Source organism: Phaethon aethereus (assembly GCF_964289735.1).
Source record: "Phaethon aethereus genome assembly, chromosome: 1".
NCBI lineage: Eukaryota > Metazoa > Chordata > Aves > Phaethontiformes > Phaethontidae > Phaethon > Phaethon aethereus.
This window is the reverse complement of record NC_138575.1, coordinates 72,989,960-73,134,138: the sequence shown is the minus strand read 5'-3', so window position 1 is coordinate 73,134,138 and position 144,179 is coordinate 72,989,960. Positions and strand designations below refer to the sequence as shown.

The following is a 144,179-nucleotide window of genomic DNA, read 5'->3' as shown; positions in this document are numbered from 1 at the left end:
TTCACCTCTAGTATTTCTACCTGATTCTTCTCATTATATTACAGCTGTATTAATGAGTATTCATTCTTTTTGTCTAAATTTGGTTTATGTAAGTGCAAGCACACAGAATTTTAGAAAAAGGGGCCTTATTGAAAAGGCATGAACAAATGGATACTCTTGGGTTTACACTACTTTTTCCACTGTATTGCTCAGACCTGTAGTACAGGGGATATGGGGTGTGTGTCCCCAAAATACAGAATTCAAAAAATTTTAATAGAAGTTGAAGCAGCACAGTTTACCAAAGTGTTTTGTTTGCTTGGAATAAGTAAACACCAGGATAACTATCAGATCTTTACTTGACTAAGAAAATCCATATGATAAGACCATCTTCTGCTGCTGGAAAGTTTTGCCAGAATGCCTTGCTTTATGGATCAAACTGTTTATTTTACTGTCAGAGCCTATAGGACCCATTCAGAGAATGTCTACTTAACAACTCATAGAAAATGACTGAAAGAAACCATAGATTCAGCTGCTTTAAAAAAAAACAACTTTCCTCATTCCCCCTCCCCCCGTTGTACCTGTCATGTATTAATGTGACAAGAGAAATACTTATGATAGGTTCACAGGCAAGTTTTAAAAAAAATCAAGGCAAGAAAGAATTAAGTGAGGCTATCTCATGAATTTCAGAATAAGTATTAAATAACACTGGTGTTCTATGGTAATCAATTCAATGCTGCACTGAAAAACTGAAAGGAACAGAAATCAACCACTTGAATTCCTATTATTAAAAATAATGCAGATTTAAAAATAATTAACCTATCTGTCCCCAAATGAAGCTAGTCCAGATTTAATATGTAATTTAAATTGGAAACTACTTATATAATTACTTAACAGAGAATTTTAAAAAACACATAGTATTGCAAGTTAGGCATTTTGCCTAAAACCTAGAAAGTCAGCGTGACTTCAGAGAAACTTATATGAAATAAGAATTAGAAAAGAACTGATGTGTTTCTGCTCTGTTAAAGTGCTTTAGTAGATAGAATGAGATCTAGTATCAAACAATCAGCTGTATGCTATGCTCAAATGCCAGGAAGTCTTCCCAGACAAGAATTTCCATCCACTTAAGCAAAAGCCAGAGATGTTCTTGGTTCCCAAAACAGCACTCCTCACTCAAAAAACACTGCCGCTCAGCTTCAGAAAACTGTAAAATGCAAGCCAACACATTCCTAAAGGACTGGTGATTTTGGGCACAGTTATTTGGGTGCACTGCAACTCCTGAAAAGTGTAACTCTCAAAGAGCTTGATTCAGCACTTCCTTTTCAAAGGCATCCAAGAAGTAAGATAACCCAAGACACCCACAAACACATTTGAGATTTCTTAAAACCCTTGCTGGTGTCACCCAACAGTGAAGGAGTAAACCTTCTATCCCAAGTCCTTTTCTGACCCACATCCTCAAGGATCAGCATCTACCTTAAGATGACCGTGCCAGTGTAGTTCGAGCACGCAGACGACCAAAACAAACACAGACTACAACCCCAGATCCAAGTAACTGCCACAGCTAATATGCTTTCAGTTCAAACAGCTCCAACTCTAGCCATGATCTATGAACATATGAACAGCTTGCTAATGTGATCTAAAGATAGCTGATGTCTCCCGGAGCTTGTGGGCTGGAAGAGAAAGCCTACTTAGTTCCAAATCACAGAAACACAGAATAATTAATGTTGGGAGGGACCTCCAAGGGAGCATCTGGTCAAATCTCCTGCTCAGTGCAACACTAACAACACTGAATCCAGACCACGTTACTCAGAGCTTTGTCTGGATCTTGAAAGACATCAAGAACAGAGATTTCTGGGGTCTCTGGGAATAATCTATTCCAACGCCCGACTATCCTCATAGTGAAAAAAGTATGCCATTTCAATTTATGACCACAGACTCTCAACCTCCTGCTGTGCAGTTTTAAGTGAGCTTGGCTCTACCTTCTTGGTAAATTCTTAGGAACAGGAACACTCTTGTTACGTTCCCCAAAAGCCTTCTCTTTTCCAGGCTGAATTTGTCCAGCTCCCTCAGCCTCTCCTCATGGAATACACACTGCAGAGTATTTTGCCATGATTTAACTGTAAAATTAGTAATTTTCTTTTGCTCACCTTCAGTACTGTGTTAAAGATAATACAGAACCTCTCAGCAAAAAAGTATAAGTTTAGGGTATTTACATAGTTACCCATTAAAACACTCTGGAAACAGACTGCAGTGAGGGTAAAATAACTACAGGTTTGTCTTGGTGACATTTCTGTACAAAGAAAATAAACACTCCAGCTGAGAGGAAACGCATCGTGTAGGTATTTGGAAAACCTATTTTTAAAAAAATGTTCTTGAGAAAGACAGGAGGAAACCTATGTATGTTACATCCCAGAAGAGAGCACAGGGAACTACTCAAAAAGGGGAGGGACCAATTATTTCATTAACACTTTTCAAGAATAACAATAACAGCACTAAGATTTTTTATCAGAACAAAGTGACCGATGCCTCCCAGCATACTGTGCCAGTTTCCATGTATCTGGTACTCTAAAAAAACTGAAATTCATCTAGGGGCACACACAAAAACTGAAGCAGAGCTTTAGGAGGACATGACTGCCATTTGAAACATAAACCACCAAGTAATTACATAATTTGTAGAATACAAACAACTTTCAAGCATAAATAATTTTAGCAATTCACTTTGATAACTTCAAGGTAGAAAACAGCCAAATGTCTACTTACCTTTTGACTACTATGGAAAGTTTAAATAATGCAGATGTATCCATTTGTTCACAGTTGTTTTGAGTTTAAACTGATTTTTCCTTCCAAGGCAGAAGCTGTACGATGAGAACATCAGATAATACTTTTCTCAAGCCCAAGAAGAGAAAAATCACAGTCTACATGAACAATACATAATTTGAATCCATGAATTCCCCATTTCATAAATGTATGCGTGCTACTACTTACAGGGGAAATAAAGATATAGTGACATTTTTATATTTATCTTTGAAAACTTCATTGAAATCTAACAATTTTGAAGCTAATGAGTTTTGTTTGCTTTGTTTTATTAGAAAAAATACTCAGGCAAGGTCTACAATCATCTGTCAATTATAAATGACTTACAAGAAACTCATGAAGCAATAAAATTAAAAAAATACAAATACAAACTATATCTGAAACACTTCTATTTGGCAATTTTATAACAAATTCAAAAAAGAAACAAAGATTACGGATTACTTTATAGGTACAGAAAAAGCAGTAGGTGAAGTGCTCAAGCAAAAAAAAAAACAACCCAAAACACTGCATTTTTTTCAAAAATAAAGTCACATCACTACAGATTTTATGAATAATACCCTTATTAAACAACCATTCCAGAACATCTTATATTAGTGGTGCTTTTAATCTGCACTTCATTTTGTTTGATAAGATTTTTTTTTTGTGTGTATATAAGTAACATTTTTAACCCACTGGAGCTAAGCAAGACTCTCATGTCAGTACCAATGCAGAATGCATTTGTATTATATTAGGATATGCTCACTTGTGCAACCAAAGGGTTACTTTAAGTTTTATTCTATTTAATAAAAATTTAGTGTAAAAACTGCTGGTTATTAGTTTCACTGTAGTAAATTCCTCCTCAATAAGGAGGACTAACTCTGCAGTTTGACTGCATATCTCCATACAAATTTTACATATTAGTTCCTTCCAATAGTAAGGAAAAGACTAATTTCATGTTCACTATTAGAAAGGAGCGCCATGAATTAATTATGGGTACTATTCATCCCTCTAAGATTTCTGGGAAGGATGTTCAATGTATTTTTGTTCTTACAACCGATATTAACAGTAGTATATAGTCCCTTAGGTATGTAAAAGAAGGTTTTTTTTTTTATTGTTAAGGAAGGTGCTTTTCTTAAACAATTCTTCTGGCAGCACTAGTGAATTACAATATCCTTCAATATTATTTCTACCGTAATATATACATTTTAACTTTCATGCCTCTAGAAAAACATCTACAGTACATTTCATAATATAAAAATATATTACAAATCTGCTGAAATATTTACAAGCAATGTCCTATTATCTATATGCAACATTTTTGTCTCCATACAAAGACTAACAGGTTAGACACATCTCTATTTGTCAGTTAAAAAAATCCATTGCTTCTTGCTTATTAAGCAAGAAAATGATTTCACTTTCCTTTTCAAAGCCAACTTTGGTGCATAAAGGATTGAATTTCTAGATTATTTTTTTAAAAAATACCATCTTCTTTACATCTAGAAAACGTCAGGCCAAATAAAAAAGTATACTTTACAAGTGAACGTGGATCCTAAAGGGCCAAAAAAGTAAAATAAAACACCAGTAACACTAACTGCTTAAGTAAAGGTTTTTCAAAAACCGTCCATTGATATGGATCACATAAAAGCAGATCTCATTAACATACTATACTACTCCTGAAAAAGGGGTCAGACATACTGCAACACTCTTTAACATCTTTAAACCGTACTATATGTATTCATCGTTGACTGGAAAAGACAAGCATTCCATCAACATTTGCTTAAACATTATAATCCAACATATTTTAGGGATCTGCAAAAGGACACAAGATTACAAGTGACAAATGATTACTATCCAACATACTCAAAGGGCAACAGGATAATCCCTTGGTAGTAGTTTTATAGTCTGGCATGTGTTATATTTAGTTAACATTGACAAGAAGCCCAATAGATTGTTAACAGTTCTCCTGGCATTTGTGAGTAAATGGTGATGGTTACTTTCTCTTTTCTTCAAATATGAACTACTGTAATCACTAAAGAAAAAAGCAGCTTAAGGAAGCAAGCATGCAAAGCCTTTTAGTTGTTCCACTAAGTTGCCAGAAGAGTGTTTGCTCAGTCTCCCACTGTACCATTCCATGAAAATGTGGATATACAGTAATATATTAATATATTCCACAGAAGCATCAACTTCATTCACAGAATGTTTACACTAAGCATAAATATTTATCTAAGAAAAAAAAAAAAAAGGATGGGATTTGACTAATGTGCAACTTTATTTCTAAATCCATTGTCAGTGACTAAGACTGCGGGTGTCCCCACTTGCTTGGTTTTTACCTCTTCAATCTCTTCTGGGGCATTGTTCTGTAAAAGAAGATAGTACAGTTTTACATAAAGACCCCAAGATGTGAATTTGAGTCAGCTAGAGTATATTAAAAAAATCATGACTACATAAAATCTACTTTCATTTAATTTGATTAAAACTGAAAGCCATTTCTGACGATCCCTATTAGCATACATTTCAGATAATTATTTCATACTTTCTATTGGAGTCATCATTTTAGCATGACATTAATCGGTGTCACCATTTTTTTCCCTTGCAAAGTTTTGGTCTTCAACTTTATTTCTTTGATCTCCCACAGTTGGTCCCAAAGCTCTTTTTAATCACACACTGATCTATACTGCTAAAGATCTAGTACAACATTATGTGATGGGACCTTAATTTTATTTGGGAGAGGTAGACACAGGTTGCTCATTTTTCTCAAAGGACTTAATCCCAAAGATCACTACAGTTTTATCTTAAAAGGTTATTTTTTCCTTTTCAAATCAAAGTTCTGCAAAGGTTATCAATATAAAGATGATTAACACCTAAATTAGATTATGATATAGTCACCGTGTTAAGCAGTTTTAAAACGCACCATCCAATTTCCTCGTAACATTTTTATGATTTACTGTTAACATCAGTAATTCATATACTAAAGTAGTTTAAATACTTTACAAATATAGTATGATGATTTATTTTCATATTGCAAACCAAGTTTTCATTAATTTCATTCATTGAAATACACTGAATATTAAAGGTGAACTGAAAGGCTTATCACATATCAAGACCTCAGATTAGGGTTCTAGTTATTCCTTTAGACAATAGGTCACTGGATGTTACGGAAGAAACATAGGAACACTGAACTTTGGTTATGGCAAAAAAAAAAAAAAAAACCCACACCTTTTTTCCCTCCTGACCCATTTTCATGAATTTTTACTATAATCCCATAAATGTGTATCTTTGGACATTCAAAAATTTAAGAGTAAATTAAGCATTTCAGATTACCTTTAAAAACTGTACACACACAGAACTGTGGGTACTGAAAATTATGTGAGCACACTAATAAAGAAGGGGGGGAAAATAATCAGGAAATTATTAGAAACAAGTTGTATTAGAAGCCAACCTGAAGTCCTAAAAACACAAATGTGAATGCAGCTTAGAAGACAAGTAACGTGTACTGTCGCCCTCTGTCCCCCTCTAAAGAATCTTGTATTAAAAAATAACAGTACTTGTATACAAGTACAGATTTCAAGGTAATACTGCATGTATTACAGTTGAATATAGAAGATAAATTTGGACTTTAAAAAAATTGGTATACAAACCAGTATGTGATCTTAACAGAAGTGATCTTTCAGGATTCCACTGTATGTACCTCCTTTACTAGAATTTCTGTACACCAAGCACAAAAAAGTAAAATACACTTGGTAAATACACACATTGCCCATTTCTCAGTAACTAGAGTTCAGTTCAAGAAGTTAAGTAATTCTGAAACAATTTAAGACCTCAGAACTTAACTCCTGGACGCTGACAGGATCGAGGCTCCCTGGTCTGGTGTATAATACATTAGCAATCCTGATTTTCGAACGTCAAAAAGTTAAGTGAGGCTTAAGACTATATTTAAGTAAGGAAAGTTTCAAAATTAGGATGTTACCTGTATATGTTTGGGTCCAGAAGCAAGGCAGTATCTTTTGGTAGTTTTGATAAATGAACTACTTTAGTTTTTAACTGATGTCGCTCACTTTCATTTACCCACACATCAGGCAGACTATGAATAAATAAATAAAATAAAAATATTCAAAAAAGATCAACCGTTTTTCTTACCATAAAATTATGTGGTAAACTAGTACATATGAATTTTTTTTTAAGTATTCTTCACATTTCACTGGTTAAAAAGCATCTTCACTGGAATGAGGACAAGACAGCCAATCTTTACACATTATACTTCAAAGTTTTCCAAGTTCTCAGTGTGAAAGAGATATTAAACAGAATTTAGATTATTCTAGAAGAATACGAAACCAAACATACAGTGTTAATGGTACTACATTCTCCATTTTAACAGTTTAATGTGAAAATGGGTAGCAGGAAAAAATAACAGATATTTGAAAATATTTTACTGGGCATAAAATTCCTTCATGCTGTCAAAAAAGTAGGAGTTATATGCCAGAATATACTGCAGGCACCAAGCTTCAAGTTACACTAATTTGCTCACTCCAAGTTCAAAGCTTTCAATGTCAAAATGCTCCAACTTTGCTGAAGTTAACTGATTATCTTCTGAGGGAATCCAGGCAATCACCACAAAATATTCTGGCTACCTAACAGTTCTCATTGTGAAATGGAATAAAACTTGGTCTTTACACGTTAAAGGGAATTGTTGCTCTAGTGTCACTTGCAGTGAAACCTGGGGAAGAGGGCTGGAGATAACATACACAATTGACCTATGTTTTGTACTTAAATTCTTTGAAACCAAACATGCCTACTTCAAAGTGGCTTACTACATTATCGCTTCTTTTACTGAAAGCACATTGGGTTTTTAAGGCCCTGCTGAGGTTTTTGTTAAGAGAGGCACTGGGCTTGCAGAGGTCATCAGTATCTTACTGAAAACCTGCTCTTCCGCCTCCTTCCAAAAGTTCACAGTGACCAAGGCTGTGCAGAACAAGTGTTCTATTTTGCTTCCACTATTGGAAGAAAAAAAAAAAAAAAAGGAAAGAAAACCACAAAAACCCAACACGCCCCTGAGATTATTTTCAGCCCACATAAAGCTGTTTGTTTTGGGTGTTTTTTCTGTTTGGTTTTTTTTTTAACATGACCTAGGAGCCAAAAATAAATTTCAGGTTGGGGAAAAAAGTTTAAGTTTGTACTTAAGAATTCTAACATTTTGAAACAAGTTTCAAACTTAAGAGACCCAACGTTTAAGGCTATCTAAATGAAAGAATTCTGACCAAAGCTATACGAAATTTTACAAACTTTCGCAAATTATTAAACGGAATCTCTATTTTTCAGGAATTAAAGCTAGCTGTAACTTAAATTCAGTTTTTTGGGTAAGCCATCCCAAAAATTAAGTGCAACAGACAACTTCTATCCCAGTAGGAAAAGAAGTTTCTCCAGTGATACTTTTGCCTTTTCAGATGCAGGTGGAAGACAAAAAAAAAAAAAGAGCAGGGTGAACACCACTCAAGAGGCAAGCCATATATTTACTAATGTTTAATATGGATCAAGAAATGTGAAAAGTAAGTTTTTTTTTAAATGAAGCCAAATTAATTTTTTTGACAAGCAACATTTGGAAGACATTTTTAGTAGAAGCTACATGCTGAAGATGCAAAATAATAGAAAGAGCAAGTAAGAAAACTTTTCACGTGCAAAGACTATTTGAAATATAAAGACAACAACTCAGTAAACTAAGAAATACCAGCACAAAGAATAAATCCGTGCTCTAAAAAAAAATTTCAAAAGTTATTTCCCTGTTGTATAAGAAACAGGTTAAAGACTAGTATTTACTTTTCCTGAAAAAAAGACTTAATGCACAGAGAATCTGGAGCAGTTTAACAGTTTCTCAAGATCACTCAGAGTAGAAAAAGTTAAATCATTATTACTAGCTCCATCTGAAAGGCTGATGAACAGCTCAGCACAATGGAAAGTAACCATCGTGACTGCATTCAACTATTCTAAAGTGTGAGTATATTCACTATGTATGACAGGTGGATGACATGAGCCATGATACCTTGCATTTGCTGTTCTCAACAGTAATAATCAAGATGAAACTGAATCTGCTGAATACTCGGTAATTCAAAACTACATCATTCAGTGCAGGAAATATATCCTCTACCTAACCCAACCAAGATACAAAAAATACCAATATAAAAACCACCTTATTCCTTTGACCTGACCAACCAAATCTACATTCTATTGGGAATGTCTTAACATTACTGAATGACTTGTATTCTCCAATGCAGAGATTCTAATATTGTATTCCTCTGCATGAGCAAAAACCTCATTCGACTCTGTATTCAAAAAAAAGTACTCTGATTTTTTTCATTTTTCATGTTCTTAGAGTGTTTTATGTTTTTAATGCTTTTTTATCTTCAAATGCAATCAATATTAATTATTTTAATAAAGCTAATTTCAAAATGCTGTTACATATAGTATTACCAGCTGTCCTAGAAGGAAGCAAAAAGTACGCTTTTTACTAGACTATTTTAGTTACTCTCTCTCAAGTTGAATTGAAACTTGCAGCCTACAAGTGCTACAATGAGCAGCAAAAGCTACAGACACTTTAAAATCGCACCAGAATGCCAAACATTGCTGCAGATAACTTATCAGAAACCTTAGTCCTCTGCAAATAAAAGTTATAATAGATTTGCACTGCCAAGCTCCCACTACTGCACATGACTAATTTGGGACACTACAGAACTGAGTAATTTCAGCCACTTCACCAAAGCAAAGGTAAATTTCTGTTATGCTCAGGCTTTGCATCACCAGCCCACTCAATCACTTAAGTCTAAAAGAATCTGCACTGAATCTAAAAGATCCCCTTGTTCTAAAAGTTAATCGCATGAACTAGGACTATTTCATCTGAAACAGATATCCTTACCTAATAAATTCTACCAATTTAGAGATATCTTCCTTATAAAACTGAAGTTCCTTTTAAGAAAGAGCCTCTAAACCTGCACGTCCTACCTAATTATGCAGCTATTCATCTTAGTGCAAACTAAATGTCTCAGTAACTTCCATCTTAATGTGAACTAAACATCCCAGTAAGTTCATCTGTATGCAGGAGTATGGATCTAGGAATTGGTGTGCGGGTGTATGGATCCGAGAAATAAATTCTATTATAATTATTCTTACCTTTTTCCTTTTCAAGTAGTTAATCGCCTTAAAACTTGTGGAAAACATGGACCATACAGCTACTGCCTCTCCTAAACTACTCTGCCTACTGCTCTCCTACGGTATAGCGGAAACCAAACATTTATTCTACTATTCCATACAATTCAGATCAACATATTTACATATAAGTTCTTTCCTATGTTAGAAGAAAGAGATGAGATCTCAGCTATTTTAAAAAAGTAGATAAATTATTTCTAAAAGTGCACTTACTACTTTGTATGTCCCAAGCCTACCCGAGGGCAGTACCTTCATCCTGAATTACATACAAGGCTGCTCATTTGGAACAAGGCAGAGCTTTGAAAAACCAAGACAAAAAAGCAGCCCAACATGCTGGAAGATTATTCCAAGCTTCAGTGGGAGAATCCAAACAAGCAGCAATATGAGATGGATTTCTTAAAGGGCCAACTGTGGTTATTATACTGGCAAAGATTCTTGTAGTTCTACTGTTACACTGATGATTGTACATTTTTCAGTACCTAAAAGTATTTTAGGATCATGATGAATCAGTGGGTAAAACAAAGTTGTCTCAGTGATAACATTTCCTTATGCATATGGCTAGCAAAACTAACCTGAACTCTCCATTCAGTAATTAGAGGACCTTGTTATTAATACCCATAGTGACAATATGCCTCAAAAATACAGCTTCAAGTTTACCTAAACTGGTATCAGAGTCTAAAGACTTGAAAGCTAATGTAAAAATCAAAGCATTTCTTATTACTTTTTAAATTTCTAAATTACTTTCTAAAAGGCATTTTTTAAAACGTGAACTTTAATTTAAATATTTAAAAGCATAACATAATTTAGTGATAGACAGTTCATTTACCGCACTGTAAACTGCTCCCCATTTAAGTCCTATATCATATCACTAGCCATATACTCACATGTCCTCTGGTGTCCAATGAAGCAAGAGTTTTATTTTTCCAGAATCTTCTTTTCTTTTAGCTATTACCTGATAATAATTACATAAATCATAATTAAAACTAAATCTGCATTTTTTTTTCTTAAAAACTGTTGCTCTTCATGTTCAACTGGACATTCATAAAAGACAAACTTTCAAAAAGTAAAAGTTGTATTAATTATATATACACACACACATATATAGGTAGAATGTACGTATCACTACTCAAGCCATTCTTGGCAAGGTTTAATATTTTCCTTTACCATTTGTCAGCTGAATGCTCCCTGAAAAAAAAAAAAAAACGCATCCTGCAAGTTGTCGTCTTTCTTTTAAAATAGTTCAAATTTTGAAGCATCTATTCCAAAAGCCTTGAAGAACATACATTCCTCTACAAATATGCTCATGTTATTCCACAAGACATCTGTAGAAGATGTGAGAAACTGACACAGCCTGTAGCTTAATTATTGCATGGTATAAGAATAAAATCTTGTCTCAAATGCTCTGACATCCGGGCACATCATATGTATAACTTCCTAGGTAACCTTTACTCAGTCCTTTTCAATACCTAAACCAAGCACTGAATGAGGCAACAGCAAAGGCCACTTTGAAAGAACTCACAGGCTTACAGAAATTGTTTAATGCGTACATAACAGAGACGCTTAACACTGTAGAAACTACACTTGCTACCATTGTTTTACGAATGACAAATCAAATGACATGTCAGAGACCTGTTGACAATTGATAGAGTTTAAGCAGAACATATGTACTCCACAGGCAAGGTCCTAGAGAATAAGTGAGAACTCCTTTGTCACAGTTTCTTATACTAGCTAACAGTAGACAAGCACGTAAGATACTCTCACAGAGAATAAAGTGCAGGACCCTGAAGCTAGACCCCCACCTTTAACCAAGAGAAAAGTTAGAAATACACACACAGAAAGTATAAAAAAGGAATCTGTTCATTCAGGTACAAATATATTCTTTAACACTGGCATTCAAAAGGTATCCCAAAAATTTACAGTATCCAGAAAAACAGGGAAAAGTTTGCTTCCCCTGCCACTGATTTACCCTCAGCTTCTCCTTTACTACATGTCACAATACTTCATACGGATTTTCCTATTTGCTTCAAACACCAATTCTGCCACCTTCTCCACCTCTGAGCAAAAAATGCTTAATTAAATCTTTGAAAGATTCTATACATAGCCACTGCAGATATTGTAAACTCCAAAAAAGTTTACTAGAGAACCTTTAAAGCACAGAATACAGAAGGGTGGCAAGTGATCTTTATGAAAAGGGCTAAACTAAAATATAGCATACGAAACTTAAATACTGAAGTCCATAATATGCATCAATCAAAGTAATTTCCCGCAACTGAATACCACAGTAAATTAGTCATGGCATTTCAAGCGATTCACAAATTTGTTTAAAGTTTCATTTTTACAACTACGCAGTGATCTTCTAAGCAAAAATGACACAAAGTGTCCATTGATCTAACAGCCAGATTATTAATACAGATATATTTGAGATATCTGAAGGTATCAATATGCTTCTACATGAGAACTGGAATATTGGGTTTGCATGGCAAGTTTTTGGTAATAGAGAGGCTACAAGGGTGGCTTCTGTGAGAAGCTGCTAGAAGCTTCCCTTGAGTCCCATAGACCCAATGCCAGCCGGCTCCAAGATGGACCCACCACTGGCCAAGGCCAAGCCCATTAGTAACAGTGGTAGCATCTCTGGGGTAACATATTTAAGGGCAAAAACTGCTGAGCAACAGCAGCCGGAAGAGAGGAGTGACAAAATGTGAGAGAAACAGCTCTGCAGACACCCAGGTCTATGCAGGAGGGGCTCCAGGCACCAGAGCAGAGATTCCCCTGCAGCCTGTGGTGAAGACCATGGTGAGGCCGGCTGTGCCCCTGCAGCCCACGGAGCTCCACAGTGGAGCACATCTCCACCTGCAGCCTGTGGAGGACCCCATGCCAGAGAAGATGAATGTGCCCAAAGGAGGCTGTGACCCTGTGGAGAGCCCACACTGGAGCAGGGTCCTGGCAAAACCTGTGGACCCACAGAGAGAGGAGCCCACACTGGAGCAGGTTTGCTGGTGGCACTTGTGACTCCGTGGGGGACCCATGCTGGAACAGTCTGCTCCTGAAGGACTGCACCCCGTGGAAGGGACCCATGCTGCAGCGGTTTGTGAAGAACTGCAGTCTGTGGGAAGGACTCAGTGGAAGGACTGTCCCCCATGGTTGGGACCCCACGCTGGAGCTGAGGAAGAGTGTGAGGAGGAAGGAGTGGCAGAGACAACGTGCAATGAACTGACCACAAACCCCATTCCCCATCCCCCTGTGCTGCTCAGCAGGGAGGAGGTAGAGAAATCAGCAGTGAAGTTGAGCCCTGGAAGGAGAGAGGAGTGGGGGGGAAGGTGTTTTAAGATGTGGTTTTATTTCTCATTACCCTATCGTGATTTGATTGGCAATAAATTGAACTGATTTCCCCAAGTTGAATCTGTTTTGCCTGTGACAGTAACTGGTGAGTGATCTCTCCCTGTCCTTATCTCAACCCACAAGCCTTTTGTTGTATTTTCCTCTCCCCTGTCCAGCTGATGAGGGGAGTGATAGAGCTGCTTTGGTGGGCACCTGGTGTCCAGCCAGGGACAACCCACCACAGTGTTCGAGATACAGAGTTTCTAAAAAGCATTGAAGTCTCACACTAAAAGGTTTTAAACCAAATTTGTCCTGAGATGGAAGAGGCCATTCAATGGCCTAAGGTTAGAGAAGCAATAAACAAAGTACAGTAATGCACAGTGCTTCCCAAAGGAGGAGTTTCCCATTAGTTAGCTCCAGTTTTAGGATCTCTCATTTAATATATATTCACAATTCATCTGGAAATAGGATTGGAATGCAGAGTGATAAAATCTGCTTTTGATATCAGGCGATTCAAGATAAATTGAAGGAATGCTCCCTGCAGGAACTGCAACAGGATGTCATAGTGGGATACTGTAGATAAATGACAATAAAAAAAAAAATCTTCTTCTAGTAGTATTTGACAATTAGACAAAGTTTAGTTGACTCTTGTATCAAAGAATACCATAAGGTTATTCAATTTAGGCATACAAAATACTGCCAAGACTTTTCCTCCTAAGTCTCAAGCCATACACACAACAGGCTACAATTTTTTGCTAAATTTGGAGCAGGCATGGAAACCCTGACTTCCTCTTAAATAAAGATTTAGAAAGCACTCCTCTAGTCCCTTCCAACTTTAAGTTTTGGCCTTTGCCCAGAATCCAGTTGCTTCTCCTGAAAACTGTTTCTTTGCTGCAGACTGGAGCACCTGTGCCTGGAATAAAGGTAAGTCAAAGCTCACTGTACAAAGCAAATAAAACTCAGTTCTCATCAGCTTTCCCATTCAAAACCATACATTTTCTTGCATGGTCCAGCTCATTCTCAAATTAATCTTCACGTTTTAAGGAGACACATGTTCTCTCATGCAATGCAAGCATCATGGATATCACATACTGAAAAGTTTACAGGTGACATTTTGAAATGTTAACATTTGAACACAAAACTAGTATAAACTAGCTACACCCAAGTTAGAAGGAAGAAGTTATTCTCCACAAACTGCTCTTCATCGCACAGATATACTTATATCTGATGTGAATTTGCAGACTTTTTCCCCATTTCATTGGCTTATCTTGTCCCTACTATATAATCAGTATTCAAAATCTGAGCAATTTACTTGATTTTGACTGAAAGATTTTTCTCTCCACATATGGAACAAATCTATTTTTGTTTAATATTAAAGTAGCATGTTAACTTTTTTAGGAGACAGCAGAAATCTGGCATCTATAGCAGCCATTGCTTTCTCCAATGTATAGTTCGAAATTTATAAAATTTCTTCATATTTGGCAAAGGTATAAAAAGTATCCACTTTTACCACAATTAGTGCAATGAAAATTTTACCATACCCTAGGCAGGCTAGAGTCAGAAACACAGCTATGATGCAGACAAATGCAAAATTGCAAAAATGTTGCAAAAAAGCAACTGAAGAAGTTATTTGCTATTTTCACATAGTAATCAGAGCTTTATGGTCAAACCTGCAAAATTTACAACTGAAATGGAAGAAATCTAGCTTGTCTGCAATAATGATGCTCTAAGACTTAAAATCGTTTTGTCAAGAACTTAAGTCCATTTAAGTTTTTCATTTAAAAGTATAATACAGCCAGTACATGTATGCTCAATACAGCTTCATTTGAAAAAAACTTTTACTATATACTGTAAATTTCATGCACTGTCCCAGAAACAAAAAGGTAACTTAATTTGAATTTATCTCTGTGAAGGAAACGCGCAAAGTTGTCTCAAATCAGAAATGGAGTTCTGCTGACCTCTTCTGGAAAAAGAAAAAATTTCACCCTATAAATTGGTATGCATCTTTATTCACTTACTGTGTTTCAAAGCTTTAAGATTTCAAAACACATGTAACTAGTATGAATACCTGTGATTGCTGAACTGAAATATGTAAAAAGGCTAAAAGCAGTGAAAAACAGTTTAGCATTCAACTATTTCAGAGACTTAATTCTAGCCATTTCAAAAAGCTGGGAGGGGAGAGGAAGCAGAGTACAGGGTAATCTATAAGCTGCATTTTTTATCCCTGTAATATCTGCTCTTTAGGTTAAATGGAAATGCTTGACTGATTCTCTGAATTGTCAGTTGGAAAAAGTACAAAGAATTTGACACCACTTAAAAAACTAAGCAGAAAAAATTCATAATGATGTCAAAGTTGAAACCTGGATGGCAAAAACATTTCTTCAAAAAGGCTTTATTGATGACTGCATTCTACACCTTTCTGTATCTATGAAGAAAAATGTGGATTTTAAATATATGAAAAAAAGGAGTGCTTTTTCATAGGAGATGAAAGGTATCTACAGTGACTGCTTAGAAATTCTTCACATTAGTAATTTTTCACTAGTATACCCATCCTGTAAAATACTGCATTGTGCTGACACTATTCTTATGCTGTATAAAAAAAAATAAACCCACATCATTTATGTCAGTTTTCAGACAGCAAGACAATTTTATCTCTGTATTTTCCACCTTTCAAATTAATAACCCTGATAATTACATATTTTTTCTTCATCTGAAGGTGGACAACACAAACCATATTATGCCATTTAGCCAGTCACCACTCAAATTCAATGTCCTAATGCTTATGAGTTATGAAAAACGTGTTTGCGTCTGAGGTGACCATTAGCTCAGTATAACTGTACATCCACAAGACTGCTTCTATTCTACATTTTCTTTTTAAAGAAGATTTTAGGCTGAGTTTCATCAATATAGCTAATGTCCAGCTCAAGCCTAGACAGCTGTGGCAGCACACTAAAACAGGGTAGCAAAGTGCAGCATAGGGCTGGAATCTTAGAACAGTTCTGCCACTGGCACAATCTCTCCCACAACTGAGGTCTAAGCAATTTCAGATCTAATCAACCCCCTACCATCTCGAGTGACGCATACACAGATAAGCTAAAAGGATTTTCACCACTCCAAGTTAATTCAAAGCAGTTTTAAAGCACATTCCTCCCTCTAATTCCATCTCCTTATTCCAATAGCCAGAGCTGAACTTCACCAAACCACGTAGTCTGTCTGGATAACGTTTCAAATTAAAGCAAGCTGTGAAATGGAAGAGAATCTGCTTTTCTCACAACACTGTAAAATCCATGTTGTCCAGGAAAAGTAGAATGAGATTTAAATACAGAAACAGCTAGGCCACCTGCAAATCTCCACTTGCAGCTGGTGCTCAATGCACATAAAGTGCAGGAGTCATCATCTGGGAAAAATTTCTAGTACAGGCCACAGATATTTAACACACATCAGCCTTGTAGAACAGGACAAAGTATGTTTCATGCATATGAAATAATCTTTTATTTATGGAAAGAGACTGACAGTTCAATATCGTGCATTAAGCCATAGCTGAAGACACAGCAATCAGCATTCCTTCCCTGGACTGCAGTTCTTCTTGCACTAGCCTGCCAATTTACAAAGCATCTTCCCTTATTATGTCCCACCTCTTAATTCCTTTCTTCAGCTGAGCCTCTACCTTTCATGTGCCCGTATCTCCCAATTTGGTTAAGAAAACCTGAGGTTATAGAGCTTTTTGAACTTCTGATCCCTATATCCCAATTCAGTACTTTTTTCCCTGTTTTGAATTCCTCTAAATTAATACTGATGTGTATCCTATCCGCAAACAAGTGAAATTAACAATTTCATACAGTATATGGAAACAGGACTACAGGCCAGTTCCCAACTTGGTACTTGCCACCTCCTAGCAATCCACTGATATTTTGGTGGTAAGTTTATTAAAAGAAAAAGAAAGCAGGGGACAACAATAGATTTATTCAGGATTATATTTTTTAAACTGGAAAAAAAGGAAAACACACATATTTCAGATCAGCATCTCTAAATATTAAATTATACAATCACCCTCAAAATAGTCGTTGTGATAAATTAGCCCTGTCACTCATGACTACGGAAATGCTATCTGAATTGCATTCTTATTTAGAAGATATAACCAAATTTTTCTGCAACACTGTTAGGTATTTCCCCAAGTGTATCAGACAGGAAATGTTGCAAGCTATTAAATTTGTAAGCTAGAACTACTACTTGCACTACTTTAAAAAGTTAATTTACTAATAGAAATGCACAAATCAACAACGTAAAATACCCACTAGTATTTATTTCTGATTAAATGCCTAGAGCAGTAAGAAGAAAACATAAATCTTTCTAAACTATTAGATATATTATGCATTCTGTTTGTTTACCTATGTGTCTGAAAATATATACTTACAGTACTGTGAAATACAACACTGTGGCCTTTTCCTAAACTTTCTATATGTGCTGAGAGGTTAAAGCAGATGGCTCGATGTCTTATAGCATCCAGTGTTTGCGCATCAAAGAAGTCATGAGGTCTTGCTAGAAAAAAAAAAGGAAGCGATCCTTAGTGTTCAGCACACTGAAAGCAAACACATTCAAGCATGTAAATAAGTCTGAACTTTCATCAGTAAATAATTTATCATTACGGCAGTAGCACTATCTTGTCAAAGAGTTGTAAACATTTATCTATCTGAGAGGAAGGGAATGACTCCAAGAGGGGCACAATCCATTTACATTTGGTCAAAATATACTCCTTGTAGATGAAACAGCTATTTTGACGAACTGAATTATACTCGCTCATTTTTTCAAGTTTCAAGTGAATTCTATTATTTCTTAATCTTCAAAATTAAAAATTCATTAATTTTGCTGAGTACCTCTGGGAACATCCATTGCTATCACCTAAAAAAAAAAAAAAGTCCCAGTACAAAGAAACTAAACCCAGAACTCATTAATAAATGTGAGTTCTAATTTAATGCAAAAACAGCCCAGTTAGCTTGTGATGTTTATAGGAACCTAACTGGCCAAGCCACCCTTACAGCACAGTCAATAGTTCCAATATTACTGTTGTGACTTTTTGAAAAATAGTATTAAAGTACTTCAAAACATGACAGTGCATACAATCAACATCTTAAAAGCAGAATTATACTAATACCTTATTTCTTAACTTTATTTAAAAAAAATCTGCTTTAATTTAATTTATAACCACTAAAAAACCCATCTATTTTCTATTTCCAGTGAATACTGGGATGCTGCAAGGAGATCAACAACGGCACTGAAAACAAAACTGCTTGGTACTTCAGTGGAACACAAAGAAAAGGATCAAATATGAATTAATGTGAACAGACAGAAAATAATAGCTCATCAAGAAATTTTTGATCTCCAAGGAGTAATAATGCTGAGTAGTCACGTGGAAAATTCCACACTGCTAGACATGTTTCTTTCTATGTAAAAGCTGTCATTCCATGTTCTTTGATTATTAGTAAACAGGTTAGTTTCTAGCCAAGAAGCACCAACTGCATCACACACTGCAGTTCAATTTATAATGAGTAAAGTGCAATTAATATCATCTGATACAAGTAGTCTAAAAATCAGCATGCACATTAAGTATAGTTAAGTGTTTCTTGAACACTAAAAAAAAAATATTGAATTCTGATTTGGAGTACAATGAAGGTCTATCAATTCTACACTAGAAAGTACTTTAACTAAAAAATAACTGCTACTAGGCACATAATTGCATACTGTTAGAAATACTTCACACAAATTTTTAAAAATATATCATATAGTACAGTAGTAAAATTACAAGAGCAAATACAGTATGAAAATGTTCATATTTTTTAAGCCTTACTTGAGAGCAGTAAGTCTCTATAAAACACACTGAAACTAAAACTAAGAATAGGAGTTGATATTACATTATCAACTACATATCACCCTTTAATCTGCAAAAACAGTTATTGAAAGTTCTGTTATCTTAAAACAACTTCTATATTCCTTTTCACCAAGATTATCTAGCCATTGTTTCAAATCTACAAATTCCACTTAAAACTAGTATTTGCTACACTCCTGGGACTAATTGTTGTTAAGCATTCATCTGTACATTATGTTCTATTCTTACTCTCTCTCAGTTGGATACTGCCAATTAGGCAATTCTTTCAATGAAATGTTCTCACTGTAAGTGGTAACCTAGAACTGCAGTTCATGCTGCAGGTGGTTAGTGATGCAAGCGTATAGGTATTTTATAAATAAATATGAAGGAGGAAGGAAGGGAGGGTGGAAAGGAAAAGACTACCCCAAATTTTTCCTTTTGGTGTCATACAGCAAATTTTTTCAGGATTTAACATCGGGTAACATTCAACAGATGCAGAAGAAAGAGCACAGTTTGTCAAAGGCATATGACTAGAGTTATTCCTTATTGAGTGTTAATGCTGTATCTTCTATATATCTTAAATCTATGCCCTCAAAATTATTTTCAGAGTAAGGTGTCTCCCTTCCTGCTTAATGCAAGGTCCAAGCACACATCAATTACTTAAGTCACAAATTAAAATCTTCATACCAGTAGCCTACTAAACAAAATTCAAAGTCTTATGCAACTAATATTCTTAGTGTAAATTCCACAAATAGTAAGTTTCCTTATCTCGCTTACATTTCTCTAGTGAGCTCAACTATCATCATTATTAATAACTATAGTGTCATCTTTGCTATTGGAAAAGCAAGTGACAATATCGTAAATATAATCTGAGGTTCTACAAATTTCTTTGAGGTGGCTTTGGAATAGCAATACTATGACCTATTTTAGAGATACACACTTTCAATATTCTTGGCTCTATACCTCTGAATGACAAACTACATGGAGCAGTGAATGTGTTTAAGGCTATCCAGAAAAGAAAGCAACCAACTGACTGTAATCCTGAGTTATTTTGCAACATCAAAATTTATATGACAAATCAGGTGGTCTCTATAGCACCACTAATGTAGCCAGCTCTAAAGTTGTCTATAGTAAAACATGCTTTCATCATAAAATTACTCATTTCCAAACTTAAAAGAACACATACTCTTTACAGACAGGAAGAATGAAATGCAAAACAGTTTAAGAACAGCAAGATGTTAAGAAAGAAACAAAAAAAAAAAATCAAGTAACAGTAAGAATTCTCTTTGTAGTCTAAGTTAGAAGATCATGTTCTTGTCACATATAAAGCCACAGTAAAGTCTCTTCTATTTAGGCATTAATGTCTCAGAAGGATGTTAACATTTAGATATGAAACACGCGTCTATGTAGAGGAAGCAAATTAATTGATTTACTGTATTTTAACTGTTCAGAATTTATACATGAGGACGCTTCAGTATTATGTATTAGCAATCAATTGCCAAGTAATATTTAGTAAGCCACTTACACCTTGCAAAAAAAGCCAGGGTCTAATCAAACCACAAGGAGGTATAAAGAACATGGTCACAATATTTTTTCAGGAGAAAATTTGTTTTGTCATGCAAAACTGTAATTTTTCATCAAATTACTATTTGCAAGTGATTTAAACAGATTGTACACTATCAAACACCGTCTTGCTTTACATCCATTTGTCATAACTTCTTGTAACCCAACTTGCAGAGAACCTGGTACCTACGTTCAACACCTCCCCTTTCGGACACTTTTAAAATATCTAAATCTAAATCTATGTTCCCAGTTTTACATAATCTAGAGTGAAAATACTTAATGCTGTTACTTTGGCTTCTTAGATAAGGGTTTCCTCCCCACCCCCTGCCTCTTCTTGTACAGACAAAATATACAAACTTGCACACTTCATTCTTTAACTAAAATTAAGCTACGAAACAGAAAGACAAGCCACATTGTATCAGCCCTTTGTCAAGTTCACCTGATCAACAATAATCCACAAAAAGTTTTAAAGAAAAGCTACCACTACTTGACATTTTCAGAAAATGCCATCAACTTTAGATACATTTCTGGGTCACATACCCTCTGGAGAAATACATTACAGTAGGTAGTTCCCAACTCAGCTGGAGATGATTTTTGGCTTAAGGCAAAACTCTACAGCCAGCATTGCAATTGTCTCAAGAGGCAACAGGATTTAAAAAAAAAAAAAAAGCTCAAGCAGCTGTCATTTTTCTTCCTGTGCAACACTCGATCAAGACAGCAGACCACTGAAGTACTAGAGTTTGGTCTTTAACATTCCCATAATATTTACTACTTACAAGTTTCAAATCAGAGCTCCATCGTTAAAATTTAAGATTATCTGCTAAGATGTTCTAGTCATAGAGTTTACTGCATAATTCTTGAATTAATCTATGGCGAAAAATGTATGTCAATAGCGTTCATCAATTACTAATAAAATGCCAACCTGAAAAATTACTTCTGCATATACTGGGGGGAAAATTGAAGTAAGATGCATTAAATCAGACACTTAACAAAATCAATACGGAGATGCAAGCCAAAATGCAACTCGTGAATCTCTGAAAGCGAAAATTTTGAAGTGACAAGTCTTAGACATCTATATTTTGAGTAACACAGTCTACAAATCAAGGTAATCATTTAGGAACCTGCAAATATTTCAATTAAGTGTCTTTTGTTACATCTAAGATGAACAAAAAGGATACTGCAAAGTGACCACATAACCCTTCACTGATCAGCCTTCCCTTCTTGAACCTTCTCATTTACATAAATTGCTAGAATGAAAAGGAAAGCTCTTTGAAAGTCAAATTCTGAAAAGAACAAAAATAGCTTTCTACCTTCTTTGAATTCTGAATCAGTGTCAAAATTAGAGGAATTCTTCAAGTTTACACTTTTCAGATGTGTTTAATGATCTAATTTCCTGACATATTTTAAGAATACCCAAGCATTAAAAAAAAAAAGGTGAAAAAAAAAAATCACTATAACTACAGTTAAGAGGGGCTCTTCTAGCACTGAACTGCACAGCTGTCACACAACATAGAAGACAGACACAGGAAATACACTTTTCAGAATTCTAGGTGATACTGTGACTTTCCAGGACAGACTTCTTTGCGTTCAAGGCAGAAGCATGACCACTGCTTTATAAATTTCAGTTGCTTAAAACACAGATGACATATTAAGATAAGAATAATCACAAACGTGTGATACAGAGTAATCTCTTAAAACTACTAGCATGCGCATCCATTGTTGCAGCACCATTTGAATAATTGGTAACCGTATTTCTTCACAGGAACAGAAAGATCAATACAATGAAGTGTTCTGCCATGGAAAAGTTCTGGAAAAATATAATTGCTGACCCAGCAAAATAACACAAGTTCTTCTGCACACCATCACTAAAATCCTACTGCCAGCCAGTGGACAGGACTGAAGTAATTGCCTGCTTATGAACAGAGCTGTATTTCTGTGGACAGCATAAGATAAGAGGTCCAGTGGTTGATGAAAAACTACCTTGCAGGTAGTTGCTAGTTGACATACTAGCAGGAAAAAAATCTAAATGGGTTTTTACATGTCTCTCAAATGCTACTATCACAGTAATAGTTTAAAATTAGTAAATAATCACTTCAGTACTGGAGATTTGCATCCAAAGCAATTATAAAACAAAGTTAGTTTTTTTAACAATTGCTTAGTCTTTCCTAAGCATTTCTGTACCTTAGATTCTCTAAATAAATTTGACATGATTATTAGTCCAATGCTAGGACAACTCAGGAGTCAAACTACTGGATCAAAATGGACTAGTACAGGTACTAGGTAAGTGATTATTACTTGCTAGAGGAAACAATTCTCACTTTAAATGATAAATCACACTTCTCAACACATCAGTTCATATAACTTTAATGAACATCAACTGTGTGAAGAAAGCAGAAAAAAACATAGCAAGTCAGATCTTCCCAAAATTAGATCTTGGTTATACTCATAAAATTGTCATTAAGCTAATGAAATGTTGTGCTTGAAAGAGAGCTTATATAATATGCATTTATCTCTAATGTATACGAATCTGCAATCCGTCTGCAGTACTGAACTTCAGATGTCGTCATCACTAAGTAGAACATTTTCCAACAGTAATATAGTCAGCAATCAAAAGGCAACTCTAAAATGAAAAGTATCTTTAAATTGTAAACAAACTGTTGCTCACAGAAAACTGATCTTTTCTAATGAACACATAGATCCTTTACCCTAAAAAGGAACACAAACAGAATCTGGAATTGCTTTACTCCCATGACAAGGGATGCCAACACTAATGCTAAAGATCACCAGCCCTAACAGACCCACATCTGCAGAGAAACCTCCACATTGAAGAGAAACTTCCTATCTAAGACAAAACTTTAAAGAATGTCTTCTTCTGGAAATACTTACGTAATGATCGTCGTCTCTTGTTCTTTAACTTTCTTCTTTTATTCATTCCAGCTTTAGATGGAGATTCCTCTTTGGCCTTTGGCTGGCTGGCTACTTTTGAAGAGTTCTGCTGGCTGAAGTGTGTGGGCACATGACGGGCAAGTCCTCCCTGAGATGCAAAGCTGGCATTGCACCCACCAACTACACACTAACAAGACAGAAAAAAAAAACCAGAACCACCATATCAGTGTGCTATATAGCACTCATTCACAGGAGTTTGATAGATCTTTCAGTTCTGTATTTTCTGGCTCCCCCTTGTCTGTCAAAATGCTGCACTATTATTCTGTATTTCACAACAGCTCTCCAATCTTCTGCATTTGATAATAGTAAACTTCTCTAACACCCTCCTCTCTTGTGACATGGCAGAAGTAAAAAATACACAACCTTATCCACATTAAACTCAGAACAGCTTAAGGCTTTTTGAAAATGCTACATGAAGTCAATAAATAGTTATCTTACAGCTCCATCTAAAACTTAACTTCAGTAACTTGAAAGTTATATTAACAGTTATTTATACGTTTGTTTTGGGATGCTACTATTACTTCAGAAATATTTTAACAAGTTCTTATTTAAAGAATATGGCCTTTCTTTCTCAAAGAGAAAAATAAGAAAAGGTCCAACAGTGATTAAGCAGAAACACAGAAATCACAAGACACATGCAACTAAGCTAGTACTGGCTACAATAATTATTGGTATTTTTATAAGTATTTGGTTTATATTTACAATTATTTTGTTTGCTAATTAAGTATTTAAATAATGTGGGGGAGGGAGGCACAAACCTTCTCTCTTGTTCTCTGAGCTTAGAAGGGCAATAGAAAAGTGATTTTAAGATATGCATTCCATCATTGGCTGCAATGAATTGTGTATCCACATGGTCAATTTTTCTTCTGATCCAGAGAATAGTGGTAGGGCCAATGAGTTGATCAGCCAGATGCAAGAAACCACTCCAAGCCATTGGAAAGTCCTCCTTCTTCCACATCTGCTCCTCCCCTTCCCCTCTTTCTCAGCTCCTCCATCTGTACCTGTCTTCTCTAGCACTTCCCTTCACAGCAAACTGATGAGGCTGCTCCAGCAGGAGTTCAGGAATAAGTAATGCTGCAACTATGTACATAGTGCTAGGTTTTCTCTAAAGACTAAGGATGAATTTGCAAGCTCTTACAATCTGCCCCAAGCCTGCACGTTTGACTGAAAGACAAAAAAACATCAGTCGAATGCGACTCAGCACATTTTGTCCCTAAAAGTCAACTGTGTTGTTTTCCAGCTGTGGCTGCAGAATTCAAAAGTCTGTTTCTGCCTCAGATCTAGGAAATGGTTTTCCATGGTCATCATGAAACAATATAGTGCCCATGAAGAAAGAAACCTGTGTCATCCCCAAGGACTTAATACTTGCTATATGTCTAAAAATATGTATATATATTTCAAGACAGTAGAAGACAAGAAACAGGAGGACACTTTTCACATTTTTATTTGCCTTTTTTTTTTTTTGGAAGGGGGTAAAAATTAGAGGAAGTTAGGGAAAGTTTCAGTACTGAGCTAACTACAGACTTATAATTCCCTGACAAAAAGCTTTAGGATCCTTCACATTGTATTTGTTCCTCCTTGTCTCCCCCACTAACAAGTATTTTAAGAGTTGTGAAGATTTTTACCAAAAACCTACCTACACTTTTTTACCTTGCCCCGTAATTTCCCATGTTCAAACAATAGCAATATTGTATACTTATGTTTCTTACAATGTAAGAAATCCCAGCACATCTATGGAATTAAAAACACTCAACATCCTGATCTCATTTACACTACGGTAACCTTAATGCAGTATTTATTACTTCAAATTAATACTTAAGATCCCAATTTACACTTATAGAATCATAGATTGGTTTGGGTTGGAAGGGCCCTTTAAAAATCATCTAGTTCCAACCCCCCTACTGTGGGTAGGGACATCATCTACTAGATTAGGTTGCCCAAAGCCACAGCCAACCTGACCCACTTCATTGTATTAAAGATGATCAAACTCACCATCAACAGTTACAGGTAAAAAACATGTGCGCATTAGTTCTAACAATTTCTTATTCTCAGTTTTTAAGTCCTTGAAATAGCTGTCTTGCCCAAAAAAGCAGTTTCATGAAACTAAACTAAGCAACTAAGTCTAAAGTTAAGTTTAACTTTCATTAAAGTTCTCTTGACTTCAGCTTTTACTCTTTCTGATCCTACAGATGCTGACAGGGAAAAAATGAGCACAAAAAAAACCCCACACCCTGAAGTTCAATTACACTGAGGAATTAAAATTTCAGTCTTACCAATGCCTGCTAGAGGTCCAAAATAACCTAAAATCTTGGCAGAGTGCATGCATTACCATATTCCAAGTTTCTTAAAGTATAATATCAAAAGGCAATACATTCTGAAAATAACACAAACTTTGTCAGGCACATTTTTAAACCTTTTTAAATCACAAGTTCATAAGATCTAATTGTATTTCTTGTCAAATGAGAAACATTGTTTTATGACAAACTGCAGTTTGACTCCCAATGTCATAAGCTGACTTTTATCTAGGTGTGTACAAAGAAAACAACCACAGATATTCTACACAGATTCTCTATAGAAGCACTTAATTTTCTTTCTCTACCAAGTTTTACTTTCAAAAGCCCCAAACCCACATCCTTAAATCTTCAATATATGCAACTTGCAACTAGAAATTATCTTTCTCCAGAAAGCCTACTTATAGTCTGCAGCTGTAGTATGAAATATTTGCAGAAATCATTACATTCAGATATTGTGTAGTTTGAGACTACCTTATCATATAATCAAATAATCAACAGCTGATACATCAAAGATGACACAATGCCTTTGCAGTAGACAGGAAATAGTAGAAGAGGAGAAAAATCTTACCTGTTTTTTTCTTTTTTTTTTTTTTCTCTAAAATAATATATCCAGCAATCCGTTACTAATGGGTAAAGTCTCTTCTCTCCAAAGATAGAGGAGCAGTTCAGGCTGTCACTTCAGGATCTCTGGACGGTAAGTCACACCAAATCAGCTTCCCACCAGATAATTATACAGATCTAGAGGGCTTCTAATAAATCAAACTCAACTATTATGCACAACTTTAAACCAATCTCTTCATTTTTTTCCCCCAAAACCTAAATCTCAAAATTTTGCATTCAATTTTAAATATGGTAGATTGGGTCCGGATTGGTGGATATGTTACTTCAAGAGAAAATAAGTCAACACACAAGAAGTTTAATTTCTCCAGCGTACCCATACCCACCATTATTAATGGGCAGTAATGACCAGTGACTTTAACAAACAGGATATAAAAATATCTAGCAATACAGGTTGGTTTTTTTTCTATTGAATTCAAAATAACCAAATCTCCTTTTTAGAATATTCAATGTGTAATACTTCCAATAAATCTAACAGTAATATTGTAGACATCTGGATAAACCTTCTTATTGTCTCATCATCTACATGTTCAGTCAGAATGCCTTTACATTTTCTATCTGCATCTGCAGTGCTCTAATGGACAGAAGATATTCTGCCAAGAGAGTAACAGACACGAATTCTGAATGAGGACTGAAGCTGCATGGCTGTGTTTTCTAGATTTCAACAAGTGTCACACTACTGAGAGTCACACCAAATGCACTCACCCCTTAATGAATTCTGGAAATTACAGGTGGCAGAATGAGCACCAAATCTCATTTTTAGTAATACTTTCTTCCCCCTTTTTAAACAAAGTCTCCAATGAGCCTGTATACTGTTACTCGTTGTTATTGAAAGCTTTTACCCAAAATGAGCAAACCTTGCATGACTGATCTTAAACATAACTGCATACCCACTGGAATCAGTATGTGAAAGCAGTTGGTAGCATACCCACATGCAGTCTTACATTTACAGAGGATTGCCATAGGCAATTATTTTGCATAAAATCTCCCACTGTTTTGTATTCACTCTACCATTTGTCCTTTCTCTGTGCCTAACATCTTGTATTTGGTCACCTAGACTACATTTTAAAAGTTCATTTGATATGTCTTCAAGTAACTTTTAATGCCCTGTACAGCAACAAGGCATGGCAAGTAGTACTTTGATTAATTTGAGTATCAGAAACCATGCTGGAAAATGCAGGTTGTCACAGCACATTAACTATTCAAATACTTATTATTTGTAACAGCCAAGTTTAGAACAAGAAAGATAGAATTTCTTCATTCACTTTTTCTCAGCTTGCCAAAGGCAGCTACTGGCATTAGTTTTTTTTACTCAGCAGATTACTCCTCTAGATCCACCTGTCTACATATTCTGAAAGCTTGAAAGTTTTTAAGTTTTTGAACCTTCAACAGGACCACCACATGTTGACAATACTCCACAACATTCCACCAGTTTCTAAAAAACGGCAAAAATTATGTAATAACAGAACTAAAAAAGAGTATTTTTTTTTCTCCTCTCAACTCTGGATGTAAAAATCATACACAATCATGAACATACTAAATGTCTTCAGAGAAACAATTACATGCTCTGATAATTCCTATATTAAATGAATGTGTACAATGACAAAAAAAAAAGGAAAGAATGGCTATAATCAGACTGCAATAAGCAAAGAGAAAACTTCCAGCAGCACAAGGGCAATGAACTTTAGGTATTAGGAGGAGCAGCATAACCTCAAAAATACCTAACGGTGGGCCAAAGGTGGCTGGTAAGTTCTCAATGAGAAACATATTCTGGAAGACCAGTTTGTTTGTTTGTTCCTCCTGACAAGAACAACAAATCTAGGAAATGGTGCTTACCAAAAGTACGATTAGAAAAGCATGCTGCTTTGCAGAAATTGTATTTGCTACAGACTGAAAACTAGCTGCAATGGCAACTGTCTCATTTAGTGGACACTTTTTCTTTGGTGGAGGGATTGGTGGGTGCTCTAGGAAAAGATAGTGTATCAGTAACAAAGCTTAGTGATGATGGCCTCAAAACAACCCCAACAAGCAAAAAAATCAATCTATGTGTTCCACATGAAAACCAAAGCCATCAGTATTAAAAGCTTAGAAAAAAAGGGAAGGAATAAACAGAAAAGCAATCTGACAACTAAATGGGAACTGAGGTCCTAAATTCTGCCCAAAGATGTAAGGGTTTTTTGGGGGTACTTTTTTCCCCTTAGTTCAGCAGATAGCTCAGATATTAAATGCCTCCTTCTTATGAGCTAGACATACACTACCAGGAAATTGCCCCATATAAAAATGGAGCTAGCATAACAAAGGTCTCAAAATGAAATTTACCTTTTCTGTGACACAGGTATTGCAACACTAATGCTGAGGACACAGTAAACCACAAAAACAGAAACAATAGGCAAAACTTATGAAAATATGAAACATTTTGCCTTTGTAATTTAGAATTGGGTTCACTTCTGTGACAAATGAACTACAGAGTCACATAGTTTATATGAATGCATGGAAAGGACAGGTAAACCTACAAAGACCTTTTAAAATTAATGCCCAGCAGCTTATTTGCAGCCAGCTACAGCTTTTAATCGAAGGACAACACCATATGTATCACAAAAACAGAAAATTATCCCAAAAATGGGCAACTACGTAAAATGAGTCCACTTGCAATCAAAAGGGTGATAGGACAGGGACATATCCTTCAACAGGGTACTTCTAATGCAAAGGACTGCTTTATGCCTAAAGCAGAACCCAGCTGCTTTTCAATTTAAGAACATACTTTTGCCCCTTATTTTGACTAGAAGTATAGGAATATAGCAACCTGCCATATATTTATTACTCTCCTCTAGTCATTAAGTGATTATAGTGTTCTTTTACCTTTACAAAAGTAAATTTTACATGCTTTTCATTGTCACTTCCCTAGCTAACATTCTTTGCTTTTCTTAAAAACATCCTGAACAGTTCCTCAGACAACAGCATACAGTGATATTATTTCCATTATTGCCTTCTGTGGCTTTCCTCAAATACTGACATTTATTTATTTATTTAAATAAAACACTGAATTATTAGGTACTTTCAGCAAGTTCTCTAAAATTAGAGATTCCTTTTATGCTAGAACTCAACTGTATTCTCATGAGGCAACAGAAATTTCATTTGTAATTTAGGTTTTGGGAGATATTTTGTCTGCAGTAATCATCAAGCACAAGAGGTCCTTAATCCAACTGTCACTTCAAAAAAAATTGGCTTTTCCTTAAAAATATTAATTGCTCACGTTTTAGAACAGCTAAATGTACCAAACAGAAACATTTGCCCTGTAAAACTATTAGTAACAGCTGTTCTTGTACTGATCAAGACTAATATCTAACCCTTTAAGTGTTTTTATATCAGACAGTAGATTTCAAATCTCATAAAAGGCAAGAAGCAAGGAAGGAGGACTAGGTAATTAATAGGTCACTATCACAGACAGTTACATACTTGGCTACCTCATGTGAGCCCTGAAGCCTACATTCAGCATAAGTGACAGGGAAAGAAAAGATGTTACAAAATTCTACTCAGACCACAATTATCAAACCCCCCCAGGAACAGACTGAGAATACAGAGACAAAAAACAAAGAGGGACTGAAGACAACAGTAGGAGAAAATGCTGAAGGTATACACATTGAGCCACAATTAACTACTGCAATCCTAACCTGTGTTTTCTTTTCCCTAGTATGACCAGAAAGTACTGAAAATCAGCGGGTGAAACAACACATATTTAACACAAGATGATTATCATGAGAACTAATTGTTTTAAATTTTAGGGCTCTAGCTGTAACCAGCCTAGCCAAAAAAACTGGGATACTGAGCAAAGTCAGTAAAGTTGGTAACTCTGACAGACTCAAAAGTATTACTGGTATTTCTGAGCTATCTCCACCTCATCTATAAAATTGAGTCTCTTTGAGCTAGGCCAAGTAAGTATACAAGTTACTCTACTGAAAGACTTTCCTTCAAGACCAAAGCTTGCCATTATACTTTAAGGTATATAAAATATTTAATTTCAAAATGGGAAGACCTAAGGTAGAATTTTCCTCTGATGACTGTTGTGGCTTTTTTTGTGGGGTTTTTTTTTTTTTTTTTACTTTATTCAGGGATTAACACTTAAGATTAGATCAGTTGCTTGAACAATCATATCTGCAAACTTTCAGGGATCTCTGATCCTTATGCTATGCTTCCAAGAGCATGCTAACCTTATTCCTTTGAACAAAGGATATGATAACCTCAAGAGCAAGTTTCCTGTTGTTACTCACTCTGAAAATTTCAGACTAAACTACATACAGCTCAGTATGGAAAAAAGTCTAACCTTTTTTAAAAAACTTTTTCACCTGCAATGCACTATTTTTAGTCTCTAGGCTTCGAGTTTAGTTTTGTTTTCTGTCATAATTACTGCTACAAGCAGTAGTTATGCTACTGCTGTGCAGAAATAACTTCTGGAAGACATCATTGTAACAGAAAAGTGTTTTTTAGTAATAAAACTGCCTTAAAATAAAATAAAGCAGAATATATTACCTGAGATGAAAGAGAGAAGAGGGGAGTGGAGAAACAGTGACTACAACTTGGTAGGGTCGGAGGGTGGGGGACAGGAAGGCATAAAATGCTACCTAAACTTAATAAAAAAAACCCTAATTCATTTTCATATCCTACATGTAAGGAGAACTTCAGTCCGAAGTAGTGTGGGTGGGACTTACCATCAAGTGATCCAGGACTGACAGCTATGAACTGCCCCAACTGTATCCATAAGAGGATGAAGCAACTCATTAATAACGGATTGGTGGATATGGGAATGATAAACACTACTATACCTAGAATTGCAGGTACAGATTAGGGGGAGAAAGAGAGAGAAAGTTAGAAAATACTATGCAGGAAATACAGTCAGCTCAATGGTCCTGCATTTCTGACTTCCTTATTATTCTCAAAGAGGGTAATCATAAATAGTCACTGTATTTCATCTGAATTTTGTTAACAAAACCAGCTCTTACTCAAGCACAGAATGTGCACCATCAGGCAGGATCCAAAGTTTAATGTGGAAGTGTAAAGCATGAGGCAAAATATCTCACTGTTACAGCGTAAGCAGCTCGGCTGGAAAATGCACAAAAAAAATTGAACTTCAGTGCTATTTAATTTTAGAGTCCCCTACCATTTACAGGTTAAAAGAAACAGGCAGAGAGAAGCAGTAACAGTATCTTCACATGTTTTCATAACAGAACAGGACCTTTGGGCACTATTATTGCAAAGATGGAAGGCTCAGCTCACTGGATAATTTAAGAAATCCTCCTGTGATGGCATTTTTCAATTAATATGTTGTATCAGGAAAAATAAATAGGATCATTCTTAAAATAATGGATGGTGTATCTTACAATGAACCTTACCTTGAAAGGTTTGTCCCCACTGTGTGTCAGCATATGCCTCTGCAACCAACTTTGACTTGTTGAAGGTGTATTATATACTTTGCAACCTTTCCACAAGCAAACAAACACCTAATAGAGTAAAAATGCGGTAAGTTTACACAAGTCAAAGAAAACAGTAAGAAAAAAAAAAACAGATTAGCAAAGAAGCCTGTTTTCATAATACAAAGTACTTCAAATTATTTTGAACAATAACCATTTATTTTGCAATACACTTCTCGTATCTCACCGAATAAAAAAAAAAAAATTATAACCACAAGTACTCAAAAAAGCAGGTCACTGGAACAAAATAATCAAAAAACAGATGCTCCTGCAGATAGACACAGTCGAGAGCCACAGCATTCACTGCAGAGTTTGTGTTTGCACTCAATATCTGTACCCACCAGATATTAAGACAGAATATTTTTAAATTACAAATTTACATTTTCTGGGTAGTAGGTATAAAATCATTTACTCTCATAAGTAATAACTTTATTATTTGAGCATGAAAAAATAAAAACTCTTCATTACAATATCATTGTTTAGATACCAGAGTTTATATTATGATATACTGAATACCTCTAGTTAGGGACTTCTACTCAATTCCTGATGAAGAAAGTTACAATTTCTCATAGGATTCAAAATCTATGGGCATTTTGTGATTCTAGCGTACTGATCAGCCACATGCACAATAGTGCATTTTATGGGGAGTAGAACTTACTCTGCTGCTTTTCCCTCTCCTCTTCACTGTGGCTATCTATAATCGAGAGAATAAAAAAGCTCAATGAACTTGCCCTTCATTAGAATTTCCTCAACAGGTTTGTGTGTGATGGGAGGCATAGCCCTAATTTGTAGCAGCAAAATACAGTCCCCAGGAAGAGCACTGTACATAATACAGGTTTTCAGAACGCAGGAAACTAATTGGATCTGAGTTTCTTGTTCTCTTTGGGAGATGAAAAAACTCAGCCTTCAAAAGACTATTTTTAAAACAAAAGAGCAGCCACAGGAGCGCTACGCACTTGCTGTATAATATATAGCTAACCCAGCTTACTAATACAAAGCTGGAAAGCCTTGCATGTCTCTATGACTGACCCAGACCTACTGACACCCAAGGCCCAAACCCTTAAACTTTTGGTGTCTGCTGCTCCTCCGTTCTGAGATCCCCTGAAGCCACAAAACTGGAATTTCTGAGATTACTGGCACTGCAAGAGCTCCATAACTGTCCCAATATTTCCATCAGCAGCTGCAGACTACAGGGCACTCAGCAAAGGGGTACTACAATGAAGTTACAGATTCTGGAAATGCAACCCCTCCAAAAAACAAGTACTAGGTTTTACAACAACCCACCAGAAGTCCAGGCAGGGCTTCTTCTGAATCCTTGTCAAAAAGCTGAATCCAAAAATATTACTGAAAAAAGCTTTTTGGAGGTAAAACTATTTTGTCAAAAAGTTTCCTGGGTTCTACATGGATCTATCTGGTTTGGAGACATTATTTCAGTATTAGCTTGAAAATACAAATTTTACCATACGAGGACGCTTATCACATTGCTTTTAAGTTCTCAAGATGCAGTTACTACTCCCACTTTTCTTCAAATTTATAGTCGTTGTAGCTGAGTAATATCTGAAACCCAATCAACACCACAAGAACAAAATTTCTAACACCACTTAAACACCTCGCCAGCAGGTGGCAGACAAATCCTTGAAACAAAACAGCCAGGATCAGTCCCCTTCCATAGCATCATGTTGAAGAACTTTTCAAAAAATAAACCAACTCCAGTCAGGAGATAAAAAGTGTGAAATGACTGCAACATTTATTAGACACTTGGTGCTTCCAACAACCTTCTCTTTCAGAAAGACAAGAACAGTCTAACGTGTTCTAAATAAAAATATCCACATTCCATGTGACATGATTTGTAAGTGAACAGAAATCCAATCCAAAACAAAACCAACCATGAAAAAATCTTCCAAATCCTTTTTCAGAAATTAAAAGGGGTCAGGTATGAGATAACAAAGATTCCCAGAGATGCAGTTATGTCAGAGCCCACAGGATACTGACACACCTCACCCATTTCATTGTTTCATCCAGGATTCATATAACACTTTTATAAGCCCACGAAAAGAACTACAGATATCATCTCATGGGTGGCTAAAAAGCCAGCTCACTGGCTGAATGATTCTGCTTAGAGCTTGGGTTGAAAAAAGTCACCAAATATGAAGCTGAAAGTTCAGTCATTCCAAAAAACATTAGCTAAATACAATCAAAGTCACAGCTGTCTCAGTGACAATTACGTAACAGATTATTTAAAGTAATGCAAATTAGCATTTTATTTCAGTCTCTTACTCACTCAAGATAAGGTGTAACGGCCTAACATTTTACTTCTGGAGAAGTGAGAGGACAAAAAAAGTAAAAAGCTAATGACTACTCTAGGTTAAGATTTCATATTAGTTGTCCAAGAAATTAAAGACCTGCAACATACACTGCCTAAAGCAGGCAGATTGCTTGTGTTTGATGCAAGAGTAGTTTAGATAACATATTCCAGGTATCAAATTTGGGAGGCTGGGGAGGGGCATGTAGTTAAGTACAGTTGAAATTACACTGCTGAAAGATGTTTTGAAACACTAAAATTGCGAGACTAACAGAAATCGCATTATTTGACCAGGGATTAGACTGAAATGTACATGATTATATATGTGCCTCAATTTAAAAACAAAACAAAACACACAAAAAACCCCCAGAAACTAGATGCAGTTATATTGAAGGTATATTTGCTATCAGTACTACAGACAGAGCTGTAAGACTTTGGGAGACTCAACGGTAAGACTTTGTATTCTCAAGTCAATGAGTCTTACATCTTCCCTGTTACACATTATGTATATATTTTACCTCTAGTGAGACTTCATTCATAAAAACAATCAAAATATAACTTCACCGAAGTTCACATGCAGTAACATGTACACCAATAGTTTTAAGAAAATGGATTCCAGATATAAGAACTTAAAGATATACCAACAGCTTCAGGATGTTGAGAAGTTAGCACATCTATCAAAAACCTGATAGCCTCAAATAATTTATTAAGAATGTAGTAAGTTCTTTTTAAAGTTACACATTCAATTAAAAGCACAGAATACCAAATCAAGTGACTTATGCAAAAGACTACAGCTGAATGACTAATACCAGACTGCTGAATGCCCAACCTTGGATAGTTGCCACTAGCTACAGAACTGATACTTTAAAACATAAAATTCGTTATTGTCTTTAAACATTAAAATATTGCCAACTAAGAGAGAGGGGAAAACAAGAAGTAACACCAACCCCTCCTCGCTGACCATCCACATGTATGGAGCGAATGTGATCTGCCAAATCCGGGCTGGAGCTGAAGCAAGCATGGCAGTGGTCCCAACAACAGTTATAAGCAATGTTTTTTGCAGAAGAGGCAGGAACTCCTTGTCCATTCATCATAACTGGAGTTGAACGTCCACTGGAAATTGTGCTGTCTACATCCATAATAGTGCTGCTTATGCTGTAAGATCAAAAAAAGAGAAAGTTTGTATTTGTCGCATGTTAACAGAATAAAAATCTTAGCTCTTTGGGGTTTTATGTCAGAAATATTTAGACAGGGTGAAAGAAAATCTCACACAAACTTACTACTTATAGTGGTTCATCAGGTTAACTATAATAAATACACAGTCAGGAAACAGCTACTATTACTCAACAGCATAACTTCTTCTGGACACCAGCAACAAAAGGGAGGGATGGAAAATTCCCCTATTCCCTGACTTGTCAGAAAATTAACTCATGTGATTAACAAATTAAGCTACATTAACAGTCATTCATAACTTTTATTTCCCAGGAGAGAAGAAAAGGAAAGGGAGGTGGGGCAGAAAAAAAAAAAGCATGCTGCATCAGTCCAGGTATGTATCTAGCCCAGGGTACCAATGCTTTTTGGTTTGGGTTTGTTTTTTTTTTTTTAAACTTTCCAGGGAAGCCAGTAGCAGCAGGAATACATGGCCAGCAGGGGTCATTTTCATCAGCCCTTCTTCCCTGTATCTTGGCAGATACAGAGCCAAGTATCAAAACTGGACCAGAAAAAAAAATTGTAGAGTGTGCTCTTTCCATATATAAGCAAAACCTATGGAGATAGATAGATAGTCTTCCTTTATGTTTTTGTCTTCCACAAAGCCACAGCATTACAGAATAGCTCATCTTTGAAAGGACCTCAGAAGATCAGGTGGTCAAATCTGCTCAACCAGCAGCAAGTGAGATCAGATTGCTTTTGGTCTTGTCCAGCTGAGTTGTTAATGAGTGTTTTCAAAGGCTGGAGTTTCTGCTACCTTTCTGAACAATTTTCCCAATGTCTGATTAACCTCATTGTGGGGGAAGTGCAAAATTTCCTAACACGTCATCAGAATTGCCAGTGTTGCAACTTCTGTCTGTTGCTTCTCATCCTTAGTAGCTGCAGGGTTGAGATGACTGGCTCCTCCTTTGCTAAACCTCCCTACCAGGTCATTGAAAACAGCAATAACCCTGCCCTTCTTATCCTAAAACTGAAGAAACCCAATCTCTCAGCCTCTCCATGTATAGCATTTGCTTCAGCCTTGTAACCATCTTGGAGACACTCCACCAGATCCTCTCCAGTACATGAGTATCTGGGATGAGTCCCAAACTAGGCACAGTAATCCAGACATAGTCTTAATGATGCCAAGTAGAGGTGAAGACTCACTTTTATTGAGCATATAGATACACTTTTGCTAATACAGCCCAGTATGCAGCAGTAATTTTTACATAGGCACCTTTACATATTCTTCTGAGCAAAGTGCAAGGAAAAAAATAAATTGCATTACTTTAAAGAAATAAAAGAGTAACTTCCTATCCAGCTCTACATTATACTTATCATTTTTTAACTTTTATCATATCGCTTTTCTTCCCCACCTCTTGCACATAATGCTAAAGCATTCTACTTTTAAAGGTATAGCCACTGTTCCATGTTTTTGACCATCACTACTTACATACTCATTATTGTTCTATTACATATTTTGAGACGGATGAAACAAAACCTACATCATTATTCAAAATTTGAAGGTATCATTAGTATGTTCGCTCTTTTGCTCTAAAAGCCTTTACTAGCAATTTCTCACATCATCTGTATCTTTAATTACTACTGTGTTAGCAGTTTTTTCCTGTGATAGATTTTAAAATCATCATAGATATTTGCCTTGTTTAGTTTTCCCCCACCCACTCACCATGTGAATTCCACTGCATTTATCAATTAAAAAAAAGTCTTGCCTTAGTCAAAATAACAGATTCCCTTTAGCAATGCTTTCCATGTAAGTTTTAATCACCCCAAGTAACTTGGTTTCCTGACCAAACTCAGATCTGAGAGATACCAGCAAGGTAACACTTATGAAAACGCTGACTACCATATCTCAAGCACAGATCTCTCAAAAATCTGCCAACCCATTAGTCTCCTCCTATTATTAAAAAACTGACCAAATATTGTTAGGCCTTTGTTTTCCGAGTTAAAAAGACAGTTTGAGACCTCAACAAGTTTTTTGCTTTAATAAAAGTATATCAAATACATACTTCTTAAATGCTATACAAATATCGTATGCCTTTTTTTTTCCCCCTTCCCAATTTCAAAAAAGATCTAACAATTTACAAGGCATGGCTTCTACCCTGAAAGTCGCACGGGCTCTTTGCTGCTACACAGTATTTCGCCATGTGCCCACTATTTATTTTCTTCTTTTTTCTATACCCTGAACACATACAGCTTTCCATGATCTCTCCCTACCTCCCCCTTCCCCTGCCATGTTAGTTTTGGTTCCTTTCATGACATACAAGCTCACAATCTGGGACTAGCAAATACAGAAAAGGTAGCCAACAGAAGCCTCTAGACAGTATTTTGAATCTGTTCCATATTGCTGCCTTTGCCAAAAAGCTTATTTTATATTCACCAGAAACTTTAAAAAAAAAAAAAGCATCCAGCACTGAGCTGACACTACCAGTGCCAATAGCATTAACAGCTACTAACTACAACTAGTAATAGCAGTTTAGGATCTCTCTAGAAAATTGTCAGAAGCCTTAAATGCAAAATATGTGGCAAGCAATCCAATTGTTCCACCATGCCAGGCCCACAATAAATGCAACTAGGGGACCAACATCCCTCCTCAGCTGATGCCTAAGCCAAAATTATCCCCAAAAGTAAAATCTGTAGAACTGTGATATGAAAGCAAAGTTTACCAAAAGGATGATGGGAAAATAATTAAATGTGACCACACACACCCCTGAGTTATCCAAATACAGTTTTCTCAAAATCAGTATTTAGAAGTAGGTTTGAATGCATGCAAGATGGCACATAGCCTGACCACTTTTGTCACATACTGTAATGTTACACAGATCAATAGTTCCAACAGGAAGTTGCTTAACCAAGGATGGCAAAGCACTGCAGATACAGCACTCATACAATAGCTGCCTCAGACCATTTCACATAGATAAGTAACTCTTTCTCACCATTGAAAGGTACCAAAGCACAGTACTTTATAAATACTTTAAGTAGGAGCTCAAACGTCCAAGCTCTTTACAGTCAGTTGGTGTTTCTACATCCACAGTATTAGTACCACTCTCAAAAACACTGCAAATAGGCATAAGCAAACTTCCAACTAAGAAGAGGCATGGTGCTGGTGACCACAAGGACAGACTATGAAGGGTTATTTAGCATCTTTCTCTCAAGGGTGCCCTGGTTTTACAGTCTGGTCTTAAGAAGGAAAGCAATGAGAAAACATAACCCAGAATGAATTGGGAAATGTGTGAAAGTGTGAAAGAACTGGGGGGATGTGGGAGCACACTCATGCAGGTGTGTGTGGTTTCTCTGGTTCAGCAGCACACTATCCAGTTAATTTCTCTAAGCAGAGATAACATGTTTTTTTTAGACATTTAGAAGAACAAACACCAAACTGATGAACCTGTAGCATGAGTTTATTTCATATTGCAAATGCAATGCAATGTACCTTGACCACCTTACAATACAAAAAATCACAGGTCTCTAATTTTACAGCCTAATGAATGCAAATACTTGGGCTTTTCTTTTTTAAAATATATACATGCCATCCTACCTGTAGAAAATTACTCTTGTTTTTGGAGAAAAATATGAAGTAGTCAACTAGTAATACTGATCCAGCAAAAGATATTCTAATAAGTAGGGTTATTAATGGCATGAGAAACCAATAACACTTAGAAAGCTGATTTAGTTATAATAGTTTAAATGTTTGCTTGGTTTGGTTCTAATAGCCTAAGTGTTTGCTAAGGGCTAACAGATTAGAGTTGCATACACATTATCAAAATTTAGTATCAGAGGAACTGGAATAAAGAGGTTGCCCATAGCACTTAAACCAAGTAGCAGCATAGAGAATTTCTTGGAAATTGAAGATGAAGTGCTGTATTGGACTATGATTCCATGATCTATTCAAGATATACACTAAAAATGGAAAAAAGTAACTCAAATCCAGCTGAGTGATAACAGATCAGTATTTTATTTAACTGGGAACACCTTCCTTTCTTCTAGTTTGACGAACTTTGTGTAAGACATTGAAGAGTAGAGATGAATATTGCTGTAACAGGAGCTATTAGAGAAATAGCTAAACTGCTTATAAAACAAAATAGCTGGGAGTCATACAACAAGAGATCACTGTTTTCTGATGGTTCTCTTGACAGGCTCTGCCAAAATGCATGAAACTTGCTGCCCTGACACATTCCTTCTCTAGAAATAACCCACTAAATAAAAATGTAAAATGAGGGGTTTTTTTGTTTTCTGTGCCTCCAGAACCAACACATTTCAGGTGATCAGGTACTGAGAACCCAGAATTGGATTCTTTGTCACTTAGCGAGTTCTGGGTCTTTTCCCCAAGAAAGAGGTAAAGGGGCTGTGAAGAGAATCTGTGAAAGACCAACAACATCTTTCCTCTCTGTCATAGTGTCTTGTACAGCTCAGGCATGTGTACTTTTTCCTTAGTATTCCAAACACTGAGAAAATATCAGGAAGATTTTCAGAGAAAAGTTTGTAGTACATATAATATCAGAGAAGACACTGACTTGGGAGGTCTCTTGCCCTTGACCTATCATTTCAAGATGAAGCAGAAGGATAATTCTAAGTTTTAGAGCTGCGGCTGCTGCTAAGTCTGTGAAGACTTAACTGCAACACTGGTTTTGTTAGACCTGCTCCAACTTTTTTGTTTCTTAGGATTTCAGAAAGGGTGTGAGGGCGGGACATACAAGTGGGTAAGATGTGTGCACACAATCCACCAACTGACCTAGTCCACTTGAGTCTTTTCCTGACCAAAGAAATGCAAGCATGTCAACTCAGCCCAAGAAGGGCTGGACTACCATGTCCGTATATCTTTCAATCCATGAATGGGGCTTTGCAATCTAATCTGACTTTCTATCTGCTTGGGATGATCCAAGAGAGGGAAAAGTTCCTTAACAAAGGCAAGGTAGTAATGGAAATTACATCCTTCTGCTTTCTCATCTGAAATCCACAAAGCCTGTAAGTGCGAAAGTAATAATGTGTATCAAAGAAGAGAAAACAGAACAAAAGTTAGGAGAACAGATATTCTAGCAAACTACTGGTAACAAAACAAAACAAAGACACTGAAACAAATTTTTAGCTAAGTAAGTTAAAGCAAATTTTTCTGCCTTTTTCTAAGCCTTTTTCCCCAGCCAGGAGATCTGTTTAAACCCTGACTGCCACTATCAAAGCAGAATGACACGAGTAGAACTTAAGCGCTTGTGGCATTCCCCTATTGCAAGTGACAGACAAGTCTGGGTTTGCTCCCAAGCTGTAAGCAGGCTCCAGCTCCATTGTAATGGATCTATAGACCATAGCCTGATGAAGAACATTAGACATTTGAGTTTCAGAGAGTTCAACTCAGGGGTCATCCCAAACAATGCAGCATCAAAAACAGTCACTGCTGGAGAGAGCCTGCATACACAATAGCTGTTTTTAAGAATCACCATTCAAAAGACCGACTAATTACTAAAATTTAAAACTGTTACAGCAAGCACAACATAGTCTTCGAGCTTATGTTAACCCCACTTTCATCCTAATCCAAGCACCAGAATCAACTTGAAGTAAAAATCACAGCTCTAGAGGCAAGAACTGAATGCCTTTCTAAAATACCTTACTAAACCCACACCTCATTTTACCAAGTCGGCAAACGCTGGCAAACAGTGCTTTCCAAATGCAGCAAGGTAGAAGTGAAAACACAGAATCTTCTCAGAAGATTCAGACCTTTTTCCTTCCTCCTCCAATTTTTCCCTCTGCCAAGAGATCAACAGCTTTGAAATTATACTGACATTTACAGTGTGTTCATTAAGCAACAACATTAATGCAAGCTTAAATAGAGGAATCTGGCACTTAAATAGAGGAAAGGCAGTGTTTCAGGTCTTATTTTTACCTGTACCTACTCTACCTGTAGCTAGAAATAATACATCTTCATAATCAAGATGATTTAAGATTTTTTTAGCATCACTTTGGTTAATGGTAAATGGTTAGCACCTGCACAATCTGTATGTGCATGTGAACCAAATGTGTCTAAGCTGGTTAAATCCAGTCCAAACTGTATTTAAAAACAATCCTGAAAATGAAACAAAAATAATAGCTAAAAACTTGTAAATTGCAAGTCATTTTCACCTTATAGAGAAAAAAAAAAAACTCTTCAAGCATTTTAAGTCCACCTTATTGTTTTCTTTTAAGTATTTGGGCAAAATTAAGCCACATTGGAGTCATGTAAATATTAATATTTTCTATACGGAAAAAATCTCTGAATTATTCCCAACTTAAAATACACAAATTTCAAACTACATAGGTTACCACTAGTTTTTGTACTAATTGTTGTGTACAGTTAAATGTGAATGAAAATATAACAAGCATATGATTTAATGCATTAAAGGAATGACACACCATTTTCTGACACACACTTGGCTCTCCAAGGAGATCAATTTCCTCAATACTGCAAGTAATCCCTTCCATCGAATGTAATGAATGGAATACCTGAAATTTTTTCTTTCCCTTTTTTGTTAATCTTTCAGAAAAAAAAAAGACAGTAGGAGTCTAGAAGGAATATCAACAAAAACAAAAGAACAGCATAATTTCATTTTTACTTTTCATAAACCCCTCATTAGCAACTGTCCACTTGAAGTGATAGTAGAGCCAGGCACCAAACACATGCACAAAAGCCCAATCAATTTGCTATTATACTTTCAATGTCTGCTAAACATATTCCCTCTAGACTTTAACTGAGGTAACCTTCCCTCAGGCAAAATTCAGACCCAACAGATGGGCCTTATACCATGCCCTTGAGGGTCAACAAGCACTACTTCAGTCTGATCAACAGGAGCTCATTTCAGAGTTACAGCACCTCCACCGAGAATGCTTAGCTTCCAGTCCCCAGATGTTCAGTAGGTAAGCAAAGGACCCAGCTGATTTCAGCTAACACCAAGGGAAACGACTGTGACAGATCCTATAATAAATAACCTCATCTTGTAACAGATCACATTAAAAACAAGCACAGATTTTAGTGAACACACATTGCAGGGTCGCTAAAACCAACATTACTGAGTAGCCATCAAGCTCCACATTACACTAATGGAAGTGAGGAATCTTCAGAAACAGTTTCTTCTAAAGTACACAGTGATAAGCCAGTCATAAAGCATCAAATCCACAGAAGATTGCCTCCAACTAGATGAAAAGCATAGCTAACATTCAAGAATCCGAATATTACAGACTTCACTGGAAGTAGGTGAATATTTTAAGGATTAAAAAAAATATCCTGCTAGTTTCTTTAGCTTTTACAGTGAAATACATTGTCCTTTCTGCATAGAGGATCAGCTACATTGTTCCAATCCATGAGGAAATCTTAAGCAAGCAAGCTGAACTGTAACACTCAGATAAAACAAACTCAGAATAATCAGAACACTGTGAATAACAGTCCTTTCTTACAGCAACTTCGAGGGTTAAAACACAGAATACAGCAGAAAAGCTTTTACAACATGGAAGACCAAATCACAACTAGGTACTAATCCCAAAAGTAAACCAACAGCATCAATCGCGATCATTCAATTACAAATGCCAAGTCAAAACAGAACAAAAATTGAAAGGGAAAAAAAAAAAAAGACATGCCTAGTTACATACCCCAGCACCTCATTATTTTCATTTCACTAGGAAAAGTCAAGAATGAAAACAAGAACTTCACAAGTTTCCCCATTACTCTATTCTCTATTCCTTTCCAAGACAAGGAATGGAAAACTCTGGTGTACAGCTCTGGCCAATGGACTAGGTCCATAAAAACAACAGACCAAGCAGTTTTACAGGTTTTTTTGAGGCCACCAAATTCAACGTGACTGACACTCACTACTTCCTAATGTAATCAATGGTCAAGAGAAGATAAATCCTCACAAAGCTTGAAAATGATCAAATTATCAACCCTGAGCTCCCATCATTGATAAGAAGCTCCTCCATCTGTCCTAGGAATTTTATCTTTTTTATAAAATCTCCATCACTTCCAAACATGGGAGCCACTGTATATTCTCCAAGAAGCATTACATGATTAACTTTTACTTTTTTACATTCCACTCAGCAATCTGCAGACCAAGGCTGTTAAAAACTGAAGTAGGACAAACATCATTTCTAAGAGCTAACAATTTCAATAGTACAACTGAACTTGATACAACTGATTAATAACAGAAATTGCTACATTGGCTCCTAAATGAAAGCAAAGGAAGAATAAATTCCTATGTTTTTGTATTAAGATTTAACTTTTGCAGACCTTCAATGAATATTAAGCAAAATTTAATCCCATCCTCTTTATGAAGTTACTATCAGAACATCTGCATCGGAGTACCAGTATGCAGTAAAATGCAGTGCTCAAGGCAACTACACACAGGCGTCCAAGCAGATTTAAATCATCTTTGCTTTATGCTCTCCAAATGATCATGCCAATTTAAAAATGAGATTAAAACAGACCCAAAGAAAAATGAAGAGTTCACAAAACATGAACAACCACTATGAGCCAGCAACAGAGTAGAAAAGTTTAACATTTGCCTGATCTTTTTTGTTCCTCTCCCGATCTTTTGATGAATTTGGTATTTTATGATGCATCCACACTGGTAACAGATACACTCCTACTACTAAATTCCCATGATTTATCAGTTTTTAATTCCCCAAATCAAACATTTACGTTCCACAAGCAAGAGTTTGCCTTATTTTAATGGATGTAGTTTCACTGTGGCATGGAAATATCATAATGCTTTAGAGCTCCTACAGTTTCCTTTCATCTAACCAGCAAGTAATTCAGAAAGAGTCTTCAAAGTAGACAGAAAATAACTTCAGCTACCCACATTTCTAAGGGTGTTTTTTTTTATTATCTTCCTGAGAAAAACGTTTGTCTTCAATTTAACTAAAAAGTATCCAAGACATTCATGACTGATAAAGATCAGTTTCTGAAATCAGGAAAATCTACCACCAGTGAGGAAAAAAAAATAGTGTATACAGATAAACCACCATCAAAACAAGAACAGAACAAAAACAGATTGCAGAACAGTGAACAGCTGCCAAAGAGAAAGATAATTCACATGGCAACAAGAAATTAGAATACCTGGATCAAAACAATAAGCCAAAACTACATGAGGTGATAGTCCACCACTATGTTTTAAAGGCAGTACCTTCTGTTCACATCTGCTCTTGCAGTTCCTATCCACAAAAGACCCCTGCTATCAGACAACACAACTGACTCCACGTCTCTTCAGAGGCAAGGAAAGAAAAATAGGATACGCAAAAATTGCATATGTCAGCAAAGTTATTTTGTGAAAGTGAGGGAGAATTAACCTAGCAATTAAGAGATATAATACTAAAAACTTAAAAGGGCTAGAAAAGGAAAATAGCAGTGTTTGGTGGTCTAGCATTTTCCAGAAGCACCTTCAGGTTCTTGATACCTTTAAATAATTAAAAGCAACATTAAAGGCAATTTTTAGATAAAGGAAAAATACCATGATTTCCAGGACTGCATGATTTAAGAAAGCACCCACTCACTTGGAAGCACCTGTGCTTCTGAATCACTCAGGCTTTTTTTTTTAAATCAAACCTATGCTTTACACAGATTAAGTTATTCTAACAAAAGCTTCTTAAAATGAATGAGACTCAAAATCTTCAGAAATCAATCTTAAAAAGAAGTCTGCAAAACTCTTTATTGAATATCTATATAGTTATATGACTACTAAGAAATTAACACAGTGGAAAATAAAACAGTCAAGAGAGATAAATTTATACAGCATGACAAGTGATAGCATTAAAAGACTTACTTTGAGATTCCTTTTGAAGCAGCAGCTTATTTTAGAGTAAAGCTATGCCTAGAGTAGGTATAAACACCTAGAAAAGGGAGCAACACTGCAAACATTTCAGACTGATAATATAAAAACAAGGGCAAAATAGAAAAGCTCTTCAAGATAAAGAAATTGAAGGAACTTAAAATAACAAACATGCACAGGAAACAAAACAAGACTGAGAAAGTGTGTTATGAATCACCACCTCTCTAGAGCTGTTTCCACTCTCCTGGATCACTCACTTTGATTATTTAGATTGTTAGCCCTAGAATACTTGCGCTCATAATATTTACATAAGACAAACCCAGGTTATGACTGGATTTGCAGCATAAAGAGGAACAGGTAACACAATAAAGAAACTTGGAATGCCAAAATATCAGAAGAGCAGTGAGAGAGTAGAGCAGGTTAAACGTGCATACCTTGTGATATGACAGCACAAAGACTACATATGCAAAAGGATTACACAAATCAAGAAACTGTGAGTAGTTCTGCCTTAAAGATACAAATAAAACTGACTTTCATTTCTGGGAACCACACTGTCTTCAACTCGATAGTCTCCTTGGAAAGTTAAGGAACAGCAACAAGTGTTTCATGATTTTCAGTCTTTACTGATAAAACAGTATGTTTACCAGCACAGCTTGAAAGAAGCACAGAAGAAACACATTCAGTCATTAAAAAACTACCAGGATTTTTTTTTTAACTCTGCTTTCCATTCCAAGAACCATAATCAATATGAAGCAGTCTTAAGCAGACAACACACAATTATACCAGCACTGGAAGTTAACAGCCTTCAGGCACAGTGTCAAGGAAACTCCACCAGCTGTAACTATTACACTCCCGTTCTCCCATCCTCAAGATACCTTCCCTCACCACCAGAACACAAAATTCAGAAGACGAGCAGAAGACAAAACAACCAAAGAAACATGCAAAACTCCAAGAGGAGACCTGAAAGCGCCCCTCCAGTTTCAGTTACCATCAATAGAGAATACAAACATAGGATAGCATTCTATGAAGTAGCAGCTTTGCCTATTCATACTTCCATGAACAGTTGGTACTTCAAGTATTAACCAGGCATCAAAACCAGAGAAACCCGCAAACTAAAACTCCACTACTCGGAGTTTTCATAATAGAAAGGTTGTATATTAAGGTCTGATTCCTGTTCTGCTGGTCTAATCTACTACTTGGCATGCAAGTTAGTCTACAGAAGTCTACTTAAAGACATGCCAAAAGTAGTTTTATTTCAACTGAAAAATGTTTATATTCCTCTGTCTACTGTGTATATAATGCAAGTATTTTCTCTGCACCTTCAAGATTTTTTTATGTTTGGAATCTAAGTTATGATTACAGCACAGTAAACTACAATGATCAAAATAAGGACTTTACTGCAATTTTACAGGGGAACTGGTAATTTCTACAAGATGCTGCATGGGACAACATTAAGATTAACATAAGTGGAGATTCTTTATCCTATATTCTTACTTAGGTAAAGTACATTTAATAAATGATACTACCACTATACGTGCCAATAATCTTGTCTTTTACAAGTCTCTCAACCCAAACAACTTAGGTTCATTTTACTCCCTCTGACACTACACAAGCTATTTGAACTACAGCACTCTTCTAAGGTACATCAAGGTGACAACAGGACTTTCAAGATCGTAACATATCTTTTGCTTTTCTATCACTATCAAATACCTTTGCATATATCTTAAGTAAACCTCTATTAAAGGACGTATCTATTAAATATTAGCAAAGTTCAGCAAAAGATACTTAAGATTTTAAATTCTAGTATAGAGAAGAAAATTAGATATGGGAAAAGAAATCCCAGGGTTTTTTTTTTTTTGGTTGGTTGGTTTGGGTTTTTTTGGGTTTTTGTTTTTTTTTTTAATTTTACAGAATCACAGAATCATTAAGGTTGGAAAAGACCTTTAAGATCATCAAGTCCAACCATTAAACCAACACCATCATGCCCACTATGTCCCAAAGTGCCACGTCTACACGTTTTTTGAACGCCTCCAGTGATGGCGACTCTACCACCTCCCTGCACAGCCTGTTCCAATGCTTGACCACTCTCTCAGTAAGGAAATTTTTCCTAATATCCTATCTAAACCTCCCCTGGCACAACCTGAGGCCATTTCCTTTAATCCTATTGCTAGCTACTTGGGAGAAGAGACCAACACCCACCTCACCACAACCGCCACGAAAGGAAAAAAAGTACACCAGTATCTTGAATGAGAGACTTCAATTTTTTTCTCCCCAATTATTTGTTGGTTTTTTGGTTTTGCAAAATCACAGTCTGAGAATTGTAAACACTATCTTAGCACATCACAAAAACAATGGCAAATAGCAAGCACAACATACAGTATTTCTATTTCATTTTCTAAAACAAATTTATTTGAACACATTCATATTATAAACATGAACAATTCTGGACACAACACATACGAAGTTATAAAAAAAGAACCAGTTATATAGCTAGATAAGAAAACAAAGAAACCTCTACCTCAAAGAATCTTCCAAAACTACCACTTTTTTTTTTCTGCAAGTCATGCCACCATATTTTTTTAATAGCAGCTGGGATAGTGGATAAAACTCACTGTTCACACAAAGGCATTCCTTACTCTGTTCTGTTCCCTCCTCCCACACAATTTAACAGGAGATTACACTCCCACCCATTTCAAAGATTCCCTGCAATTACTTGGCTCCTTTACAGCAGGGACCAATTTTTCACTTCCATCATTGTGGGTTAAGCTCTCACTTTTTCCTCAGGCCATTGGACATATCTCATTCCCTATCATACCAAAAGTTTTCTGTGTGTATCTCAAGTCTTCCCCTTGCCAGAAACCCCTATGCTCATCTCAAATGCTCCATCTGCTCCCTTCTATGTCCCCACTTTCCTATCCAGTAATAGGCTGCTCTACAACTATCCCAATGCAACAGGTTCTAGGTGTACTTCCATGCTAGCTCTGCATACTGCTCATTCACGCACCATTATTCTCCAGTTGAATAGCATTTTTCAAAAAAGATGTAAATATATTAAGGCTATTGGAAAGCTCTGCAGATTTGAGTAACAGTGGCTATGGTAGAATATTTCCACTGCACCATCCCAAAAAGTTCACCTGATCTGTGAACAACTCCAGAAATGCATGATGTCACATCTTTGCCAAATGGCTGTTCAGACTACAGTTTAACTTAACTGGAAAGTGGAGAGAAAAGAAAAAGAAAGGAAAAAAAAATACAGAGAAGAGCAACAGAGTTCTTTCCACTACTGCCCTAGGAAATTCCCCAAAACAATCCACCAAATCAAACCTCATATTCAGAAGTTACCAGAGTTAATGATGCCACGAGCTTAAACAAAATGCATGTAGACCTGTGTGGATGTACAAATGCAACAGAAAAGCAATACCGTTTATCTCTTACACCAAATAGGGAAATATATTTCACAGAATTTGAGAAAAATATTTACATCTTACTACAATAACTATAACAGCTCATTATACCAAGCTCTTTCATCTAGTTCACAAAAAGGCTTCATGTTAACCACTCAATTATACCAACCAACAGCTTTAGCAATAAAGATACTCGCTGTACAAAATACCTGGGCTGTTTTGTCTTCCCATCAAAAGCTAGAAAGGCCTGAACATAACCATTACAGAAACAAGGGGTTTATTTTGCAATTTGAAAGCAAATAATAGCAACAATAAATGCTGTCAGAAACACTGCAAATACAAATTTCAGCAGAACTTTGGAATCTCGGGTAATCTTCTACATAGCCCACTCTGACGCATCAATATTACACACACTCTAAAAAAAAAGTATGTAACAACTTAACCACCTTGCCATAAGTGCTAATGAATGATTCTTCACTTCCTGGATAGGAACAAGTGAGACTATGCAGCAAAGAGAGGCCTGAAGCAGTTTTTAACCTGGTCACATGGATACACAAAGCATACCTATTAGTACCGTATGCCCTCCTGATTATACTTCAAATTTACTACCCTGCTTTCATAAACATCACTCATACAATTCACATGTCACTGCCTAGTCAGTCTTGAAAATTCTTCACTTCTAAGAGTGTAAAAACTAGATAAAGACTATAAGCCTTTAAATATCTAGTATTTTAAAATCAGCATATGTACTAAAGGTTGAGAAGGCCTTCATTTTAAATGAGAGTAAAAAAACTCAGCCTAGGTCCTGGATTTTTCATGTCTAAATCTCTTATCTTTCAACGTGTTAGTTTCACACTGCCTCATTTCACTTGATAAAACGAACAAACCTGACAATCTGTAGCACAAAAAGGTTTATTATTGAAAAACTTGTCTAAAACGTCTGTTTTCAAAGCTGCTCGCCTATTACACAGGAACAGAATAACGCTTCTAGGAGCATTCTACAAGTCTATTATGGTTACGATAGCTAAAAGTTTCCTTGAGTATTATTGAGTATTCCTTGAGTTAGTCCCTCCCAATAACCAATTCTGTTGATGAATAACAGTAAACATGAAAAGGCTCGGGAGGGGGAAACAACGAAGAAAGCCTTACAAGTTAGACAAAAATAGCCTGCTCTGTGAAAAAGATGGACATTAATTAGCGCTGTGCCCGAGGGAAATATTACTACACAGGTCCAACGACAACCTGTTACATTTGGCCTACCAGCTAGTCAATCAGCACTTATGTTTCAGCTGTTTTGCTGGCTGGCATATATTTTTTCAGTGCTTCTTGCCTAGTCAGTAAGAGGAGGGAGCAAAGGATATACTGCTAAAGAAGGGTAAAGATGATGTAAGAACGGAAGACCAGGGTAACTTCTAGGTGAGAGTAAAAAGATGCAAGACAAATTCACAAGGGTGAACAAAAAAGCCCTTCATATATTTTTACTACTTGTATTTCTGCTAAACATCTTATTACAATTGCAGTATCTAGCACTCTTCTCTAAATAAAATCTGATAATGAAACTATTTCAGATTTAAATATACTTCCATAATAAACTTTCCAGTAATCTAACACCACGTGTTTGTAAGCAATTAATTGTATTTCAGCAATAACACATCAGTGAGCTGCAGATGCATCTTCACTGCATTCACATCAGCTGATTTACACCCAAATCCATGCATCTACTTAGGTCTAGCTTCAGTACCTGTGACCCAATACTAAAGTCTGTTATTGTGATTACAGTTAATTGAACCATTTTTTTTTAAAGTCGTTATCAAATGTTTCTCAGCATTGTAATAAGACTAGCTGCTCCAGAGAATGCTGGAGAAACACATCCATCCTTTCAGCACATGTCTGAAGTTAAGAAAAGGCACAAGAAAATTACCAGCATTCACATGCTGATAGTAGTCTTTGTTCTAACTGTAAATCTGGAGGATAACTAGACCTGAATGCAGCCTATTATTATTGAGCCAGCCAATTCAACCTTGCTTAAAAGTCATAGAAAAACTTTAGCACAGTAATGGGAACTTAGCACAATTCCCAGGAAAAACCTGGCATGATTACAGATGAACAAGATACCTACCAGTCCTAGAGTTATTGCACTTAATTCTCATTACTGATACCAGTGAGTTGAAAATGCCACCTGGTTATCCTAGGTATCAGTTTGGATTTTGCTTTTTTGGTTTCTGGTCTTTTTGGGGGGAAGATAAACATGTTTTAACAAAGTACAAAGTCTGCCTATGTCCATGGAAATAGCTGATTAAAATTCACCCTAAGTTTCAGGGCATGGATATTCAACATTGTATTTGTTTCATGTGTTCTTACAAATATCCTACAGTAATGCCCCAAATTATTTACTCTGTTAACAGATACTCTCAAAATATATTCAAAATATTAGTAACAGAAATTGCTGAACAGTATACTTTGTTCATACGCAAAATATTCTTGTTCAGATGTTTTATTTGTAATTTATATTTGATACCACTAAAAAAAAAAAATCAAAGAGATATCACACTGATAATTGTGGAGAATGATAAAGACCATATGCAGGGAAAGAGGAATTTGATCACTCATGGAATTCAGGTGCTCTCACCACACCCTCTTATTTATTCAAATTTTCTGAAGAGGAAACAAGAAAAAAAATCCCAAGCCTAGGGGCATGATCTGAATGTTACCAAACCTGCCTACAGCAGGAAAATCTTTACCAAGCATACCCTTCTACTACCTTCTTCTCATTTAACCCAGGGACTGTAAATTCAAGCATGTTAGTTCAATCCCTCTCTTTCCTTTTCTCTCTCTTCCCTCACACAGGTAATCTTAGTCTACAACACATTGTGAACGAGACACAGATAGACAGCAAAGGTCATGAAATACTGCACAATATGCTATTTCATATAAAACATCACTTAATAGATAGAATATCATTCTCTATTAGTTACAGAACTTACATTTTAATTATTCATTGATTTAGTCACCTCTGCATTAAGTCTTTAAGGATTTTAATATATTATCATAAACCTGTACCTCCACCTGTATGTCTAAACTGTTCCCAGCTCCTCCCTGGTATTTCACCAGCCTGCCTCACATACTCTTTAGCTCTTCAGTACATTCCCTACCTTTTGCAACACTCCCGCTTGTCTGTCTGATCATCCAAAAAGCACAAGATTATGTTGTGACCGGCTTCCAAGCAGCAGCAATCACTTGGATCACTAGGTCAAGCAAGTGCCTTGCTCAACATGTAGCAAAAATAATAAAGCATTCTACCATGCTGCAACAAGAAGTGCTCACAAAACAGGGTTTTCGATCACCCAGAATAACAAATGGCACTCTTGGTAGCACTGTTCTTTTCCTACCCAACTCAACCAGCAGGCTTTGAAATTATAGCAGAAAATTCCTTTTCAGGACCCCAAGTTTTCAGCCTGGAAGTTCAAGATAAAGCTTTGCAAAGATTAAAAACAAGGCACAGTCCTTATTTAAATCACTAAATGCAAAGAGTCCCACTCCTGCAACTGAGTCTGTACCAATGACACTGGAAAGGAGCAACGATGAGTACACACATAGATGTAACTGCGTGACTACAGCAAGATAACCAATGAGAACAATGACAAAGTAGCACACAAGCTCTGGAGTACACAAGCAAGACATGACACTGCACTTCCAGAAAACCCCTACAAGTTATTTCTGTCATTTCCTCAGCCCACAAATTGACATGCACTCAGATAAGATCAGGATTAGATTTAGACTTTAATTTGATGAAAAACAAGAAACTATTATCTTAAAACTCTATTATGTACCTATTGTTTTTCCAGAAGGCTACTCTCATACTTACGCAATTCCACATAAAATCTCAGCTTGTGAAAAAACAAACAGAACCCCAACACCTACCCCCCCTTTCCATCTTGCACAAGTTTGGAAGAAAGTGTAACTCCTATGAGTCTCAAAAGTCAGATGCAAACCAAAGAACTGACTTTTTTATTCTTCTCTCGTCTTAACACTTTTAGGTCAATTACATGGTTTTGGGGAACTGACTCACAAGGGTTTTGTTTATTTGTTTTTAACACTTAAGGTTAGATCTAGTGAAGAAATATGGGTATTTGTACAGGTACACAGAATTTGATCTAACAGGCATTCAAAGTACATTTCTGGACCAAACCACATCATTCTTCACACTTAACAATAAAACTATCTTAAGAAAGTACAAACAAAATTGTAACTGTTACTTAACTGCAACTTTAACTGGGAAGTCCAACACTTTTTAATGCTAAACTGAAATGAAAAAATAGCACAAGTTTCTTAAACGATTTGAAAGGACTAATCAGTAAAGGGCCCTACAGCATTTTAAGACTGCTCTTATGTCCATTTTTCATCCTATTTTCAGTTTGTCAATTAAACCATTGCACACAACATCCAGGAAAGCTACTACATAAACCATGTTCTTTAAAATGCTTGACTTTGTGGGCTAAACCAGACCAGAAAAGTAGAATTCAGCCATGTACGAGAATTTGGTTCCACCTTTCCACAAGAATCATGCTAAAGTCTTGGTAAAACGAGATGCCTAAATACCTTTAACATACAGAAACCTAAGAAATAATTTTTACATTTACTATTAGAGAACTCATCCAAAGAAAACTCTGAGCCTCAGATTACGTAGCCTTGCTAAATACTGTGCATGCTTATTACTTGTGCACCCTAACACCGAAAGGCTCGTCTCTTTATTTTAGTAAACTAGACTTTAATTTTTTTTTTCCTCTTATGCTTTAAGAGGTTACCACTCAGCTTTCTGCCTCTAGTGCAGAGGCCCTGGTGCGGGTGCAGACAAAACCACATCCACAGATCATTCCCCATCCTGAAGCTTTGGTACACCCTGCCTGTGCGTAAGCGCAAAACACAACCCTAGAGAACCCCAAAACCACCATCTGAAAAAAATAAGCAGCTTCTGAGGAATGCGGCAACCAAATATCGCCACCTGACCAGGCAGCGCCCCGTGCTCAGATCGCAGCGGGGGCCTCTCCGGGGCTCTCCGTGAAACGCCTAACGGTGCTGGCTCCAGCAGCCCCCACGCAGCCTGCCGCCCGCTGCCAGGCAGGGGGGGAGCGCTCCCTCCTCCCAAAAGCAACGGCCAGGCTTTCGGAGGGGACCTGGAAGAGCAGAACCCACGACGGAGGGTGGCGGAGGGCCCGCCGCGTCGCCGCAGCCACCCCCCCGGGCACAAGTTGGCCGGAGAAACCTGTGGCTGCCCGCCACCGCCCTGGCAGGCCCCGCGGCCGGGAGTGGGGCGAGAGGCGGTCGGCGCCGGGGGACGATGGGCCCCTTCGCCGCTGCGGCGGGGCGGGCCGGCTGGCTGGCGAGCCCCCCGGCGCTGCGAGGTGGGGAGGCGACCGGACATGGCGCCCGCCGGCCTTCGGCCCCGGGACCCGAGGGGCTCCCCGCTTCCCGGGAAGGGGCCGGGGAAGGGCGCTGGCGGGGGACGGGACGCACACTGACCTGTCCTCCGAGTCCATGCGGCTGAGGGGCTCCCCGTCCGAGGACATCTCCAGGCTGCCCCGCCGGCCCCCCGACGTGGCGCTGCAGCTGCTGCTGCCGCTGCTGCTGCCGCCGCCGCCGGTGCCGTAGCCCTCGTCGCCACCGCTGGACACGCTGCTGGAGCTGCTCCCCCCGCCAACACCTCCACCGCCGCGGCCCAGCCCGTCCTCCTGGCTGCCCCGGGGGCCCTTGGGCTCCTCCTTGGCGTCGGCCTCGCTGCTGCCGCCGGGGCTCAGCGAGCGGGTCTCGTCGCTGCAGCAGCCGCTGCTCGTGCTGCTGCTCCCCACCAGGCTGCTCTCCTCCTCCTCACCGCCCTCCTCCTCCTCCTCTTCCTCCTCCTCCTCCTCCTCGTCCTCGTCCTCCCCGTCTCCGGCCTGGCTGGCGCTCTCCGGGCTCGGCTCCGACATGCTCTCCGCCTCGCCGTTCAGCAGCAGCAGCGACTCCGTCTCCGCCGCGGCCACCGCCGCCAAGGACGAAGGCAACGACGAGGATCCAGCCCCGGCCTCCTCCTCCTCGGCCGCGGCGGCCGCCGCCTCGCCGGGAAGCAGCCCCTCCGGCTCCGCCATGTCGCTGCGAGCGGCCGCCATGGCGCCTGCGAGTCGCTGCGAGCGGAGCGGAGCCGGGCGCGCGCGGCGGCGGCGGCGGCAACGGCGGGGGCGTGCGCGCGGCCCGTGCGCGCGGCCGCGCTTCCCACCCCTCCCCTCTCTCCTCCTCCTCCACCACCACGCTCCCTCCCCTTGCCCTTCTCACCCGCACAATCGCGCAGCGGCGCGAGCCGCGGAGAGGAGGGGCTCGAGCCGCCGCCGCACGCGCTACGGAAGGCGCCCGGGGACAAAAACGTGGGAAGGGCGGAGCGGCAGCCCCTGGCGCGGGGTGGGTGGGGCGTTAACGGTCGGGCGGGGCGGGGCGGCGGTTGGGCCGCGGGGGTCCTGGCTCGCTCCCAACGCCTCGCTTGAATCGCGTCAGCGTTACTCACCGCGTCTGGGGAGAAGAGCGGCTCATGTGCGGAGGGAAGTCCCGCAGGACTGAGCCGGGAACGGAGGACGAGGCACTCCCGGCCGGGGGGCGCAGACCCCGCCGCCGCCCCGCCGCCTTCGCCACCCGCGGGAGAAACCCCGGCGGAGCAAGCGTCCCACACCTCTCGGCCTCAGCCGCCGTCCGGCGGGTTCAGTGGAGAGCTGGGTAGCCCTAGGCCTACGGGGCTACCGGAGGGAGGGACGCAAAGAGACCCGGACTCACGGCTGAGGAAAACTTGGTGACTTTTGTGTCCGTGAGCGGAAGAAGGGGGTGGGGAGAAGCACTTCAGAGCTGACTGGACTCGTAGTAACTGAAATAGGGGGGAATATATAGCCCTTTCGAGGAAGGGAGAACCGAGGCTCCTCAGCAAAGGGAGCTACAGGGTGCGGGTCACGATGTGACATTACCTAGTGAGAATTGTCAAAAGACGAGCTCAGCTGAGACACAAAGGAGAGAGAAAAGGTTTTCAGCTATACTGACAAAAAGCGATGAAAAAGCAGTCACGCTACGCAGCGAGGAGAGAGCGAGCAAAGAGAATAAACTAGATGTGGTCTTAAACTTCCATTTACAGTAGCGTGTTGGCTACAGGGCAACAGCAGTATGACTAAAGGGGAATGCAAAATATAGATTACTGCATTTAAATGGAAGTAAACCCAGAGTGTAATATACTAAAACTGGGGAAATTGGTTATTTTTTTTTTATCACGAACCTGAATTCGGTTCTGGAGGCATGGCGTTAGTAAATTTTTTGAGTTTGGAATTGTGCCATCTGGGAAAAAAAACTGCTGTGCATATGTAGAAGGGGAAAGGTGAAAGATGAACAAAGTGACTCTCAGTCACATACAAAACTCATATGTTTTGACTTTCAAAACAAATTTTGAAAATTAAAGTAATTTTAATATTAATGTAAAATGGGGTAAAGTTTACTAAAGGTAGATCATGCCAGACTAACATGACAGGCTCATGACAGGCTTTTTGACGAGCGCCTTGTCTACATGGACATCAAGAAAGCGTTTGATAAATTGTCTCGTGGAAGCGATTAGCAAAAGTTTATAGGATGGGGATTTGCAGTAGAACAGGAAGGTGGGTAGAATCTGAACACAGAGATGAAATCAGGTAGTCTGACAAATTATTGGAGGGATGAAGAGGGTAACAAAGTATAAAATGCTTTTTATGAATTTTAAATGTCATAATGTCATTTAAATGTAACCTGTCAGTCTTTACCCAACTCTTACAGATCTTGCCACATTTAAAAAAAATAAATAAACCGTGAAGTGGTGGTAGTTTAGTTTAAAAACAAACTATAAAACTCAGAACCACAACTCAGTCCAGAAAAACACTGTGCGTTCTGCGTAATAGGAAGAACATCTCCAGTTCGAGTTACAGCAGGCGTATCTGGCATATCCACAGAGATCCTAGATTCCAGGAGAAGTTAACCGTGTAGGATTAAAATCTGGAAAGGGTGCCCCTACGACCTGTGTTAGCACAGCTGGAAGTGGCTCCCAGCCCATCAACAAACGTAGTTGTTAGCAGCAACGACAGCAACCCGTGGTGCAGCAGCATCAAAACAGAACGCCACAGCGCTGAAACGGGAACACAGTACTGGAGCAAAGGGACGTGACATTGGATTAATCTTTGAAAACAAACCAGTGACATCTTCAACTTGTAGAGGAGCATAAGCGAACTTTGGAAACCAACAACAGCAAAAAGGTGATGATAGTTTCCCAGATTTCTGGAAACCAACCTCAGATAGAAAGTGTAAATGGTAAGAATGCTTAAAAAAAAAAAAAAAAGAACAGCTGCAGTGTTGATTTATCTGTAATACATGTATCCCTAGTCTACTGACCAAAACAGCCACCAAACGCCGAGCTCCTACATCCTCTTCTGCCTTTCCTCCTCCCTCCCGCTAACAACGAGCTCTGTACTTCACTCTTCATTGGGGAAGGTGGGGCACTCCCGGGTGGGTGTTGCTGTCACTAGGCTTATCAAACACGGAGCGTGAGGGTTCAAAAACAATCGACACCCTTTGATTCAGACGGCAGTAGCTGAAGTTAGTTCCTCTGTCTTTTCTACCCATTGATTCCCTTCTGGAGTTCTCTGCTGTAGCGAGGGACGGAATCAGAGAGGTATAAAGTCATGAGGAACCAAAATTATATAAAAGACTTAAGTGAAAGATGCCTTTCACAACTGAAGAACGTGAGAAAAAAGGAGGAAAAGTTATCTCAAATAACTCCATGTACCCTAATGTAAATTGTCCAAATCCACTCCACTTGTGTTCACAAGCCCATCAATGGACTCGTTTTTTCCAAGTCTCTCTGGGTTTCTTGAGGTCGTGTGTGCACGCCAGGCTCCCTGTGTTTGTGTCCCGACAGCAAGCAGGGTGATTCAGACCTCCCACTTTCCTAAGTAGCGCGGTAGAGACGCCAGATCATTAGGTAATTTGTGTATTCAAAGAGGGTCAGGGAAGGAAACCTCAGGACACTAATGAATAGGAAGGATGGTGTGAACCTGCCTAATGGAAATCACTTAGCATTTAAGCAAGAGTTGAGTACCAAAGGATTTAAGCAAGCGATCAGTACCAAAGGGGTCACCACTGCAGCAGGCAGGCATCAAAGAAATGCTCTGTGATAATCGCTTGGTGTCCTGTGCTCAGTTTTTCAAAAGCACAACACCCTGCGTCCAGGCTTGGTCCCTGAGCGCTGTAATAAAGTCCTAATCGAGCACAAACAGCAACGATTACTTGAGTGTCTTGTTACTGAGCTGTCTCTGTACAAAAATACCCAGCTACCAAAGGTAAATCTCCTTTTCTCCAAGGTTTTTGATTTTTCAAACCTCTTGAAAGAGGAGATCTGTCTGAGAATAGGTGAGTCTAGAACTAGCAAAGGCATCTAAATTACTTGCTTTCAGATGGTCTGATAAAAGCTCAAAGCAGGAGACATGTTGTTAGGAAATCCTTTGGAAAAAAAGACATCCACTTAGGCTTTGAGGGCACATGTTACTCTCTCGTTTCACACGAAGGGTTTCTGGTATGATCAGTCGAGCTTGGTATGACCATGTTACAACAGGGACAATGCTTTAAAGCCGAGATATTTATGTTGAGGCATACTAATCTGTCGTACTTGGAAGACATTCTCAACAAAGTACAAAATTAAAAAAAAAAGTCAATAGATAAACTAGGAGAAGCTTGTTCATGGGCAAAGAGTCCAAGCAGTCCACGTTTTCCACTAGTGCAAGAACAAACAGCATTGCAGACACAGCAGAGCAAGGAGAAGAAATTAAGATTTTATTCTCTTACCTCAGGAACACCAGGGTGCAGGGCATTCACATTTACAGCAGAATCAATAATGAGCACTCTCCAAAGAAGTAGTTTCTTCTTTTCTTGAGTCACAACAATTTTGCTGTTTTGTAGGGTTTTTTGAAGGATGGTTAGGTGAGATCGTCAGAAGATTTTGTACACATAAGGCAGGTTTTCTGAGGGTTTTTTCCTAATGTTGATTGGGATCATAATACTATGATGTATAGTATGCAAGCAAAATGCTTCAAAACGGGAAGAAAAGCCTATAAAGAGTGAAAACAAAATGCCATACGCCTAAGATACAGGAGAAGTGACATCCCGTCTTGCACTTGTTAGGATACCAGGGGAAATTCTGTAAAACAAAACATTTGGTCACCCTTCTCCTGCCCCTGCCTCCGCATGCATGTCTTAAGCACTGCAGGAAATTCCTGCTGCCTGAACCTTATGACTCACCTTGCTCACAATATTCTGCCTGCTCAGCAGCCTCTGGAAGCTGCACCCTTCCCTTCTTTCTGCCCCACCCTTCCCCATCCAAATTCAAGGTCTGGCAGAAGAGGCTGCAATCTCCCATTGCTTCTAGTAAGCATCCAGCACTTGGTTCTCACCCTTCCCTTCAGACTGGACTGAAACTGTCTCATTCTGCAATTCTGACCCCACCCTCTCCTGCAGCACCCAGTTAATTCTCCCTTTAAACTCGGCTTCTACACTGTTTTCTTTTTAAAGCCGCCTTTAATCTTTCCCCATACTGTTTGCTTAGAAACCATGACTATAGGATACTTCAAGCCTTGCTAAGGCTGGGTCGACCAAAGGAAGGCTGCTGGGAATGCATGCTGGGCTGGGGTCCCTCTTCTCTCCCCGTCGGGCGCTGAGCCCTGGCTTTGCAAACACTTTGCAGCAATGCGAATTCTAGATACTGCTCAGGTCCTTCTTCCCCCTCTTCCCTGCCCATGCTTTGTTACAGCTTTCATGGTGACCCACTTCCTCTTCTGTTGTGCCAGCACAGCTGTCTCGGAAATTCATGCCATGAGCTAGACCAAGGAACTGCTTTTAATGGTAACTAGGAGAAGAAAAAAAAAAAAGTGTTCTGTGGCTGTTAGGTCATGAAACTTCAGAAAACTCCAGACAGCTCAGCTAAATGTAGCTGTGCCCACTCTGGGGTTGGGAAGAAAAGGAACAGAAAAATGAAGAAATTATTAAGGTGACACAAAGGACCAGGAATGAAAAACCCCATTCTATCATTCTGGAGCTTATCCAAAAGCACATCCTAACATCCATTATATTTGCCTTTGTATTATTGTAACAATTTGCAAGCCCAGTGGAGAGGAGGGCATCTTTGCGTTAAGCCATCTATAAACACAAACAGTAAGAGGAAGCCCATGTTCCATAGATGATCTAATTGAAAGGAATCAGATATTTTACAAGTGCGTAAGACCTATTCTCTAAAATGCACGTTAATTGATGTTAAATTTGCTGTCAAATTATATTGAAGGAAACCCCAAAAAGCAAACCAAGAAAGCAGGAAGATTTCTTGGAAGTGAAAGGTATAAAGCTTTGAGTTCAAGGCATTAGAAGGCCTCACAATATGGTTCATTTATATGCTTTACAGCTTGTTGCAAAAACTGAAACATGAGCACAGAATTTCAAATAGACACTATTTAGCTATGGTAAACTATTAGTTATTATAGATACCACTGAGAACCAACTCAGAATTTGCGTCAAAAGCAAAAGCTACTTGCAATACTTCTGCACAGGTGTATCTATCTGAATATTAATCCTGTCACCCCATATCTCTATATTTTTGTATAAGTATATGCTAAAAATGTGTTGTACTTTCCTTTGGAACTATTCAGAAAGTTTTCCAAATGCCACATTGGAAAGTTTAAACAGCTGATGCAATACATCATATGAACAGGTAAAACAATAATATATGCAGTACTGTAAAAGCAAATAGACCATCTTTTCTCTGTCATGAATATTGTCAATACTTTATATTGTGATTCAAAAAAATATATAAATTATCAGAGACATTTTCTTTTCCTCCCAAAGTATTCTATACCTCCTTGTATACATTTTTCACTTGGCACCGCTTGCTCTTTTTCAATAAAAGGCAGTCAAAATTCTTAAGTCACAGAAGAATCAATATTCTTAAAGGGTGCAATTTAGATTAGTTTTAACCAGAGATAATTAACATGTTTGCTTCCAGATTAAAGAGTCTTTACATGCTGTTAATTTGGGGAATGCGTGTTTTCTACATTCTTATGCAAAACAGAGCTGGATTGCAGCTTTAAATGAAGGTGTGTGCCCCACCACAAATACATGGTTGCCACCAGTATGTCTACTTATTTTCTGCAGGTCAGTTACTACAGAGCATTACAATAAAACCAGGGGAAGGTCATCCCAACAGAGGGGGCAATTCTGCACAAGCATGCTAGGCAGCAAATCCCAGCGGTTTTTTTCTAAAAATGTAGATGTGAAGTCAAGAGCAGAGTCTTTCTTTGCACTCATGGGGATTCTTTTCAAAACCATAAAAGTAATCAAGATCTTGCATGTTGTAAAACCGGTGTGTAACCATTACAACCAAACAGAAATGCATAATGAATTGAATGCTAATTAAATACAAATCACAGCTTGGAAGGAGTACAAGTTTACAGCAGCTTTTCCATGTTCTTCTATGATTACTTTAAACCCGCCCTTCTTCAACTTGTGGTCATAAGTAGAATATAGGTTTTTCATAGAATGGTCTTAATTTTTTAAAAAATCCATTATTTCATAAAATTTAAATGCAAATTCCCTTGCAGAAATCTAGTTATAATGTTAGCATTTTTTTTTCTTTTTCCTTCTTTTTTGTCTTGAAAGAATCTCTTGTCTTTCTAAGATCAAGCTCTTGTGAACACATGTCCTTCCAACCACGGTTCTCAGATTCTCAGAACATTCTGTGGTGGGCCCAGCAAGAGGCCCTGAAGATAGTTAAGGGAGGGGAGTATGTCAGATAAGGAGAGGCTGAGAGAGCTGGAGAAGTTCAGCCTGGAGAAGTGAAGGCTCTGGGGGATCTTATCAAGTGTAAACGTATCTGAGGGGGGAAGTAAAGAAGGTGGAGCCAGACTCTTCTCAGTGGTATCTGGTGAAGGGCAAGAGGCATCGGCCACAAACTGAAATACAGAAAATTCTATTTAAACACAAGAAAAAACTTTTTCACAGTGAGGGCTGTCAAGCAGTGGAAGATGTTGCCCAGAGAGGTTGTGGCATTGCCATTCCTGAAGATACTCAAAACACACCTGGGCATGGTCCTGAGCAGCCTGTTCTAGCTGAAGCTCCTTTGAGCAAGGGGGGTTTGGACTCGATGATCTCCAGAGGTGCCTTCCAATCTCAACTATTCTGTGATTCTCTAAAGTTGGGATGTTATTCCAATGTTACATACAGACATAGGCATCATCAAATCTGCAAAAACAGTAAATATTTTTCTGAGTTCCCAGATATAACCATATACCCTGGCTTTGCCCCAGCTTCACATGGGGATGAAAACCATGTTCACACCAGTCATGCCTTGCACTGTGATTTCCAAAGATGGGAAGGGAGGCCTAGTTGGGAGCCACAAAAGCTGAGCTGAGCTGCGCTGCATGACTGGGACCAAGCAGCGAGTCCCTGCAGGCAGGTTTAGATGCAGCTGGAAAGACTAATGACTTCATTCAGGCATTTGTCACACAGTCTGGTCAGCCTCGGGCAAGATACTGTCACGGGAAAGGTGTCAAAGTCCAGATTTCCCAAAACCTTAACAGCTGGATGATTCCTCTACTCTCCCCACTGCTCTGCTTGTGTTACAAGAAAAATTCAGGTCCTGGAATGTTTATCAAACAGATAGAGATATGCAGTATTAGTGTATTTAAATAGAAATTATTATTTGGTAGGCTTGAGCACAAGCAAACACCTGAATTTCAGAAAAGTTCAGATTTGTTCCCAAAAAATAGCCTTTCCATTATTATGGTAGTCACTGAACAGCAGAGGTCATACTGAAAGTAATAGAAACTAATTGAGCAATTAAAAAAACAGCAGTATGGCTTTATTGACATTTGCCACTAACAACGACTATTTATTACAAATAGTGGATTTGTCTTCTGAGCTATTAAAATGATGTTTCCAATTCATAACTCTTCAAACCTTTCCTATAAGATCAAGGATCCATCGTATTCATGGAAAATAAGCCAAGTCCATAGAAGTACAGCATCCCTCCCTATTCTCAATCAATCAAATCTGAGAGACAGAGGGAGATTGATGAGAGCAACCTACTTTTCTGTGCATGGTATTCACTGAATGTGAAAAGGGGTTTCAGCAGGACCGAGAAAGTAGCTGTTGTCATGACAGCACTGGGAAGCCCAGGGACTGAAAAGATCTTCATCAGCTCACTGCAGCAATTCTGTGCCAAAGGAACCGCGCTGCCTGTCTGCATACTGACAGCAGAGCCTGGGGGATGCCTGCTTGTCAAATCTCTCTGGTTTTGCTCTGCAAACTTCCCCACTCTTGCCCTCTGAAGCTGGAATATAGTTGCAATCTGGCAAAAATAGAGCTCTCCTGCCTTCCTCCTCCCCCTTCAATACCCCACACACCTTCTGTTCATCTATCTGGTTTAGTAGGGGCAGCGCCTAGCTTTCCACTACTCCTGCTTGCCTTTCCCTGGCAACAAAAATGCCATGTAGAAGGCAGCAGTAATCTGTAGAAAACCTGTACAAATACCAGCACGTTCTGCAATCCAACTCCATCCATGTAACAACTGACACTCCTTTGATCTCAATGTTCGGGACCAGCATGCCTGTATGCTGTGATGTTTGCATGGCAGCTTTGGGGCAAGAGGCTGTGGCAGTATCAGCTACTTGGGGTCGTATTCTTGGCAAGGGATCTTGTCTGGTCAACTCTGGCCATTCCATTCCAGGTAAATGCATTGTCTTTCATGCTGCAGTTAGGCAACTTGCTGTCCATGCCAACTGTCCCACTGGAGTCACCACAAGCACCAGTTTTGGGAGATCTGTGAGACTATTCCATTCACAGTGAAGCTTTTATTTTACTGAAATGACTGAAAATGCTTGCTGGGTGGCTGAGATCTTCATAATGTAAAAAAGGATGTAGAAAGTAAGGTCTTTCTGACTATGCACACGTTGATCGAGTTCCCATGCTGTTTATTTGAAGTACTGGGAAATACAAACTGAACATTTGGAAACTTGCATTATGCTCCTGCTGATTATTACTGATGGAACAGAAACCGAGATCAGGTGTTTTGCACCCAATCTTGCAGCAGCCACCTTTATTGCAAATTAAATGATCAGAGATGTGTGCTCTCAGATGAACTCTGCAAGCCTTGTCTGAAACTTCAGCCTCTCTGGTATTGATTGCAAAATTCACATTGACCTCAGTGGGACCAGAATGTCAAACTCAGCCCGAGAGCTGGGCGACTGAAGAGTTTTGATGAACACATAGTAAATCCTGATATTGTTGGCCTATGGAGGATGGCTGCTAGGAGGTGGGGATTCCACTTGTATCACACAGGAGAGTCTAAGTTGTACCACAACGTTTCCATAATTCAGAATGTAAACGGTTCAGAGGGTCCCTCTCGCAGGAAGCCTGGAATACATTGCAGAATTGGGAGACCTAAATCCTCAGTCAGCTTAATGCCCCAATGATGTGCCCTGCAGATGCGCTGCACGTCTTCTAACAGGAAAAGCAGCAATTCCCCTCTCCTAAAGTCTATTCCCAGCTCAGTTGCTCACAGGCTCTCCAAAGCAACTGACTGTATAGGAGTGGGAAAACCGTTTTATCATTTGGTTATGCAGCAATTTAACCATGGTTAGAATGTGCATAATAGAGTCTCTTTCCCAGGATTGCTCTGAGGTATAGTTGTCTGTCTTTGAAGCCTTCCAGTGAGAGCTGTTGTACATACACATGGAGTATTCTTAATAGAGATGGGCCTAGTTTTTAATCACATAACACTTTTGATTCTATTCAGTCTTTTAAAACTTTTTTTCAGTGAAGATGAACATTCATTGTGTGCTTAATGATTTTTGCGTAGTGACACATTTAAACTGTATTCAAGAAACAAATATCTTTCAGTACTTTTCCTAGGCAGTTCAGTGCCCCAAAACAACCTACTAAACTACCTAAAATACAGTAGGAAAACGTGTCACTATAAATTCTTATCAAGCTGTTGCTATAGAGACCTACTATCAGGACAAATGGCAGCAGTTTGGCTTTACATTACATTTAACTAGATAATTTATCAGATCCATCACCTTTACTGTTGAATTTCTATCTGAGTTTGGCAGTGCTAAGTATTTGTTTCATCTTTGTGAAAAGTGGATTCAGCTATTTAAAGCCTGGAAAGTATAGGAAACATTTTTATTATAGCACTTTAGAGCAAGGTGAAAAAGATCTAATTTTAAATGCGGTGCATCTTACAACAATTCATGCCCACATGTCTTCACATAAAACTGGGGACTCTAAGCTGATAAAACTATTTGCTTTAGGTGTGCTAGTGCATGAGAGGTACAACAGATAGGCATGTGTTATGGAAGTGTAACCTAGGCACTGAAAAGCGTTCAGGTATCAGTTCTGTAGAGAGCAATGTCCTACTTCTGCCTTGTTCCTCCAAGGAAAATCCTTTGGCACCACTTCAGGCCATAGTTTCTGTGCTCCCTGCTACCTTGAGGACCCGATCTTACACGAATGTTCCTTAGCCACGTTGTCGTGGTTTAACACCAGCTGGCAACTAAGCACCCACCGCGCAGCCTCTCACTCACTCCCCCACGGTGGGACAGGGGAATCGGAAGGGTAAAAGTGAGAAAAAACACGGTTTGAGATAAAAACAGCTTAATAGGTACAGCAAAAGCTGCACGCACAAGCAGAGCAAAGCAAGGAATTCATTCACCACTTCCCATGGGCAGGCAGGTGTTCAGCCATCTCCAGGCAAGCAGGGCTCCATCATGCATAATTGTTACTTGGGAAGACAGATGCCATAACTCTGAATATCCCTCCATGCCCTCCTTCTTCTTCACCCCAGCTTTATATACTAAGCATGACATCATATGGCATGGAATATCCCTTTGGCCGGTTGGGGTCAGCTGTCCCGGACACAGCCCCGTGCACCCCCAGGCTGCTCGCTGGCAGGCCAGCATGAAAAGCTGGACAGTACTTGACTGCTCAGCAACAACTGAAAGCAGCAGCACGTTATCAACATTTTTTCATCCCAAATTCAAAACATAGTCTTACACTAGCTTCTGTGAATAAAATTAACTCAATCCCAGCTGAAACCAGGACACACGTGCACTTCCCAGTTTCACAACCACAAATTCCATGTAAAGAGGTACCAAAGCAGCCAGTTTAAAACGTGACTCTACAGAGGAAAAAAAAAAAAATTCCCCCCCCTTGATTATTTTCACATAAATTAAGTGCTGGGCCAATAGCTGTGAACCACTTGTCTTCCAGGTTTGTTATTCTAGCATGCATTTTGGAGGTCTTTTTCATACTATATCATAGAATCAATCTTTGGGTTGGAAGGGAGCCTTAAAGGTCATCTAGTCCAACCCCTGTGCAATGAGCAGGGACATCTTCAACTAGATCAGGTTGCTCAGAGCCCCGTCCAACCTAACCTTGAATGTTTCCAGGGATGGGGCATCTACCACCTCTCGGGGCAACCTGTGCCAGCGTTTCACCATCCACATTGTGAAAAGTGTCTTCCTTACATCTAGTCAAAATCTGCCCTCTTTTAGTGTAAAACCATTACCCCTTGTCCTACTGCAACAAGCCCTGCTAAAAAGTCTGTCCCCATCTTTCTCATAAACCCCCTTTAAATACTGGGAGGCTGCAATAAGGTCTCCCGGGACCCTTCTCTTTCATTGCACTAGCTGATCTCAGTCCACCACCTGCACTGTACTGTGGTAACTTCCTTTGGCAAGTTGCATGTATATTCATTTCCATTACATGCAACGTATTATCATCAACCTATGCTCTATATAGTAAAATATATATGCAAACCTCAACAAGCCAGTTTATGTCATGCTTAAAGTATGACAAAATAAATGCTGGTTTAAAAGCTATACAAATACTAAAACATGAAATATCTGAGAGTAACTCCCCTCCTCCCTTATCTAATTATAGTATTAATAAGCAACACGCTGAAATTTCGACTGAGATGTAGTAACCACAAGAGATCAGACTCTTGCACAAATTCTCTCTCATACGATAATGTTTGCAGTATGGGCATGTTTAACTTTTAATCGTACAAGCTGTCCACCTGAAGCCAAAAGGGCTGTTCCCATCTGGGCTCAGGTCTACTATATGAACAGGAACTCTGTTGCCCTGGTTGTATGCAACTCCAGATCAGACCAAGAACATTTTCTGTGTTTTGCAGTAATTTGTCCTGTAGCTCCAGTTTAATATGATTGTCCACTTTTATCTTTAATTGTTGCTGTGCAAGATTAAGAAGCAATACCATGACACTTAAAAGTCACTTTGTCTTTATGGTTGCTGAAGCAACCCCGTTCTTATGGGCAAAGGAAGGCTCCGAGATGTGGCTACAACCTTGCAAAGAAACCTCTTTATGCAAAGTCACATCAAGAACTTCTTTCATTTAGGTGAAAGCATCAAGTCCTTAATATTTGAAAATATACCATAAACATACAACACCGGATCATTGAGTATGAAGGTTAATAAAAATACAGCCTGGCATTAACATTAAAAAGGCTCTAATTTTTTCTTCACAGGTAATTAGTTCACACAATGAAATAATCTCCTTTCTTATCCTGGAAACACACGCATAAAACAGCTCAGATAACATCATTTACATACAGGCTGCTGCATCCGCATGTTAATGTCTGGCAGTGAAAAGTTCAGACAAGTTTGTAATCCCCGATTTCCTGCGCGTGCTCAGCACCCAGATTCTTAGAAGAGAATGGGATGCTAAATATTACTAAGATGACAGGTCAGCTGCAGCCTGCGCCGCATCTGGACAGCTTGCAAGTTCCACAGTTTCCCAGAGCACAGGATCTTGGACGGTTCTGGACATTTTAACATCGGGAGTGTTTTTTTAAGCAGATATTGCTATTTGTATATCACAGTTTCTTTTGTCAGTCACTTACGGTTATGGCGATCATTCTAAGCCCATTGTGCTGCTGCCGCTTGCTTTGTCCCCATTACTATATTGCTTGGTATTGGAACAAATCTGCATTCCCATTTAAAGCACTATCATGTCACCCATCAGCAATCATGTGCTTTCATCCCTTAAAACTACTATACAATGGCAACCACGCCATGAGGACAAAAGCACAGGCAGAGAAGAAAAAGGAGGAAAGCTAAAGTGGGCAAGCGGCAGCGGCAGCTGCAGCGAGGCTAACTGTTCTTTCGGCGTCCTTCCGGCCGAGTACTTGAACTTGGACCGATAATGTACGTGCCCATCATCTTCTGCCTCCCCCGTTAGCACAACTTATCTTCCCAGTGCCGATATTGGAGGGAGGCTGAGACTGGCTGCTCTTGCATCAAGGCCAACAGGTAACAACTCTGTTTTTACAGCACAAGCCCGTGAGTCTGCGTCTGCTGACATCTGCAGGAAAAAGGGAGGGCTGTGGGAGGGAAAGCCTCCTGCTCCTGTAATATTGATTGCTAGCAGCACTTTTCAAAACACAAATCCAGCTTGCTGGGCATCCTTAAAATCAACAGCTCCTCAGCAGCTGCTGGAGGCGGCCACCTGATCAACTGAATAGCTGCACCTGAAATCAGCTGAATCAATCCAGTTTGCTGCGTTCAGACAAAGATGTGGTTACAGCACCTGAAGGTTTGGGAATTGCCTAGAAAGTCCGGAGTGCTTAGGCTTTAACTGGGATTCACTCCTGTATACAGTCATCCTCCTAATAGTTTTAGAGGCAGCAGCTGCAAAGAGATCTTAGACTTCACAGACTGCCTATGATTAATTGCCTGAAGATATTGTAAAAGTTAGGGATGCTGTTCAAAGGTGAAATAACTGAAGTGCTCTAGCCTGGAACCAGACAGACGGGGAAAAGACGTATGGTAATCTGTGCAGAACACTTCTCTGAAATAGGCAGGGCTCAAAGCAAGGCTTTTGACTCCTATGTTTTACAAACATGACCTAACTGTGCTCCATGGGGTCCACAGGATTTTAATGAGGCAAAAATGATCAAAATGTCAGGACCTTTGTTCTTCCTTGTCCTAAATTCTGGACAATGGAAATGAAGAGGAGCTTAGCTAGGTTATATTTAGCTTATCACACAGAATGGAAGAGCTTTAAAATCATGAAAAAAACCCAGGTTTTAAAATAAAATCCTGTGAGTTCAGAGTAGTTATCTTCCCCTTATTCCAAAGAATTGGATTATATAAGCAAGTATGGTTTTCCCAGTGTTGCAATTCATTTGAGTTAACCAGCTCCTCTTCACTAACACAATCTCCTAAACATTTGAGAGGCTGGTTCTTTAATGAGTAACTGCCACCTTGTAATAGCGATCGGGATCTCACACATTATCCAGGTACTTTGTCTTTATTAAAAATATTTATCTTTTGTAGGCATAATATACTAGAAACAGTAGTTACAAAATATTATAGGTATGGTGGCAGAGGCTAAGAAAACAGCCAGAAATGTAATTCAAAGGTGCTTTAGAACAAACAACCCCAGGCTTCCAGGCAACCTCCTCACTCAAAAAATGACACCTTCAGCCAGTCCTCACGCATACGCGAGTTGGCTTCTCTGCAGTACCAGTCCCTGCATGTGTAAACTCTCTGAGATGGTCTCCAGGCGGCCAGAAATCAAACATGAAATAGCAGCAGTTACAAACATCAGAAAACATTAATCAGAAGGTTGTCTTTTTTTTCCTCTCTGTCTAGATATGAACATTTCAGCATATAAAAAGAATAAATGCAATCGCCGCTAACGGCTGTTTCCAAGACTGGTGGATGACCACGAAAATATTAAAAAAAAAAAAAAAAAATCACTCATCTTTAAAGCTAAAACATCTGAAACAGCCTCCACGTTCTGCTGACTTGGGATTTTACCAAGAAGAAAGTTGCACAATACAGAACAGTTGACTACATGTGTAAGCAGTGCCAAGACTCAGCAGAATTTCGTATTGTGAAGAGGAGATTTTCTGAGTTGAGGGTTGCTGAATTTTGCAGCTGTTTTTCAATCGCTTTGAAATATACACTTGTCAATTAATGACAATTTTCTCAAATAAGTTCCTATCAGTTTGTTTGTACCTACTAATTGTTTGATTTCTAGCAATGCGACTAGTACTTTGACTAGAAAAAACCCCAATCTTTTTTCTTCTAAATAGAATCTATTGCTGAAAATAAGGGAGATTTATCTGCAAGTTACTTGGAAACATCAGATGCCTCACATGACATACTTTGAGCTTTATCTTTCAAGTTGCCAAGCACCTACGGTTTTTAGCAATTTCCAGCAAGAAACTGGTGGCCTGGATTCATCTGCTTATATAGGACAGACAGCTGCTGTATGGAGACGGCATTTTTTCTCCATAAGGAATACAGAATATCTTACACACTGAGGTGCAGTGGATTTAAAGTTGCAGGAGTCCTGCACAGTGCCAGTCACTTCACTGTGATTCAGGAAAACTACCGGATGACAACAGAGGAGGATCAGGTATTTTTCTGAAAGTTTCCATTGACGAAATCTCTAGGCTGTAAGTAAATCTTGCTGCTTCTATGTATAGTTAAACCTGCAGGGTCTGCCTTTTTTTTTTTTTTTTTTTAAACAGTACTCATTTCACCTTCAAAAGAGGAAGAGGGTGTTTCCATTTTTAGTCTGAAATTCTTTGATGTATTCCCATTCCATAGAACAGGGGTCTGGATAGAATTTGACAAAAAATTAATTCCTTATTTTAGGTTTGGTTTCAGCAATAAAGAAGTTAATGAGATCACATCTGGTTTTGTCCTGATACACTCTACAGCAGTCCACTGGAAACAGCACCATTTGCTTACAGCTTTTTCTTTTATGCCAGACAGAACCTAACTCCACCTAAATCAGTGCTCTTAAACACACCCATTGCAGGGCTGCCACAGCAGCCAATTGGCAACCACTCTGCTGATGTTACTTACCCATAGCTACAGTTAAGAGTTGCTTGCAGTTTCACAACAACAGCTAGAAAATATTTAGAGAGACCTTAAAAACATTTTCTTTGGCATACAACAGAATGAAAAAACATGACAAAAAAATACCAAAGCCTTCATTCCACAAGTCACATTTGAATACCGACACATCTGGAACAGCTGAGTAACAAGTTGTGCGTGTCAAGTTCACAAAGCAGCTGCTTTTAGCCTTCATTTTGGGCCAGACGTTTGCTTTCAGCCACCAGTATATTCCATTTTATTTTGTAGCAGCTTCTTCAGTGTTCCCATATGGACAAGCTAAATAGCTCCAAGGATATAACAGCAAGTATATAGAATGTTCTTTAGAAGAAATGAAGGCCAGATGTTGCTTTGTTATCTTCACGTGCATCCTTAAAAAAGGTAAATTAAGTTGTTTCAGATATATTATTAATGCCAGGTATAGGCAATTTGTTCATTGGCCATTTAAATGTCAACTTTCCAAATGATGGAAAATAACATTTCAACTGAGGATTCAAACTGAAATAAGATTAAACTATCCTAGAATAACTTCAGGAAATCAGTATAACAAAAGCCAGGATCACAGGGACAAAAATGTATTGTGCAGAAGAGACATGATGACCCACTTCTGAGCTCTGAATGAGTACTAGTTATGGTTTGTTTTATTAGAAAAGAAAAACAACCCCACTTTATTGTTACACTATAATGAAGATTTGTGGTAAGAGTTATCCAGCACCACCACTGATTAAAGATCTTCCACTCTGCTGTCAACCAGGATATAACATAAGCCAGCAGTCCAAGTACTAGAGAATTTAGTAGAACTATTACTAACAGTGTAATCCATTAATGTTTTTCATGTATGTACTCCTGGTTACTACATCTAGTGGATCCAATAGGGTGGGTAATAATTCTTTCCCAGACTGTCCAATTAAAGTGATTTAGATAGAAATGAACTGTTTAAAATTTTTCTGATTTCCTGAAAACATAACCTTATTGGATTCATTTTTTGACAGAGATATATTTAGGAGGAAATATTAACCGAAGACTACTCCCCGCCCCCCGGTAATAACAGAAACAACGTTTGGGTTTCAATTGCCTGGTGAGGTCTTTCTCTTTCAGCCTGTCCATGACATACAAAAACTGCCAAGACACCAACTACAACTTTTTGAGTAATGTCACTTTATTAAGGGACTTAAAAGAATCACATTCTCTAGTAGTCTTGGAACAATGCAAATGGTGAACAAAAGACAAAAATAGATGTAATTGGTTCTGAAAAGCATGAACATCTGTAGAGAATGTGTTGCATTATTCCTAAGGACTCTTGCTTTTGAAAAAAAGCACATGTTCCATAGATACAAGTGTCAGTGCAATAGCCAATAAAGCAATCAGTCAGAAATATAAAAATATCCTAGATACAAGCGTAAAATAGATGTTTAAAGGCTGACAATATCAGCATTCTGACATTTCTGTATCTCAGGAGTATGATCACTGGGATGAGTAATTCTGATGAGGTAAGAGACAGTAGATGCTCTGTGGTAACACAAAGCCATACATTTTTTTCCATAAGACACAAAAAAATAGAGCACCCAATGAAACTGCAAGTCTTTGCTGCAAGTGCCCACAGGAAGTGAAATTACAGTCTATGAGCATTACTACATTCCTGCATCACTTACATTTGCTGTCTTTGCCAACAGTTATACCAGCAAAAACTTGCTAATTCTCCCACCCTCCCCCAGCATCAGTATAAACTGCACGTACTTCGCAGATATACCAAACTGACAACTGCTTTAAACACAGGCAAGAACTATAAATGTCCAAAAACCACTTAGTCATTCTTTCCTTTATTGGTTGCAATTCTTTTCTTGGCAGCAAAGACAGAAAGAGATTGCAAAGCTTGACAGCTGAACAGCTCTCTCTGGAAGGGTTAGGGAGAGAACAGGGTGTGTCCTATTTGCTTTGCCCCAGGTGTTCCAGCAATGCCACTGAACTTAAACCTCAACTGACTGAGCAATAAAAATCACATTCCTCTTCTTTGCTCTTATGTTTTGGATGGAAGGATGCACTAATTTGGGGTTAGAGTTCCCAAAAAAAAAAAAAAAAAAAAAGAAGAAAGGCTATTTCATCAAACTTTCAGCTGGATGCTGTCTGCCTTCACCGTGATTCATCTTCTTTCTTTCAGCCATCTCTCTCACACTGACCATCCAAGCTCTGCTGCTAAATTCTGCTTCCTATTCCTTCACTTCAAAGAAAATGGCAAAACGACAAATAGGCAGACAGCGTACTCCGTGTCTTTGTGGCAGAGCCCCAGGAAGAACTGGCAGCAGAGCTGGGAGTGGCAGAAGAGTACAATGAACACAAACTCCTGCTTGGGGGGGCCAATGATAAAGAGTTGATTTCAAACCACGTGTCAATCTCAGGCACTCCTCTATGGAAAAGCACAATGAATTATACAGTCTCTAGTGCAGCGATTTTAACCAGAACAGGATATGATTTGTATGATAAAAAAGTGCAACAGGAGCTGGCAGTTGTCTTATGGAACTTGCCTTACCATGTATGGCACACACATGCACTGAAGCACACCGCAGTTGCCTGAACTTTTAAAAGATCTCTTAGATTTACATCCTAGATTCAAAAGCTTTCCCTTAAATCTTTTCAGTTTTCATCATTCTTTTCTAAACCTCTTTTGTCTCAGCCAAATTCAGACAGCTGTGTGAGATGGAAAAGTGAAGCTAGTAACATCTGTAGCATGATGACACTTGACAAATTATTTCAGGTTTTCTTTCAGTTTCTGGAAGATGCTTTGCAGATGTCAAAGACTCAAGAAATCATCATACTTCTCTCCTTAACCCCACTGACGCGGCATTCAGCATTTGCAAATATTGAATTCCTACTCACCCCACCCTGGTAAGACAGGCTATTACCTCTCAAGTAAACAGGCAGGGAATTGAGGCACAGAATGACTAAGTGATTATTCCAACATCACAATACAAGTCTGGGAGGGTCAGGAGCTGAACCTGTATTTCTTGCATCTCAGTCTCAGGTTGTCTTTTTGTTCTGTGTTGCAGCCTTATTCTTTCCCGTAGAGGAAGACTGGAATCTCTTAAGAGTCTGTCACTGCTACTCTGGTTGGCAGGTGATGTCGCCAATGAGATAAGAATTGTTGCATTTCCCACATCAAAAGGTGGAACACAATGTGACATCTGTTTGCTGGAAGGAATACTAACCATACAAGTCCTTAAGAACATCAACATTTATTTAATATGATATAAAAGAAATGGGATATGAACATTTGTATTTGAACAATAATAAGTGGCTTCTTATACTTACATCGTATGTGCTCATTGTATAATATATACACAATGAACATAATTACATTTGTACACAAACTAAGTACTGGATTGAAAACCTGCTTATTGCTGTACACACCCTAACCCAACAAAGGAAAAGCCCAGTACCTCAAAATACCTACACTCCATCTTATTTAAGAAAAAGTAACCACTAACATTAATGTATAAGTTGACAGAAGTGTGGCAGTAACTGCTGACATTGCAACCTGACCAAGAAATAATTACAGCAGAAACAGGACATACTTTACTAAGCAATAATAAAAATGGCACATTTTAAATATATCTATATGTATATATATATAAAAATTTTACAAATAAAATGTTAAAACAATAAATTGTAATGTTTAAGAAGTGTAAAACAAGGTTTAGTGGTGATATGTAAAATTAACTGAGTTATGCATCTAAAAGAAGCAAAAAAGTAAACTTATATGGTCCATAATTAAAAGAACATTAAATTCTGGAGACTATCAAATAAAGTTCTGACTGTAGGCTGCACATTAAAAAAAGCCTTTACTTTATGTGCACAGAAAGTCATAGCAGCAAGCTGGTATCAGTTGATAACAATCTGAAGGTTGTTGAGTGTACATGTGGGCCATTTAAAGCTCTCTTGGAATAAACGTTTTCCAGGAAGTGATAAAATGATGCTCTGTGGCCAAAAGCATCAAAACTATGAATTTCATAGATTTAAAATATACTGTACAATATCTTCTCATATTTTCATAAGTCAGGTCCATACATCTCGGGCATGAATTGTTTCAACAGAAGCCATTAGTGCTGAAAGACAGACATAGATTAAGTTACTCTACTTTAGCAACAACAGACTCTTGTATAAAGCAACTCCTGGGATTAAACACAGCAAGGAATTTCTGACCTCATCCTAGCAGTAGTTATCAATGTTGTAGAACGTAATAAAGTATGTTAGAAATCAGTTGTTTCCAAGAATCACTTTTCCTGATGTCAAGATGCTTTGACAGCAAGATGCAAAAGCAAGCTTTTTTCACATTTACACAACTTCCTATAAAAGTCTGTTTATTCTGAGAGTTTTATCCTGTTGTACACGGCCATCTCCAAATATTCTTCATATAAACCCGGTAATAATAGCAAAGACCCTAATGGCTCTTACAAATGACAGGCATAGTTTGAAGAGGGGTGCAGTGTTGCTCAGTTGCCCCAGTGTCAGGGCGGCTAGCTGTAAGGTGTTCTGAAGTTCAAGCGCTCCACCCAGAGCTTGCTGTATTCTGGTAATTGCTGAAATGACTTCTATAAATAGCTTTTAACAGTTCATTAGTAAAAATGTTTCTGGGCTTTGAATCCAGGTGCTGGATAAAATTTCATTATCCCTCCATTACTCAGTGTAAATGTAATGCTCGAAGTGTAACAACGTTAGCGGTACACAGCCAGATTTGTCTCTGCAAAGCAAGAGCCGTGACAAAGAGAGTAGCTTTGTGTTAACGGGTTTTTCCTTAGTCCTACAATATCCTGTGCCACCAATTTCCTGTGCCAAACCCCCCGGCGTCGTGCCAAGTGGATCATTTTACTAATTGACTGTAAAAGCCAAATATAGGTATTACCTCATTACTCTCTGAAATCTACCATATATTTTCCAGATGCTGCCTCAAAAATTTGGCTGCATGTGAAGGGGGCTGATCCCACAGCTCTGAAGTTCCCTCTGCCACATAGGATGTCCTGCACCTGAGAGAGACGGAACTCTCGTACGTGACAAGACCTATCTTTCAGCGAAGCGCGAAGCACTGGAATAGCGGAACGACAGCCCCCGAAGGTAAGGGGCAGTACGTGCTGCAGGCAAGCAGGCTATGCTCCTCACACCTCCTACGTATGCTAGATCCAGCTCACCGTGTGGGGTTTTGTTTTTTTTTTTGGAGCTCCTAGGAAACAACCAACAGAGGCATCAAGTGCAGCAGAGAGATGTGAAACGTTGAGCGTGTCCAGAGAAGGGCAACAAAGCTGGTGAGGGGTCTGGAGCACAAGTCTTATGAGGAGTGGCTGAGGGAACTGGGGTTGTTTAGTCTGGAGAAGAGGAGGCTGAGGGGAGACCTTATCGCTCTCTACAACTACCTGAAAGGGGGTTGTGGCGACGAGGGTGTTGGTCTCTTCTCCCAACTAACTAGTGATAGGACGAGAGGAAATGGCCTCAGGTTGTGCCAGGGGAGGTTCAGATTGGATATTAGGAAAAATTTCTTCACCGAGAGGGTGGTCAAGCATTAGAACAGGCTGCCCAGGGAGGTGGTGGAGTCACCATCACTGGAAGTGTTCAAAAAACGTGTGGATGTGGCGCTTCAGGACATGGTTTAGGGGACATGGTGGTTCTGGATTAATGGTTGGACTTGATGATCTTGAAGGTCCTTTCCAACCTTAGTGATTCTGTGATTCTGTATATGCACATAGTTGAATGCTTTTCTGAACTCAATTCAAATACTAAACAGCCAAAACGGATGTATTTTAAGTTCTGGAATCCTTTCCTCATTATAGTGAGGCATGTGTAAGCAGAGCATTAGTTTTACAAGTGCCATCCCAGATGCACCGTTTTGTCATAAGCAATTAAGGTCTTTTTGTAGAATTGTACTTAACACGGAAATGTTAGAGCTACAGAATTACCTACGAGGATACACCACGCTGTGGGATGTCAAGGCTTGGGCATTAAGTTACAAAGCAGATCACTATATGAGCACTTAATTTTTGCTAGTCTTGTATTTCTTCTTAAAAAAATGAATTTGCTGATCTGGTCATTGGAGGCGATGACAAGAGCTGAAAGTAACTTAATGCAATTGGTAATACATTTCTGGTGAGTTACAGGTTGCTTCCCCTTTCAAGACACGTGTGCTGTGGCTACGGACAGAATTTACCAGTGCAGTTTCAGTTTTACTACTGACCTGAAACTGAGTTGATGGGGTAATGTTTGTCCTATTTAAAAAGGAAGATGCATGATAAATGCATGTGTATTTATATAGTGAAACTGAAAAGCACTCACACAAGTCAGTGTTTCCAGAAAAACTGAAAAGTCCCACTTAACATTTTAAATAGTTCTATAATAAAACTTTTGAATAAAAGTAGAAAAGTCCAAGCTAAATCTAATCATGACAGACCACATCCATCAGGAAACCAGCAACACTGGTGTCAGTACTGAATATGAAGAGTGCATTTTCCACTCTCTCAAAGGGAGAAAAAGATGAAAATAATTTCCTTCCTTCTTTTTTTTTAAGAATATGAATAGTTTCCTGCCCATAGTTCATACATGAAAGGTGTCTGTGATGAGTAAGTCTAATTTTGCTAAGATGAAAGCTTGACAATGGACACTTGGACAGTAAATCAAAAAATGCATTTTCAGATCTCTTCATGCTAAATGATTGGAAATGTCTTGATTTTAAAATTTTCTTGAGTTATTGCACTTAACATTACCACTGAAGTAAAGCTCATTCTTTTAGTAGAAAGCTTATTTAAACAGGTACTTCCTGACAACAAAGAAATGTGGATTGATTTAAATGCTGGTAAAGTGCTGAAGCATTCACATTGGTATCCTATTAATTTCTTTAAACACTTGTAAAAACAAATATGCTCAGTTATATTTCCATTTCCATTCATTAAGTAGGTAACACTATGAGTAGGAACATGTAAATCTAGCCTAACTCATGCTTTCTAACCTGATTGCTAGAAGAAATCACCTACTATTACAAGGGAAGAGCAGCTGTGTAGCACTATCTCTATAGAAAGAAAAGAAAAAGTTTTGTAATTGTTACATTTCTTCCACCCTCATTTTTTCCCTTCCTGTTTGTCATGCCTCAGTCGTCTGTGTCTCAAGCCATAAACTCTTTGGGCCATTGGACCATTCCCTCTTATGCATCACTGAGAGATCTAGCTCTAGTTGCCTATTACCATGACTGAAGCATCAAGATTCATTTGTACCTGAGCACTGATGCTCATACCTTAACTGGGTACCTGTTTTGTAACAGCTTAGGTCTCTCACATAATTCAAAGGGCTATTATCTCACCAGTTGTGGAGAATGTGCTTGATAAGCCAATTAGTCCTTTCTCTTTGTCCTTGGATAGAGAATACATTACTTGCAAGCAAATCAATACATGTATCTGTTCTATTTTCTGGTTCGTTTAAATTCCATGTTGCAGATAAGTTTGTCTTGCCAAGTATTGTCTACACATGTTTCTCGGAAAAATAACTAGAATACATATACTTAGAAAAAATATTAGGAAAATGGCAGGAGGGGTGGGAAAAAAAGACGTACTTCTCTGTAACTATACACACATGAAATGTGATCCTTCTGTGAGCTGTGTCTGTGTAGATGGAGCTGGTGACAATGACGATTCTGGTGAAGAAGGCAAACTTTTCACTGTGAGTCATACAGCAAGATAAATAAAAATACAAGTTACAGAAGGCATGAGTTCAAGCCGTGATAAATATAAGCTTGACAATCACCATTTCAAGCCATAATAAATCTAAGCAGAACCAAATGAAAGTTACACAAGTAAAGACTTAAAATCTGATCAGCACAATAAGCACAACTTCAGGGGAGAGCATAGCTGTTCCCAAAGTTCATTACTCAGGCCTATAAATGACTAGTACACCACCAAAGGAACAAACAGCGGATACACGAATGCTGATGTGTTATCTATGTTGCAAAGAGAGAGGAAAACAAACTCCCAGTAAAATTTAACTAGTTGGGATACTCCCAGATGCACCTTTATATCCCAGCTCAGATTAACTAAGCATTTTTTATTCTGATGAGCACTATAAAATGTATTTACAAATTCTGGTTTTGATTATAAAAAGATTTTAATCTTTTGATTAAAAGAAAGGATTGCTGACTGCACTACAAAGGTCCAGGCCACCTTTTATATCCATAAGTTGAACCATTTGGCTTACTTAACCACTCCCATCACCAACTATCCTAATAATGTCTATCTTTTTCCTTCTTCCTCCCCTACACACTGTCCTCTTTTTTTTTTTTTCCTCTCTTTGCAAACAATTTTTCTTTATTCCAGCCATCCTCTTCTTGCAAAATAGTACAGCACCAGTCATTTTACCAGTCAGCTAGTGTTTTCTGTTCCTTCATCTCTTCTTACTCCTGAAAACATGACCAAACTGGGGTCTTCTACTTGCTAGTATAAAATCTACTAGATATATTGGAAAGTCTCAAGGATTCCTCAATCTTGGGCATACCTGAGGCCATCCATTAACAAGGAGGTAAGGGTAAATAATCCACACATATCCAGAACTGAGTTGCTGTTCTACAGGACGAATAGGGAAGGATTTGCTCCAACCAACAACTATAGTATGACTCAATTTCTGGCAATAGTTATTTAATTCCCTGAATTAAATGCAACCAAAAAGTCTACATTAAAATCTCAGAAAAATGGAATTTCTGTTGTCCACTGGGAAACTATTTTTCTCTCTGTTATAAAACCTTACACCTGACATCTAGACTAGCTCAGCACTTTCAATTCGCAAGGGTTTCAGAGCATCAAAAGACATAATCAAAATGAAATGAAGTCTTACATATGTACTGTATGAGTTGTGTTTCAGTCAAACTCTTTTCCATACCTGTTGTTGCCTGATTTCCTTTTGAAGCCTGTGCTGCTAATTCAAATGAAGACATAATCCCTTCTTGTTCTTGAACACTAACTACTTCACTTTCTTCTGAGCTGGTTTTGGATTTGTGGTTTGTAACTGTGGTCACACTCTGCAAGCTGGTAAAAAAAAGCACAGCGTTTAGAACTCACTCCAACTTAATTTCAGGTATTAACCACTAAGTATAGGAGTTACAATTTAATTTTCTTCTGTTAATAGAAAAAAGTTTCAACTTGCAAGTTTGTGTGATATAAATTAAGCATGTATTTTGAAACCCTTCTACCTTGTAAAGTTAGACTTAAATAAAAAAAAAAGTACTGGAAACTGAATTCCTTTCATTTACATATTCATGCAGTTTCCTACTGCGTGATACCTATTTTGCTGAAGGGTGCTGTGAAAAAGTTATGACCTAATGCAAGAACTCACTTAGGATACCCAGTGCAACTTACACTAAAGTTACAAATTCTTAAAGAGGAATATCCAAGACACAATATTCCTCTAATTCTGCAATGCTCCAAAATAGTGAAGTAAAAAGTTAAAGCAGGAGATCTAGAATAACATGTTTAGTCTGCTCCTAAATATCAGTGGTAAAGAGCTTGCTATGGAAGGCCTGGCTGAAGCTTTCATAATAAACTGATACAAAGCTTGAACTGACATTACTAAATACATTTTGTATCCCAAAGCAAGGATTATGAACATATTCTGTGTATAACTGGGGCAATACTTGAAAATAAATTTTAAACTTGCTGATGTGTTATCTATGTTGCAAAGAGAGAGGAAAACAAACTCCCAGTAAAATTTAACTAGTTGGGATACTCCCAGATGCACCTTTATATCCCAATATATAACCCGCCAACTCATCACCTCTTACTGAACCCCCACAGTGGTTAGGTTTCTCACTAGATTCCTCTGTATGTAAACCACTCAAAAACATACAAATATACCTTATAAGTATTTACGACAGTATTTCATTAGTTGCTTGGTCCGTTCAGCTAATAAATACAATGTGCAAGTTTAAAATAGCCTCTCAACATCTTGTTTTATTCTTACCTTGTATCACCATCATGTGTTTCTTCCGATACATTTTTCTTTTCCTTTTCCGCTTTCTCTTCATTACTCACTTCTTTTGAGTCAGATACAACATGTGCATCTGATAAAAGATCATCAGTTTTTGTCAGCTATAAAAAAGTTGAAATCATGAAAGAAAAAGCTGTAACACATACTAAGTGGCAGATAAGAAATACAGTATCAGGAAGCAGTTTTATTAACAGACAAATTTTGCCATCATGTATACTTAGTAACTCAGAATTACATAACTTAAGAAATTTTTATCAATACCATCCAGGTTAATAGAGTTATCCTGAAACTTATACCAGAGCCAATGGGCTTAATAACTTCCAGAACTTATCTGAACCCCTTGGATTACAGCCTGCCTATTTTTTCATGCTATCCTTCTCTTTACAATGCCAACAGAGATTCCAGCTACTGGAACATATTGCTGATAAGCCTGAACACTGCTCTTAAAGGTCTGATTAGATACAACCAGTCGAAGTGTATCACATAATTTTCCTTTAAAGGATTTACATACTTAACAAAGCAACAGACTCTCAATAGCAAGTGTTTTTAAAGAATAACAACAGATGTTAATTATTTGATTTTATACCATACTTCATCAGGCATATGTTTAAAAAAAGCTAAATATAATATTTTGTATTTAATCTAAATATTAAATATTTTACATTTCCTATTGGAAAACAAAAAGAAAAATGAATGAAGAAAAGCAAAGGATGAATAATTAAAGAATAAGGATAGAAAAGAAGGAAAAACCCTCTACAGAAATTAAAAAAAAATTAAACTATAAGCAGGATCTTATTATGTAAAAACGACTCCAGTAATCTACCCTTCACAGTCAGTCTGTTTCTGCTGCGTGTTCAGGGCACTTTAGTACCAGAAACACCATGGTAACTCACTGCCAAGTGCGTTTGAGACTATTTCAAGACACGTATCAATACAGTGACCAAATAGCACAAACTACAGTTATTGCCTATTTCCACGTATAAATTGTTGTGTCATCTTTATTCTGCTTCCTGTAAGCGATTTGATGCACTATAGCTAACCAAACAAAAAAAGTCAGGTGTATTAAATTACTGTCAAATACTACACTGGGATATCCTAAGGAATGGACAGCTCAGTGATTATTATTTAAAGATACGTTCGTGTCAGTTTTGTTCCCAAAGACATAAAGACCATAATTTTGTAATTTTCCAATCGATCAAGATAGTTACAGTTAAGCAAAATGAAATTTAGGAAGACCAAATACAGGAAAATTCAATATCTCAGCTATAGACAGATCTGATACAATTTTGTGCTTCTCTATAATTTGTTATATCCAAAAAGATATCTTAATCTTCCAAGCAAAAGGAACTGGCTCAGTTTCCCATACTCTGCTGCCTATGGCTCAAAATATTTTTCTACTGCAAGACAGGCTGATGAGAAGTTCAATAAGGGACAGTTTAGTACCTCTTTAGTAAGATCTGAATTATGTTCTTGTTCTCCACCATGTTTTAGTTGTGCTATTTCTTCTGCAGGACTTTCATTATTTCGTTTCAAATTATTTTCTTTACTGTTGCGCTCTAATTCCTTCATGTTACTAGATACAGTATCATCCTTTTTTCGATTCTGTGGAACAAAATTGATATATAGATGTATTCTTACAAAGTTATCACAGTCTCGGTTCTGAGTCTTGCACTGTCCTCTGGCTGAGAAAATGGTTAAAAAAAATACTTAAAAAACGTTAAGCATATCACATTGCAATTAAGGAAAATGGAAATTGTTAAAGACTTAGAATTTTCTCATTTTTGTACCTTTCAAAACAGTTCAGTCTGTCTAACAATTTTTTTTCTCTGTAAGATTACTGCACTTTCTGTGCCCTCCCTGCCCCCCAATCTCCAACATTTCTCTTAGTCACCTTTACCTTCTGAAATTTCCTTCATGTTTATCTCAGGCTTAGTAGCATTCTTATCTGCATTCATAAGTACTGATTTTTTAAAAAATAGCTTTTCCTGCTTAAAAAAAAAGGATAAAAATCTGCTCTCAGTACAAAATTCACACTGCACCTGTGTGCACTTTCTCCAATTATCTTGGGTATCTTCCAAGCCTATGCTGTTAATTGATTTAACAGAGAACAATATAGCATCTGATAATGGCAGAGGATATTACTTATTCCTTAAAAAACCCCCAAAACATTGCACAGAGAATAATTTGATATAAAAATTTTGAGGAAGGATAGTAGAGGTGACTTAAGATTGTGAACTGCGAACATTATGTTGTCAGAGTAGCAAACCAAACTGAAGCGAGGCTCATATAGGTCTTATCAAACCAAGTACTAGGGCTGAGAAAAATAGGAGCCATGAAAGTAGTAAATCTTGTGGCTAAATTCCTGTGATTTAGCACATGCACTCTGATAAGAGGAAATGTAAGTCAGTTCACAAATCAACCTCTCTAGTGAGGAAAGTAAAGCATCATGAATAGTTTGGGTTGGAAGGGACCTGTAAATGTCATCTAGTCCAACCCCCCTGCAATGAGCAGGGACGTCCTCAAATAGATCAGGTTGCTCAGAGCCCCATCCAGCCTGAACTTGAATGTTTCCAGGGATGAAAGTATGCAACCATGTCATACACTTTCCCCCAAACAATAACGATTGTGAGGCAACTTCCTTTTGTGCTTTGGTAATCACTTAAAAATTACACAGTATGCCGTTTATAAAATCCTTTTTTTCCTTCAATTCTTAAATAAACAAACCCTAGCTGAAACTACTTCCAGCAGTTAGTATCATTGCACCATTTTTCTATATAAAAATCAATAGGCACAGAAACTATGCTTTTAAAAATAAGAGCCATTACTACAGAGTAACATCTCATCTCGGAGCTTTTTGCCAAATAGCATTCTGGAAGAATTAAAGTTGTGATAGAAAAAGTGATTTTGTAGCACGGACTACTAGCTAAATATTCAATTCAGACACGTTCTCACTTATTCTATAAATTTCTTATCTCATCCACATAGCACTGATTTCACACAGAAGACTGAAGAACATGCTGACATGAACAAAATTCTTTTCAGTTCTGTATAGCAAGTAGTGCTGGCACAGAGGATTTGGCCACTTCCCCCACACTGCTCCCAGTGTGCTGGCTAACCAGGTATGACACACACATGATGGCCGTTTCCTCAACTTGATGTATGAAATGATAGCATAGAAAGTGGTAAAGCTCAAACACCTCTGTAAAAACTACAAAAAGAAACATCTGCAAAGCTTTGCTTTGCACGTCCTTCTTGAGAAAAGCAGTGTTAATCACAAAAATATTTGTAGGAGCCGCCTTCATGTATAGCATTCATGATGTCATCCCAAATAACATACGCTGTAACACAAAAGCAAAACTTGAATTCAGCATCTTCTGGGGATCCAATGTTGTTGAAGGAAAAGTAACATCTGTATAGCTCTGAAGGCAGTTTAGCATGGTCATAGGAAAAAAGAACCCCAAAACTAAAACTTATTTGGAAATATGTGACTTCTTAACAGTGCAAGGCATTTAATCTGGTTTTGGAACATCCAATGTTAAAATGTGTACCAAACATAAAAGGAAGCATTTCCATGTCAGTATAAAAAAAAAAAAAAAGAAAACCAATGTGGTCTGAGGAAAAAAGTATGGCAGAAGACTAAAAACCAAAAACCCCTCCATTAATCTATTGAAAAAGAAAACTAATTCTTAGCAGTTAGAAAGTAGTAGACTGTCTAACATCCACTACCCTGAATCTATCTGATATTTTTGTCCTGAAGTGGTGTGGGTTTTTTGTTTGTTAATTGGGTTTTGGGTTTGCCGTCTTTTTTTTTTTTTTTTTTTTAAAGATGTATATTGCAGTTATATCTCCCTCCTCTCTCCCCACCCTCAACCACTTAATAAACTCACTTCTTTGCCTTAACTGTTAAAGAATAGTGAAAACAGAAGTGAGGGTTCTTTTTTTAGGTATTTATGGGCTCAAAAACCACAGCAAAAGAGTACCTGTTAAGAGCTACCATCGTAAATATACATTCCTATCTAAAAACGTTACAGATATTTGAATCTATTATATGGCAGAATAATCTTCATAATTTACACATCAACTGAATCATGGTTCTCCCTGACACTGCTTTTAGTCACAAAGCTTGCAATTTCATGTTGTTTGCTAAATTTGACAAAAAACACTGTTAAAAAACATCATGATGCATAATAAAACATATGTAGATTTGAACTATTTATTTTTCGAAAAGACAAAGTGACTTCTACTACCAATAAGTATAGCCTAAAGATTCTCCCTTTCTCTTGTATACGGTAGAGAATTGACTGTTACGCTGTACAAGCAATCTCACATAGACACCTAGAGTATCATGTGATTTTGGAAAAAGAACAGTTTTGTAACTTTTTTTAAATTGGACACATTAAATTTTTTTGATAACATGGGACCCACCTGTGCCAATTTGAATGGATTATCTCTGACAAATGACAGACTCTGTGAAGGAGACTGGTCTGAAATGCCAATAATATTGAGACCTTTTCTCTTCTCTCTCAGGCAAGCTTGTTGGTGTCTCTTTATTCTTTCCATCTGTTCCTCCACAGTCATTCGAGGCCGTGTGCTTTCTGCAAGACACAGCTGCTCCACTGCACTTCTTGGTCTTTCCTTAAATGGAAGAATATATATACACATTTGTTTTTAAGAAGTGAGATTCGAAACTGTTTAGCTTATCAGAAAAGATCACCTAATGAATTACTAAAAAGCAGAAAAACACTGGGCATGTATGTGAAGAAAGTACAAGAACCAATTATTAATAAATGAACACAAATTCAAAATAAAAGGAAAGAATAATTTGCTTTTTTGAACAGTGACATTACCACCATCAATGATAAATATTAAGAGAATGGGTGGATGCTCTCTTAAAGCCATCCTATCAAGTTGAAACAATTTGCCAGATGTTAAATGACAGGCCAACACAAGCTACCTGACTGAGGCAGAAACATAATCAAAGTTTAATGATACAGGACATTTATATCACTTGAACTAATAGTGATTTCTACCTTTTTGTTTCAAGAAAAACTACAGCTGGATGTCATTTAAGGGCAAGAGCAGGCTGAAACAAAGTGAATTTATCACCACTTAAAAATCTGTAATTCTAAGCATTATACTGTTCCCAAAATAACCACCAACACTTTACCTACTCTGTTCTTGAAATTCACTGATTTTCAGATCAATCTGTACTTTGCATGACAGAAAAAAAAAAAAAAATCTACTTTGGCCTAATCAGCTGCATTCAGTACATTTACAGTAACTGATTTAACTTCTGAAAAGTGGCACTCTTTCTCCAGTCAACATCCTGTAAGTTTCTCTCTCCCCTCCCATTCTTCCTACAACTTCTCCTCTTCTATTCATGCTGTAACTGTGCCAAAAGTTTTCCTCCCTTTTATATGAACTACACGTAAACGTCTGTCTTCAACCCAGATACTACAGGTCTCTCTAATCTGAATTTCCAAGCTTATTACCTACGCATTGCTTACTGCATCCTTATTTTCTGTCTGCTTTAGGTATTGCTGAAATTATTTTAGTAATGAAATAAAAGCCAGTATTTGTTATACAAGGGCTATTAAATTGCCCCAGAAGCCAAACACAAGTCCTTCAAAGTTTTAACCTAAGATGCTTCATGTCCTTTCAACTCAAGCCTGAACATCAGTAGCTTCGTAGATTTATCATGACCGTTTAGTTCTTGCCCATTTTGAGTGTCGCTGTGCAGTTTAACATACACAACCTTCATAATTTTGTCATTCTCTCTACAGCTGTCTCCATTAATTTAGTATATTTTTGTAAGAGTGAATTTTTTGGTAAGGAAAATAAAAAAGATAACTACAACATTTGAAGTAACTACAGAAATTAAACTTAGAAATGAACACATCACTATCCATCAATGCTCAAAGGTTATTTTGAAGTACCGTTCTTAGATCTATCTTCTTATTCTTCCTCAAGGTGACATAGGATGCTATTGTTGAAGACTCTGGCGTTGGTGATTTGGTTCTGGGTGGTACAACTCCCACAGGAAAATGTGAGCCTGCGAAACAGTAAAGCAATATACTAAGTACTATGCAATATATTGCCAAAGTAGTTAATTTTTTTCTAGAAAATACATGTCAGCCTTGCAAACTACTCTTCAAAAGACAGGAAAGATCTTAATGCCTAGTTATCACATCTGTTAAGGTATACAGGCAGATGACCTTCCCCATGGGAAACCACTGCACATGGCACCAGAAATTGCTGGACATAAAAATACAAACATAAAAATTTTGTCTGTGAGAAACAGACACGAGTTAGATAGCACTGTGTGGAATGGCTAGATTTCACAGATGGTTAAGGGGGAATTACGTGAAAGATGGCCAAACTTCACAGACAATCAGACGTCAGTACTGGGAACTTTTTGTGGAATAGAAGTTGCAAGGCCAGCAGGGTGCCTAGGTAACCATGCCAGTGCTACCACCTGAGGCTAGCTAATGGTGTCAAAGATACAAAACTTAGCAAAAGTAGAACCAATAAATGAAATGTAATTACTTTCCACGCGAGTACGCTTTTCCTTCTGTGTATGAGAGCATGAGATGCCAGTGATCTTCAAGCCAGGCTAGCTTGCCAGTAGGAGACAGCTACAGAGAAACCATACATAGGTCTGAGGGACAAAGACAGAAAAGACTGCAGGTCTGTGGGTTGGCTAACAGAGGCACCGTAAGCCTGGACCTGCTACCAGAGGAAAGCTTTTGTCTGTGGGATGCTAACGAACTTAAGACAAGACTAGATGGCAAGGAGGATAGAAGGTGTGGGAGCTAGCTGTCCAAGAGACCTTAGGTCTAGGATGCAGATACTGGAGGGGCCAGAGGTATTGAGAGTTGACTGATGGAGATACCACAGGACCAGCCAGCTCTTGGAGGGACTCATTTGTGTGTGCACACACGTGTGCTCACATCTATAAGTGTATGAGAGCAGCTAGCAAGCGTTGAGCCTGGTTAGCTGGCGAGTGGGAACAGGATCATGCTGTTTGTGTTGTCTCACCTTCACGTGAGTGCTGATCTTGTTTATGTGGTGCCTGTAACAGCACCTGGTCTCAAACCTGTTTGAATAATCTGTTGTGGCTGGCTGTGGCTGTGCTTGTGCACAGCGGGCCTATGTTCTCAGCCTTGCAGCTCATTGTACTTAGGGACCGGGAACTGCAGCAGCTAGGCTCTGTCTGGTCAAGAGCTGAGGATATTCTGTGTCCTGATGTCCACAACATTCAGTCTCTTGCAACAATATCCACCACTAGTTTTTCTACTCAGAGAAGTCCTGCCAAAATGTAATTAAGCTACTAGAAAACTGATGTAAGTTAAAACATACAAATATATACAGATAAAATTAACACGTTTCATTTTTGCTTCTTGATATATGCAGGAAATCAAACTATTAAAAATACTATTTCCTCACAGATTTTGCCTAAAAGTAAATATAATGTCTTCTTAGATAGCCAAATTATTTCTCCTTGTTTTTTCTGAAGTTGCACAGATTTCAGAGGATATATTGACTCGGGGAAGGCTCAACTCTTCCTCCAAATTATTTGATAGACTGGCAAAATAGTCTGGAGGTATTTGAATGCCAAATCCATCATTCAAAACAAAAATGATAAAGTAACAGTTTGGGTCTCCTTTAGATGTAAAAAGGATAAAACACAGCAGAAGCAAATTTTCCTTTTCCATCACCTTTATCTACCACTCAGGTCATAAATATTCCTCTGTAAGGGTTACTTTACATAAACGCATTAAAAATACTTCTTTTTGACTGTTGACATTTGAAAAGAGGGGGAAATGGCTGACAGAAGAAACATGACAAGCGTCTAGTACAGTAACGTGCCCAATGAACTAGAAAACCACTTTTTAAATTTCCTCTTAAATTTACTAATTTTTAGAATGACCCTTAATAGGAAACTATGTCATTTAAGTATGACTTCTCAAAACAGCAAGAAAGAAAAATTGCAGTGATTGCCTTTGAGTTTGTTTCCTTTTCAGCTTATAAACTGTTGAGATAGAGCGGCATAAAATGTTTGTTGAAACAGCATATAGTTGTAATGGCATATGCAGCAGAGAAAAACAAACCAGGAATGGTTACATTTTTCCTACTGCATGGGGATTGTTATCGTAAATGTATACACAGAACAAGAAATATTTGTTAGAAAATTCACATGCTCAAAAACATAGGCCAGATGATAAAACACACCTATGATAAACCCACTTTACACTGTTGTTTAAGATAAACAGCCTTTTGTTGCTTGCTACCACTGCAGCTATTCTATCCCCTAAGCCCAAATATTATTTATATTAAAAGAATCTGTATTATTGCTTTCCCTGAGGACTGTTTTTCTATGAATAGACATAATAAAATTACTTCTGTCTTTACACAGGAAGACAGAAAGCAGACTGGGATCCTCAAACAGTATTGGTTTGCTTTATGCAATCAGCGCAGGCTTTCCTATATTGTCCTGACAATTACTTTCCCTCTTGTCATAAATTACTATAAACAATCTGGAACACCACAGGTCAATAAAACCTAGGTATGTTGTCAGAAAGGCAACTTCTTCAATTTTAGGTGGCTGATGATTAGCAAATCTCAGGCTAAACCTTGCACTTTTCACCACCTAGTTAAAAGAGATTTAATATCTAAAGTGAACATTACGCCTCAGCAAATACCATAGTGAATCTGAATCGACTAATTATCTGGTAAGTGCAAGCTTAATGACATCATACATCATTCACATTGTTTACACTCAAATTGTATGCTAACCTTAGTTTTAGAAACCTCCATTACTGTTCTGATGAAAATAACATCCTTATATGATCATAGTTCTTGGCCAGATTCTGGTACTGTTGCACCAGCCTGCTATGTACATCCTTAGTATAACTACCATAACAGGAGACAGATTATCTTGCTGGCACTGAAAACATCAATTGTTAAAAGTTTTGTTTTTTTTTTTTTTAAAAAAAAAAAAAGAGACACATTTAGTTACTTTTTTCTAAAAGCTCTTAATACGGTTTTTGGGAGGTGCTCAAACTGCTTTTTCTGAAGTCACCTTTAACAAACTATTCTGTGTGTTTTAACAAACAGAATTGAGAAGCACTTCCTGGTAAAAGACTCCACCAAGCAATTAGTAGCTTTTATGGAAGCTAGATGAAGAGAGGAATCTAAAGCATTTAGCAATTGCAAAGACCTTTATTGTCTGTACACTCCAAGGTCATGATCATTATTCCTATTATATCAGAGGACAGAAGGCAATTCAACAATTACAAGATTTAAAAAAAAGAAAAAGACATTGTTTTCCTGCCTTATGAGAGCCTGAAAATTCTGTGGTGCTGCCTTTTTGGACGTTCCAGTGACATAACATCGGGAGCTTGATTCAAAAACTGAATAATTGTTCAAGGGCAAGAACATAAAATGGATAATTGTTCAAGGGAATGGTGTGTGGGGAATGTGAGTGATGTGATTAGACATGGTGTCAATAAGGATTTCAGGGTTGTTGGTGAGTGTAATGTTTGATTTTTCGCCAGTGTAATTGACTGAAATCTTTCTTGTCATATAATTAAATCATTATTTTATTGTGGAAGCTGTTTCATCATATTAAGAAATGGACAGGATATAAAAATACAAAGGATGATATAGCTTCTGTAACACAGTTAAAGCTTTGTATTCCTTGTAAAAAAAGGCTTGAAAGGTTGTAAATATCATGCCTGGGGACAAACCTTTAGCTGTAGATTCCGATTCTGAAATTTGTTCTGTTTTTTCTTCGCCATTAGACTCATCCACTTCTGCTACTGTAGTTAACTCTGGTTCACTCTTATAAAGCCTATAATCAGGACCCTGAGGAACAACAAGTTATGAGGTAAACAGGCATTTTTGTATAAACATTTATGTCGTAAGACTCAAACCACTTATTTTGTGATGCCTCTGCTCTCACTTTAGGACAATGTTTCATTGTTCAATTGCTAATGCAGCAGTATTTCTTTGTAATTAATTTGAGTAAACAACATTTGCAGACTTTCAGAAGTTACAGAAAAAAATTGCCATCAAAATGCAGAGGGTTTTTTTTTTTCTTTTGAATGATCTTCACAAAACAAATTTGTATAAGGCTTCAGCAAAAACTGATTCTGAGCCTAGGGTTTTTTAAGAACTTGTGAGTAGAATAATTTAATTTTCTGAAATGTACTCAGATACAGGCATTTAAGTCTTAAGACATTTTATATATGCACAGAATATATGACAGGAAAATGTGGAGAGCAAATGATGGAGCTATAAATAAAACTAAGTAGCCAAAAGTAAAAACATAACACAAAAGTAGCCAGATGACAAAACAAAAATTGTGACTGTGCAAAGGAAGGGGGTTGCTTCAAGAACAATGTGGCAGTTTAAGCCACTTACACAGTAAGATCCATTTCTCTGATATCCTTGAACTTGGTGCATCTTCTTTTCTTCTGGCAGATGTACTGGGCCCCTGCTATAACAGAGCAAGGAGCTGCTATCACTGGGCAGAGGGGGGATTATGGGAGGATGCTCTGTAAAGTCATAGGACCGAGGGAGTGGAGGACGAGGTGGGACTACTTCCTCTTCCTAAAGATTGTAGAATAGTCACCTTATTTAGATGTGCACACCTCTTACAATTATTTATAACTTAAAAAGAAAAATATATTACCATAGCTACAGCAGCTATAGATTTTGGAATTAAAGGGACAATGTCACACGCATTAAAAAAAAAGGAAAAAAAAAGACCAAGACAGCTTTATTTTCTTTGGGTTTTTTTGTTGTTTTGTTTGCTTTTCATTTTATTACCACCACCTAGACTGATATACTTCAATAGTTTCATTATTCAGCTTATCAGGATTTTAAATTGTGACACGTGTACTTTCTGTTGGACACGTATGAACTCTCTGAATCGTCCTTTTGAAAATTAAATTAAATATATTTTTAAAGATTTGCACAGTAATTAGACTTATAGAAAATTCTGTAAGCCAGATGTATATTGCATGAACTTTAGACAACCGTGACAATGTCCCTTTAAAACTGTAACTTCTAGCCAGATTCTCAGAGGAATTGAACATTTGGGAGCTCCCACAGTTTCAGCTGTTCTTGTGGGTGCTCTGGCCATCTGAGAACCAGGCTCAATATGTGAATAGACATATAAAGCAATGTATTTCTTCTCATGAAAAGTATGGTGGGTAGAAAACAAATCCATAGATCAGGGTTTATATTTATAGGGTAAGAGCCTAGGGAGAGGAAAAGGTGAGAAATGGAGAACAGAAACATACCAGTGAGAATATAGAGACATAGACCATATGAAAGTGTTATAATTACTAGTGGAGATAATAGTCTTTAAAACTAATTCATAATACAATATCTTTAGAGACATATAGTGAATACATACTTCAGACATCCTTAAAACAATTACAATAATGCCTATTTTTATCATATGTATATTAGAAATTCAGTGATGCTAAAATGGTAAAAATACTAAAACCATACCTCATTTTTATATTTAATTGCTGAAAATGTCCTTGATCCCATGATGCCTGTTTGGGAGAAGGGGGGGAGGCACAGAAAGAAAAAGAAAAATTTTTTTCAATAAATAACTTTTAAAAGATGAACTATAACCTGTTGCTATCAAATATACAACGCGTCAACATAAAAGAGATGATTGCTTGCTTCTTTTCTCAGCAATTCTACCATTTTTTCAAACATACAAAAGCAACTATGAAGCTTATACTTCAAAAATGTATATAATCCAGTCTCACTTCCTACAGGATGAAAACAATCAGTTTACCTGCCTCTGAAGAGTTTCTTTGCTGTTTATGTTTACTTAAACCCTCCATGACATCTTGAATTCTCCATAGTTCCTTCTGAATCTGAGCACGCTGTATCCCTGCTGACTCAGTCTGCCAGTGAATAAACAGCATATATAAGCAATAAATCAGAACACATTGCAAGTGGAAAAAAAGAAAGAACCTTTTTCTTTCTTTAGACTACACTGCATATCTTTTCCCAGTGAAGGAAAATAAAATGCAGTAATGACAGACACTCTCCTTTCCCATAAAAATGCAACATTCAAATACTGTCAGAAACAAAAAGTATAAGATTAAGTAATTTCATAACATATCAGTTAATTTGACAGCAATTTGCTAGTTCAAACTCCACTTAAGAATAGAATTGTATCTACTGTCTCCAAAGAAAATCCAAGCAAACTCTGCACAGGAGACCGACATGCAATGAAAGAAAAGGAATCATCAGTTCCAACCCCAAAACAGGTGGAGATGAACATGGTCTTTGCATACTAGCATAGAAACTGTGGGCCTATTTGCATTCATGGCCATGCCTGCTCTGGACTGCATAACACAAATTTCTCAGCTCTTGGGCTTTCTTGTAATCTTCCTTTCATAGCTGCATAGAAAATCAATCCCTGGAGCAAACAGCCTTGAATGCCTCCCAGCACGGACCACACCCGTGCGCCTATTCCAGATAATGCACGCGCATCTGTGTGCGTGCGTGTCTCTGTCTCACAGAAAGATCTCCTTAGAAATTCAGAACTTACACTAACTGTCCAACCCTCCACAGCACAGTGAGCTAATAAGACACATGTCCGAACTCTTCATATGTAAGACCTGAAGCAATGCTTAGAATATTTTTATGGTAGTTTATCTTGATAGAATGATTTAATTACATTTTATAATATTCAGTTAAATGGAAGAAGTTGTGTGAAGATTTACTACGACTGTCATAGCAATTAAGGCCTGAGAAAACTACCCCCTTTTGGACAGCACTGCTGAAACAGAAAGAGGAGGCTTCCAGACACAGGAAAAGCAATGCTGTAGCTTCAAAAAAATAGGAAAAGCTGAAGACTTCCTCAGAACTTACAAACTTTTAATTTCTTTTTGACCTTGTAAGTTAATGCACCACATCCCCCTTTTTCATTTGGGTAGTTTTTAAACAAAATCGTAGAAAATACAAGTGACTTAAATGTACTTTAAGACCTATACCACACCTGAATTTCTCCAAGTCGATCGAGTTGCTCCTGCATATGGTTCCTTGTTACTGTTACATCATACTCCAATTTATCATATTCTCTCCAAGCTCTTTCCAGTTCCTAAGTATATAGCAAAAGTAGAGAATTACAGATGCACATTCAAGTAAAAAAAAAAAGTATATTTATTTTTGCTTTACTCAGTGGCATGAAACTTCATGAAGTAATGCATAAATAGATATCAGCAATAAATACGTATTTTAGAGAATGCAATGTTTAAACAGCTTTTTGATTCTCTAATGATACTGAATGGAATTCAAACAAAAAGCATTTTGCCTTTTCACAAACAAAAAAGACAGGCAAGGGCAAAATCTTCAGAATATGTCTTTAGAGTCAGCAGGCATATGGGTCTTAAGCTGTCCTTCCACCGAGGCAGAAAACCCACAAAAATAGATGCAAATTTGTCTCTTTTATCACAAAGAATACATATGTGAGTGCACAGCATGTGTGTGTGTATGCAATGCATTATGCAAGACAAATGTAAGTCATCCAACCCTGCCTGTAAGGTTACTAGTGATCGCCCCAGGCCTGCTAATACACCATTATTTTACATATGTGAAGCTACAAACACCAGAACAGGGAAGGAGCAAAAAAGAAAATCTTCTTTGAGGTCAGCTCCACCACCTCACTTTTTAAGCCTACACCAAGCAATTTACTCAATTCAGCGTAAATTAAAAAGTTAATGAGGAAACGTATATCTTGAGGATTTCCTTTCCCCGATTCCCTTTTCCTCGTTCAAACAATTTCTTTTACAACATAGTCTAACATTCAGTCTAAACCCAGTATTTCAGGGCCTACTTCATATCAATTTCACCACAGCAAACCACTGGAATTTGACACTGAAATATGTTTTTGGATACATATGTAAATAGGCAAAAATGATCCTTTACCAGGTCATTTCAGTGTAGAAACCATCATGAAGTGCAAAAGGACAGGAAATACCAATTCCCTTCCTTTCCTTTGTTGGTTCCTTTTTCTTTTTTAATGTTTTTGAAAGTGTGTAACTTGAAAGATCTTTTAAATATAATGGCCCACTATTAAGAGAGACCATGAGTGTATTTTCTTTTCATCCTGCAGCTGCTTTTGCTTAAAATAAATCACCTTTCTGATCCAATATCTGATAAAGTTTGTGCTTGCTACTATTTTGCCATCACATAAAATAGCTTGTTTGCATGATTTACTTCTTCTGTAACCAATTTTTCATATTATAAGGATGAAAATTACCACACCAATTAAAGTCAGTATGCACTCATTCCCAGGAAAAAAAATTAAAAAAATTAAAGAAAGACTACTTGATGAATATAGTGAAGAGATCACTTTCCAGCTGCCTTTGACAAAAATACCAGCAAGTAAAATACAACTGAGTTTTGATGGAATGTGACAAAAAATAACCAAAGACAACACAATTAAGAATATGAAGATAATAGTTTAACAATTCATTGAGTTTTACTGGCAAGAACGTATTACTTACTGCAGTAGCTCGCGATACTTCTCGACAAGTGCTAAGTAGTCCGTTCTGCAAGTCATCTCTTTGTAAGACCACATTTTGTATGGCTGCGGGATTATCTGCATTCATTTCTATCTCCTGACTTGCTGATAGCAAAGCTTGCTCAAGCGTGTACTATTATAATAAAAAGAATTATTTTTAATGTTGTGCATCATTGGGCTGATTTTCATTTTATTTCAGTTACCAATGTTCTGATAATAAGCATATAAAAATAACATCCACTTTAGGTAATAAATACAATTGTCCTACTTTCTCCTTGTGTAGCTGTTGAAGCTTCTCTTCCAGTGCTTGTACAACTTTATCTTGTTCACATAAACGGCTAAGCTTAGCCTAGTATATAACAGAAAATGATCACAATTAGGATTTCATCTTTAACCTCTTCAGCAATCAAAACAAAACTTAATCAAATCCTTACAAGAATCTATATAAAATTTTATTACCACAAAATATGAATTCTAAAACTGTGAAGCCATCAGTGTTGTATTTTCAAATTAACCTTATGAAACCCTCTTAAGATACTATGAAATAAATGTTGTTATTACTTGAAGCAGCCTGGCTCAAAACATGTAATTTATGATTCTACAGCTAAATTTTTACCACTTAATAATAGGCATTAAATACCTTTTTAATTTACATATTCTCAGTATTATAAAGACTGTTGCATACATTCAGTGTCTTTCCCATGGTTAATTTCTGCTTTTTAACAGTTAGCTACTAATACTATCCATGTTGTGATCTGTTTTACCTCCAATCAAGGCCTGGCTATGACTAAAACTGTTCCACTCCAGTTTGAGCAAATAACTGTTCACTGCACTCAAACCAATTCTAACCAGTCTACTTTTCTATTTGAACAACTGTTTTCATTCATTTTGTGCTGCTCTGATTTTTTAAACTCTAAGGTAACGCTGCAAGCCTGCTTTCTTTCTTACTCTTAAAATAGCATCCTTTAAATCAGTATGTCTACTCTTAGCTGCATTGTGCAAGAAGGACTAGAAATGCGTATGTATGCATATACAGTATGACCGTATGTGTGTACTTTTCACCACCGATTTTAAAACTGACTTTAAACACCAAGCCCCTTTTCTTTAGTAACTAGCAACCCAATACTCTCAATGGTAACTACCCATGCCAAATTTTAGTTTTGGAGTATAGGTCATATTTCCTGAGATATTACATCTCTCATGCTTCTAACTGAACTACGCTACAGAGTTTTCCCCTTCAAAGGCAATCAATTCCTTTCTAGAAGCAATTCACCTTTGAACAGATATAATACTTGAAATTTCAGCCTAAAACGTAATACTTCCTGCAATTTAGAAGCTTATTACAAAAAGAATCTTATATCCCTCAATTTCACAAAGCAATTTCTGTTGGTCATCACCTATATGAACTGAATTTCAAACCCAAAAGTCAAGGTGGAAATGATTATCAAAAGAGAGAGTCAAATACCAACATTTCCAAGGAAGAAGAAATACAAATGACTTACATCAATATCCAGCTCTTCAGTTCTATATTTGTATAGTGTACCCCTACATTCTTCTTGTGTTAACTATAAGGAAGAATAATATTGCCATAAAACAACTTAATTTGACTATGAAAATGAAACTACTATTCAGCTTAAGAGTTTTGAATACAGAGATCAGCTTTTGCTTGAAAGTCAAACATACCACATTGAACAATGTATTTTCAGCCAATATATATTAATGAAGATAAGTAAATGGAATGTCAAGCAGACTGTCAGTAGAAAGTTGCATTAACTTAACAGGCTATGTTTCTAATGCAAACTGGATTTTTAAAGATGTACAACTAACTCAATCAAACATGGATTATGTAGGAAGATGAAACTACCAGAGCACACCTAGACACATTTATGCATCATTATGTACGTTTTCTTATGTGCATTCTAAATACAGGGACTCATTCTACTTGGAAGTAACCATTCTAGGCCCACTAAAGTCAAGTGTGTTCCCAAGGAGGATATTCTGCTGTGAATCTGAAATTGGAACAGAATAACCTAAGTATAAAAAAATACGTGCAAAATATCTTGTTATAGACATATGCCCAATAAGTGCCCCCAAACACCTTTCTGCCTACTTTTTCATATGGATCCCCTCCTCTCCAACAGAGTATTACCAGAAATGCCATAAATGGAAGCCCTTCTATTTTATCTTTCGACCTAGGCAAACTTGTCTCCTCATGCCAGTCAGCCTGTAAAGTATCCTCAAACTACTTTCATACAGCTCTTCACATTAAGTTCTTAACTCTTTCAGTCTCTGAACTGACCACTAACAAGATTTAAAAATATTTTACATGAAAAAAGGTAGCTCCCCAATTTAGAATGGGCTGTCACATACAGTAACTACTTAATGTCCTATACAGCAAGTATTGGCGTAACACTATCAACCTTTGTATTCTATTTAATTCAAAACACATGTGCATTCAGTCCCAACATAGATGCTTTCCTTCCATGTATCTGTCATTATTAGGTCATCATGACTTAATGGTGCAAGAAAGACTATAAAAACACAAGTCCATGTTAAAGGACACTTATAAATAAAAGGACTACGGAAGGGTTAATCAGACAAGCATTCCAAACGTACAATAAATCTTCAACACAAGTGTTTCATTTCAAGACATTATGTCCACATACCTCATGCAAATGCACCTGGTGACAATTTAAAAGTATATATAGTGTATTAAAACCACACAGCAACTTTCTTTGAAATGGACATTTTATGAAAATGAGTGTTGGAATATGAAAAAAGCCACAGCAATTTTGCACCTCATGAATGTCACAAAAATCAAGATACCTGTTTAAACTCCTACTATTGTAGAGTTGTGTTTTTTTGCTGTTGATTTTATCACAATGAGAGAAAAATGAGGAATGGAAATATTTAAAAAGAAACTCATAAACATGGCCAAATGTCTTTAACTTACAGAGAAAACTTGGTTATATTTCACATCAGAAAGACTTTACAGAAGAAAGATTATCCCCTATTAGATAAATATATCTTCCAAGACACTGCTCAGCATTTTATATGGCTTTCCTGGAAAAATGTAATGCTATTTTTTCAAGCCAATATTTTTTACACTTTTTTTTTTTTTTTTTTAAAGAGAGACTTTTTTTTTTTGGCATTTCAACCTTAATTATAGCTGAGTTTCAAATAGCTTGCCAATTCAGCATCCTTATCCCTGCCTACCTCCTAACAGGAATATATGTCAAATATTCAGAAAATGAAAACACATTTTCAAAGAATACTATACACGTGCTAATTCTTCGTATTAAAATCCTACCACACTTCTAAAATTGCTGCCAAGTTCTTGCTTTTGTCAGTTGTACTAGTTTCCCACAATAGGCACTGCTGGAGAGCCACTTCATTTCAACATTTCTACCGCCACATTTTACATAGCCTTAATGCAAAAGCTCTAAAAATAGTATGAAACACTTAATCCATCTCTGACAAAACAGCATCTCCTCTTTCCACAGTACCTCTATAAATCAGCTTAAGGCAGAAGTGCAGAATGCTATTGCATCCTACTGGAATTATGAGAGGAATTGCAGTAGACAAAATGCAATTACACATTACAGGCAAGGTTAACAACTTCATAACCCTGGAAAATGCATTGTAAGAGCTCCAACAATCAAGTTATCGAAATGTCTTTTATGTCATGTTCAACAATTGCCTCTCACCAAATCATTCCTACAAATACTTGACCAGGAGAGTCATTTCAGAGAACGAGTGCCACCTACTGAACCCCTGACATGACTTGCTGCTGACTTCTATTTTCCTCCACCTTGGGCTACTCAAATACCAAAAAAGTCCATTCCTCTTAACATGGTGAAATACAAGCATTAAGGAGCAGCACCCTGAATACCTACAAATAGAAATTACCAATTCTGAAAGGCAAACTGCACCATGCAGAGTTTGGCCAAGCATGTGTCTCACGTGAAAAGGTAAAGTGATCTTAATAGATCGTCCATCTTCTGTCAGAAATAATTTGTTATCTACTTTACAGTCCCTATCTCTGTCAAAGGCCAATACCAGATAAATCACAGCAGCAGATAAATGCATCACAATGGACAGAATGTAAGATGTCCTTAGACGGAAATTTCTTCCCAAATAAATGCAGATTAGACAAATCCCATCTCTTGAGACATAAGGTGTTAAACCTATTTAAGCAGTCAATATTAAAAAACATTTAAGTAACTATTTAGTAACTATTAAGTAACTATTAAGCACTATTTCATTACCTTATAAGCTATTTTCAGATTCTGCTAACTATTTTGATTCAATAAATATATGGCAGGAAATTTCACACCCTGAGAGCACGCTAAGCATCTCTGCAAGATACCACACTTAGGAAATTAAAACAGGATAACCTAGGACATTTTGTGGGGAGCAAGAGGTTAAAGTCTGACTTCCACGAGGCTTTTTTTCCCCCTTTTTCTTAAAAAAAAAAAAAAAAAAAAAATTAAAAAAAAAATTAAAGTATGCCATAAACAAGATCTCCCTATCCTTATAGGTGCAAAAAAATCAAGGACTATTTTTATACGCTTTTAATGTATTAAGAACAATTATCCAAGCAAAGACCTGAAAGTTAGCTTGTTGCACTCAGACTTCCATTTTTCCCCCTTTCAGGAATTCACACACATAAGAGGAACTGAGGATAATTCTACTTTTAAAAATCACCATATACTGCTTTAGAAAACAAGATTAGCACTCTCCACCTAGTATTAGAAAGAAACAAAAAAACCCCCAAAGTAGAAATGGGTCCAGGCTGTAAAAAGCCTCTGTTTTTCTCGTCTGTACATATGGAACCATTGCCCTGGCTTACACTTGTAAATTTGCATCAATCCACTCTACCGACTGTAGTGTAAGTCAAAATGGTTTAAATAACTTTGAAGATGTGACAAATCACAAGCAAAAATGTTTTAGAAATAACACATTTAAAATAGTATATATTTCAGTTATTTTACTAAAGAACCATTAATCATAACAAACAAGAAGGAAGCAAGACACCTTAGTTTTTAATTAAATACAAGCTTTTCTTGCTTTCCTTTGCTCAACTCTAAATGAGCTTAGTTATAAAACAGAACTGAATAAACTCGGTTTATTCAGAGAAAAGAATAAAAGAAAGATCCTCTTCTCTACCAGCAGGAATGGCTGCGGTCATCAGAAACTAGTTTATCATCTGGACAACAAAACAGGTTTCAGTCACTTACACAGAGGCTTCTCCCAATTGTTTACATTTCTTTGAAACTACAGTGGCAAAGATGACTGGTAAAATCAATTTATTTTATTTGAATAAAAAATTATATGCTGTTTAAACTTCAAGTAAGTTGTCAGAATTTTGAACAGGTTAGTTTTGCATTACAAAAGTTTAGAAGACTATTTAGGCAGTGAAATTTTGAGTGTATTTTTATCCTTTCCTGGAAGTCACTTAATGCAATATTTTGTACAGGAAACTTCATCCAGGAAAGCAGGTCTTGCTGTTCTCCAGTTTATGCAATGCATAGGTTCTTCTGCACAAGCCTGCCAACATGTTGCAAACACTCTGACCTGAAGAGACCACATCTCTAGTCACAAACGGTAATTCAATCTTCATGACCTGTTCTATTCACTGTTTCTGACAAGAATGTCAGAAAAGGTGCTGATTCAGTGTCAAATACGAAGCAGCAGGTACGTCTACAAGCTGAAAGCAGTGCTGTGTAGTGATACCTTAGCTGACAGCACAGCTTCATCGAGATGGCTCTTTGAAATTTATTAGTATCCCTAAATAAGTGGGCTGACTAGCCCAGGCACAGCTATACCTCAAATATGACTGTATTAATATTAGAAGCTGAGCTAGTTTACCCTGACACATGCAAAGCAGCTCTGTTCATTATATGTGTGTTGACTAACTAGTCTTGCACACTTTGTGCTTGTTTTGGCTGGGATAGAGGTAATTTTCTTCATAGTAGCTACTATGGGGCTATGTTTTGGATTTGTGCTGAAAACAGTGTTGATAATTGAGGGAAGTTTTCGTTACTGCTGAGCAGTGCTTACACAGAGTCGAGGCCTTTTCTGCTCCTCACCCCACTCCACCAGCGAGGAGGCTGGGGGTGCACAAGGAGTTGGGAGGGGACACGGCTGGGACAGCTGAGGATGGCTGACCACAGGGATATCCCATACCATATGATGTCATGCTCAGCATATAAAGCTGGGGGAAGAAGGAGGAAGGGGGGAACATTTAGAGCATTTGTCTTCCCAAGTAACTGTTAACGTATGATGGAGCCCTGCTTGCCTGGAGATGGCTGAACCCCTGCCTGCCCATGGGAAGCGGTGAATGAATTCCTTGTTTTGCTCTGCTCATGTGCGTGGCTTTTGCTTTCCCTGTTGAACTGTCTTTATCTGAACTCATGAGTTTTCTCACTTTTACCTCTCCAATTCTCTTATCCGTCCCACCATAGGGGAGTGAGTGACTGTCTGGCTGGTGCTTAGTTGCTGGCTAGGGCTAAGCCATGACAACACCCTATTATCGAAAATTATTTGCTTTAAAAAATCATAACAGCTAGGCTTATTTAAAACAAACAAACAACCCCCCCACAACCGCTCCCCTCCCCAAACACCAAAACAAAACCAAACCCAATTTCATTTGGGGCTTGAGGGCATCTTACTTCTCCCATTCCTCTCCCAAATCGTTCCTTTAGGTTCCATGTTAAAGCTCCTATTTTGCACAAAGGAGCACAAATTGGATGATCCTGAAATCAAAGTCACTCACAACCCAATTTCCCTTGGAAAGCTGAGATTTTTCTCACAACTTTTCTGAATCACAAGCAAATCTACAATGCGGAGTTGACTTCCAAAAAAATGAAACATGAAATTAAGCTGCAGTATTTTTTAGAAACATAGCAAAGCATTAACCACTAATAAGTGACTGTTTTACATGGCAGAACATCTCCTTTTCTTCAAACTATGCAACCTTTGTATGTCGTTTTGGCTCACAAGGGCATAAATGAAAGTATAAGAGAACTGGTCCGATATTCCCTTCTGAGTGGCAGCCAGAATTGCACACCTCATCTGCTGCAAAATACCATAGTCATTTAAGTAAGAACAACATCTTTGTTGCAGTCAAGGCTAGAAACTTCTTAAACATTCCCTGATGTGTTAAGCCCCAGTATCCCTAAGACACTGCAGTGCCAACAGATATGTATTGGCCATGCTCATAAGTTAATGCAGGTCTCAACTCACAGACAATATTTCCATTCACATTTCTGATTCTTCTTCCATCTTACCATTTACAACCACCACTAGATACTCTGTAAGTGTGCACAGTTAAGTCTGCTGTGACTTTATGAACGGACACTGCCTTTTGGATTTACAGTCCCCAGATCAAAGTAATTTTGATCCTTCCTTTCTTCAGTGGCTAAAGGCTTGGTAGGTGCAAACAAAAACTTGTAAATCCACTTCCTAGAACAAAACAAAATTGCCAGAAATGACCAGGTAAACACCACTCACATGCTTTTGTAGTGGTCAAAAGAAAGAAGCACCTTTGAACACTAATTGCAGAGGAACATGCTAAGACAAATGTTGGAAGCTTAGTGGAAGTTTAATGAATTTACTGGACACCTGCATAAAACATCAACTAATTAAATCATCTAGACAGAAAAAGTTATTCAAAAGGGTACATTTAATACTTAACAACAAAACGCAGCAAAAGCCATGCTAACGATATTGCAGCATTTTATAAAGCATGGATGACTTGTGGTTTTCCAAAGCAAATAAGAGAAACACCAATGTTATGAATAAATCTGAGGAACAACCAAAACTGTCACTAAGGAAAATTTTCGCAGATGATAAAGCAATTTCATTCACTATCCAAGACCTTACTTGCTGGTACAGTTGCGGTCTTAGCGCCGAGTTCTCAATCATAGTGTGAACCATGGTGATTAAAGGTTCATTCTCTTTCATCTATTTCAAATCAGGAGGAGCATACAGCAAACATCAGTTTACAGCATGGCTAGATTTGAAAGACGACACTGTAAAATATAGCCTCTACTTTAATTTTTTCTAATAATGCAGTAGATTACATTTTATCCCATGCTTTTTATATATTCCATCATAATATCAGTAATATCAACATCTGAAAAGTTTAATAATATCAAACAAACGTATTGAAAATACATAAATGCTCAAAACCAATGTAATATTTATTCTGCAACACTCTCCCTTTTTAAAAATAAAAATGCTTAAAATGAGCCTGGCTTTGCATGATATTGAAATGAAAAGTATTATCAGATTATGCAGTAGGAACACTCAAACCTTTATCAGAAAACATTTTAAATTATATATTGAATAACTCAATGTACGTTAAAAAGATGTAACCATTCCCAGCCTCTGAATATTGAAGCGAGGTTTACACTTACGTTCATGTATCACAAAACGCCTTTACATACTGCACTGATTTATATACTTAGGAACATTGAATCATTACTGATTGTACTTATCCACCCCATATGCATGTGTGAAACTATTTCAGAACTGGTCATGCATTTTCTGTAATGATTAGTATTTATTGATATGTGTGCAAATGTCAAAACCAGGTATTTTGACTATTACAGTAAAAATTGCATATATTTTGTATTTCAGAAAAGTATGCAACACGGACAATAGTATGGGATTTTTGGTTTGAAAAAGGAGACTTCCCTAAAAGTAAGGGAAAAATTATGAAAACAAATAGTTTTCCTTTCCAAAAGAAACTATAAAGTCACTTAATGCACAATCCCCCTCCTGCTTTCGTTGGAAACTTTAGGACTTCTTCAGCAATACCCATTTCAAGTATGGTTACACAGGATGGAAGTATGTGTATGAATATTTATGATCTTTCACTCTGTCCTTGTGTGTATATATATGCACTCACCATGAATTTGCACACAAGGTTTTGTTTCACAGATTGAAATGCAACAGAAAGCCTGAGTTTTTGATGCCTTTTGGAATTTCTTGCCACTAATTATTTAGGAAAAAGCCTAACGTGTACATTTGGAGAAGTGTTTTTATTTCTCCTTATGGGAAACACATTTTTCTTGTTATAGAGGACCTTTTTGTTGTTGTTGTTGTTTTTTATACATAGAAAAGTCTGATCAGCTGGTAAGTTAATCACCCAATAAAGAGTACCTTATCTTAAGAAGGCAAGCTTATGATGCTCTGTTTGTTCAAGTCAGGAAAAAACCCAAACAAGAAACCCCTGACATTTGCTCCATCATCTACAGTATACATAAACAGAAAACTAGAACTGACACAAGAAGTTGTTCTTCCTTTACAATAAAATTTTGTCCAGAGACTGGGTGCACCAGGTAATACCAAAAAATACCTCAACAGTAAGATCAACAATAAGGTCCAAAACCAAGCAATTGAACTATAGCCAACTGAAATATTTGTAAAGGAAAAATTGCTCTGAGGCTGAAATGTTTTATTAGGAGTATATTGGTTTGGATGCATTTTTATTAGGAGGATTTCAACAGCTTCAGGCTCTTTGGATAATTCTTTTTTACAATATTTCAAATGTTTCCTTTCTGATTGATAACAGACAATGCCAAAATTAGCTTCTGTAGAAGTGTTCAAAGATTGTTTTCATCTGCATTAGAAAAGAAGCAAAGTGGATTTGCTCAAAAGGTGTTCTGAAGTAATGTTTTGTCCTCCAGCCAGCCCCAACTTTGATTTATAGGACTTCTTCCAATATTGTTACTACCATTGGTCCTTAACTGTGCTTATGTAACACTGTTTGCAAAGGCCAGTTATTTCCAGAAAAGCTCCAAGTTCCTTAAGCCCTTATGGAACAAAGATCAAAAAAGAGATAATTGGTAAAGTAATGCCAACTAAAGAGCCTTAGTAGCAGTCAAATATAGCAAGTTTTTTTCCCCTTTAGGAAATAATGTTTCCAGAAATATTGACATTTAACTATTGAGAAGCTAAGTTCTTGAGGGAGTATGTATCTGTCACAAACCTTCTGTGAACTAAAGCTAGCACACACCCAAGGCAATGTGTACTGAAGAACTGGCAAAATAAACCAGAGTTACGTGGGACACAATGGCAAGTCCCATGCTCTAGAAGGTGAAGAGGATTACCTATTTTGTGTTCTTAAAGCATTATCACGAGGTTACTCCCAAACTGAAGCTGGACACTATTCACGTTGAATAAATAGCTCAAGGAAAAATACTTGCTTGTTCGTAACAGAAATACACCTTGATTTTCCCTCACTTCAGGAAAAAAAAATAATTGTACAGTAAAGCACACCTTTTAGATCCTATGTACAATACTAATAGTATTATACACAACAGTCTCTCCAATTAAAAAAATCACGAAAAACAGAATTAAGATTTTCATAGGCAAACTAAGTGTGAACTGCCTAATGCCACACAGCAACACAGCAGTAAAACCAAATAAAAACCATCAGTCTTGGCTTTATCACTTTCTACTTCTAGTAGATAACTCTTTCTCCCCAGAAGCGGTGCTTCATCTTTGCTTTTATCTTTACTGGCGTAATATATAAAAGCATTTTCCCATTGGAAACAACGAAAAAACCACCTCCTTGCCATATGGTCTATACGACCAGCGACATTGTTTATGAGTGAGCATCTGAGTGGGTATTTTGTGTTTTAAACTGTAAAGACAAGCTATTGACAATTTTTTTCTTTCTATCTTTTCCTAAATTCTCTTCTGTCTTTGATAGCATCTTACACAGATGATATTTCAGTATGTGCTGTTCTGGTGGCAGTGATCAACTCCCTACCAGGACAGTTGACCTCACTGATGAGGTAAGACCATATGTTACAGGTGACGAAAGACTGAGCTCGGATTGGCTGTTTTATCCACTTCCTCCCAAGCCTCCTGAAGGTAAAAGCAGTGGCAACAGGACCTGACCAAGGTTTTCTCCAACATTCCCTCTGCTCTTTAATCTTCTGTCCAAAACAAGAAGGAAAAAGCACTTTTCCTTCCTGCTTTCTTTTTACAGCAACGCTGCCTCCAGCACAGTATTTTTTTCACCCTACAAAGCCCCTGTCCTTGAACCTCCCTGAGGGAAAAAGCAGCAGCAGAAAGAACAGCAGCGGTGGCTGGGTCAGCTCACTCTACCTTCTCCAGATAACCTGAAAAATACAAGTAAGAGTAGTATCCTGTATGTTGCTAATATAGGACATAGAATTGTAGGCTGAAACAGAAGATATCTGATATAATACAGGATATCTGTCAGCTGTATCCAACTCCCCTTGTACTGTTTTAGCCTCCCTTAATTTGCTACCTTTTCCCAGAACCACCTTTGGCATCTCAGAAATAGGGTGGTGAAGAGGAGAAACAGAAGCAAAACACCAAGACAGTATGGACACTGGCTGTGGGACCTTCACTCCTTTATTTGACAACTTCTTCTTCAAGTTCTGCTTATTTTTATGCACTCTTTGAAAACTGAAGGAAACTAAAAATGAAAGTACCCTCAGAAGTATATGAACAACTTAACATCTAAATTATTCACATAAATAGCCATTTACAAAAAAATGGAAAAAAGAAAGATTAAATGCAATTTGGTAGAATTTCTACTGTGACAAACCAACCTGGGATATGCTGAGATCAATTTGACAGCATGCATGCAGGGCTTTACACAGATCGCTTGAGTTCAGTAGAAAAGGATTTTTCAGCCAAAGAAAAGTTTTACTATCAACATAAAATTAAGAAGTGAACTAGAAGACTGGTTTACTGGAATTCTCCGTAGTAACAGAAAGATTCACATGGGACATCCTGCCATGGCTTTATTTACAAAAGAGGGGGGGGGGGGAAAAAAAGCATGTCTAGCTTTTATTTGAAAAAAACTATGTTCCAATTTTTCATTACTGTTATTGTAATTACTGGGTACAAATACATTAAGGAGACTGCTGGCTTGGATTTAGTAATACATGATAAGTGATCCCTTAAAAATTGATAATGCAGAAGTTTATATGTGCCCTCATAACATGCCCCACATTGGCAAACAAATCATCATTGGCTAAGGTTGCTAGCTATGTACAAAAGAACTACTTCTTAAAAGGCAAATGAGTCTGTCTCCCACATCTCTATGAACCGTGAGCCAGAACAGTAGTCCACAACCTCACTTTAAAAAGAAAGGATGCCTGGCAATCATGCTTTTGGCCATAAGACATCAAAGAAATCACATAGCTGGATATACGTGTGTCAGTGTCTTCAATCTTTTTTTCTGCATCACTGAACGCCAACAACAACAACAAAAATTCTGAAAGCATAATACAATAACATCAAAATGAATAACATAAGAATTTCTAAGCATCTCAAAAGGAAACAGCGGTACAAAAAGGCAGCATGACTTAAAAAAGGCCATGAGATATTCTTGAGTCTTGGTAAGAAAGTCACCTAACCAGTATACAACAACTTACTGCAACAGCGTAAAAGTTACCCTCCCTACACATGAACTTCAGTCTGCCTGAAAATTCACCTGTGCAACCTCAGTACAAACTTACTAATTATGGTTATGTATGGTACCGAATTCTTTGTGACCAAAAAGGTGAGAGTTGAAGATAACAGGACTGGAGTTCCACCACATGCTCTAGGCCAAGCAGGTTTTGACACTATTTTCAGAGATTAAATATGAGTGGAAGTACTTAATTTAAAGTACACTGGACATTTAAAATTCAAAGAGGGTAAATGATTATGCAAGCCGGTTACAGATGCCGATAATGAGGAGGAAAGGCCTCAATTAGACTAAAAGAAACTTTTCATTTTTTTCTTCCCAACATAAAGTAAAACTGATAATGGACGAAGTAACAAAAAGCTATCAATGAGATACCACCCCTAGAAGCAGTGGTACTCAAAGCAAAAAACCTCTCAGGGGGATTTATTTCATACAGGTACGTGGCAGTATTATATTAAAGCAAGGGAAAAAAAGAAAAACTGATCAGAAACTGGAATAAGTATTCCAAACTGCTCTTCCATGGTTCTGTGATTAAGGTAATACATTTTAGACTTGATTTCTTACTGCAAAAAGTGTAGCGATTTCTTGCATCTCTGGTAGGGGTAATTATAACACTTTTATAAGATTTAGACACTTCCCTAAATTAATGTTTATCACATCACATTTCTAAATTTTATCTGATGCAAGTAAAGAGAAAATTCTTTTTACCACTTTGCGTGTTACATATAGGCAATTCTCCCTGTTTAATCCTGTCTGTTACACTGACAACCGTGGCTGATCAAGCAACAGCATGGTACATAGTTTTACACTTCGCGTGGACAGTTGTCCTTTCTTGGCAATGAATTACATTGTTGAAGACAGAATTATTCCCTCATTCAAAAAAATTTTAAACTGGAAATATTTGAGTTGGATGAAATATTTGGTGTAATTTGGCAAGCAGTTTTCCCCTACTGTTTTGGATCTCCTGAAGCCCCCTAAGACAAGACGGAGATGTTTAGAAATGCATTGCCATCTAACCGAATTTTTCACAATTCACACCCTGTTTCCAAAAGATACTAGGAAAATAAAGTCACTAGGTGAACGAAATGTGCACGTGTGTGTGTCTCTGTGCACACATGTGGTTTTTAGTAACTCGCTGAAATCCTATCACAAGAACATGCAGGACATAAAACCAACTTTCTTAAAAGTTTTAAGTGTAAGGCTGAAAAACTTCATTAGAAGAAAGAATATTAGAAAAAGAAAAAGCTCTGGCAATTTTTGTTTTTAACTAACGGACACCTAGTTATTTTATATTTCTTCTAAACACTTATGACTGTCTTTTATAAGTGCTAACAAAAATAACCCATTTAAAAACTTCTCACACACAGCTTGTACAGAAGTGACATTTGATCATGCAACAAAGCCATAAAAAGAGGTATGTGGTATCACAATTCTTCACTTGGCAATCAATAATGTTAGTGAAGACAGCACCCTCACTCCATAAGTTATCAGAAGCTGTAAAGAAGTAAAATCTTATTCTTATATGAATCTTTAAGAAATAACTGAGTAAAAAGAGAAAAAGTAATGAGCCATGCTATCATTTGTTTAAAACATTTTTTCATGTTTGACCTCCCTTTCATTTTATGTCCTGTAGAAACATCTAACTCTTCTTAATTCGGAAAACTAAAATTATCAGAAGTACTAATTATCTATAAATTGCATGTGTGTCATATGATCTTGGAAATATATTCTGACTTTGGTGAAAGATGATAAAATGTTAGTGTTATAAGAGGGAAATGAAGAACAGAAAAATTAATTGGTGAGTGGCTACAGTATTTGGACGAATTTTTGGACAAGTTTTTTTTTTTTTTCCATTACACATCAAATTTGTAATCAATTAAGATATTCTGTGCTACTTAAAAAGGGCACATAATAAATATCCAATTTCATAAAAAGCAGTGAAAATCCTTCTCCCCAAATATTTCCAGCTTGATAGGAGCAGGCGAAAAGCATTAAGAAATGTAAACACACAAGAAAATTGCAAATCCCACCTGATGATCCAAATATATGGCATTCCTTTGAAGGTGATGTGAAAGAATCTCATTCTAGCAGGCAGCAGTCAGAGGGAAAAAGGAAAGGGACAGAAGGCGCAGAATGCATGAAAAGAGATTTAAAAGATGTAAACGAGACAGTGATCTTTCTCTTTTATGTAGAAATATAACGCTGCTTTTATCTGCTTTTTTGGGGTGAACTCTTAATAAGTTTTGATCCCCAAACAAAAGTGATGAAAGTTTGCCACAAATCAGACTATGAACTACTACATTACATTTTGGTTTTACATATAAAATACAGTAAGGTCATGTAAATGTCTACTACACAGAGAACTATAAACCCTTTGATAAATCTGTGTTTTAAACATGTCCTGATTTTCGTACACAGATTATGCATATGATTGTATCTGATATGAGGCAGTATAAACAATACATTAATCTCATTATCTATCACTACTAACTTTGATTACAACAATACGTTAAAAACCTTTAAACTTAACTACAATGTATTTTTAAATATTCCTATGTAATTTTGACTCAGCTAATCCCAAAAACCTGAGTAAAGCCTCAAAGGGTTAATAGCAGAACATAACATACACAAAGACCCAACGTTATTCTATTTTACTCCCATAGTAGTCAGAAAATTTTGCACTAACGGAACAATGCAAACTTTGATTAATGAATGACTACAAGTTAGTGAGAACGGTACATGACACACATTGCTTTATAGCTGACCTTTGGGCTGCTGGCCTCAAGTTTTAGTTGCATGAGCTGTGCTAGTGTGTGTTCCCGGATACTACTCAGTTCAGCTTGCTGCCGTCTCAGCTTTATTAGCAGCAGCGTGAGCTCCTCTGGCTGAAGGAGTGCAGTGTGAGAAGCCAAAGAGTAGAAAAAAGGTTAATTGGTATCCTAAACAACACTTAATTAAAATAAAGGTTCTTAGTATCTTTCTTACAAAAACTTTCTATAGTGATACAACAAAAGATACACCGTTTTTCCCCAAATTGACCACTTTCAAATATACAATGAAGGGTTAACTTTTAACTACTCAAAACCAATTGATAATGTAAATGTCATAAAAGTGGAACATTCTGTATGAAGGATAAAAATGAGTGACTATTTTGCAGGAGGAAGTCTGGGCAGCCCTCAGATCTTTTCTGACATGCATATCGAATTGATGATACTGAAGGGGGAGATAATTCCAGCCCTTAGGATATCATTACCTGTGCATGGACAGCCATTTGAGCTTGTGAAAGAATCAAAAAATGCCTTCAAGAAAATTTAGTTTCTAAAATAATTCTTCAAATGTATGCATCAAAATTAAGAGTAAAAATAATAAAAAACCACAGTAACTGAACTACCTCAGAAACAATCGCCTTTCATAGAATAAAACTGCACAAGCATGATGACAATAATTTTCTGTCCCACCCTCCACAGGTCTGAGGCTACCAGTTCATTTATTGCTTTACTTTTATGACTAAGATGTACAATACAGCCTTAGGAAGGCATAAAGAACAGTATTTAAAACCCAAGATTATATATAATGAAAAAAGTCACACTCAGATGGGTATTTGTCAGGTAATTCCACACAGATCAGTCTAGGTCAGTTTGGGAAACTCTACCCGAACCATTCCTTGGAACCACTTCTATTAGCAAGACTTCAAAGAAAACAAAACACTTAACATCACAAGTATTTTTGTTATGTTCCTGTTTGCTTCTGTTTCTTACACTTCTCCAGAAGTCAGTCTTATAAGAGGTTAAATATTCATCCAGCATTTTGATTTTCTCACAAGTTCTGTGAGTTAAAGAAAACCCACCAAACCCAAACACCAAAAAAACCCTAAACCCCTGCTTGCTCTCTCCCGCAGTCACAGAATTTTCCCAAAGCAAAGAAGTAAAGAAAAAGCTCCAGAGAATCAAATATTAAATTACTGAAAAATGAACATCAGCTTCTTAGAATAAAGAAGAAAAAACTCTGAGAATAAGCGTGGCACTGGCACGGTTTGGTGCTCGTACTAAAGTAATCCACAAGAGGGAGCAAGGGATTTCCACATAGCTTCAGTCGTCAAAACCATTTGCTTTGCGGGAAAACCAACACCAAAGCCAAATTGTCTAATGGCCAATCTTCCTCTTACGGTAGTCTTTCAACACCTGGATTTAAAATACTTAATTTCAGAAAGTAAGTGTAAGAATCTAGACCGCTATATAAGACATTTCCAAGTTCTCTCCAAAAATCAGTGACAATGTCTGGAATTTAATGTCATTTCAAAGCACAAGAAAACTCATTTTTAAAAATAAGAGAATTGAAAGTAGCATCTTCAAACAAAAGGAACAGCTAATGACTTTTTCAAGATGAAAAGTCTTATTGGTATGTTCTGCAAAAGCACAATTAGTGCATTAGGAATAACCTATTTAACGGTACTTTAATCCAATGTTCACAAACAAACTTTTTTCCACAGAGGAGCCCATCGAACAGTAATTCCTAATCCTCTCTAGACATTCATAATGTTGCAAACATCTTTTGGCATTGCTGTAAGTGCTATGCTTTTGATACAGCTCTCAGGACTCTTGCAACAACCACAGCACAGAATTTTGTTTAAAGAGCTACCTACGGGTTTCCTCCTCTGGCCCCTGTTATGCTCGTGCTGTGGGCAGGCCTTCTGGTTTCTACAGGCAGAAGCTTGGACCTCCTTGCCCCCTACTCGGCTCATCAGCCCAGCTCCAGCAGCAGAGCCCAGGAGAGCTGAGGGGGACCCCGAACCCAAAGAAATGTCTGTGGAAGACAAGGCGCAAAGGTAAGGCGCCAGCTGCCGAAGGCCAACCTGTTGCTGAAGGTGCCAGGGATTAATGCTGGGAAGTGCAAGAAACAGGGGTTGAGGCAGCGGAAGGATTGACTGGGGAACGGCGAACGTGCTGTTGCCCACAGTATGATTCAAAATCTGTATTCTCAATTTATAACTGTCTCAAACAGTAATTTCAGATGGATAGAGAAATATGACAGAAAGGAGAAAAAAATGGTAAATAAATGCAGTGAATTTAGGACAACTTCTTAGCTTTTGGCTAAGAGTCATCTTTCAATTAGGAAAGTGGCCAGTATTCAGCAGTATTATGTTGATGAAATACCTTCAATAAGAGTTTCAACTCTGTCAGAGAAAAATGGGAGATGTCAGAAAAGACATCATTTTACCAAATGCAGTTTTAGTATCCTTAAGATTTCCAAAAAAAGTAAACTTTATTTCTAGGATTTTCTAAACACTTAAAGGAGAAAAAAGTGTTCTGTGATGTATTCTACTCTCCCAGGAAATTTCTGTAATGTATCAAAGACAATTAAAAAAAAGTAGTATTGGTATTTCTCAAAGAAAATCTGGAGTCAGCAGCTACACAATAATCTCAGAATTCAATGTAACCACAGAATACTTCTTGATTTGCTTTAAAAATCCCCGAAAATTAAAATAAAGGCTACATTTAATGCAAGCTTTGAATACAATAAGACTTCAGTGTTGCCTCTTAATACTTATAAGAATTATTCTTAAGAAAAAATCTCATGTACCAAATAAAAATCCAACTTACTGTTTTGCCTTGGAGGTTTTGAGGAGTAACAGGCTGTAAACTCAGACCTGCTGGCATTGACCTTCTGTCGGGCACAAAGACATGCTGTACAAAACCAAAATAGCATAGTATGATCCACAGTTATCTAAAGACTCAACAACTATTAAATGCTAAAAAGAAAAATAAATAAAAATCAAGCCAACATCATGCTTGTGACAAATTTGCTATGATTTGTACCAGCTTTGGCCAGTCATGCTCCCTGCTGATATACCATCTAGGACACTCGAGAAAGCTACCTCTATCTTCTAGAAATAACCCAGTTTTCATCATTCATTTAATTAACAGTCCTCCCTCGCAGCTGTTGCCCTAATCATAGCCCACGTAAACAACAACGATTTCAGTTTTTCAGCCATCACTGAAAGCTGTTTAAAAACCTGAGACCTCCATCTATATCGAGTTTAATTCTCAGATTTACATAACTGATTTCAAACAGTCTTCTAATCACCCACCTCTTAAAAGTAGGTTTGTGTTTCTAAGTTAATGGAAAAAGCTAGTTGTGCAATCAAAAAAAACCCAACAACGCACAAACCAAACAGCATGAAAAACCAAAGGTAAATAAGTATCTTGTATAAAAGATGCTAAATATGAAATACAATACTAGCATAAGATATTCCACAAGGAAAAAAAATATGAGAAAGCAAAACACGGCTGAAAGGACCAGCACGTGCTCTGCAGCACTGACCCTAGCGGGATTTCTCAGATTTGTGAGAAGCACTGGCTGCTAAATTTCCAGTGCAGGTGAGACAAAGGATGTCAAAACAAAATGACTCCTTTGTTGACCTAAGAACTTTCCAAAAAGAAGACTTAGTAAACAACTGTAAGATGCTTAAACTGCTTTAAGATGCAGTTAAATCTCTTATTCTGCATTAAGAGACATAAAGACAACTGAGATAAAGGTTTAGGAAAAAGGTTCAGGAGCATTATATAAAAACTCTAGTTTTACATTCATCTTAAAGAATAAGTTTTATGTCATGTTATATTGGGTGTGCGTGGCAGGGTTTTGGTAGCGGGGGGCTGCAGGGTGGCTGCTGTGAGAAGCTGCCAGAAGCTTCCCCTGTGTCCGACAGAGCCAGTGCCAGCCGGCTCCAACATGGACCCACCGCTGGCCAAGGCCGAGCCCATCAGCGCCGCTGGCAGCGCCGCTGGGGTAACGGATTCAAGAAGGGGGGAAAAACCCTGCACACAGCACCTGCAGCCGGAGAGAGGAGCGAGAATGTGTGAGAGGAGCAGCCCTGCAGACCCCAGGTCAGGGCAGCAGGAGGGGCAGGGGGGGCTCCGGGCGCCGGAGCAGAGGTTCCCCGGCAGCCCCTGGGGAAGCCCATGGGGAGGCCGGCTGTGTCCCTGCAGCCATGGAGCTCCACGGGGGAGCAGATCTCCACCCGCACCCGGGGAGGGCCCCACGCCAGAGCAGGGGGATGCCCAAAGGAGGCCGTGATCCTGTGGCAGGACCTGTGGCCCCAGGGAGAGAGGAGCCCAGGCTGGAGCAGGGTTGCTGGCAGGACAGGTGACCCCGGTGGGGACCCAGGCTGGAGCAGCTCGTGAAGAACTGCAGCCCGTGGGAAGGACTCACACTGGAGAAGTTGGTGGAGAACTGTCTCCCGTGGGAGGGACCACAGGCTGGAGCAGGGAAAGAGTGTGAGGAGTCCTGCCCCTGAGGAAGGAGCGGGAGAAACAGCATGCGATGAACTGACCACAGCCCCCATTCCCCGTCCCCCCGTGCCGCTTGGGGGGAGGAGGAGAGAAATCAGGAGCTAAGTTGACCCCAGGGAAGAAGGAAGAGGTGAGAGGAAGGTGTTTTAATATTTGGTTTTATTTCTCATTACCCTGCTCTGATTTGATTGGCAAAAAATTAAATTAATCTCCCCAAGCCGAGTCTGTTTTGCCCGTGACGGTAACTGGTGAGTGATCTCTCCCTGGCCTTCTCTCGGCCCACGAGCCTTTCGTTGTATTTTCTCTCCCCTGCCCAGCTGAGGAGGGGAGTGATAGAGCAGCTTTGGTGGGCACCTGGCTTCCAGCCAGGGTCAACCCACCACAAATGTCCAATCTATTAAAAAAATATGCATAGCACAAGAATGATGGATATACCAGAGCTACGTATGGCACCCAGGTTTACAATTCTTTGTCTCGCTCTTTCACTGATGAAGACTAGCAAAGCTACACTAGTCAGGCGCTAAGGTTGCGTGCAAATAGACTCTGATCTTTTTAGTGATCTCCCTAACAACTCAAAGGCATCAAAAGAAATGACTACGCTCAGCTTTCTGCTGGAACCCAAGGGAGCCAAACTTGTGGCTGAAGAACAGAAAACAGCACGTGGAAAGAAATCTGATATTTGCAGTCCTCTTAAGAGTCCCAGCTAAAGGAGCTAGAAGGGAGGAAGATGCCTGTACATACAGCGAAACTATTCTGAATAATTGGCCTATTGACATCTTTTCTTTCCTTTAGAGGGACCTAGTATCATGGACAGTAATATTAAGACAACAAGTTTTCACCTAGCGTATTAGAAACGTATCTTTTTACAACCTTTACATTTTTAAATGCTTTTTAAAATAAAACCTTTCTCCATGAAAACACTGATGTAATTTAATCGTCATTATAATAAAATATACTACAGTGCAACATGAGTTTTACAGTAATGGTATGCTTTCTACTAAAAATCCTTGTAAATAATGTTTTTAACTATTAGAATAAGTATTTTACCTTAGTATGATGTGTCCTGTGTCTGCGATCAATAGTTACATCTCCCCTTTGCACTGGTGAAGAGACTTCCGATCTGTAGGTCCGCTGTGGGGAGTATCCTTGGAAACCAGCGATTGATCCATGAGAAGGTGAGGTGGGAATCGAACGCATTGTCTGATCAGAAATATTAATCATAGTTTTTGGGCTACTTAAAGTATTGTGTCTAGTAAGAGTTGTTTGCTTATTGTAAAACTGACGTTGCTGCCATTCATAGAGCTGCCACATTGTGTCATCGCGCATCGACCTCCGTTTTTCTTCAGCTGTTACCGGTCCTACGGCTCTGTCGTAGGCCGGCGGCGTTACGCTGCAGAGGCTGTCCGGCCGTGCTTTGCTGTTTCTTGGCAGTGTTCTGTAGCCTTCTGGGTACCGGGGTAAAACTTGAGGTCGATGGCTTGGCATGTTTCTTGGTAACGTCTGATACGAGACTATGCTGAAACACAAATTTTCTTCTTGTTAGTGGACAGCATTAATATTACGGCAACATCAAGTTTTCACTTTTGGTTACGTTTCTCCAGCTAACTCTCACTTTTTTTTTTTTTTAATATGGCAAGTGTCATCTTAAAAATATGCAAGAAAATCAAGACAACAATTAAAGAATCAAGTATACTGATTGAATGTACTGTAGCAGCTGAAACTGGATCCTCTCTCTGATTAACTGCTTGATTATTTAATTCTTATTTCATCTTTTTACCTGTTTAACAGTTGAGTAGTGTCAATTTTAGATCAAATCTTGTAATTTGTCTATATGCTGCATAGGTCAAAGTTTTGAAATCTAAGAAGTTCTAGGCTCTTTCCATATAAGCTCACCTTAAATGTTCTGTTTTTCAAAAGTGAAAAAAATGCTCCTATTGTTTCCCCCCTAGAAAAATATTGAGCAACAGCTATGGACATTAAAAAAAAATGAAATTTTAACACAGAAAAAGACCATGGAAAAATAGCAATAATTGTCTAATGAAATTGTATTTTTCAGTTGTCAAGAATAAACTATTCCATATCAGCTATTCAAGTGAAACGAGTAGCAAAAATATTTCTGTGTTTGATGGTAATATTTTATACTGCTTTTCAACTCAATATGAATTCAAAGCCTTATCCTTTAATTTGTTGCCACATTAAAATTCTGGGGTGCTACAGTCATGTAGCAACTTTTAGCATCAGTTGAAATGCAAAATTTTCCATACTGTATACTGAGTATCGATGCATGTCTAAGTATGACAAAGCATTTCTTGTTTTTTCAGAGGACAAAATCTAGGTCATAAACATTGATTCATTCAACCCTTATCTAAAATTCAGATGAGCACTTCTTAAAGCCTTTTGCTACTGATCCAGAGACAACAAAATTGATCTCAAATTGGACACGATTCAGCCATCAGAGGGCAGCAGCTTCTAGCTACACCCCAGACTAATTCACACTAAAATCCCCACCACCATGAGGCACCAGAATATGAAGATGGTTTTGAATTACTTCAGTGCCACAAAAAGATTAAAGAAATGATGTAGGGCAAATGGCAATGTAAACCAGCATTACGTATGCTAGATCCTTATGAAACAACTATCAAGGAAATTGATGATGGTAAAAACCCCTTTTCACTGAAAATAGTTAAGCTGAGTATTTATGATCACCTTGAACATTTTGGAGATGAAAACCGCTATAAAGAGCTTTACATACAAAATCTGTTGCAGTTTCTGAAGCTGAAGAATTAATGAAGTATTATTCCTGCTTTTTAGGTTGGACAGTTTTCCATTCTCACAAAAAAAATTACAAAAAAGCGAAATGGAATCTAAATCCTATTCTGTTGCCACAAAATATGCTTACATACCTCTAAATTTCCTCATATAACATATCATATTCTGCAATGTTATGAATACCCTCAGATCGAAATGTCAAAATAGTCTTTCATCCTAAAGAATGCAAATACCAGCTGGTCCAGAAGACATAACTTCCACGTGTGAACCAAGCATAGGGTGGCAGAGTGAAGATGGAAACCTGGTGCTGTACAGCTGGCATTTATTATTTAGCATGAGGCTTATTTGGGCAAGGTGGGGAGACAGAGGCTCACACCCCGGGTTAGCAGCAACAAGAAACCCCCTCACTTAGTACCATGCAACCCTCCTGTATTTTTTCACATTTGAGAAAGACCATTCAAGTGAACCGCTTTTGGTGAACATATTTACTCTTCAGAGACTTGTGCAAAATTAGTCCAATAAAATGATACTGAAGTGGGATGTTTTTATTTTTTATTTAAAAAAAACAATTATTGTTTAAAAAAAAGGTTTGTCTTCAAGCAGCTTCAAGAATTGATGGCAACTGCATTGCCGTCACGCTCATTAATTTCTCATGCAATCAAACTACTAAGGAGTCAGCATGCTACTCTAAAAAACTAACAGTTTTACAGTGAACCCTTTTCATTCCATATTGAGGACAGCTAACAGCTCCTATTTTATACATATTTATTTACTTGAAGCTGTTTATTAACATTTTAGTATTCTTAAAGTCCTAATTATTTTTTTTTTTAATCTGACATGCCAGAGATACTCAGTTTGGTCCTCCATGATTTCTCTAACACATTAGAGAAACAGATGCAATGGAAAGGATCTTTCCTGAAAGTCAGCCACTTTTCCCTGTTAAGTGAAGACTACTTTTCTCAAAAATTCAAGTCAGGAGTTGAACAGGCCTTACTACAAACAGCTTCACCCCAACCTTAAGCTTTAACATAAGCTGGAGCTTCTTTCTACTCTCATTCACCAACTTCAATTCTGCTTAAATTTCTGTCTCCATCCAGAAACTGGCAATCTGAACAAAAATAAAATTTAAAATTTAAATGAAACCACATTCTAAAGACATTACTATACACTAGAAATTTGGATCATTATTCAAAGCCACTTCCACACAAAGCAAAAAAGATAGCTCAAGGCCAATTATTTTCCAGTTTGCTACTTTTAGGTAGAACTGCATTTGAAAGCATACCTTTGTGCTACCAGTGCCACCCTTATTTAAGCAACAAGTGGCCTCCATGGTCAAGAATAAAACATTGTTAATTAGTATCATTGTTAACAGTGCTTTCCTCTATTTGATTCCCACAACGAAAGCAGTATTAGGGTTTATACACTTGTTCGCAACCGAAAAATGGCACAGCTATACAAATTTTTCCTGTTTGGTTGCAAGTTTTACAGTCCAATTTAAAAAAATCTAATTGCATCAAAGAGCCTTCTCAGTTCTCATTACAGAAGCATGCATAATAAAATAAATGGCAGAGTATGCAAGTTGCTCTCTGTACTGCAAGTTCAAACTTGATCAAACTACTTATGCTGAGTACTTCATGAAACACTACATTAACAATTCCTAATTATATTTAATGAAGAACTAAAGGCAATGAGGAAATGTTCAACCAATTCTGGCAAGTAAAACTAATGTAAATTTTTCAAGTTTTTGCAAAAACCAAAAAGGCCCCAGCCCCCATATTTTGAAACTTGCAGAAAACACATTTTCTGAACTTGATTCTATGTTAAGTTCTGCTCTGCCATCCATCTATATGCAAACTCCCTAATTTCCAACTCTTCAAAATATCTGCTGTGATAGTATCTCCATTACTTTCTATCTAATGTAATATTGAAAATGTTTATATTTTACTGCTAGAGCTGCTTGTCTGTAAGCCAGCCTGGAAGCAATGTCCCTAACACTTCTGTCAGACAGAAAAATTGCTATTGGCACAAGATTCAATATCATTCACACATGATTTTAAAGCTTCATGAATAAGCAATGGAACTCAATATTAGAACTGGGAGATGTTTCAATTCATGAGAAAAGAAGCTATAAGCATCAAGTAAGTTAGCCTTCTATGACTTACTCCTGGGTAAAGCTACTCTCTCTCTCTTCAGTTAAAGATTTAAAGAAATAAAAGCTCCCTGGAATATATTTGAAGAATTTTAAACAAAATATTATTACAAGAATCTGTAAACAAAAAATGCAGAAAATAAAATTTGTTATTGAAATAACAAAAGAAAAAGAAAAAAAGAACTGTTATGATTGATGACACTTTCTCTCTGCTAGGATAGAGAAATTTCTAACACCCAAAAAAGGGTTTCTGGACATTTTTAGTTATGAAGTTATTAATATAGTTTAAGTTATTAATAATCACTCAATGTTAATAAAAGAGAAACTTTAATAAATCTGTTCTTGAACAGTCATCCAGGCACTTCTTACAGAGAACAATGCATTATATATATACGTAATATAGACCAAAAACTAAAGAATCTAGCCAGGATAGAAGTCTAAGTATTATTTGCTAGAAAGCCTAGCCAATTAAAAAAAAAAAATTTACTACATAGTACTTACCCTCTTGCTTCCTCTTCTTGTCCTTTTCCTCTTTGTATTTTAATCCATTGTTCCAACTGCAACATTGAATTAGTTCTCTGCATAACTCGTTCAGACTCCGTATGTGACTGAACCGCATTGTGCTGCCCTCCATCTCCAGTGTCTGCCAGGAGAACACCAACAGCTTTATTCTCAGACCCATTTAAATGAACTGGTCTGAAGTGTCCAGCCTGAATCGTGGTTATGGGTAAAGTCCTGTATTCGGAACCCAAAGGATTTAGCTTTACACTGTTAATTTTCGTTAAAGGTTTATCTTGCCCAACTTTCTGGAATCCATATTTTTCGGCTTCCAAAGCTTTCTTCTCCTCATTTTTGTTCACTTCTTTGTTTTTCTGGTTATTTTGTGCCTCTGGCTTAATTAGCACCCGATGATTTGAAATATTATTTGCCTCTCGAGGTGGTGTACTTTCAGTGGTTAACTTCTCTATTCTGGAAAGGAATATATGACAAACTATAATATCAAAAAAACATTCATTAAAAAATAGTAAAAAAATGAAATGTGAATATATTTGTGTTTACCGGAGTTCTTTCAGTGAATCCCTATCCAAGTATTTTATACCAATATCTTGTCTTTGAGAGAAAAATCCAGAACATATTTTCACAATAATCAAGGACAGGCTGGGGTTTTTTTTGGTTGTTATTCTGGGGCTTTTTGTTTTGTTTTGGGGGTCGTGTTTTGTTTGGTTTGTTTTTTGGTTGGTTGGTTTTGTTTTGTTTTTTGTTGGAGAGTGTGAGTGTGTTTTCCTTCTGCACTTCTCTATATGTTTGCTATTTTAAAAGCATTTATAACATGGGGTAAAATTTTTAAGCCAACTTCAAATTATTACCATAGAAAAAATGTGCACAATAGGAAATAAAGCCAGAGTCTGAAAAAGTGGATGTTCAGTTCCTGGAGGGCTGGACATTCAAACAGTAAAATTATTCAGTAGCTCTCCAAGAGCTAAAGCTTCCACATGTCAACAGCCTGAGATTCAGATGATTTTTAAAGCCATCTTTAAAAACGGTAGCAGATTACATTGCTGACCAGTTTGTGATTCACAATGCTGCTGAATTTAACATATAATGAGCTCCTTTAAAGAAAACAAACAACTTTTCATGGTCACTGGCATCAATTAGGTTTCTCTGGTATGTTATCACTTTGGCTGGCATACATTTTGTGGAAAATAACTGTGGCTTCCCTAATTTTAAGGGAAAAAATAGCTGCTGACTTTGGGAAACATACCACAAAAACAATGATACTTTTAGAACAGTTACTGCTTTACAGTACTTACAGAAGTATTCAACGTATGCAGTTCTATTAGCTTTCTTCTAAAGATTTCAACATGTCAAGAAGCTGTATCTTCTTCTGTACTATGACATGAATTGAACATCCAGCTCAGATAGTGACTTTTTTTTCCAGTTTACTAGAAAAAACCCCACAAAACCCCTAAAATGTTTTGATGAACCTTTTTTGGTACTTGGAGAAAGAAGAGGAAGAGATATAATTCTTTAAAATTACATCTGTCTATAAAACCAAACCAAGAACAAAATTCTATTTTAAGATGATGTCAAATTAACCTTTCACGTTTTTCATCTTTTTTGAAAATGCATTATTCATCTTTATAACTGTGTCCAGTTCAAGTGCCTAATCCATGTGTAAAAAGGCCATCGCACACACAACTGACCAAGAGCACAAGTATGACTGCTCCTCTGAGAAATACTCTAAATCCAAGTTGACTAACTACATACAGAGCTGTAAGCATTTTTGCTTACCCCATCTTGAACAAGAGGCTTCAATGTCCAAAAAGTCTGCACTTCCCCAACAGATTATTTAAGCCATAAATTCCCAACAGGCCAACAACTATTTGGGACAGAACCTCAGCAAATACATAAAGGACTGAAAACTCTAACGTCCTTAAAAAATACTACCCATTGCTACTAATATTAGACACTTAATTTTAAATGCACATCCCATTAACCACCCTACTCTTGCTATGAATTCTTCATGACATGAATCAAAAGACTCCTGCCTTGACAAGTACACCATTTCAAACTTATCAGTCAGAAACAGCAAGACATCAATGTCCTCTGCATATTGTACACGAGTTAGAACGAAATGCTCATGCGCTTTGCTTGTTAACAAGGGGCCTGATTTTCTTCCCGTGTCTCTTCCCGACACAGTTGTGATGAGCCCAATCTCTGCTTGATACTTCATAATGTTATAGAAGTCCTCCAAAGTTCCAAACGCATACACACACATCAAACATACTGCAAATGAAAACATTCATAACAATAATCTAACATAAGCGTATCTTTGGCTATATGCATCAGCATTATTTTTAAATACAGTGTGGTTTTTTTCTCATACATCACTATTAAATGAAGAGGTTAGATACACCATATGTTTTCTGCTAGCAGAAAGGAGAAGGTAATATTTCACCAACAATAACTTTTAGAGAAAAAAAAATCTCAGTGTAGAACCAGTTTTCACACAGACTTTTGGAGAACGCATATGGTGGAACTGCTATACCTACATTATCTTTTCTATAATTTCCAAGTATTAGCAAAGAAATGCAATGATAATCACCCACTGCAATTTAAAAGTGAGGTGTTTTCTTTTTATTTGTTTCCCTCCAAGTCCTTAAACTGTTCCCAAGACCAAACATTTCTTCCTAGGTTCCTTCTCAAGGTTATGGAAAAAAACTGGATCACCTCCTCCCTCCCATCGCAAAACTCTACTACCCAGTGTTGTACCACAAACTAAAGAAATTCCCCAAACAGAAAAGTGAATGAAAAACAATTTCCCACTATTATCAAGTCAAAAAGGAGTGTTAGAATTTCAGTTTTCAGTCAGCGCTCAAGAGTTTACAAATAAATGTAAGGGCTAACTTGCAAATAATCCTAAACATGGGCATTAATATATGCAACATGCCTTAATAGTACCACCTACCAGCTTTATATAGCGCTTTATATCAATCTTTCTCAAGGTGCTTTACAGCAGAGAAGCAGGTGCCATTTTACAGATGGAAAATCTGTGGTGCAGAGGGAGAGTGGCATCCCTGAGGACATTCATCAGATATGTGGCAAAGACTTGGCAGAGTGTTCAATTCACACTATCATACTACTTTCCACTGTCTGTCTTAACTAAAAAACAACAAACCCCAAAATCACCAAATTGTTTTTCCATGCAATCTCTCTGCTGTATCACTTGTTACTATGGTTATACACAGCAGAGCCAAGCATTTATATTTGACATTCTTTGTGATGGAACGACTGACATTCAAAGAGGCTTCTGGGCTCTCCTTTAACTTTGTGCATCGAAAGTCAACTCAGTGTGAGCAAGACGTGTCTTTCCACAGGAAAGGAGCCAAGTGGGAAAGAATTATCAGAAAGTAATAGGTAAATGTAAGAAACATAAATCCATATTTATATTTTGCTCCATGTTTATATGCAGCTCTCAAAGACATATGCAACAAGACCTGCAGAGTATTTTGAGGATGGGAGAGGGAGAAGATGACGGAAATGAGCATTGAACACGTGTCCTTCAGCTTATACTGAATGCAATTTATCGATTTCTACAACCGAGCAGGAATAATATGTGTGGAACAGTAATGCAGGAAAAGTACTATTTTCTGCTGTTTTCTACAAATAAGTAATTCTGAAAGGGTTGGGTAGGGGACATGCAATTAAGTATCAGATGGACGTGAGGACTGTGATTTAACAAAGCCAGACACAGGCAGTTGAAAAGATAAAGCCATCTTTTCCAAACACAGTGACGTCAGTAACCCCCCCCCCGTGGATGTCGCTATGCTAACAAGTGCTTTTTTGGCAGCTTAGCTTATGCTGTTCAGGGAAAGCAACTACACGAAGAGGAGAAAAACCAAAATAATCTTTTCTTAGTACATGCTGCATCACTCAGAAGAAACAAAGGCTCTAGCACACGCTGCTGACAGTGAAAGAATAGAAAAATGATGCTCTTAAACATGGGAGAGTAGAGAAATCAGCATTTAGGGCAAAAATGATAAATCAGTATGTTGGTGGATATTAGCATCTACAGACATAAGCAAACAATCAGTACTCACAGATACAACATAACTGTGGTCTGCAGTGATACAACTTGGAATGAGTAAGACGTTTTGCTAATCCAGAGAGGTTATTTGAGATCATGTTTTGACTCATAAGCTTAAACAGTTCCTCACTGACTAAAGTATTTTATTTAGTTATTTTGATAGGTCTCTCAATACATTATTAAACTTGAATTTACTATCTAGGTAAAATTAAAACAAAAATGTTTAGAAAGGAGTAATTACAATTAAGTCAATAGGACCAAATAATATTTGTCCTTCCCTGCAGTTACACATCAGAAGGGAGTTTTTCTGCTGTGACTGCAGATCAGTTCTAGAAGAAATGGTTAAATTTTTATTTTCTCACCTCAGTGTCTCATTTCTGTATCATGTGGCTAACCATATGTGGAAAATAGGAGTATTTTATGGAAATCCAGGCAACCCCCCCCCTCAATTTAATGTTTTAAATATTCCTTTTATCCTTTTTCCCCTCCAAGGACCTCACATCCTCAGGAAAAAAAAGATGTAGCTCTGCAATTATTTAAAGCTGAAACATTCAATTTAACAGACTGTTAGGTTTGGATTTCCAGAGTATCATAAGCAGTGAAGTATTTAAATCTACTTCTAGATTTAAGTAACTGTACTGTAAAAATTCTGATTTACCATTGGGCAATTTATATTAACAAGCACTTAAGAGTGACTCAACATCATCAGCTTGCCTAAGTATTTGAGGAAGCAAGTTCTTAATAACTCTAGGTATTGTATTGTATTGTAAGTAACTAGTCTGTTAGAAAACTGTATTCAGTGCAACGTTAGAACCTCTAGAAAAAACAGAATTGAGAAACAAAGACACTGGTTGAATTTGACTGAATCAAAATCATTTTTGCTTAAAGCTATGTGCATGCCAAACTTTAGGTTACTTAGAGATGAGGTAATATAATACTTAATACTTAACAGATTTTTACAGGGAAGAAACAGTATTTCTTCTGGGTAAGATCATACCCTGCTACATGGTTCATTTTAAGAACTGGTGTGATAGCCAAAAGATGGATTCTTTAGGAAACAGATGTCTGAAAGATTTTCTTCCCCATTATAGCTAACAGACATGAAAGTCTTTGAGACTTCACTAGTCTTGAAATGTATTTTCTCTCAAGTAATTATTTCAATACTACTAACAAACTTTTCAAAGAGGTCACATCTACTTCTGTTTGGTTCTAAGGTTTCTTGCCTGAATTAAAACAACAAGATGGTGCTACATAAGTTGCTTTTCTTGATGTTTTTCTGACACTTGTTTTTTCTGCTGGCAAGCTGTTCTGCCCATGATATCCAGGCAGAAAACTACTGATTTTGATGATGAGTACTTTTCTACTTTTTATATTGTGATACACTGATTCACCAAGGAGTCAGGTAAGCACCCAAAGCAATGCAAGGCGGATTGCAGGAGCACGTATAGCCGGATATAAAGTGTTAGATAAGCTCAGCTGTATTGGGAATCCCCCCCGTTTGCCTATACGCTGCCAAACTCCTAAAACAGGCAGGTATCAGTGCTGGAACAGGCACCGAGGCTGAAGGAAGGGGGTAGGAACGCGTGGCCAAGCATTTTGGGAAGCTAGAACAGGCTTCACAGAAGCGGACTGTACATCCGTCTCACAAGGGCGGCCGTGGCAGCGCAGCCTAGGAAGGACGACTAGGCTGCAAAGCCGTGCCGGGCACCAGGGCAAGCTCACTATGACTCTTGCTGGGCTCCGAGGCAGCAAACATGGCAGCACAACTATATTGGTGAACTGCAGAAAAAAAGTGGATATTTACATAAGCGTTTTTGGATTGCTTCTTAGGTTAAGAGAAACGTCACACGTAAGAACGTAACATGCGTCTGTATAATTAGGTGTACCAAATATCTTCTATATAGCATTGACTATTACTGCAGAGACTATGAAGACGCTTATTAAGGAGGCTCTGTCAGATGGAGACATCCTTTTTTCATGTTGATTTTTTTCTACTACAAAGGTGTCCTCCTCAAACATTCAATCTTCACAGCATTGCAAACACTAAATGAAAGTAATTTCACCGGTTCAAAGAGATTCAGAATGGCCCACTTCAGTATTATTCCCCCTACGAAGTGCTTATACAATCAATACATGCTTTTTGTTTGAAGTTAAGTGGGTTTGATTTGGTTTAATAATTTCTTCATCTGTGAGCTACCACAGCTATTTACAATACACTTACAATGCAAGCCAAAACTGATTTTTCACATTAAGTTTATTATTCACTACGCTAAATAAGATATTCTATTTTGTCAAGGTAACACCATTCTTTTAAGTGCAATCTCTTTAAAGCTATTAAATAAATAAAATGCCATTAAGTGTCTACTTGCTTATGCTCGATCTCACTCTGGTCATCTCTTCCCTATATCATCTATTGTTGCCAAAAAAGAGGAGGGCTACAGGAGACAAAAAACGTAATATCTTCATATATAATATGAAATCATACACAATCAGATCAAATTTCATTGTGGTAATTGGAGCTACCGCTCACTCCTCCTTTCTACAAGCTGAAATCTTTTATTTTCAGTAATTTTGGGAAAAACAAACATGACAGCTGAGAGCTTGAAGCACATGTGTTATTTTTCCATAGTACAGAGAACAATGGTTTTTTTCTATGAATCTATTTCAATATGGTGTCCAATGCAAAGAATTAAATATTTAATTTATTATCTATATATTTAAAAGATTTTAGAAATGAAAGCTAAGTTACCAACCTTTTGTTTAAGATTAGTGACTAAATGCTTGCAAAGGTGCAAATTTAAAAGTGTTCTTTTACAGTTATCCTTCTGAATATCCCACAGACTGGTGTAGGCAAAAGTTTCACTACGTTTGACTGAGAAGCTCACAAAACATTAAAACATGTACGACTAAAAATGTCTAACCACTCTGCATTCCATTTTATACTTCTGCCAGCTCCTTACGGAACACGGGATAGAAATGTCAGGAATAAGTTAACAGGAATGACTTGCACTAGTAATGCAAAATTCAGAAAGACTGCTTGTATTTTGACAACAAGTTAAACGTGCTCAATTCTTCCACAAAAATTGTACCTTTTCCTTCTTTGGTATCTGTGTCTATGGAATTTTTTACCCTTTTTTTTCTTTTTTTTTTTTCTTTTTTTTTCTAAGTTTCTCAGCATCACTGCCATTCATTTAGCTCCAGTGTAGCAGGAAGTAAGAGAGTGCGGAAGTAGATCAAGTGACAGCAGCCATCAGCAATAATGTCTGTGCCATCAATAACGAGGAGCTTTTAAGTTTTCCATTGATGGGGTTTCCATTGCAGATGACATGGAGCCAACCCAAAGGACAACGTTCAGAGAAAACAACTCTTGCTGGACAGACAGCAACAGACAATATCCAGTTTCTGACAACACAAGGCTTCCAGTGTTAACTTGCTTTTCACTGTCAACACACGGATACATAAAGGATAAGGCTCCAGATCAGGTAAATATAAATTTGACGACAGCTTAATGATGAACAAGAATCATTCCCCAGTGGTTGCCCATAGGCGCAACTGTTTAATTTAGCGAGAAACTATGGTTGTAAAATTGAGACTTAGGGCAAGTTTAAGCCAAAGACTATCAACAGTTAAACAGTTATTGCTGTTCAGTCAGGAGGGCAGAGGAAATCAAACAAGCCTGTGCACAGTACTTGCCATTGCACTCCTTTCGACGCCGCTGGCTAAAGGAACTATCCTCTAGCCCTTTACTCTCAAGGCATCCATACTCAGAACAGAACTTAGATCATTTTTACTACATCAAAATTTTATCCAACATTGTTAAGTTAGTAAGGGTTCTTCAATATAAGAAGAAATTTCTTCAGCCAATTTAGATTCTATTTTAAGGTATGCCCTTTTATTTAAATAAATCAAACTAAACATGAGGAAAAAATATACTCTGCCACTGCTTTGAAAATCCACATTACCTTTTCACAGGCTCTGTCTGCACAAGTGCTGCATCTGTCATGGCTTTCATCCACAACTCCATTTCCTTCCCTGTATCTGTGCAGAAATAATAGGTCCTCATGTTTGGATGAGCTGCCTGATTGGAAATGACATGGTCATTGCAATAAAAATGTAAGGTTCTGTAAAAGAAAGAGAGGCAAATACGTTATTGTATACCTGCTCTAACATCTTCTATAATAAGATTTTGGCAAATAATATTATCAGAAAAAATAGCAGAAGGAATACTTTAGTGTTTCTCTGTCACTGCATTCACATTTTCAAAATTATTGCCTATAATTTTCAATCATAGCTGCTTCTTCATTATTACATTCAATAAAAAGCCCTTAAATTTCTTCAATCTATTAAAAACTATCTTGACTATCCATTAATTTCAATTACTAAAATTATTATAAATAAGATATTGGCATAGATTTGTGCAGTCTGAATGTTACAGTAAGTTTTAATTTGTACTTACCATAGTAAATAAATGATGTGTTGTTTAGGAGGCCAAAAGAAGAGACAAAAGCTCATAAAACAAAAGACAAAAGTCAAGAGAAAATATTTAGCAGAGTGGTATATATCATGATTAAAAAGATTAGCTGTGAAACACTCCTAACAATGATTCATGTGATATTGTGATTTAAGTGATAATAAAACCTTATTTTTATTTATATGTAAAGATACTTCGTATCTAAATAACTTAAAGAACTCTCATTAGTGGGGTAGAGTCTAACTGCATATACAGTTTACAATTCTAAAGCACCACACAGTATTTAAGATCCATGAACTAAAAAGAAATGTCTAATAGTAAGTGATATTTACCCATTTTCTTATTCTAGTAATTACGTCTATATTTACATCAGGCTAAACACTTGAATCCTCTACTACTGTATTGTGCAAAAAACAATCTCAGAAGCTGTTTGTCAATCCTGTTTTGCATAACAACTCAGTAAAATGAGTTCTCTTCACGAGGTTATTGTGCTTTCAGACATAAAATTAAACTGAAAATTTGATTTCCTTACCTTAAAGGCATATTTGCGGTTAATATGGTCCTCAGGAGAAAGCACAGATATCTGAAAACTAGGTAGAAGTATGCTACCTAGTATGCCTTCTTCTTTCTCATCTGTGAATGTATAATCTTTGATTAGAGAAACAAAGTGTTTTGACTCAATAATACTTGTATTCAGATCCTTCAATGAAACTCTGTACTTAACAACAGAAGACCAGTAACAAGAAGTTTACCTCAGAAGAAAAGGCATTAGAGAATGGGAAAGCCAGAGTGATCTGTTAGGTCGGTGCCTGTACACAGCCTCAGAAGCGTGCAGTCCACGAGAGCAATTGTGCAGCCCCTCCCTGCCAACACATGCCACAGAACCTGCATCACGCAAGTCCGCACCCCCAAAAACCTGCCAAGCACTGGGAAATCCAGGCCGTTTGAATATGGCCACCTTCAATTTTTTTTCCCCCAAGATGGACAAGCATAAAAAACCCTCCTGAGAGTGCCAGCTCTGTAAGTTAAAGTACGTGAGCTACCTGATGGAATCTGCTACCTTATGGAAAACACCACCAAGAGCTTCACCTCGAGTTTTTCTGTGGATCAGTGCTTACCTGCACACGACTTCAAAGCTAAAGAGTAGACGGAAGTCAAGCCTCCATGACAAGACCAATACCTGCCATCTACTGCCTGCTCAGTAAAAATTGCAAATACCCATGAAAGCAGAAGTATTTTGAAATACTCTTTATGTTTGATGGTCTTCGAGAAAATTTGCACGTTCCTCATAGTGTCAGACATACTAAGCTATGAGATTGTTATAATTCCCATGAACAGTTTGTATTTGATTACATTCTTTTTGTAAGAATGCATGTTTCAGATCAACAAACAAAACAAACAAAAATTCCCCAAACCAAACACCCTTTTTCTAGAACATTGTTTTTTAATAAAATTTTAGAACAATACATTACAAAAATAAATTGACATTTTAATTGGAAGGAACAATCAGCTCTTAAATCTAATTATACTTTAATAAAGGAATAATTGGATGCAATTCACAAAGTCAATCTTAATTGTATTTCAGATACAGAACTTCTATTCACAGCCAGTATCTTAGGAGACTGTCCCCCATAACACTTCTCTTAGTTGAAGATACTGCCCACAACAAATGACCATGTATCTATGAAATAGATATTCCAAAGTTTCAAGCATGAAAAATTCATCCTGTTACAGTTAAAACACATGTAAACAGAACAAAAGGATCACCTCTTATACCCAGATCTAAAAAAAAGAAAAAAAAATCTTCTCCCAGTTCTCGTTTACTCACTAAATTCTGAAAAGCCACAACTTCAAGTTTTTTACATGGGGAAAAGCTCTGCCCAGCCATATTAGCATTACATAATGTTTGATGTAAAAATTTTGCTTTCTTGCATAGTTAAATTTTAAGTTAAGTTTAATTGGAAAACTGAGCATAAAATTATTCTAATTAAAAGGTAGAAAAGAAATGGAGTAGATTTACTTTTGGGTACTCAACTGTACTCATAAGTATGCCTGAAACCACCCCATCTCCTCCTCTCAAATATTTACTCCTCGCTAGCCACACACACAAAAAAATCTGCCTTTTTTCCCTTGTCCCAGAATGCATGGGGTTTACTTTATTTGAACTGCTGTTTTAGGGAGAAATACCTTTCTTCTGCTAGATTATACCTTGGCTTACGACTAAGTCACACCCACTAGTGCCATATAAACGCATTAAGCATTTTTGTTGCACTGAACAGCTGCATGTCTGGAGGACTTTGGTCTTTGTTAAAGACATACTGCTACATTCTATTTCCAGATTTAAAAAAAAAAAAAAAAAAAAATCTGTTTCCCATCAGACAAGCTTTTATCTACACTTTACACTGTCCCATACCCATCTTTACTTGTATGCCGTGTATGAATAACACAAGAGAAAAATAGCAGATCTTCTATCCAGCTCTAAGTTCTTTTATTTGTTGCAACAAAAGCCTTCCAATATGAAAGCGGCAGCCTTTTATCCCTCCATGAAACACAAAAAGAATATTCTCTAAACTCTGAAAAAATACAATGGAATCATTTTTCTTTTCATCTATAAATTAGATTTAAGCATTAGCTGCTACCGTTGTAACATAACTGTAAAAGTTCAATAAGATTTACTTACTGAAGCAAAAAAACCAAAACAACCCCCCCAGCAACCACAGTCACATAACCAGAAACACTGTTTGCGATCTGGGAGTAAGTGCATAGCTCCCCCCTTTCAATTTTTTTTCAATATCTGAGACAGGATTAACAAAAACATAAAAGCACAGGGTTTACAGTGCAAGTTTTTTGTATTTTAGTAGCCATTTCTAATACCTTTAAGACTACTGTTATACATGTTTAATTACAGTTTATCAGCCTTAACCGCGTTCTAGTAAGTGAATGATAGATAAAAGCTAATTTTATCATGCAAAAAATTTAGACTATTCTGCTTGTATTTCAGCTTATTTGGCACACTAACATGTGGAAATTAAAAAGTAAGCCTATAGAGCTGTTTGTATTTATTTTATTTGTTGTTGATTTTGATTATTGCTTTTTTGTTTCATTTTGAGATGCTCATGTGCAGTGCTTTCAGTCAATTTAACCTGTTCTTAAGGCAGCTTTCTTTAGAAGCTTTGGAAGAGAGAGCCTGAAGACTTGTTTAAAATACGAAAACCCTATAAGAAAGCACAGAGTGTATAATGACCACTTAACTAAATGCAGTGTAATCGTATCATAATCGATGCCTCCATGACTGAAATTACAGCCTAATTTTGACTCAGCAGTGGTTTATCCAACTACGTATACTTCTTGGGGTAAAGAAACAAAGCCTAATGGTTTTACTTCAATAATTCAGAATTTGCTAACTAAAACAGTTACAAAGACAAAGCTTTTTCTTTCATGACCTGATTTGTCTTGATTAGACTGGAACCATGCTGCACTTTAACAGAACAACATTTTAAATTCATCAGTCACTGCTTTCAGCATCACCAGCATCAACACTACTTTGACCAATTCTAAAGTCTCATCCTAAACTGAAGCCTTTTCTTAGCCTTCACAAGGCTGTAGACGGCCTTAGCTGTTTATTTTCCTCTATTGTGTCCTGCTTTACAATCTGCTTTGCTCTTAACCTCCTTTAAACTATTATGGTTGTACACCATATTTCAGGAGTGAATACATTTCCATATGCACAAATCCCATTTGTTTATTCCCTCAGAAGCACTACAGTCAATAACCTGTAATGGTGAAGGAATCAGTTTTCTAACATACACATCTCCACACCAGGAGCATAAGCAGCTAATTTTTCCCATGTAAAGTAAGTCTCATGTAGCTACGTAAGGGTACTAACAGATTTCTTTGTTCCAAACACAGCAGAGACTTCTACTCATACGGAATTAGACAACGTTTCACTTTATAAGTATTCATGAACACTGATTAGATTCCCAAAAGGCGCATATATATTCTCTTTATCATTCCAAAGGCAGAGTTTCAGCTTCCCTGCACTATACCTTTCCTATCCCCATTTCAGTTACTTCATTTGCATGAAAAATCAGGTTTAACCTGGCACATTTAGTTCCTAACAACAGAAGCAGTGAGAAAACTACAATCCAGAATTTAATAAAAGAGGTGGCTGCAAATGGGTTTGCCCTTTGAGCGTGCCTGACAGGCAGGAAGCAATTATGTGAAACTGGCAATTAAGAAAGAAGGTGGGGGGAGATAAAAGTAGCAGGCCTGGATATTGACAGCTATACAACTGTTTTACCCATTAAGTTAAGTAGTAGCTTCATTTTTCTTACATTTGAGTGGCGTGTCAAAATTTATCTCCTTCCAGTAGAATTAGCAAATGAAGCTTTCCTGAGCGGAACTTACCTCTGTAATAGAAGAGACACAGATCTGAGAGCACAAACCACCGTTTCTTCCACAACTTCATTCCAGTACTATCCTGTTGATCAAAGCGATCAAGTAAGAACTTTCAGACTGTTAATAGTAATAGTTCATAAAGTAAGTCAGGTACTACATAACTGCGTGCTGTGCTAGTAGTCCATTTTCTGGGCTAAGATATTTTAAATATCTTTGCCTTCTCATCAGGCTTGAAACCACAAACAAAGATCATAACCCAAGAAGCCTGAAGTTAACACGATTCAATGAGAACCCATTATTTTAGCATGCTAGAAGACTACAATCTACAGTTAAGCAAAAAATTTTATACTTATTTTTAAAAAGGAAAAAAGAAAGGTAATACTTGGTGTACATTCTCCTTTGTTTTCTGAAGAAACTCTGCTGAACTTCATTTTCTACTACCACTCATATCTAGAGCAAATTTCTTTCCCAAATAAAGTTTATTCCTAAAGCAATTTAATTTTCTTTTATGCTTGTAACCAATTTACACTGCACAACTCAGAATGAAAGCCACCTCTACTGCAGTGTAAATAAGCCAGAGCATTGCAGCACACACATCCTAGTAGAATCAGATTTAATAAATATGTTAATCTGTTCCAAGAAGAAAGGTATGTGTGAATTATCAATATTCTAGTAGTAAATAGGTTTTGTGACAACCGAGAAGAGGGATTCTATAATGAAAAGTGTGGGGTGCTGTGGGTTTGGTTTTGGGGTTGTTTTGGGGCTTTTTGAGAAAAGTCAGCATAATTTTTAGCCTCATATTTCAAGCTCTGCTCTTTTTGGGGTGGTAGAAAGGAACTGAAGGAGGGAGAAGAAAGAGAAAAGCAAGCATTAGCTCAGAAATATTATTCAGAAAAAGTTAAAAAAATCCTTTGTCACAACCATTTTCGTAAATAGGACAAGTAAACACTTTATAGCATCTTCCTTCTGAGGACCTCAAAGTGGTCTAACAAACACTAATGAAGTCTGGAAGCATTTTCCATAGCAGTCAGCTCCTATTTCACAGCTGGAAAGGCAGACATGAGGAGGGGCGACTGCCGCCCTCACCTCACTGACAAGGTCACTGACTCTGTACCCGATTAGGATGCCAGACCCCTGGCCCAAAGGACATTGGCCACAAAAATCAACTGTACAATGTGAAAAGACCCAAACTTCTTCAGTATAAAGGATTATTACAAACCCTCAGATAGACTTTCTGAAGAGGCTGTTACACAATGTCACATTTATCCCATCACTCAAAAACACCAACAGGTTTCTACATGGCCACATGTAAAATTCTGCCAGCAATGAGACACGCTAGGAATGATGTCAGAATGATGTCTCTGCCTTCTTCAGACATAGCAGAGAGGCACACAAAACAATTGTGTGGTTCTCATTTTAAATCCTTTCCTACTTTAAAGTACATCCTTTTTGTATCAGTGGATTTACTAATTATTGTTGATCGTGATTATGTCATAATACGGTAGCAGCATGTTCACAATAAACACCTTCCAAAAAAAGAGTTTGACTCTGGACTTAAAAATTAGTAGAAAAATGACAGAATGGCATTACGTGTAATGGAACAGTCAAATAAAACTTGCTGTTCTCTGTGATTACATAAACATGTTAAGAAAGTTTTCTTACTATCAAAAGGTATCTGTTGCTAAAACTCTTCACTGAATTGCCTTTCAATTACTACTACAATATGGAAATATACACCAAATCCTTTTCTTACAAAACTCAATCAAGCATCACAGCATTTAAATCATTTCACACATAAACCGTGTCCAACAGTATGCATTTGGACTGAGAGGTATGCATGAGGTGGACTGAGAACTGGTTGAACTACCAGGCCCAGAGAGTGATCAGTGGCACCAGTGGTGGCCAGTTGCTAGTGGCGTACCCCAGGGGTTGACACTGTGGCCAAGACTATTTAATATCTTCATTAATGACCTGCACACTGGGACAAAAACAAAACAGCAAGTTTGCAGGTAATACAAACTATGAGGAGTGGCTGATACACCAGATGGTTGTACTGTCATTCAGAGGGACCTCGACAGGCTGGGGAAATTGCGCAGAGAAAAATCTCATGAAGTTCAATAAAAGGAAATGCTCAGTCCTCCATCTGGAGGGGAATAACCCCATGCACCAGTGCACACCAGGGCTAATCAGCTAAAAGGGAGCTCTGTGGAGAAGGACCTGGGGCGTCCTGGTGGAAAACAGGCTGATCACGAGCCAGCAATGCACCCTCATGGCAAAGGCAGCCAACAGCATCCTGGACTGCATTAGCAGTGTTGCCAACGGATGGAGAGAGGACACCTTTCCGCTCTACTCAGCACTAGTGAGGTCTAGCCGGAGCACTGCATTCAGTGCTGGGCTCACCGGTACAAGAGAGACGTGGACACGCTGGAGTGAATCCAGTAAAGGGCCACAAAGATGATTAAGGGATTGGAGCATCTTTCATAGGAAGCGAGGCTGAGAGAGCTGGGACTTGTTCAGTCTGTTCCGGGGGCATCTTATCAACATGAATAAATACCTGATGGAAAAGTGTAAAGAAGACAGAGCCAAACTCTTCTCAGTGGTGCCCAGTGACAGGACAAGAGACAATGGGCACAAATCAAGAAACATGAAATTCCACCTGAGCAGAGGTAAACATTTTTACTGTGAGAGTGATCAGACACTGGCACAGGTTGCCTGGAGAGGTTGTGATGCAGTCTCTGTCTGTGAGGATATTAAAAACCCAACGGGACACAATCCTGGACAACCAGTTCTAGCTGAGTCTGCTTGAGCAGGGGAGTTGGTGCTAGATGATCAAGAGGTCCCTTACAACCACCGTAATTCTGTGATCTTAAAATATAGCTACTGTTTCTTCATTAGTAATTATAACTGTACACTAAAATGGACTTCTAATATGAATAAAGAGTATAATTTTTAGGAAAGCAACACCTTTGTACTACTTTATATTCTAAATATCCATGGTTTGACATGAAACAGCAAGAAACTTTAGAGCATTCCAATAAGTTAGTTCAGGTACATAACCATATCTTTTCATACATGTAAAACTCATTGCAAAGGATCTCAGAATGAAAAGCCAGATCATCACAAATCTTTTCTATTGGCTACTCTTATAGGCGGAGATTTTTATACTCGCGTGCATGGCAATAACAACTTACATAAATACTTGTGCACAGCCACCTGTCCTATAATTTGGACTTCATATTTCAATCAAGTTAATTGATTGTAACATTTAATTCAAAAATACAGAAAACATTACTTCAGGAATAGAGTGATCTTTTTTCAAGCTAAAAAGTTTAATAGCCCCAAAATAAAGCAAAAAAAATTCCTCATCTTTGTAACAACTTTTCACTCTTAACATTGAATGAGAGTAGAGGCCACAAGACTGTCTAAAAAAAAAATCTTCTACGAAACAGATACTTCTAGATCTTTTTAGCCGATAGTAATTTTTAAGAACTGACTCATCAACAGATTCAGTGGGTCATACCAGTCTACAGTAGGGACAGTACATGACAATGTGGATTCAAAACTACATATACACATTTGCCTCAGCTGAGTTTAAATGACAGGTTCTTACAGGGTTCTTGGTAGATTTATAAAATAAATTCCTAATATGGCCTAATCAGTTTTGTTGTTCAATTTTTTGATCAAACTACTCTGCTCTGATTTCCTGCAGAGCAAGAAAGTGCAAGGCGTCTGGTATTGCAGACCAGCAAATCTACAGCAAGCTGGGTACACTGTCACTAAATACTAAAAGCACATACTTCAGATTAGTTTACATTCAATAGAAAAACCCAGAATTACCTCAGGTTTTAAGATGATCATCTTTGAGTTAACAGGAATTCCTCTCTCTTTTTATACGTAAAAAAATTGCTTGATTTCCAATTTGCTATTGAAAATATTTACTTTAAAAAAAAGAAATCTCAGAATTTAAAAAAACTGGGTGATACATCCTTGTCCCATCATCTCAGCATGCCCGAAATTCATTCGGCTATTTACTACCAATATCTGTTTAGATTTTTAAGCCCTTTGTGTATTTTAGAGAGAAATATGTATATACATTATATCAATGTTCTGTACTAGTCTGATGCCCTTGCTCATTTGTATCAGAATGTTATCCAATAAATAGCTAATTAATTAAAATACCATGTGTCACTTCCTCACAGTTTATAGCTTCACTCTGGTATTGATATAATTGTATTTTATGCAAATGATTGTCTTTTGTACATTATACACCTTACAAAAAAAAAGAAAAAAAGAAGGGGGTGACAAGGGGCAGAGTACCTGTTTGTAGAGCCAGCCACGCCTGACAACTGGTGCATTAGGATTTCTCTTTATTGAGTTTGATCTCTTTCCGAAATTATGAACCTTCTTTGAAGATCGTGATGTCTAAATTGAATTGAACAGGTTAAAGAAAACATGACATCAGTGGCTGTTGAAAAATCATAACACATTTTCTTTTCTTTAAGATCTTTTTCTTATATACGTTCCTCTGGAGTATTGCAAAATAAACACTGTATTCCTTTTTTAGATAAATAATTATTATGATGGTTCTGCTGGCTTCAGCATTTCTTTCTTTTTCCTCTGCAGAAAAATTAAAGACAAATCCCAAGACAAGTACTTAAGACTTTTTTATAAGGTAGGTAGAAAGTTTACCAAGCCATAGAAGGAAAAGTAAAATTAGCAGAACTTTCATTAATTATGAAGAATTATATCACCTGGGCAAGAAAATGCTACTCTTTCCTGCTTCCAAGACTGGCCTAATAAATGAAAATTTCTTCAGATTTCAACAAGATATAATTCAAAAGCTTCTCACTGAGTCTCCCCCTTTCCCAACATATACTAACTTTTTAAATTCTCTCTTCCCCCCCTTCAAGAACACTTTGCTCTATGCTTGGCTGGTTTGAATATTCATTATTTTACCTCCTTACACTAAGGCCTCCTTTGAATCTTTTGCCCATAAACTCCAGCACTTATATCTGCTGTTGCTTAAAACTTTTACATCCTCAACAGCTATGCAATTATCGCAGATGATTAAGAGAAGAAAAATAATCCGTTTTACATTTTATTCTTCTTCTACCTGAGTAACCAAAAGAAATAGGAAAAGGCATAAAGAAACGTGCAGTACTTTGCCAATTCATACTTCATTCTTTTTAGTCTACATTTAGAAAGTTTGTTCTGCAACTAAATGAGCTGAATGTTTACTTGTGTTTTAAATTCTGTCAAATTGGTGCCTCAGAGACCATGTGATGTGATATAGCGAAGTATCCCGCTCAGCAAAAGAAGTAAAGTTCAAACAAGTTTTTAAAGCTGTGTTCACGGCTCTGCTCCAAATCTACCATTTGAACTGAGACAATATAATCCTGTGCTTCAGCTTCCCCGTCTCTACTACTGAGACTAATCATAAGGTTATGCAAAGTTCCTAAAGGAGGAAGGCTAAACAAACACTCAGTTTTTGTTGCAAATTAGGGTATGAAGTTTCTCTATAGAAATTCTCTCAACATGCATCACAGAACTGAGTTGGGTTTTATACATGCTTCAGAGAGAATTCCACAGTAGGTTACAAACCATAAACTGAAAACTGCAATTTAAAAAGATGTGCAGCTTTTGTCAACAATGCCATTAACTGATGAATAGAACATAGCTTAGGCAAAAAAAGAATAACGTTACAAAAACTATGTGTGTTTGTCTTAAGCCTACAACACAATGAAACAAGGTCATTTTGTATTTCTTGTTTGAAAGAATCAGGAGGGAAAACAGTGCTTTTAATTTCCCTTGGAGATACAGATATTTGACTCAATTCTGTTTAGAAAGCATGATGGTGCAAGCAATTGAAAACCTAATTAAAAATAAATGTAAAAATCTAACTTTTTCATCTGAAAAATTCCACCAGTGCAAAATGGACAAAGGTTTGTAAGAAGCCAAGAGAATGATGACATCCAGCTGTAAAAAAGGAATACACAGAGAACCTATAACAATCAAGAGCACGTTATAAAATTAAGTCTACATCCATCTCAGTTAACCTGGATGGCATATCACACAAGAGCTGTGCCAAGATTTTGATTGGAAGTAATTTGTAACACTCATACCTGCTCTAATATTAGGTAATAAAGGTTCAGAACCTCTCAAGAGTGTTAAGGACTTCCTATGCTTTTACAATGACTAACACATTAAGGATGCTTCTGAAAACACAACCAACCACAAGGACTACTAATGTCAAGTCTACTAACAAATTCAGATAAAACAGGTAGAAAACTCTTGGACAGGTCTGATAACAAACCACACTGACTCCAATTTCACGAAGTTTTAATGGGTTAATTAGACATCTTGCCAAGTGTGAATACAAACTGCCATTAATTAAACAGCATCACAAGTGCTTTCTAATTTTAGCTAATACAGAGACGCTTTAGGTGACGCATGATTATTTTACCATACACTGCAGAAAGAGAATAACTCTTCACAACAAATTCTGAGCCTCGAGATGATGAGTTTTTTAGGATATTGAAATATCATAGGTGTACATATCAACTAATTATGAGTTCTCAAACTTTTTAGATCACCTCCTCCTCTTGTTATGTCTGGGATCCCTGATCATCCCACCTTCTCTCACACACACATCTACTATCTCAAACTGGGGAAACAGGAAGAAAGGAAAAGAAAAAAAAACCCAACTGAAGGGTTCAAATACTTTTTACTCCACAGCGTTAAAAATATAGTCCAACTACTAATCGCTTGCTGGAAGGTGTAGAAGGTAACAGAGCTAGCAAACTTATAGTCACATCTGGTACCATTTGACCCGTTCTAAGTAATGGTGCCAGCAACTATGATGCCTCTGAAAACAAAACCTACGGGAGGGATCCTGTACAGCTCCAGTACTGAGAAAGAAGCCAGGAAGTCCAGCCAGTGATAATCACTCTTTCTCAATCCTGAAGAAGGCAAACACCAGCAGGGTTTTGAACTCTGTGCAACAGGTCACTAGTTGTAGTTAGGGCTGCACATTTATCGCACTGCAAGCTGCTCTTCTCTCTGCTTAGCTGATAGAAGACACAGAATTTATGTGAGGCTTCTTCCTCAATTTCAAAACTAGCACAAAAGTTATTAATTAACACTAAACTTACTGCACCTATATTTGAAAAACATGGGTTGAGAACCTTGCTGATAAAGAAATTTTCTACACATGAACACGAAAAATGGAAATCTAAGTCTTTGTTACTTTCAACTTCTGCTTAAAAATATGTTTCCAGTCTTCAAGGCTTATATTATCTTCCAAACCACAAACCAACATGATGCTGCCTTCTGGATTTTGTAGGCAATTTCAGTGCCTTCCAATGTTGAAGTTTTCCATGAGCTGAGTGGGTTTCTGCCTCAGCATTTTACCTTGTTATTTGGCCAGCATCACGTATATACTGGAAGGGAAGATTACAAATAAGACTTTTACTGGGGACAGACTGATTTTTACCTCACCTCATATTAGCCTCTAGACAACAGCAGCATTAGACTCCAGCGAGTCTCTGTGCCACAAAATAGAAACTTCGCCAAGTTCCGTGCCTATGCGGGATTAATTAACATTAATGAAAGGTAGAACTTATTTCTGTACCCTTCAACTGTCTGAAACTTTAGTTGTACCACGAACTTTTCTCCCATTTGTCATTACCTTCCAATATTAGGTGTGTTCATGAGTTAACTCTGAAAGCAGAAACACCTAGAATCGAGCTGCAGCAACCACATGAAACATTCTTCTGCTCTGTAATTTACTTTCCTCACCAATATTTTACTTCTCTCATTGTGCTGCAATACACGGAGCCTCTACATATTGTAGTCAAAGATTGATAAGACAGCCAAGAATTTCAGGTTCTACTGTTTGGAAGTACGAACAATAAAAATAGAAAAAAAACCCAGTTGTATCCAGGTACAACCAGTGGGCGATTTCTATATAGTTATCTTTAAAAACTATTCAACTCGTTAGCCTTAAATAACCACCTGATAATGCTGACTGTTGTTCTACTTCACAAGCATCCATCTCCTGAAAACAAAACCTTTAAAATGGTGTTGCAGTAATTCAGACAAATTTACATCTGAAAACTGAGGAACAGTAATTGCACATACAATCACATTAATCATATTAATATTTTAAGTGCATTTAAATAACTAGAACAGACAGGAGGAATAAAAAGTAGAACAAAAGTCTATTTCTTCAAAATATAGTAATTTCCACAAGAAGCTAAAGTGTCGTTAATCAATGAAAGTAAATAAATTACAATAACTGGGCCACAGTAATCTAATTTTCTTCTAAAACACTATGAAACAAACATGCTAAAGGACATTTTAAACCTCTCTTTCAAAAAAGAGGGGTGTGAAAAATATATTTGTAAAACACGTGCTCCTGAATTGTTATTTCCTACATTTAACCTGGGAGCACTTCCTAGCTAGTTCTGTTGTAATCATTTTCTGTGTAACTATCTCAATCTACGTCACTATTACGGCTCTAACAGTAAGTTATCTTGAGTTTTTTGCTTGCTTGGCTGTTTTAGGTCTTAGCTGGGTTTAGGTTTGGGTTTTTCTGGTTGTTGCTGATTTTTTTTTCTTGTTTGTTTTGAATTGGCTTCCCTGCATGGACTTAAACATAATCATATGAAAGTTGAAATTATGGATTTTGTTACTGTTTATAATTAATCTGTGACTCTTTTTTTTTTTTTCCCCCCAGCAACACAGATAAATGAAGAACTCTTTTCTCATTAAATAATAGTTTTCTAATGTAGGTTAAGGATTCTGCCTGTCTCATGAGACATTTAGAACAACAATGAAAAAGGTTTCCAAATGCACTTAAAGAAACCTTACAATGTTTCCTACCACATGGAAAAGAAATTACTTCAATCCAAGTTTCTGAAATTAAGGAATCTGTTCAGTTAAAACACATTCCGAAGTTTATTTTTCTCTTGCAGGCTGGATTAATCTGCCAAAAAGCACTTCTCAGGGTTAAAGTTTTCAATAACTAGCAAAAGTATGGGGTTTTGGTTTTTTTTTTCCTTTTTTAAATGTTAACTGTTGGGTAAAAGAGATTACAGGGCTCTTATCTGTCATCACTGATGAAAGTTGTTATCTTGGTGTCCTAGCAAACTTAAGGAAATTTTAGACTTTGTAGCAAGTGCACTTTCCTTTCAGGAAAGCTGTCTAGAAAATGGAAAAAAACCACACATGGTAGCCTCATCAGCTTTATTCAATGAACTTGAAGTTCATATAATTGAACCCATCACCTCGATAAACATCTGGGCATTTTCCTTAACCTTGTGAGAAGCTGGGTGAATGGAGAAAACAGGACACAAATTAAGATGACCTAGAAATCTCCAGGACTTTTCCCAAGAATTTTCCTAGGAAACCAGGACTTCTACTTCTGGTGCAATGACAGCAAATGATGTCATCTGCCCTTTAATTTTATCACGGGGTCACCTTCCATCTCTTTAACTACTTACACACAGCTACAATTCTCTGTATTTTACCTGGAGAAATCTAGTCAATTGTTCAGGATCAAGCAATTTCTGTAACAATGCTTACCCAGATGTCTGATCAGTCACGCAAGATTTTGCTAGTTCATGCTGATTAGAAAGGTCAGATTCTGTAAACAATTTAAGCATGTGCAAGTCATAAGAGCTGAGATACTTGATAAAAATTACAGCTTCAGTGATAATTTCAGACACCTCAGTTTCCAAATTAAACACCAAAGGAGCCATATTTTGTCTCTCTTTGTCAATGTTATATTAATATATAGCACTGTCTAGTACCTTGTGGAATAACTGAATGATTTTAATTTAATTTGGACATAAAGACTTACTCTGCCCACAGGGCTCATTGGATGAGCAGCATAATCTGATGTCAGATTATAGTTAGTTGCTTCACATATCATGCTTACTGGTCGCTCCTTCTTTTCTTCAGATGTCATTGCTGCAGCAGTCCTGAAAATAGAATATGTAATAGCACAAGAACATGCTGTATGTGCAGACTGCTATTAAAAAGCACCCCTAGATGCAGCTTAATACAGCCTGTGTCCTACTTTCCCAATATGAAAGCAATTCACACTTCATTGTAAGGTTACCTGCACTGTATTTTAAACTTAAATCTATTGTAGATGAATTTTAAGACATTATTTTAAAACAGAATTTCTCTATTAGCTTAAGGTATTGGTGAGAGGGAAAAAAACAGGTATGAACATGAGATGGAAATGGGAAGAAATGAACTCCAAAGACCCCATATGGCTTTGTCCCACTTCAGTGAGAACATGCACGTTTGAAATTTCACATATTGCAGTCCTGATGGTTTTCACTCTAGCCACCGTATAACACGTTGCAGCAATGGTGGTGAGTAGGACACCCAATATCCAGCCACATTTAAAACCTTGAGGTCAAGTATGACTTCCATGCATACCTTTTCATATTGCTGTGTATTCTACAAAACTAACGCAAAGATAGCAAAACCAAGTTATTATCCAATGATTCAGAAAGTGTCTCAACTGGCCAAGAAAATAAACAATTGAGGAGAAACTATCAGGCAAAACATGATAGATTAAAGGCACATGATTGTCCCGAAGTGATTAAAAAATGTATTCCTTTTTGGAAGTTTATTGTATTATTATATAATATATAGGTCATTTGCTAACACTACAGAGTGAGTGAAGTGACAAGTGGAAATTCACACAGTGCATAGACAGGGTGCATTTCTATCATGTAATCATTT

General features: G+C 37.5%; 2 protein-coding genes across 4 annotated transcripts; both read right to left on the bottom strand.

Annotated features, from left to right (window-relative positions):
• Positions 1–6,419: 6,419 nt before the first annotated feature.
• AEBP2 (AE binding protein 2) lies at positions 6,420–54,870 on the bottom strand (the record flags this gene model as incomplete). The annotated part of the gene is made up of 8 exons (XM_082014303.1): positions 6,420–6,474; positions 6,737–6,850; positions 10,848–10,915; positions 17,696–17,820; positions 23,594–23,780; positions 31,953–32,060; positions 35,280–35,487; positions 54,245–54,870. The coding sequence occupies 8 exons, from the start codon at positions 54,868–54,870 to the stop codon at positions 6,420–6,422; spliced, it is 1,491 nt and encodes a 496-aa protein (XP_081870429.1).
• A 23,445-nt stretch (positions 54,871–78,315) lies between these two features.
• On the bottom strand, positions 78,316–143,401 carry PLEKHA5 (pleckstrin homology domain containing A5; the record flags this gene model as incomplete). Of its 3 annotated transcripts, XM_082010650.1 has the most annotated exons (25): positions 143,281–143,401; positions 137,736–137,840; positions 133,428–133,500; positions 129,553–129,653; positions 128,512–128,627; positions 120,463–120,930; positions 116,091–116,559; positions 113,355–113,438; positions 110,520–110,639; positions 109,785–109,838; positions 103,176–103,256; positions 96,791–96,853; positions 95,557–95,637; positions 95,272–95,421; positions 93,762–93,863; positions 92,547–92,658; positions 92,249–92,295; positions 91,151–91,339; positions 90,475–90,592; positions 86,662–86,777; positions 85,151–85,360; positions 82,169–82,327; positions 80,699–80,826; positions 79,622–79,767; positions 78,316–78,410 (listed from the first exon to the last, which is right to left on the bottom strand). In XM_082010650.1, the coding sequence occupies exons 1-25, from the start codon at positions 143,386–143,388 to the stop codon at positions 78,316–78,318; spliced, it is 3,495 nt and encodes a 1,164-aa protein (XP_081866776.1). In that variant the 5' UTR covers positions 143,389–143,401. The 3 variants fall into 3 exon arrangements, with proteins under 3 accessions (XP_081866776.1, XP_081866777.1, XP_081866778.1); XM_082010651.1 differs by lacking the exon at positions 91,151–91,339; XM_082010652.1 differs by lacking the exons at positions 91,151–91,339; positions 103,176–103,256; positions 109,785–109,838.
• Between the last annotated feature and the right edge of the window lie 778 nt (positions 143,402–144,179).